Here is a 125,335-nt window from a genome sequence, read left to right as displayed (position 1 = left end):
AATAATGAGCTGTTCCTTTAATGGTGGCATCCAGCATTTAGCTGTGGAGCAGTGGAACTGTGTTCTCTGGAATAATGGAGCTTCTTCCAACACTTCTGGGATGAGTTAGAGAGGGAGAACTGATCTCAAATCACTACTTGATATAACTGATGCTCTGATGGCACCTCGCAGTGCCTTGCCAGAAGAGGAGAGAATTCCTGCAGCCAAGTGGGGATATACTTCTGTTTAATTCCCTTTGAGTAATGTTTTTGTACTCTTACATTTCAGAGTTGTGCTCCGAATGCCTGTTGCTCACTGCTCGCTGGCAACTAAGCACCCTCATTAAAATCCATAAGGCAGCGACCCCACTGTTCTTTCTGTGGAAGTGCGGTGTTGTTTTCAGCAAGGCACAGGAAAAGCAATAAACTCTGAGTAGTGAAAGCTCCTGGAACGTTCTAGTAAAGAATAACAACAGCATATTGTTTCCTTGTTCTACTCGAGAAGGCTTTGCTCATTTATCCAAGAGCACTTGTCTATGTACAAGAACAGAAACACAATAAATGCAGCAAAAAGAAACATGGAAAAGACAACAACTTATAGTCAGACAAGCCCTCTGGAGGCCCACTCTCTCGTTTACTGCATGTGACATTACAGTATGGATCTCTAGGAGAATGGATGGCGATAGCCCACTTACTTCTATTCACAGACCTTTCTAAAAGGTTCTTCTGGTTTGCAAATTGTATACTTCCTGCTACGCTTCTTTAGTATATCACAGGATCTTGCCAGTGCACACATGGACTTGGAAAAAAAGATGAAAGAAAATGAGGAGACACTTTATAATAAACCCTGATCACTCTTAGTAACATCTCAACATCTATCAGGGATGGAGCAGCATCTGAACATTACGTGGATTATTACCAGACCTTTACTGAAGACCTCTGATATCAGCTGCTCTTCACTTTATTTAAAGAGTCTCAGTTCAGATCTGTAGATGTTCAACAGCTCGAATATAGACCATCTCACCATCCTCAATCAGTTTCTATAGACCTGCTGCTGACACCCGTCTAAGACTGAAGCATCACTGGATAAAATGAGATTAAGGGGCCAGGATTAGTCTTTGGGTTGAGGTTAAGGTTAGGAATAGGGTCAAGATGAGTTTTAAGATTAGGTTTTGAGTTGAGGTCAGGATTGAGATTAGGGTCAAGATGAGGGTTATGATTAGGTTTTGGATTGAAGTTAAGGTTAGAATTAGGACCAGGATAGGCCAGAGATTAAGACCAGGATGATGATTAGATTTGGTTTGGGTTGAGGATAAATTAGGAGTAAGGCCAGGATGAGGGTCAGGATTAGGTTTTAATTTAAGGTTAGGGTTGAGATTAAGGCCAGGTTGAGGGTTCGGATTAGGTTTTAATTTGAGGTTAGGGTTGAGATTAAGGCCAGGATGAGGGTTAGGATTAGGTTTGGGTTAAGGGTTAGGGTTGAGATTAAGGCCAGGGTGAGGGTTAGAAATAGGTTTGGGTAGAGAATAAGGTTAGGAGTAGGGCCAGGATAAGGGTCAGGATTAGGTTTTAGGTTGAGGTTGAGATTAAGGTCAGGATAAGGGTCAGGATTAGGTTTTAAATTGAGGTTAGGGTTGAAATTAAAGATAGGATGAGAGTTAGAATTAGGTTTGGGTTACAGGTTAGGGTTGAGATTAGGGCTTGGATGAGGGTTAGGATTAGGTTTTAAATTGAGGTTAGGGTTGAGATTAAGGCCAGGATGAGGGTTAAGATTAGGATTTGGATTGAGGATAAAGTTAGAAGTAAGGGCAGGATAGGGGTCAGGATTAGGTTTTAGGTTGAGGTTAGGGTTGAGATTAAGGCCAGGATGAGGTTTAAGACTAGGATTTGCATTGAGGATAAGGTTAGGAGTAGGGCCAGGATGAGGGCCAGGATTAGGTTTTAGTCTAAGGTTAAAGTTAGATACAAATTCTAGATGAGAAAGCAAGACCTGAAAGGTCAAATTATTTGGTCCAAGTTCGATAAGGATATCTGGATCTACCTCACATGGAATCTGCCACCTTTAAGATTCCTCCTCCTCGCCACACTAAGAAATGCTTAGTTGGCAACCAGCAGCAAGCATTCTCGTCTACTATCTGCCCTATATTAAAACAGCCATTGAGGAATCAATGCATGGAAAAAGCTCACCCCGTGGGTGCCATAGTTTTTAAATGAAAGGTTGTCATAAGTAAGGAAATACAGAATCAAATCTTCTTGCTTCACAGAGCTGCACTGAAGGAGAGCAATGAAATATACATTGAATTACAGTAGTGAATCAATAACCTGAATGGCATGGGGAATACAGAGCAAAGCTAGCAAAGAGAGAGCTGTTGATACTCTGCACTCTTCAAAACATGAGCCACTGTTGGTTCTCGTAAGAAATTTTCAATGAATACTTCTTTACAACATTTACTATCAAATCTCCTACTATAGTTTACAGAACAACAACTGTTTCTAGTGTCAGCTTCTTAGTCCAACAGTTCCACAAAGATTTCTTTACATGATGCAATAGAAGAACCATATTTGGTTCCCTCAAACGTCCATGAATTTTTCTTTGGAGAACCTTTTTTTAAAAGGGTTTCGTAAATGTAAGGGAACTTTTGTACAGTAAAAAAAACCCACATCCATTAAAAGTGAAAGAATGACAATGCAGAGAGTAAACTTCTCATGAGGTCCTCATCTGTGAAACATGGTGGTCGTGGTGTAATGCTTGGTTCCCTGTGAAGCAGGATCTCTCTGCAGATGGCAACAGTAGAAAGAATTCTGAAGTGAGCAAAAGTATCAACCAGAAACTTGAAAACCTTCAGGTTTTTTAGGTTTGCTTCACCTTTGCAACAGGACAATGAAGCAGAACATCTGGCAAAAGCAACCATAGAGTTTCTTGGACTGAATATCTTGGACTGGTCAAGATATTCAGCTGAACTGAATCCCATGGAGCATGCATTTCACATACTAATGGCAAGACTGGAGGCTTGAAACAAAGCTGGGACTAAACATGCCTTCAATGTCTGAGAGAACTTTACTAGGAAAGGTTTCCAGGGTCTACTGGTCATGGGTCTCAAATGCAATGCACTGGACAACACTGTCCGCACTGTGCTTCCTTCACACTGTGGTCTTTGGAACACAGAAATGCAATACTGTGTATAGTTCCAGACTAAGTGTAACCTCTTTGTGACTATTTTTGATAGCAACCCATGTTGAAGCTTAGTCTCTCAGTATTGAGAGACAAAAGTATTCGGACACCTGCTCATTGATTGTTTCTTCCAAAATCAAGTTGATCCTGCTATTGTTGCAGTTACTGTCTCTACTGCCCAGGAAAGAATGTTTTCTACTAGTTTTTTGGAAGAGAACTGCTGTGAGGATAGTTAGTGAGGCCAGGATGTTGGATGTTGGATTCCCAACTTCCCAACTCATACTGGGAGGAGCACCATCCATCATTTTAGAGAACTGCTCCACAGCTCAATGCTGGGGGGCTTTTTACCCCTCTAGCTCATGCCTGGAGCAAATAGGCATGGTGCCAAAAGGTTCATGTTTATCAGCTCTAAAAAGTCCTATTCTATTGGCAATAGTTATTTAAAGGCGCAAGACAAGCTCTGTGTAAGCATTTGCACATCTGTCAGTAATGACAGCAACCTAAAGTAGCTGAATGCATTTATTAGAAAGAATGTCCAAAAACATTTGGACATGTTGTGTAATTTGGGCCTTTTTGGCTTTCCTTCTCGAATATTAGACTTGATGAGGGCAGACTGGAGATGAATAAGGGATGATCCAAACCTTCAAGAGCTTTGTGGTCACAGGACGTAATCTAGGAACAGTCCAACCCAACTTTATACATTCTGGCAGCTTCTCCTTTTTTTGTACGTAGTGCTTGGCTACACCTCTTCACTTATGGAAGCTTCTGCTTTGGCTCTGTTCAGAATTAACTCAATATTCTCAGACAATGTAATGTATCCAGATCCTGCAGTCTGTCTGTGAGATCCCAGCAGCCCAAGAAATCTGAATCATTCACTCTGCAGTTTTCTCAAAGCTTCAACTTCCTCCCATGAATACAAAGATTGATTTATGGTTTTGATCAGTGGAGAGGCTGTCAGCCTGGAGAAGTTCGTCAAGGCACATGCCCTCTGTTGTTCTGGCAGCTCTTGTACTTGGCATTCATATCTCTGTGTTTTCTTTTTGCTTCTTTTTAACAAGTGATCTGGTTTTCGTTGTCTTGTCCCGTGGCTCCACTTCTAACTGGTCAGTCTTCTGCCCATCTGGCCGAACTAGGTGTAGGTTAAGGTTAAGGTTAGATTTAGGTATAGATTAAGGTATATATTAAGGTGTAGGTTAAGGTAAGGTTAAGATTAGATTTAGGTATAGATTAAGGTGTAGGTTAAGGTTAAGATTAGATTTAGGTATAGATTAAGGTATATATTAAGGTGTAGGTTAAGGTAAGGTTAAGATTAGATTTAGGTATTGATTAAGGTGTAGATTAAGGTGTAGGTTAAGGTAAGGTTAAGATTAGATTTAGGTATAGATTAAGGTATAGATTAAGGTGTAGGTTAAGGTTAAGATTAGATTTAGGTATAGATTAAGGTATAGATTAAGGTGTAGGTTAAGGTTAAGATTAGATTTAGGTATAGATTAAGGTATAGATTAAGGTGTAGGTTAAGGTTAAGATTAGATTTAGGTATTGATTAAGGTATAGATTAAGGTGTAGGTTAAGGTAAGGTTAAGATTAGATTTAGGTATAGATTAAGGTATAGATTAAGGTGTAGGTAAAGGTAAGGTTAAGATTAGATTTAGGTATAGATTAAGGTATAGATTAAGGTGTAGGTTAAAGTAAGGTTAAGATTAGATTTAGGTATAGATTAAGGTATAGATTAAGGTGTAGGTTAAGGTTACAATTAGATTTAGGTATAGATTAAGGTATAGACTAAGGTGTAGGTTAAGGTTACAATTAGATTTAGGTATAGATTAAGGTATAGATTAAGGTGTAGGTTAAGGTTAAGATTAGATTTAGGTATAGATTAAGGTGTAGGTTAAGGTTAAGATTAGACTTAGGTATAAATTAAGGTATATATTAAGGTGTAGGTTAAGGTTAAGATTAGATTTAGGTATTGATTAAGGTATATATTAAGGTGTAGGTTAAGGTAAAGATTAGATTTAGGTATTGATTAAGGTATATATTAAGGTGTAGGTTAAGGTTAAGATTAGATTTAGGTATTGATTAAGGTATATATTAAGGTGTAGGTTAAGGTAAAGATTAGATTTAGGTATTGATTAAGGTATATATTAAGGTGTAGGTTAAGGTTAAGATTAGATTTAGGTATTGATTAAGGTATATATTAAGGTGTAGGTTAAGGTTAAGATTAGATTTAGGTATAGATTAAGGTGTAGGTTAAGGTAAGGTTAAGATTAGGTTTAGGCATAGATTAAGGTATATATTAAGGTGTAGGTTAAGGTTAAGATTAGATTTAGGTATTGATTAAGGTATATATGAAGGTGTAGGTTAAGGTTAAGATTAGATTTAGGTATTGATTAAGGTATAGATTAAGGTGTAGGTTAAGGTTAAGATTAGATTTAGGTATAGATTAAGGTATAGATTAAGGTGTAGGTTAAGGGTTAGATTAGATTTAGGTATTGATTAAGGTATATATTAAGGTGTAGGTTAAGGTTAAGATTAGATTTAGGTATAGATTAAGGCATAGATTAAGGTGTAGGTTAAGGTTAAGATTAGATTTAGGCATTGATTAAGGTATATATTAAGGTGTAGGTTAAGGTAAGGTTAAGATTAGATTTAGGTATTGATTAAGGTGTAGGTTAAGGTAAGGTTAAGATTAGATTTAGGTATTGATTAAGTAATAGATTAAGGTGTAGGTTAAGGTTAGGTTAAGATTAGGTTTAGGTATAGATTAAGTTTACATTTAGATGCAGATTAAGATTTAGGTTAAGATTAGGTTTAAATGCAGATTAAGGTATAGATTAAGATAAGGTTAGGATTAGTTTTCGGTGTCGATTAAGGTATTGATTAAGATATAGATTAAGAGCAAGTTACCGTTCAATTAAGATTAGGTTTAGGTTGTACTTTTTCTCTGTCACATGACTCTCAGTTGTGAGTCGACTCTAAGAGAAGTTGTCTGTAGTCTTCACCCCTATTGGTTGTGATGAAAAACGACCAGTAAAAATGTTCTCCCTTTATTTGATCCAGGTGAAGGCCTTCACCTCCTATTTCAGTGGTGGTTTTATTAAGTCTATATAAGACTTTCATATGGGTGTTACTTTAATTTACCCTATGATTTGGTCATAAGCTCTTGTTGCCAGGAACATGTATGTCTACCAAGGTTCTGGCACAATAAAGACTCTATTTGTTCAAAGTTAAATAAGTTAATTTGTTCTTCACTTTGATGCACATTTGTCGCAAGCCAAATAACTGCAGCCAAAAGGAATATTTTGAAGTTCAGCCAGATTTTGATGTAGTCTCCTTCTTTACCTGATCAATCAAAAGTTGACTCTCATTGCTTTGATTTCCTTCTACATCCTTTAAAATTTAGTTTTTCAAGAGTTCTTTAAAACACTGTGCATATCTATGTAAAGTTTGGGTACCCTTGGCCAAATGAGATGTTTTGTATTAATCTCAGCCTCTGCAGCCAATAAAACATAAACACAATATTTTGGCAAATCCTACTGCATACTTACCTTGACTTTCACAACATAAAAAAGGACAAAAAAAATCAAAACACCTTAGCATCACTCCCTTTGGCGAAGGCTTGGCACTGCTTGCAAGTCTTTCAGTTCCTGCTGCTGGAATTTCTTTCCACTCTTTTTTTTGCAGGTGGACTCTAGCTCAGAATCCTCTAGCTGCACAGCCTGTTTAGGGTTCTATCTGCAAGTTTTCTGATGTTTAGGCCAAGCGACTGTGGAGGTCATTCCAATATCTTTAGTTTGACGTACTCCAAACACTGAGTTTTGTGACAAGGTCACAGTTAAGGTTTCCTTTTTACGACAGTTGTGTATGCAATGCTGCACAGTGGAACAGTGCACCACCCTCCTGATGATGAATCTATACTTTTTTGCAGGTTCTTGGTCGTTAAGTCATATGGGGATTTTGATTTGCCTGTCTTACCAGCATATGATCAGTTATCTCTGAGAGTCTCCTTGGTCTTCCAGATCTCATCTTGACCTCCACAGGTGCTCTGAACTGCCGATTCTCAATACCATTGTGAACAGTAGAAACTGCAAGCTGAAGAAACTTGGTTTGTATAGCCTTACCCTGGGCAGTGATTACTTTTGTTTTCAGATCTTTCAGAGGCTTTTACTTGGAGGAGCTCATATTTAATGAGTGTTAGTCCACGGGATGAAGAGTCAGAGAATATATAAGGCTTGGAAATTTAATTCAGCTGACAATTCCCAGTTGTTGACAAGCCTCTAGCCTGATTTGCTAGACAAGGTCTGACAACTTATATATGTGAGCCTTTGCAACACCTAGGGTGTCTAAACTTTACCAATTCTACAATAATGATTCTCAATTTGTAGTCTATTATGTTTTAAAAGACATAGTAACTGTGCTTTAAGAGGAAAACACTTTATTCATACCCTTAATCTCAGAATATACACTGGATAAGCAGGTGTCTGCAAACTTTTGGAAAGTTTTCTGAAAGGTACATTGAAAAACCTTTTGCTCTTTATGTGGTTTGTAGAGCAGGGAGAAAGATCTTAACAGAACAGATTGATCAGAGACATGAATAACAACCAGTATTGTGTAATTGCGGTTTAAAGGCCTTGTCACACAGTGCCCTAAAAGCCAATTATGGACAAATCACAGGGTACAAACTCTCTTCTAAAATGACTTGGTCAAATTTCCCCAGTAGTCTTTACAAATCACTCATTCTGCTCACGTTCCAAAACTTCACTTCTGTTCCTCCTCCTCCTCTCTGGAGCTGGAGTGCTGGTCAAAGCAGATTATTTGGCTTATGATTAGAATGTATTAATCATTTGTTCATTTTTTGTACTGGCAGTATAATCTTGCCTCTCCAAAGCCAAAACTCACCCCAAATGTCTTATTTACACATTTATCCTAATTGCAAAGAACAAGTTGTCCTCCAGTATGAGCGTTTTCTTCAGCCCGATGAATAATTGCCCCTCTCTATGTAATGAAGTATATATTCCAACACAGCTCAGAGGACTTCAGAGGACCCAGCTGATTAGAGATGTACTTTCTTAGGAATCTAAAATAGCCTTCTTTACTTGTTGAAGAAACAAATTTATTCACATTCGTGACCAAAACCAACTTTCCCCTGCAGTTCGTCATCTACTTTCAGTCCTTTTAGTGCATTCGGATGGCATATTTATTTTTTCTTTGAGTTTTGAGGATATCAGCACTGAACCAAATCCAGAATGTCTGGTCTAACTGCAGGAGGAAGCTTGTAGACATCTCTTTGATTGGACAAATGGTTTCCACATAGCAATTATTCGAAGAATGAATGGCTCAAAAAATGTTTAGCACCCAAGGATCCACCTGGGATGCCATAGCAACCATGCAGCAGTACCCTACAACCATCAGTTGTACTGTCACACCATTGCACCCACCAGGAATACCATAGCAGCCACTTAATATACCTATACCATAGCAGCAACCTGTAAGTCCAAATGCAAACTACCTAGCAATCATAGAAAATATTATAGTAACCACCAAGTAAATAATACACCAGGATTCACCAGCATCCACCAGAGAAACCATAGCAACCACCTGGCTACATTTTAGCAAATTTCAATGTCGAAACACACTAGCACTTACATGGGATACATTTAAAAACAGCTTAGCAACAGCCTTGTAACCACCAAATATACCATATCAACCATTTAGCAACACCTGAGCAATACTAGGAAACTGCTCAAGCTGCATAATACCTCTGTATTTTCCCCTGGAAATGCACAAGAGCCTGCTGATGCCTGTCTTTAAGCTAGATGATAATATAGGATTTGATGTAGGACAGTGTCTTGGGATCCTCGTGGATAAGAGAGCTATGCAGATACAGTCCGTAGGAATTCTTTAATGGGTTTTAATGGTAAATACAGCAAGGTCCTACATTTCCAGACTTCTAACAGTTTTCAGCAGCATATTCATATAAGCAGGTCGGCATATTTCATAAAGTAATGCAAGCTCATCATTTAATCTTTCTTATTATCAGTGTAAATTTAGAAAAGATTGTATTCCATGCATGTAAACACTCAATTTCCAAAGTTTGGAAAACATCTTATGACTCATTCATTAAATATCATTTAGCAGTGTGATTATGTATCAGTTTATTAGTGTTATTAGTGTTTAATTTTAGTTTTGGGAAAGTTACTTCAGGTGTTGATATGCTAGTTCTTGTCTACCTGGGAATGAAAAGTGTTGCTATACATTTTCAGATGTTCCTGGAACATTATTTCTGTAACGTTACAGGCTAGCCTTCCTGGAACCTATTGAAAACATTGCTGAACGTTCTGATATGTTCTCTGCTCGCTGGGTTATGTTTATCTTCTTAACTGGCCACTTAATTTAAAGATCCACTCACATTCAACATTGCATACATTTGGTTGCATTTGGGAATATATTTTATACCATTGCTGTTTTGTTGAGATCTGTTTTTCTAGTGATCTTAAGATAAGTTGTTTTGTCAAGATCACAGCTGATATTTCTTTTCTCGAGAAAAATAAGTTGGGATCATGAGAAAACACTACAACACTATAACAACACTATAAACTTTCTGGACCCTCCATAATTTTGCATCATTTTTAACCTGTTGACTAAAAGTGAATTTTGCACTTTCCACCACTCTTCCTTTCACCTTAGGTTATTTTGGCTGACACTGTTTTGACGAAGTGTTTCTGCTGCTTTCAGAGACAAATAAAAAAAAATAACACCTACTGCTTTTCTGACTGACTCACACACAACTGAGGCAGCCAGCACTTTCACAACAGCCAAGTACCTCTTGCTGAGTTCGAAAGCTCAGTATTGAGCACTTTTCATAGCAGGGGCATTCAGCAAGAATACACAACATTAGGGCCTAATGCACTTTCCTTGAAATAACCTCTGCAGGTGATTTCAGCCACAATGTGACCAAAATGTTCTGCCCCATTAAGTAGACACCAGTTCGTGTGACTGAAGTGAACTTAAAGCACATGAATGGTTAATGATGGGTTTCAAGGCAGGGGGATATTTTCAATGTTCTGGGCCTCTGTGCACACTTTTGCACTTTTTGGAATTTTCCCAGAACTAACATAAACATAACAACATATGACAACAAACAACATAAGCTAAAATAATAATAATTACCTGAGTACCTGATTTGCACCCCAAGGGGCAGGAAAAGTCACAAATGTCAGCATGAGCCATGGTGAAAATGTTTTGTCCAGCTCAACCTGTATTTCAAATGTGTGGAGTCTAAGCAGTGCTGTGTTTTCCATGGCTACATAACAGCTGAATAATTGATTTTTGTTGTCTAAGCGCAGATTCTGTCTTAGAGAGTGTGTCTTCACATTTGGTGCACTGTAAACTGTAGCAAAGACAAGACCCTTGAGGAGATTTTGCATGTATTTAATTTAAAACTGTGGAGGACCCGCTTAGGGCTTATTAAAGTATTTAGAAGAAAAATGTTTCTAGAAAGTTTCTTAAAGCACCACAGGAGATTGAGGTCTTGCCGAGTCCATGACTCAGTAGGTTGGAGTTGTTTTGGAAGCACAGACCTAAGAATAATGTCTTCAGGCGATGCATTCTTTCTTCATCTGGTTTCACTGTCTGTTCTGTTTGTTCGTGATGTTTTTTTCACGTTTATGAAAATATGACATTCCTTATATGAATTCTTGCCTCTGTGAGGATCAAGGGCTTTTGTTCAGTCTTCTCCAAGCCCCATCCTGAGGTGTTCCTTGGCAGGCACCTGCATAGCAACAATTAATTAGTCATAAATGCAGCATTGAAGGCTGATGCTCTAGTCAAATGTCACCTCTGTTTTGTTTCCTCAAAAGCCTTTGTTTATTCCATTACGCTCAGCCTATTGCAGCAAACATTAATTTCCTCCTATGATCCTTTGAGGTGATGAGTAACTGGTCTTGACACCTGTGTTAATCTGTGTTCACACATGAGCTGCATGGAAGCTTTAGCTTGGTTTGTCTTCAGGCTGCTGGGATGCTGAACTTCAGCAGGCAACACTTGCTGAAGGTACATTCTTCAAAAACTTCCAAAAAAAAGGCCAACAAAAATGTCTATTGGGTTTATTTGGACAGAGGCCAAAGATGAACCACTTTTGAAGAACCTTTATCTATTAAAATTTAGATTTTTATTAGATAATGGAGTATGAAGAACCTTTTTAACGTATGAAGAACCTACTACCTGAAGGTTCTATGCCAATTTCGTGAATGGTGTTCCAAGAATACTGTGTCCTTCCTTAGGAACGTTTGAAGAGTGTATCTACAATCAGGCTTCTGGGTTTCCTCCGCTATTACAGTGGAATATGTTACGGAGTTCTTCAATTACATGGAAATATCACTCATCTGGGTTTGTACATAATTTTATGAGTAAACACTAGCAGGTCTCTGAGCATGCCTAAGCAGTGCTGAATGATTTGTATGCCACAATGATTTATTTAGTTTTGACTTTTTCAGTTATTTTCTGCTCAAAAATTCATTGAATTGCATGTCGGCATGTCTGAGAAAGCTTCGACCGCAATTTGAATATTTTTGTGTATTAAAATGACGTGAAAAAAGACTCTAACAGCCAGGCACTAATGTCTTGGTTGTGGTGGTAAAGAAACAGATTACAAGTACTTATGAAGATTTGTCTGGGTAATGCATATTTAAAAACTTGTATTTACCAGTATTAAAGCATGTCCAGCTCTTATACACTGAGGCATCTGGGTTTGAGATTAAACAGTGCATTTGAGGTAATCTAGATGTGTTAAACAGCTCACAACACTAAAGCTTATGGATAACTGCTGGGAAGTGAATAGGCCAGAGTCCAGATATACCCCAAGTTTAGACACTGCCCAATACAAAAGTCAGTAATGCAATCAAATCCTCACAGCAATGTTCCAAAATCTAGTGTAAGGCCCTTGCAAAAGAGCAGAGGCTATTACTGCAGCAAACGGGAAAAAAAAAACATTACCCCACATATTACCTTTGATTTAACCCTGGAACAGAAGGTGTCCACAAACTTTTGTGCATTTATTGTATGGGTAGTCCCACCCATTTTCAGATGTACTGTACATTGATTGTTTAAATAGTTCGAAGCAATTGGTAGTTATGAGTGCTCTTGGTTGGAGCTCTGGCTTTTTGCAGCGAAGGCTTCAATGGGTTTTTGTTAAACAGGATAAACCAACATGAAGACCTGTGAGTTATCTATGAGAGAAAAGTGAACCATTCTGAAGCTTTTCAGATGTTCTAAAAAGCAGACATTGAACAGGTCGACCAAGGAAAATAATAGCAGTTGATGACAGTTGTGAGAAAAACCCAAGAACAACAGTCAGTAACATCACCAACAGCCTCCACAGAGCAGCGGTGAAGGTTTCACAACCAACCATTTAAAGACGTTTAAAATATTTGAGCAGAAATATTGAGGCCTACCCTTGAATTTATACTACGCATCAGCAGCAAGAATCAGACGGCCAGATTGGAATTTGAAGAAATGCAGAGATGAGTCACAAAACGTCTCATTAGACCAAGATTTACCTCAAGCAAAGTGATGGAAAGGGCAAAGTGGATTATGATGGAAGCTGTAGAATTATTTCAGTCGCTGGATAAAGGTAATTGTATACACAAAACCAACTAAAAGTGAACACCTAGAAATGTGTAACAGTTGCATAAAGATATTTCGTCCATATTTTTAACGATTAACACTACAAGAGCCTTTAAGAGATGGCTTTAACAGCTTGTTACCAAGTGAGCTGTCTAAATGCACAAAAGTTTGCAGACACCTGCTCCTCCAGGGCTACTTTTGAGATCAATAACAGGGAGTTTTTCCCTTTTGCTGCAGTAACAGCCTCTGCTCTTCTGCAAGGGGCTTACACAAGATTTTCGAACATTGCTGTGGGATTTGATGGTGTATCCAAACTGACTTTTGTATTGGGCAGTGTCTAAGCTTGAGGTATCTCCGGACTCTGGAGGCTATTCACTACCCAGCCAATAGGCTCATGTTGGGCTCACAGGAGTGGAACTTGGGCTAGGTGGTGTTTCAGTCCCAAGATCTTAAGGGCTTCTCCTAAGCTGGTCAGAGCTAGTGGGAAAGTGATTGTCCGATATTAGCTGGGATAGCTAACGGGATCACGAGACTCTTTATTCATTATTTTAATTATTTCTTGCCTGCATATCAAATAAAAGAAGCACCTTTGGGAACAAGTACTACGTCCTCCTTTTAGCGAACTCGCTCTTTGAAGGACGCTGTCATGGTGGGTTAGGCCAGACACAGAGGGATATACACTCGCAGAGATGGGTCCAATGCAAGTAATTTATTAACACAATTCATAAAAACAAAGGAAGCAGCAGCTTAAGGGCATAAATGTGAACACAATGCAAACAAGACCAACAAAAGGGCGAAAACAAACACACCTGAGACTTGGCAAGAATGGCTAGGCCGACCAAATCTGGCACTGCTGCATGAGCGTGGGTCGCCTAGCTGGAACGAGAGTCGTGGGTATATCGTGGCTGAGAGCGAGGGAGCCTCACTGAGTCCTTGAATGGCCAGGTGGCCTGCTTGGGAACGTGGACAAAGATCAGAAGTTGGCCTTAACACACCGTAATTGGGCTACCTCAAGGTTCTAAGCCTGCAATTCTTGGCCTCGAACTAAGCGTTGAGGCTCCTTAAGTACCCCCAGATTCCAGGTGAAACACATGAACGAAAAAAACGAGACACTGAATCGACACAATGAACCAAACATGAACACAAAGAGGAGGAAGTCCTTATTAGGGCCTGTGGGTGGCGGCTTGGAATCGCCCCAGGGAAGGGCGCGACACCGAGGGGCTGACAGCCGCAAGGTCGCATTTCCAAACAAAAGGTTACAACAGTGTCAGCATCTACGAGGAATGGATGAGGCATCCATGGTACCCAGTCAGAATTAACTGCAGAAACAAGCAACAGCATAATCAGAGGCTCGTCATCCGAGCAGCCCAATGAAGACGTAGACGCGCCTGTGTCTCTGCAACTGAAGCACACATGCAGTTCTGGACTCCCAGTGTCAGTTCAGTTTAATGCTGTGTAGACGGTCTGACCCTTGACACACACACATACACACACACTTTCATCCTCCCACTTGGGAGGTGATGCAGTTCGCCGGGCGAGCGGCTCCATGCGCGGCTCACGGGATAATTGCAGTTCCTTCACTTTGATCAGTTTATTCCCCGCCCCCTCACCCGCCCGCTACATCCAAGCAAACAAGTGCTGAGATACTGCTGTAATCACGCTCTCGTCTCGCTGCGAGCTTCAGTGTGAATAGCTGACATGTTTTGATTGCTCTTTGGAGCGCTGTGTTATGCTCTGGGATCTCTTATAAAATATAAAATACATTGAATTTACTAAAATATATGTTTAGAAATAAACCACATGAAAGAAAAGAGGTGGTTTCAAATACGGGAACATATAATTTTCTCTAAAGAAAAAGAAACAATATTACCATTATCTAACTGAAATATTTGTTTATTTTTGTTTATTTAAATGACACCGAGAGTAGAGACTGTTTGGAACGTATGTTGGGGGATATGGAGTTTTCTAATCTGGGAGTCTAAGCTCTCACTGTTGATGAAACTACCTCCACCATGTTTGGAAGCTGTACTTTAGTCTGGCTAGCTCTCACTGTGAGTAGTTGATGAAACTACCTCCACCATGTTTGGAGGTTGTACTTTAGTCTGGTTTAGGTGTAGATTAAGTTTTGATTGATTATAGTAACATTTTACAAGATGGTAAAAATGACCAATGTGGAGATCAGGTTGGGCGGATGGTAACTGGCCTATTTAAGCTTTAAAAAGCCATATTCCATTTAAGCCTGCGTTGTTGTGCCCTGCACTTCTCTATACCACTCATACATAAATAAAACCTGTTACATCAGCAAGTATTGTGCATAATAATCATGTTGATGTAACTTATTTATATGGCATAGCTTTATCTATGAAGCAGGCAAATTCAAAGCCTTTTTTTGTCAGTGAATCATAATGACCGAGTTTTACTGGCCTTTATAAATACGATCACATTTTAATTGGGTTGTTTATGTATCGCTGCAGCATAAACAGCTCTCGCATTTCTTACATTTTCCTCTATTTAACCATTTCTTTTCCACTGAGGTCCACTTCTACAACATGAGTCATTTTTTACCTGCTGTTTTTCAACCTCTCTTTATTCATTTCCTGCATAATTCAGTGGTTCAGATTTACACCAAGTCATTTCGAGTTAATTGGTGTGAAAAGGTTCATTTTTAAGAAACTTCCCAACTCGGATTTCTTTACAGCGATGGCGCACGAGCTGTTTTTCCAACTTCATTTCCACATGTGTACAATTTATACAGAAGAAACGGTTTAGAAACTGTGTGAGTGTTTAGATTAAGATTAGGTTTAGGTGTAGATTAAGGTGTAGGTTTAATTGTAGATTAAGGTGTAAATTAAGGTGTAGGTTGGGTTTATGTGCAGATTAAGGTTAGGTTTATGTGCAGATTAAGGTTTAGGTGTAGATTAGGGTGTAGATTAAGGTGTAGGTTGGGTTTATGTGCAGATTAAGGTTAGGTTTAGGTGTAGATTGGGGTGAAGATTAAGGTATAGGTTGGATTTATGTGCAGATTAAGGTTAAGGTTAGGTTTTGGTGTAGATTAAGGTGTAAATTAAGGTGCAGGTTGGGTTTATGTGCAGATTAAGGTTAGGTTTAGGTGTAGATTAGGGTAAAGATTAAGGTATAGGTTGGGTTTATGTGCAGATTAAGGTTAAGGTTAGGTTTTAGGTGTAGATTAAGGTGTAAATTAAGGTGTAGGTTGGGTTTATGTGCAGATTAAGGTTAAGGTTAGGTTTTGGTGTAGATTAAGGTGTAAATTAAGGTGTAGGTTGGGTTTATGTGCAGATTAAGGTTAGGTTTAGGTGTAGATTAGGGTAAAGATTAAGGTATAGGTTGGGTTTATGTGCAGATTAAGGTTAAGGTTAGGTTTAGGTGTAGATTAGGATGTAGATTAAGGTGCAGGTTGGGTTTATGTGCAGATTAAGGTTAAGGTTAGGTTTTGGTGTAGATTAAAGTGTAAATTAAGGTGTAGGTTATGTTTTGGTTAAGATTAGGTTAAGGTGTAGATGAAGGTTAGATTTAGGTGTAGGTTAAGATTAGGTTTAGGTGTAGATAAAGATTAGGTTTAGGTCTAGATTAAGGTATATATTAATGTGTAGGTTAAGATTAGGTTAAGGTGTAGATGAAGGTTAGATTTAGGTGTAGATTAGGCTGTAGATTAAGATGTAGGTTGGGTTTATGTACAGATTAAGGTTAAGGTTAGGTTTAGGTGTAGATTAATCTTTCCTGAAGGTTCTGAATGAATAAAGGAGGCATCCTCCACATGCAGCCAGACTTTATAATTGCGATAAAACAAAATAAAGATATTAGGTTTTTGCAGGAAAGCTCAGCCGCATCTTCTCTCAGATCAGTCGAGGCAGGTGCCTGTCAGTCAAAAGTAGAAAGCAAGTCATGATGAAAGAAAGCTTCCTTTTATCTGACTGATTCATGCTTTTCAAAGGCTTGATCTTCCTTCAGGAGCTCCCAAAAAGAAACTGATGAGAAGTGTGCATTGTACATTTTGGTCTGGACTTGTAGAAAGCAGAGATCTGCAAGTGACCCTCACTCAGCCTGATGTTGATGTTTCCAGGAATTGTCGGATCATAAACTAACTATAATGGTATTATTAGAATTCTTCAGGGATACATTTTGAGTCACCTGACCAAGCTTATAAAATGCTTATTGGTGACCTTATAAGCTAAATCTGATGTTTTTGGGGTGAAAATACAGTATATCCAAACATTTGGATGCATTCAGCTGCCTCCAAAATCTAGCAGAAAGCCTTCTATTCTGGACAGTAGAGACAGTTACTCCAACAGAAGCAGGATCAGCTCTTTTTAACACCCTTGACTTCAGACGAAACAATGAACAAGCAGGTGTCCCAATACTTTTGTCCATATAGTGTAGCTGAAACTACGCATGGCCAGTTTCAGCATTTGGCCAATTGATTATAAAAGAGTCAGTGGGGCTGTTGGGTGAAAAGGCCTATGGTAATTTGAATCTCAGCCATGAACTGGTGACGAATCATCATTAAAAAGTTTCTGCCAGTCCTCCTCCCCTGCTGCCATCGTTTCAATCCACCTCCATTTCATTTGAGCATTGTCACTCACCTCCGTTACCCTGCTAGTCCCTGAATCACCTTCAGTTAGCCAACCATGCACATCCGGCAGAGCTCACTCAGCCAGAACACTCTTACATGCAAGCACTCCGTCACACGGGTGTGAATAACATGTCCAAGCTCTACATAAAGACAAAGGTGCCAATAATGTGAGCCACTCATCATCAAAACGTGGAGTTAGGAGTTTTGCCCAGTGGCTCTTGTTGGTGTAGAGTGCTTGCAAAGTCTAATCTAATCACAGGGAACGCATGGTGTGGTGTGGTGTGGTGTGGTGTTGGCATCCACTATTCTACATCAACTGCTGCAAATGCCATCAAGACCTCCTCCTCCTTCTTGTCCTCCTCCCTCTCCTTCCTCCCCACCTTCTACTTCTCCTTTTATGACTCCGTCATCATCTCCTTCCCTCCTCCTTCTTCTCGTCCTCCTCCCTCTCCTTCCTCCCCACCTTCTACTTCTCCTTTTATGACTCCGTCATAATCTCCTCCTCCTTCTTCTTGTCCTCCTCCCTCTCCTTCCTCCCCACCTTCTACTTCTCCTTTTCTGGCTCTGTCCTCATCTCCTCCTCCTTTTTCTCGTCCTCCACCCTCTCTTTCCCCCCCACCTTCAACTTCTCCTTTTATGACTCCGTCCTCATCTCCTTCCCTCCTCCTTCTTCTCGTCCTCCTCCCTCTCCTTCCTCCCCACCTTCTACTTCTCCTTTTATGACTCCGTCATCATCTCCTTCCCTCCTCCTTCTTCTCGTCCTCCTCCCTCTCCTTCCTCCCCACCTTCTACTTCTCCTTTTATGACTCCGTCATAATCTCCTCCTCCTTCTTCTTGTCCTCCTCCCTCTCCTTCCTCCCCACCTTCTACTTCTCCTTGTCTGACTCCGTCCTCATCTCCTTCCCTCCTTCTTCTTCTTGTCCTCCACCCTCTCCTTCCTCCCCACCTTCTACTTCTTCTTGTCTGACTCCGTCCTCATCTCCTTCCCTCCTTCTTCTTCTCGTCCTCCTCCCTCTCCTTCCTCCCCACCTTCTACTTCTCCTTGTCTGACTCCGTCCTCATCTCCTTCCCTCCTTCTTCTTCTCGTCCTCCTCCCTCTCCTTCCTCCCCACCTTCTACTTCTCCTTTTATGACTCCGTCATCATCTCCTCCTCCTTCTTCTTGTCCTCCTCCCTCTCCTTCCTCCCCACCTTCTACTTCTCCTTTTATGACTCCGTCCTCATCTCCTCCTTCTTCTTCTCGCCCTCCTCCCTCTCCTTCTTGAAAGCGTTCTTCTTCTTCTTCTACTTCTTCTCCTTTAACTCTTCCTCTTCCTCCTCCCTTATTTATCCTCTCCTCCTTTTTATTCTCCTCCTTCTTCCTCTGCTTCTTCTTTAACAAAGAGCTTCATGGGCTACTTCTCAGCCCTTTTGTTCTTCTCCTTCTTCTTCTACTTCTCCCTTTCTTCTTCTTCTTCATCTTCTTCTTCCTCTTCTTTTTATTCTTCTTCTTCTTCATCTCCTTCTCCCTGTCCTTTTGTTAAAGGTATTACTCCAGTAAAGGTATTACACCAATATGAAGTACCAGCTACAGAGCCATTTAAGCATCTAAGTGGTTCTTTGAATGTTCATGGTTCTACGGAGAACTAAAGAAACCCTGAAGAACCCCCTATTGTGTAGTTCAAAGCAAAGTCAGTGTTTATTAATGTTGCCAGTGTTGGGGCTTAATACTCCTTCATCCTGAGTGCACCAGCCTTTAGGCCTTGACCATCACCTGATGAGTAGAATCCAACTCTCTGAGGACCGAGTGTGAGTGTGTGACTATCTGAGTGTGTGTTTCTGATTGTAATGTGGTTCACAGATTGTGAATAATCATTATGCTTTTTTTTTTCTAAACCACTCACACACACTCACACACACTCACACACACTCATACACGCCAGTGCTTGATAAAAAACACTTGAACTCTTTCTTAACAACACCTGGGCTCGAATTCAATACCAGCTGTACAGCCATCAACACTCAAACACCCAAACCTGCAAGCCTGACCCTTTACTGAGCTACAAAACGTGGAATCGATGCTGTAGAGAGGGGAGTGTTGTCATTGTCACATGTTGAGGACAGTAACACTGGCTGTGCACAGTTAGAAAGTATAGTTTTATATAAGCATCCAGCAGAAAACCTCCGAAAAGTCTCAGAGCTGGTAAGAACTCAGGAGGAGGAAACACAAGGCTGGTGTTTTTGGTTTCACAGAGATGATATGTTTCTTCTACAGGCACAGATTTGTATTATATAATGAATTAGCATATTCAACATCAACATCAGGTCTAATCTCAGGCAGAAAACACCAGATCAGAGGTGTCATCTGTAAGCTCCAATCAAATCAGAGAAAACTGCAAGAAAACCATGTCTGAATTCATTTGGGTGGAGTGAAACGGATTAAAGATGCCACAACAGTTGCAGCACTCACAGGTTCTCCTGCTTTTTCTTCAGCAGCCTCCTGGGATTTAATCTGATCAGTGCGTGACAGGCTCAATGTTTTGAATTAACAGTCGTATGCAAATGCTGTGGACAAATGACTATACTGCTAATGCTCGAAGTGGAAATAAGGACATCCTTTAGGCAGAAAATGCTGAACTGTATTTTAATGCATTACTGTTTATTTACTTCATTTCTCATATGCATAGAACTTGCTTCCTGTAGAGGATCCATACTTTTTTACATGAAAATCAACTACATGTCATTTTAACAGGGGTGCACAAACATACTGCAGGCAATTCACTGCCTTCCACACAGATTCAGGATGGTCAATACCACACACTTTCGTTTTCATCCAGTACTAGGTAACACCAAGGCTAATTTTCTGATAAAGATAGCGTTGATAGCTGTAAAACTTAGAAACGTAGAAAGTTATAGAACATCAATGTTAAAAAGTTACATTAACATTTACAGAACATTAACAGCAGAAAGCTGTAGAAAATAAAGAATGGAAAACTGTAGAACATCAAGGATGAAAAACTGTAGAACATCAAAAACAAGAAAACTGTAAAACATCAAGGATGAAAAACTGTAGAACATCAAGAACAGAAATCTGTAGAATAAGCTCAAACCTGATCCGGAGTAAATCCAGCCTAAAGGTTCACTGATTCAACTTTGTGGCACAAATTACCTATTTGAGTTCCATCCAGCTGACGCCCAGAAGAGCCATCAGATCTGTTCTTAAAAGGATTATATTCAAAGTTGTCACACGGCCGGCAACCTGCGGGACTCTTAAGGTGGTGTTTTCGGTTGCGCTTCTTGGGCCTGACTTCAAGTCTCTGTTACACAATGCAGTTTTGCTCCAGAACAGGACGAGAGCTTTGTGATGCTAGCTGCACCGCAACAGGAGCTGCGGCAAAGAAATCTCCATAATGAGCATAAGAGCCGAGGAGGAGCATGGGGAGAGCTGGATGCACTCCATTTGTTCCTGTTTCCTGTGTATTTAGCTAATCAATCATTCCCACAGACAGCAGGTAGCATGATTAGTATGAAACTTGTTCATGCCAAACACTTCACGTTCAAGACCTGGCTGTGTGAGTCACTGCACTATTCTAATACATTCACAAAGGGCTTTCTGTTTGATCGTAGAGACAAAACAACAACAAAAAAAAAACAGGGAAATGTCAGATGACAAAAAGCCATTGCTGAATGAACTAACTGTGCAATTTCATTTTTCTGTGGTCGTATTCAGTGCAGAGTATGTGTTGCATTGCCAATACCAAATGGAATTACACTGAATTGCCAGGTTAGGAGCTCCACCTACCTTGTAATTATCTACCAAACACACTAGATAATTTTCTGATAAAGATATCGTCAATAGCTGTAAAACTTCAACATTAACTTCAACACTTCAACATTAACATCAGAAAGCTGTAGAACATCAAAAATAGAAAACTGTAGAAAATAAAGAATGGAAAACTCTAGAACATAATAGAACATCAAGAACGAAAAACTGTAGAACATCAAAAACAAGAAAACTGTAGAACATCAAGAACGAAAAACTACAGAAAATCAAGAACAGAAATCTGTAGAACATCTAGAACAGAAATCTGTAAAACATCTAGAACAGAAATCTGTAGAATATCAAGAACAGAAATCTGTAGAACATCAAAAACGAAAAACTGCAGAACATCAAAAACAACAAAAATCTAGAACATCAAGAACAAACAACTGTAGAACATCAAGAACAAGAAAACTGTAGAACATCAAGAACGAAAAACTGTAGAACATCAAGAACAGAAATCTGTAGAATATTAAAAACAAGAAAACTGTAGAACATCAAGAACAGAAATCTGTAGAACATCTAGAACAGAAAACTGTAGAACATCAAGAACGAAAAACTGCAGAAAATCAAGAACAGAAAACTGTAGAACATCTAGAACAGAAAACTGTAGAATATTAAAAACAAGAAAACTGTAGAACATCAAGAATGAAAATCTGTAGAACATCAAGAACAGAAATCTGTAGAACATCAAGAACGAAAAGCTGCAGAACATCAAGAACAAAAAGCTGCTGAACATCAAGAACAGAAATCTGTAGAACATCAAGAACGAAAAGCTGCAGAACATCAAGAACAGAAATCTGCAGATGCCAGGTTATGATGTCCACCTACCCTATAAACATCTACCTAATCATTCAATGGAAGGGAACCTCCACAGGAACCTCCACTGGGCTTTTTACACTCTTGAGTGTGATGTACTAAACCTTTTGTGCTTGTTGCCTCATTCAGGCACAAATTGAAAGTATTTTCCCTTAATGTTTTCCATAAAACTGGTGCATGACTCTAATTTTGTACTTTTCTGCTGTTTCCGTCCCTCATACATATGCATTTCTGCGGCCTGCAGAAAAAACAAGTAGAGATATTAGAAGTGAGACTGACAGCATATTCCAGTCAGTTTACTAACGTTTGAGCAGCTACTGGTTTGTATGGCCAGCAGGATCTCAGAAAACGTGTCAATTAGAGGGTTCATTTAATTGTTAGTAGGCAGCGCTATGCACAGTTTGCACATTGTAAAGTTTGGACCCCGTCCACAAGTTTCCAAGCTCTCCAAGATACCAAGGTATCTCCAGGGTATCTCCTGTAGCCAGACAGCACAAGCCACATTGAGAGATATTGTGGAGTTCATGCCTTGATTGGTCAGATCTGCAACCTGGTGGTCTTAGGCAGGTGGTACTAATGTTGTGGCTTATTGATGTATGTCCATTAGAAACCTATTTTTCGAGTGGTTCTTCTGTTGCCCTTGCCTTTTTTTTTTTTTTTACATCAACACTGAATTCAACATGCCTTGCCAAAATAGCTGGAGGCCACCACCTTTGTTGCTGAGGAGAACACATGAAGTTGCTACTCTCTAATGCAAACTCCAGTAGGTGCTGTGGACATTATTAGGGCTGTTATCTGTATTCTCATTAACACCGCTCCCAGTCTTCTGAACACCTCGCTAACCACTAGTTGCTGATGTCATATTTGTCTCTTTAACTCTACAGGATAATTGCAACACTGTTTGCTCCTGTTGCTGTAGCAACATGCCACTAATTGGATGTGTAAAGTGCTGGGAGAGAAGTGCTGTAGACCCTTCTTCATTGCATTCACTGGCTAGCGACTGTGCGCTAGCGGTGAAAATAACAAGAGATGGGGTGCTAATAGCTTGGGGGTATACACTTAATGGTGATGCTATATCCACTCACCAGGGACAAAGACAAAGATGTCGTTACTTTTTGCTCCAGCTTACATCTAACATACACTATAGAGACAAAAGTATTGGGACACGTTCCACCTACAGGAGCTTTTTTGACACCCCACTCTAAACCCATAGGCTGTATTAATATGGAGCTATGCTTTTGCTCTGAGCTCTAACAGCAGCAGCAGCAGCAGGTCTGGAGCTCTGCAGTTGTTGGAGGCTTTTCTGCACTCTGCTCTGAGCTCAGCACTCGGCCCTGACCCCGCTCTGTAACTTTACGTGGTCTGACAGACACTCGGGGGCTGAGCTGCTCTCTGTGAGCTGTTCCTCCTAAACTCTTCCACTGTTCAATAATAACACCACTCACAGCTGATGGAGGAAGATCTAGGAGGGAGGAAATCTCACCAGCTGACTTGTTGTTGTTGGTGCAGCGGTGTCTCCTATTACATACAGAACCACGCTGGAGTTCAGTGAGCTCTTCACTGATAAGAAAGGCCTGGCATGGCTTGATTTGATCAAGCTGTGGAAATGAGACGGAAAGAAACACCTACATTTGACAATGATTAAGAGGTGCCACCCAAAACCTTTGTCCAGTAAAGGAGAAATCAAGATAAATGAATGCAGAAACAGATACGCCATGATGAATACAGTAGCATCCTACCATTCTACATGCAGCCTGGCTGACCACAGCCATCTTGGATCAAGATGACGGTTGACTTTGACAGAAGGTTCATCTTTGAGGCCTGGTTGACAGATGTGTAAGCCTTGAAAGACCTCAAAAGACCAGAACAGTGACCCTAAGTGAGGTCAATTATCAATTATAATTACGCAGGTCAATACTGGCATTTGATTTATTTTGAACAGAGTCGTTGAGTCGTGTGCTACAGTTATCAAAATAAATTGATGGCAATATTACATAAAGCGTTCTCAGGTCCAGTATGTGGGCATAGCATGAACAGGTCCTTGTGGCAATAATCAAGCACTACATAAACATTTCTATACAAATAGCAGTGACTGCAGAATGGAAAGTTCTGGAAGGTGATGGTGTGGGCTGGGAATCAAGTCTTGCTTTGAAATTTCTTCACAAATATCAAGAAGTGGTTTTAAGACTTCTTACAAAACCCAAAACTGTCATTAACTCTAATTAACAACTGGAAAAAGTTCACTTTCAAAGTCAGCACAAAAGTCTTCCATCTGAGGCTGGCTAATGGGCTGATTAGAAAGTCCGCCCTCAATCAGAGGAAGGCTTTGAAATCAATTCCTGCAAGAGCAGAAATAAAGAGCTTACACTTGAGACGTCCCGGGAATCCCAACAGGGAAGTGCTCTGATTAAGCCAGCCTGCACAGACCAGACCAGAGTCAGGGAGCAATGTCAAAACGACTGACGAGTCTGAGGAGACTCATGGACAAAGCTTGGTGTCATTTTCAGCTAATTATATTATAGGTGCCTGGCTGAATAATGAGAGTTCAATATATGGAAGTGACAATCCGTCAAAAAAAAACATCCAGCAGATAAAAACAGAGCTTGAAAATGGAGATGGATGGATGAAGAACAGGTTGCTACGAGAACCAGACCTCATGGCCGGGGCTCTGCTTGTGCCACTCTTCACTCAAACTCAGCCCAGACAGTGCAAAAGCTTGGGAAGCAAAGGGCGATCCATATAGGCTTATTTATTTACCGGTGAGACTCGAGAAAGATGAACCCAGGAAAGCGAGTGGGCTACAATCTCTATAGCTTGCTAACAGCACATCGCGCTGAGAGGACACAATGAGAGGACAGCAGCAGCACTATCCGACAAGACTCGGGAATAATTACAAAATGAGGTTCTGTGAGCCGTATCCAGTGCCATAAACCAGCCAATCCGAGCAGAGCTTATCGTTTCGGCCTATTGTTTTAGCTGTATTTTTCTCCTCAACTAAAGTCACACACTTATTTATACACCAAATAACAGCTTACATACTCAGTACATGCTTCTATTGGCACCTTTAGCTACATACACCACTCAGAACCTGCTTCAGAGGCAACTCAACAAAGCTCAATACAGAGCTCCTATGCAGTGCTTCCCTCTGTAGAGGGGACGAGTCTGCTGCGTTAAGAACAGGTTCGAAACATCCCACAATGCTCTGGGAAGCCCATCAGGATTACAGTGGAGTGACTTTTCCAGATAATTTACGAAGCCTCTCCAGCACAGAGCCCTGCGAGTGGGGCTCAGTGCATGGAACTGCTGATGTATCATTTCCTGGGTTCGCCCAGGGCAGCTCTCGCTAATGAAGTGTCCCACCACGCAAAGCTGATTCCAGCAGATACAGCTCTCGTACACACTTAGCGATCAATGGGTGACATGCATACTCAGCACTGATTCACTGCAGAAAGAGGATCCGGCCTGTGTGTACAACGCAAAGCTTGGGAGTTTGAGACTGACATATATGCATAACCTCTGCTCTGATTGGCTGCCCTACACTGGGCCTCGTTCAAAAAGCAGGGCTCAAATGTTTCATATACATTCTTACAAATAAGGCAGTGCCACAGAGGAGCTTCCCTTGGGTCCATAAAGAACCATGTATGTAAGAGAGCATGCATGTGGGAGGGGCTTTACATTTAGTAAAGAACATTTCTTGGTAAACAACCATCAAGTGAAGATTCCTTAGACCTTCAAAGGGTTCTTCATGCTTACACATAACATTGGGCCTTATTCACCAACCGCTCTAATCGGACGTAAATCGAGTAGCCACTCCCATCTGAGTGAATTATGCAGAGATTTACAATCCTGTGTGAATCGGTCATAACGTCCCGTAGTAAGACGTCCCGTAGTACAATTACATCACTCCACCTCCCCTTGTAAAACGAATCCCATCCCAATTGGGCTATTAAGGACAAGGTCATGCCTCCCAAAGTATATCATAAACAACTACTTAATATAGGCAATGATTATTAAGTATGCATAATGATAATTAATTGTTTTGATGCTACTGAAGTCAACTGTATGTATCCAATAACTATTAATCAACTATTCATAACTAATCATTATTAGACGTTAATGAGCAATTAATGAGGCTATTGTCGCACTATAAAGAGGTCAGGGTCTGAGGTTGTCGGGAACTGCTGCTCGTTGTATTTCTGTCATAACTGCTTATTAGGATGACCTACTTATTAACCATTAATTTTAACACATTTATAACCAGTTATACACCTTCATAGTGTTATAGAGGCAGCATTATAAGTTATTTAGGTGATGCTTAGGAGGTTTAAATGTTTGGACAGTAGGAGGTGCGTGTGTTGCACAGCTCCAGTGGCCTGGGGTTGTGGGTTCCATCCCTGCTCTGGTCTCTGTCTGTGAGGAATCATTTAGTTTAGTGTGTTCCCCTCATGTCAGTGCAGGATGGGGCACCTTATGGTAGGGGGTGGGAGTTAGGGTCAGGACAATTCTGTGCCTGTGACTGATGTTCAGAATTGAGGGGCACAGGCTGATGGGCCCCGCAGTCACAGGCACAGATTTGTGCTGACCCCAACTCCCACCCCCTACCATAAGGTGCCCTGGCCTGCATTGGATTGGATATTTTGGACCCTCTAAATGATATTACACTGGGGCCAGTGTCCACAGAGTACACAGTGTCCAAGTTCCAGTAGTGTAGTGTAGTGGGGCCTAAAATCTCCTGGTTTTCTGCTGGATTCCTCCAGGAGCGCAGGTTTCCCCCCCAGTCTTCCAAAAACACATGCTAGGGGGTCGTGAGTGTGTACTGTGGACTGGCACTCTATCTAGGGGGCTTTCCTGTCTTGCGCCCAGTCCGCCCACTGAATCCAGGTAGTCCCCAGACTGTGACTGAGACCCTAAGCCTGAAGAAGCGGAAAAGAAGATGGATGGATGCCAGCTGATGTTCCCACAAGGACGGAGCTGGGGAATGTCTTCATCCACTGGGCCTCCCAAATCTAATGTCCTATAAATCCCATCTCTACTTCGGTTACGTGTCTACAACAAGTCTTTGCAGCCCTCCATCACTCCATCTCCTTCCTTTTAACCCTGTCATCTATCATTCCTTGCTCCACTTACCAGAGAGAGGACTGGCCTCCTACCACAAAGCAGAAGCCACCCCGAACTCTAGCCCAAGCACCCAAAACACCCGCAGCTACAGTTCCATATGGTGCGCTAACAGCGGCAAACTGGCGCAGGATTCCACACCATTGTTAAAATCAGAAGGTTTCTGCCATCTAGTGGCTGGAGAGTGGAGAAATAGATTCTCCAGGTTACTTTCCTTACACAGGAGACTAGACAGCAGCAGACTGTACGGCTGCTATGGAAAGGTCAGATGTTATTTTGGTGGAGTTAATTGGGTTTTCCAGTCAAATCTGGAAGCTGTTATTTACATTGCGTCAAAAAACAGAAAATAGAAATAGAAATGCTCCAAAATGACTTGGAATCAAATCTTTTTCCATTGACTTCCATTGAAAGTTCAGAAGGTTAGTTCCTCCTCATGTGACGCTGACATTCGGGGGATTTGTGGCTTTACTTTATAACATTTTCTAAAGACTGCATCAATGTCTCCTGAATGAAAACATTCGGTCATTTAATTGATGTATTTGACACGACAAATCTGGTTGAATGGGGGACGCATGGATTTCGTTCCACCTGCAGAACAGCAAACAACCAGTTATTCTACGTCTGACCCGTCATAGTCAGCCTTATTCAGGTCAAGATCTTCGTCATGGAGAATGTGGAGACCTGAAGGAGACCAGCTTTCTATATTCAGTGAGCAATTACATAGGATGAGCTCACATCCTCACTCGATCACAGCCTTCTATTCAGAGGATGTTATTACAGGGGAAGCAATTTTATACATTAACTCTGAGACGTCACAGCAGCAGATCAGCAGCGTCAACAAAAACAAGGTCTACCTTAATGGCAATTACTCCTGAGTGTTCATTGTCATTGCTGAAGGTAGGAGAAGGTGTCATGTGGTAACTGACACCAAGACTTATGTTAGCAGCAGATCCTTCTTTCTTGTCCTGTAAGTTGTGAGGTGTGGCCTCCATAATCACTTACCCTTGGGCATCCATGACCCTGTAGTCGATTCACTGGTTGTCCTTCCTTGAAGCACTTTTGGTAAATACTGACCACTGCATACTTGGAACACCCCACAAGACCAGCCTGATGTTTTGGAGATGTTCCGACCCAGTCGTCTAGAACATTGGTTAAATCCCATCTCTACCTCGGTCATGTGTCTACAACAACAATATCTTTGCAACCCTCCATCACCCCATCTCCTTCCTTTTAACCCAGTCATCTATCATTCCTTGCTCCACTTACCAGAGGGAGGACTGGCCTCCTACCACAAAGCAGAAGCCAGCCCGAACTCTAGCCCAAACGCCTCCAAGTCATCTCCCAAAATCATCAAAATCATCAGCTGAAGGTATGGTCCATACTGGCAAATACATGGGTAGTGTAGTGTGGGTGCCAATGTAACATCAGTCTAATTTAAATAGACCAGAGAGTGGAGGGTGCTGATCACTACTACCCCACTAGGGGACAGCAGAGGGCTAGAAAAGAGTGGTTCTATTGGAAAGACCTGTGGCTTGAATGTGACTCACTTCTTAAAAAGACACCATGCTGTTAGTGAAGATTGGCATGATATGCTCCACAAACCTCTTGCGGTAGTTGCTGAATAATCAGCCTGCAGATCAAGGGATTAGAGAAAGTCAGGGAAAGTCATTAGAGATGCCCACTCGCTGTTTTCAAGCAACAGGGTTGGAAATGAGATATTCTGCTGCTTTCATTTTAACGTCCTTCCACTTTTATCACTTGCCCCAAAGGGGACTCCACAGCATCACACCCGCAGAACCCTGGATGCTCACTGTATACTTGGTGGTGGTGGTGGATGCTTGGACTTTCTGTAGTTTCCTCAGTATTTGAGGCTTCTTATTAGCATGACGCACCAGACCACAGGCAATGACTCGACTGTCCATTGTTCAGATGTTTAGTATTTACTCCTTTATTAAAAAGGGTCCTTTAAGGGTCCCTTGGTATTCAAAGGCCAATAGGTCTACATCACTGTCAAAAGGACAAGAGCCTTACGTGAAACTGTGCAGGAAACTCTTAGGTTGCTTAAAGGACCCTTTTAGAAACCTTCTTCTAAAAACCTATTCTTAAAGGTTCCCTTAAGAGGTTTCTTCACATTTGAAGAACCTCCAAAGAACCTCCAAAAGTTCCTCAAGGATCTTGGCCTTTTGACAGTGTAGACCCATGACAGCACCATGCGTTTGTTTGTTGAATGGTTGCTGTTTAAGGGCCTAGTCAGTGGTTTAATGCACTATGGCCCGGGGGTCCTAAGGTCAAATCCTGAGCCACATCACTTTGCCATCAGCAGCCGGAGTCTGAGACAGCACAATTGGCCATGCTCTCTCCGGGTGGATAGATGGCGCTTTCTACCCTCATCGCTCTTAAGCGATGTTGGCCGGCACAGGGATCTGTTAGCTGGTGCAGTGGAGCTGGGGACCCGAGGCTTTCCTCCAAGCATGTCGGCTGCCTGGCCATTTGAAAAGAGGCGGTGGCTGGCTTTACATGTACTTTACAGATGGTTCTAAATAGCATCAAAACTAGATCATGAAGTCAGTTTTAGCCAGATTTATCTATAATAAAAATGGAAATAGTATTTTATATATATATATATATATATATATATATATATATATATATATATATATATATAATATATATATTACTTATATATATAGTAATAGTGACCATGTTAAAACCTAAATGGACTCTTAACTATCTGCCACTATTAATATCACCACTATTAACTATCTCCACCATGATTAATATATTATGATTATGATCAGAGCAGTTTAATAGTTTAGATGGTTTGGTGGTTCTGATCAGAGGAGGACGGGTCGGGTCCCCCTTGTGAGTCTTGGTTCCTCCCAAGGTTTCTTCCTCCAGCTCTGAGGGAGGTTCTCCTTGCCACTGTCGCCATTGGCTGCTCACTGGGGGTCTTTGACCCTTCATGTCTTACGTTATTTCTTTTTTTTTTGTCTAATTACTAATTATGTAAAGCTGCTTTGTGACGACAACAGTTGTAAAAATTATTGTATTTTATAGAATAATCTATTATCGATTATAATTAATTATCGAATATATTAATCGATTATAATTGTCCAATACCAATGCAGTTGGACCCCCATCTTCAGACTGATGTATCAATGCATCATGTTCTAGCTGAACACCATCTGTTGATCTTCACAATTTGTGTTAGCCTCCTTTCACCACTGCTCTGCTCTGGGCAAGAAAGCATTGGGCGAAAGCACTGGACTTTGCTGGGCTGCAGGGCTGGACACATTCAATCCAACACGACTGGCACCCACAGTCAATCCGATCTCCACAGACACTTTGACTTCGACATTTGTCCATGGTACGGGTGTTTCCAGCCTTCAACATTTTTACTTTATTAGTTCTGCATTTCCTACCGAGTTGTCTTGAGGATCAGCCACATCAAAAATAAATACAAGTGTTATTTACAACACCCAACCAAGACCCCAAATCCAAATCATATCCCTCAAATCACTTCAGGAGGTGGTTGGAGATGCATTTGAGCTGCTTGTTATAGCAGTGTGGACACATCCATCTCCCCAAATTGCATTCAGCAACCAAAAGCCCTCCAGAATAATCAAAACACAGGTAACAATTGCCACTGTGCAACAAGTGTTTTGTGTATTTTACGTATTCCACCCCACAAAGCACTCAGACTTCAGTCTGACTAACCGGAAAAGCATCTGATTGCTGAGTGTAAAGGCATGTGGTAAAAATCTCATCAGGAAACAATGCAGATACTAGTCACATGAATTGAGTAGGTGTAAACAAAGGCCAATGTCCACCTTAGCTCATTCAAATCTGACAAGAATGGTGTGCAAATGGTTTAGCTGGACATGTATTGGTCAAAAATCTGCCAACAATGTGATTAAAGATGAGTTTCTGGTTGTTGTTTTTTTTTTACATGGCATTAAAGGGTTGAGTGACATGTGTCATCCATCAGTGGCTGTAGCTTTCACTTGGATTCATCTGGTCAGAAGACTCTTACCCCAAATAATTACTGAGTACTTTACTCAGACTCAATTAGTAGCTAGAACTTACTAAAGGGGACTGAAGTGTTGCCCATAATTACTCATTTAGACTGCTATGCTTAGGGCATATGCTGACCTATTGCCAAATAGCCCACTGCTTTGGATCATGCAGCTTATTAACCACAGGAGTTTCCCAGGCCTCACCCTGGAGATCCCCCTGTCCTGCATGTTTTAGTGTTTTCCTAGCTCCAACACACTCACTTTTCCCCAGGATGGCCTTGATCATAAATTGATCAGGTGTGTTGGGAGTAGAGATGCACCAATCCGATATTAGGATCGGGTATTGGTCCCAAAATTAACAAAATTAGCTGGATTGTTTATTGGATAATTAGGCCATGAAACCGATCCTTTCACTTTAATTGGTTGGTGTGAGAATGCACTAAATGTTTAGATGTTTGCAATGTTTGATTGCTGCTTGTAAGTTTGACCAAGTTACTTATTTATTCTCAGGTTCAGCAGCTAGATTTTGTTTTGAATTATGCTAAATATTAAAAAAATAAGATTGATTACTGTTTTGTGTATTTTACTTATTTATTACACTTTTGGCTGATACATTTTTATGTATTTTAATATATTTTAAGAAGTTTGACTCATAAATAAATAGCAGTTTAGTACATTTAAATCTATGTGTTAATTTGTTATATTTTGTTGCACAATTGTTTATTTTAGTGACAAATAAAAAGCAGTTTAGTACATTTATATGTGTTAATTTGTTATATTTTGTTGCACAATTGTTTATTTTAGTGACAAATAAAAAGCAGTTTAGTACATTTATATGTGTGTTAATTTGTTATATTTTGTTGCACAATTGTTAATTTTAGTGACAAATAAAAAGCAATTTAGTACATTTATATATGTGTGTTAATTTGTTATATTTTGTTGCACAATTGTTTATTTTAGTGACAAATAAAAAGCAATTTAGTACATTTAAATCTATGTGTTAATTTGTTATATTTTGTGGCATAATTGTTTATTTAAGTGACAAATAAAAAGCAATTTAGTACATTTATATATGTGTGTTAATTTTATAAATTGTTTTACAAAGTAAAGTAAGTAAAGTAATGTTTAAGTCATTCCTGATGCATTAAGTCTCTCCCAGATGGTGATGTATACGGTTTATTAATTCAACAATGGTATTGGATCGGTATCAGGTATCGACCGATATGCAAAGTTTATGTATCTGTATTGGAACTGAAAAAACTGGATCGGTGCATCCCTAGTTAGGAGCAGATAAAACCCTAAAATGTGCAGGCAGAAGGTACACAGAAATTAACCTGTGGTCAACTACAAAGTCAAACTACAGGTTATTCCTTCAAAAGAATGATGTTCTTGACCATTGTTGATAGGATTAGTCATAACCAGCCACCGCAACCAGCCAACTGCTTAATCTTTAGAAACTCAGCTGATGAGGAACTTTCTACTTCCTTCTTCTTGTCCTGTGTTTGAATTGCGTAGACAGCTGGGCCTGCCTGGTTCAGGAAATAATGAGGGCTGGCCACAGGAATTGTAGGCTGCCTTTTTCGGGCCAAAGCATGACTAAGAAGGTAACACTCCACCCTTATCTAACCATCTATCAGGAAAAAACAACCATTGCAACCATTGATTACTACAACCAATAGATCAGGACTTCCTGGAGTAGACAACCATTGCAAGTGCCAGTTAATGTTTCAGTAATAGTCATTCCATTGCAATTACTAAGAATTAGGGAGGACTGAGAATTTAACAACAGTGGGAGGGACCTTCTGATGTTGCTGAAGTTTGTTATGGTCAATTTTTAAAAGAACTTGGAGGAAACAGGTCTGGAAATTCAGGAATTGCTTGGAAGGAGGAAAAAGATTAGAGATTAACTAAAGAATGAGCCAGAAGTTAGCTGGAGTTCCCAACGTTACAAAGAAAGTAAACTGATGACATGTGTAATTGGTGGGACGTCAAAGGAGGTGGTCAGAACTTCAGCTGATCACTTCAGAGCTGTTCTACGTTTCGCTGTGTCGGTGTGCTGTGGGTTGAGGGATTGAATGAGGTCATTTTTTGTGATATTTTGAGGACCAAACACAACCCAAGGACTGGGAAATTCACTAAAATTTACTAAAAAGAGGAAAGCGACTGGTAAGTACCAATATCTTCACCAGTCATTGAGACCACTGAGCATTTTTGTAATATATATTTTATCTATGATTATAATACTTCTTTTTTGCTGTAGGTTTTATTATTACCTTAAAATGTTTATAATAATGTAATAAAATATTTGACTGATTAATTAATTGACTAAACTCAGGCTTCACTTTTGTAGAGGGCTTTTATTCATTTATTGACCTAAAATAAAAGATAGCCCCCTATCCTCTGGATGGTTTAAGCGCCCAGGGGAAGGTCAATGTCAATGACTCAATATCTTGATGGCATCTGAATTAATACCATGTCTACAGTTTTTCTCTGGTCTAGAAATAATAGCAAGTATTTGTTGGATTTCCATTTTTTAGGTCCACAAACAACAATGGAAACATATGCCAATAGCTCAGAAGACTGCTTGACAATTGATTTATACATAAAGCATCACTATCTCCCAATTATGTACGGCGTCATCTTTCTGGTTGGACTCGTTGGAAACCTCATGGCCATTGTCGTCTACCTGGTCAAGCTGCGCCCTTGGAAAAGCAGCAGCATCATCATGGTCAATCTGGTGGTGGCAGACCTGCTGTATGCTCTGAGCTTACCTTTCCTGGCCCAGTTCTACGCCACTAAGAACTGGACGTTGGGCGAGTTCATGTGCCGCTTCTTGAGGTTCTGCTTCCACTTCAACCTGTATGGCAGCATCCTTTTTCTCACGTGCCTTAGCATCTTCCGGTACATCGTCGTGGTGCACCCGCTCAAGGCTGCTCAGGTCCAAAGGAAGCGCTGGGGCATCTCCGCCTGCTTGGCGGTCTGGGCAATTTCATTAGTGGAGATTGGGCCGATGCTCAGCATGATCACAACCCAGGACAAGGGTAACGCCACAGCTTGTTTAGACTTTGCCAGCAACGATCCAGACGTGGTTTGGTGGTATGGCTGGATTCTGACCGTGCTGGGCTTCTTGCTGCCATTAGTTGTGGTTTGCTGGTGCTACAGTCATATCGGAAACGCTCTGGGCAGGAGCCTGTCGGCCAAAAGGCCCAGCCGGTTGCGAACGCACAAGCTCACCGTGATGATCCTGGTCGTGTTCGTTGTGTGTTTCCTCCCCTATCACATCCTGAGGGTGATGAGGGTGCACAGTCTGAGGAGCAGCATGACATCCTGCTTGTACAGGAGAGGTGTCAACGCTGCCTACACGCTCTCTCGACCCTTGGCAGGCCTCAACACCATCTTCAACCTGGTGCTCTACACTCTGTCCGGAGACAAGTTCCAGCAGGCTTTCTACAGCATGGTGTCCAGGAGGAAGCCAAGCAGTAGCAGCAGCAGCAGCAGTAGCAGCAAGGTGGCCGTGATCCAGGTACCCAGCAGCCTTTCAAAGACTGATCTTTTGAAGACCTGAGAACAGCAGCATGTGGGATCTTCGGTTCAGCTCATTTACTGCACACTACTGTAGGTTATGCTGGCAGTCTAACCTGATGGGGACATATGGAGAGTACTACCTCCGTTCTAACTATGTTTTAAATGTTTTGGGACATGGGTTTTACATTATCTGCTGTAACTTTGATCTTGGTGAGTTAGCTGCAAAAATGGCGATCTCGTAGAATGTAAAATGCTTCAACTATCAACCAAGATGAGTTCTGAGCACCGGGGGCATGTGATCACATTGACTTTTCAAGTGTTTGTAAACTCTCATACAATGTGGCATTTAGTCAATCGTAGTGAAGAGTGCAAAGGCCAATCAGCACACACTAATGCCACTGTTGTTATGCCTTTTTTATGACTCAGACGTTTTTCAGAGCTTGGATTCGTTCATTCTTAACAAGTTCCTTGTTTTTAAGGTTAACTATTAACCAGTAGCAACAAGGATGTAGATACACTGCAACCCTCGCCTGCGTGGTCTCCAAAAAAAAACAGTGAATCAGACTGTCTGGCAATTCTGGCACTTGTTTTAAGAACAGACCTAAAGTGAAAATCACTTGGTCTTCCCTCATATGGAGTATTTAGTCAGTCATTACAGGTCTCAGGTGAAGAGTCCAGAGTAGAAGGTCATAAAAAACAAAAACAAGGACAGTCAATTTCATAAATGACCATTGGTTGTGTTGTTTTTCTTCTTTTACACTTCCTTACACTGTATGTCCAAATATTTATGGACACCCCTTCTAATGAATGCATTCAGCTACTTTATATTGCACCCATAGCTGACACAGGTGTGCAAATGCATGCACATACACACACAGCTTGTCCAGGCCCTATAGAGAAGTACTGCCAATAGAACAAGACTTCCTGGAGTAGATCAACATGAACCTACTGGCAATGTGCATAGGTGCGGTATAAAGCCCAGGGGGGCATTGAGCTGTGGAGCAGTGGAACTGTGTGTTTCTTCTATGGAATGATGGATGGTGCTCCATCCAATACTTTTGGGATGAGCTGGACAGTAGAGACAGCCACTCCAACGAAATCAAGATGAACTCTTTTTAATACCTTTGATTTCAGAAGAAACAATGAATGAGCAGGTGTCCCAATACTTTTGTCAATAAAGTGTCTCATGGAATTGAGGTGTTTTCTTTTATTTCATTCTATATCCACCTGGTTTATGATTGAGCTTGCAAGTGTCCGGAACTACTGGGAACTTCCTGGTATGTGCACCATGCCTGGAAATCCTTCACTCTTATCTCGTCTATATGAGCTTCCTCAGAGAGATACTAATGTAGTTAAATTGATGGTCAATAAATGTCTATGCTGAGTTGAATCTGGTGTGGAAAATGAACTACACATTTATGAATCAAGGTGCTCAACAAGTAGCTTTGAAGTGATGCCATAAGAGCCCCAAAAGCACTGGTCTTCACCACATCGTTCCTCTATCCCAATGTATTGATGTCTGGTTTGAAAACCTCAACTTTTCAGTTGAGCTTTTTAATTGAGAACCACCCACTGAAGAACGGCTTTTCAAGCACTTAAGAAGTGGTCCTCTTTTTGTCAGTCCGGTCAAGTTGGGATCACTCCACTTTCTCAGAGAGATCCACCAATTTTAGTCCACTCTTCCACAAGCTTTGTGCTCCTCATCCAGCCAGAACCCAACACTAATGCTCCACATTTCATGATGATCCAATCTATGTAGGCCTCAATCCCAGCAGTGAAATCCCAAAATAGGCACATAGGAACCAGAACTAGTGGAAACGAGCAGAAAGTTGGTGGAAGAGTGGACTTCAATGGACTGGAACCTTCTCAGAGACCTAGAGAAGTAGTCCTTATCTGAATGACCCGACACTGATATAAGGGCAAAGGGATGAGTGGCCGAAAATTTCATGTCCAGTGAGCTTGTGTCTGCTACAAGGATCCACCCATAAAAGTGACCAGGTTGAGGAGATCTTTGAAGGCATCAATCACATGCAGTGAACATTTCCACTGGATTTCAGATCTTCTCGTTTTTGAGGAACGTATTCCATCTGAAACACTCTTTCCGCTCCATCCTAACTCTTTCTGACTCTACTGCATCGCATATTTCTGGATTGTGGGAAGCGCTGAGGCAATAAAGACGTTTCTTCACGATTGAGTTGCTGCAGTTCCTTCAAGCCTCCACTTCTAAGATGCATAATAAGGCAATTTCCTTCAATGGGGAGTGGAAGGAGCTCGAATGAGCAGCTGAATTCCTGGATCGTCAGATGTGCTGTCAGCCGTTTGCTATGCTTATTGACTGCAGTGCGCCGGCGCTAAGTGCAATTTCCAGCCGGAGGAGATAGTGGAGGTTTGCTTCTGGCAGGTAACCCAAATCAGTGTGTTAAGCACAGCTCAATTTCCTCCTTCTTGTCTTTACACGTAGCTCAGCCCAGCTGTACACCAACGAATTACGGAGAGGTGTGATTGGATGGTTCTTTAGAGGGTCGCCGCATTTGCAGCATTTTGCAACCCAGCCTTCATCTGCAGTGTTTGTAGTGTATGGTCAATTACCACAGATGTGAATTCTGAAGAGCCTCCCTGCCTACTTAGCAAAGGATCCCAAAAACCTGTTGAGTCTGACTGAGCAGATGCTGTTAGTTTGCCAAATTATCGTCCATCCTAATTAAAAGCATTGCTACGACACTCACATTTACAGCATTTGGCAGATGCTCTTATCCAGGGTGACTTACATTATATGTCCAAATGTTTGTGGACACCCCTTCTAATGAATGCATTCAGCTACTTTAAGTTGCAGCTATTGCTGACACACAAACTAATGCACACACACAGCAGCTTGAGTCCCTGTAGAGAAGAAGTACTGCCAATAGAATAGGACTCTCTGGAGCAGATAAACATTGATGAACCTATTGGCACCATGCTGCCTAATGCCAGGCGTGGGCTTGAGGGGTATAACGCCCACCAGCATTGAGCTGTGGTCTCTGGAATGATGACTGGTGCTCCATCTGATACTTTTGAGATGAGCTGAGGATAGGGAGATAGGGATGAGTTGGGGTGGTGATCATCCATTCCACATACTGACTTCACTTACCAACGCTCCTCCAAAATCTAGTAAAAAAAAGTCTTCTTCAGGAACAGTTACACCAACAAAAGCGAAAGCAGGATCAACCCTTTTGAGCAGGTGTCCCAATACTTTTGTCCATAGAGTGTAAATAGGAGAATGTAGAGTTAGGAGTCTTGCCCAAGGACTCTCATTGGTGTAGTGTGATGAGCTTGCCTTGCTTGCCCAGCTTGAGAATCAAATTCTAGTCTGCTACAGGGAAGGTGGTGTTGTTACCCACTACGCTACACCACCTGTTATGTGGCGAATAGAGGTTAGGCTGAAGAACGTTGGATAACAGATAACATAGTGGTTGTTCTGGGTCTGACAGTGCTCCACAGAACCCTTTTGGTCTTTTACCCAAAATACCCAAAACCCATAAGGGATATCAGAGATAGAAACTACACCTTATCTACTCAGTGAACACCAGAGGGCAGAAGAGAACTTCATGGCACAGAGAATAAGATTCAGCAACATCAGACATGGGCTGAGGAACAGAGTGGACAGCAAGGTCCAGACCTGCCAGAGATGGACCCTCATTTGCAACCTTCACGCGGGTAATAAGTGAGCATCAGGCTACATTTGAAGTGCAGACTGGGTTTTTACTTGCTTTTTGTCTGAATAAATAATTCACAGATGCATATTAGGAGCGGGTGGTGACGGTTAATGAATCATTTGTGCTATATCCGCTATGTTGTTTTTGGATGAAGCATTCCTTTCATGACAGAGTAATTAATCACTGAACACTGCAAGCTAGAGATTGGCTATAATTCTGAGCCATTTGCCTCGCAGGCTTACACATATTAAACACTGAGATGCTAAAACACAGTGTGACCAGATTTATAGCATTGAAATTACTTCTGCTTTTGTTTGTCTCTATTTAATGTGTTAGCCAGAGGCTATGAGCTAGAAGGATGTTTACGAGTTAAGTTCTTACTGGAATTATTGTGTATCTGACTGGGTGCAATTTGATATTGAACAGATTCTATGTGACTGGACAGGAAAAACTTTACATTTGGACTTGAATACAGTGTATCGGACTGGACAAGGAGAACATTTTAAATTTGGATTTGAATAGAGTTTATCTGATTGGACAAGGAGAAATTAGAAATTTTAAAATTTAATAAAGTCTATTTAACTGGGTGAAGAATTATTTTTTTTTAAAAAAGTGAAATTTGAAATTAATTAGTTTATCTGAATGGAAAATGAGAAATTTTGATATTAAATTTTGAGTTTTTACTTGACTGCATTATCTAAATATTTGAAATTGTACAGAGTGCATCTGATGGTTAGGGGAAAATTAAAAATGAGATAGACTAGAGTGTATTTGAGTGGGTTAAAAATTGGAATTGAATACAGTGTATCCGACTGGACAATGAGAAAATGTTTTAATTTTAAATTAAATAGAGTGTATCTGCGTGGGTGAGGGGAAATGTAACAACCACCCTTGAATAGAGCTTATCTGATTAGACAAGGAGAAATTAGAAATTTCTAAATTTAATAAAGTGTATCTAACTGGGTGAAGAAAAATGTAAAAAAAAAAAAAAAAAAAAAAAGACATTTGGATTTGAATAGACTGCATCAGATTGGACAAGGAGAAATTAGAAATTTGTAAATGGAATAAAGTCTATCTAACTGGGTGAAGAATTTTTTTAAAAAGTGAAATTTGAAATTAAATAGTTTATCTGACTGGACAATGAGAATTTCTGATATTAAATTTTGAGTTCTCACTTGACTGCATTATGTAAACATTTGAAATTGAAATTGTACAGAGTGCATCTGATGGTTAGGGGAAAATTTTAAAATGGAATTTACTAGAGTGTATTTGAGTGGGTAAGGGGAAATTTAACAATCAAAATTTAATAGAGTTTATCAGATTGGACAAGGAGAAATAAGACAGTTCTAAATTGAATAAAGTGTATCTAACTGGGTGAAGCAAAACAAAAAAAAAAGTGAAATTTGAAATTGATTGAACAAGGAGAAATGTGAAATGTTTTAATTGAATAAAGTATCTAACTGGGTGAAGAGTTTTTTTAAAAGTGAAATTTGAAATTAAATAGTTAGGAAATTAAATCTGACTGGACAATGAGAAATGTTGATATTAAATTTTGAGTTTTTACTTGACTGCATTATGTAAACATTTCAAATTGAAATTGTACAGAGTGCATCTGATGGTTAGGGGAAACGTTTTAAATGGAATCTAGGGTATTTGAGTGGGTTAAAAATTGGAATTGAATAGAGTGTATCTAACTGGGTGAAAGAAAATCTGAAATGTTGGAACTGGAAGTGTATTGGACTAGGTGAGAATACATGTTAAACATTTGGAATTGAACATTTATGTGACTAGACATGGGGGCATTTTGAAATTAGAATTAAATAGAGTTTATCTGATTAACAGAGGGAAACTTCTAATTTGGATATTAAATAGTATATCTCACTGTGTAAGGGGAAAATTGAGAATTCAAACTGAATAGAGTTTATCTGGCTGGGTGAAACAGAGTTTACGCAACTGCACAAAGGTCACTTCTCATTTGGATATTGAACAGAGTGTATTTGACTGGGTTACAGGAATGTTTTTTCATAGACTCACAAATGAAGGTTGTGCCATTTAGCTCACTCAGCTCTTCAATTCCAACTCTGGGCAGAATCCATTCATTAGGAGAATAACAACACTGCTTCTGAAACCAATAAAAACCACGATAAAGAATTTTGTGATGCAATTCAAGTTTAATTTCAGAAAGAAATCATATGGCAGTTACCCTTTTTTTAAATGAATGAAGTTTCTCTGCCTCCATATCTTTTCACATGATTATTAAAACTTGTAAGATAAGAATGTGCCAGAATTACGGCAGGGTATTTCCCCAAATGTCTGCATTTACTGGAGAGGTCATTCTCTTTCTATTGTATTGCACTTCAGTGAACAAAGCAATTAAAGTACATTACAGTAATACTCTACCCATTTCAGCACACATACACATTCACTCACACTAACTCACCCCATTACACACACAGATGTACATCAGTAACCTCTGCATTTGCACCAGTGCCTCATACAGTACAGGCAAAGTAAACAAAATACACTGAACTATACAGAATAGCAGCACACGATTCCATTTCAAATATCTGTGGAATTTAATTCCAAAACAAAAGAAAAGAAAAAAGGTTCAAATATAAAATAAAGTTGTTTTTTTTGTGAACTATGATTCTTCATCTTTCAGGTTCTCAGAAATGGTGCCGAGAATGGGTTCCACCATTCAATACGTGCAAAGGCGAAGCAATCAGAGAAAGTATGGTCTTCTGCCAGGGGAATAAGGGCGCAGTCCTGAAAAACCATGGTGTGATCTTTTCTGCTTATGACTTGGCCTCTCTAACTGCTATTCTTCAGACACTGGAAATCCACTCCGAGGCAATAATGTCCTCCATGTGGGCTCCAGAAACGTGTAAAATCAGCAAGTGTGACAGAGGTAAGGAGGCGAGAGGAATACCAATTTGGCCTTTTTTTTCTTATTCTGCCTCTGCATAAAGCACACTGACCACCACCTCCCTCACTTCTACTCACATACATCACAGCTCATTCAGATGCAAAGATCTTATGTGCTTATTATTTTTGTCATAACGTCAGAGGGAGAAAAAAATAAATAAATAAACGGCTGCTCACAAAGTGCCACTTGATAGACGAGCCAGTGAGTAGCGCTGAATTACTTCTAGGAAACATGACTGACTTCCACTTTCAGTAGATTGGAAACAGGCCTCCTGTACAGAGGTGTTATAGGATCTTTATAACTCAAATAAACATGAAAAGAAACCTGAGGCTCCTGAAAATGTTCAAATGCATGAACATGAAGAAAGCTGGGTCTTGGATTGGATATGTAGATAAAGGAACTGAAGATATAAAGGACAGAACGCAAGTTAAGGTCTGTCGTTTTCGAGATTGCCCTCATATAGCTTGAACTTTGAAGTATATACTGTAGATGACCAATGACGACGCAGTCCTCAATCACAGTTTTCCTTTAGTACCTGCTTGTAACTGCACCACACACACACACTCACACTCACACACCAGAAGAGGTGGATGATGCTGCATTCCTGACTAGTGGAACAGCTCATACAAAACTGGCAAGGCTACCAATTAGGGGTCCAAGCACTTAGTGCTGCAACCCTGTCGTCTATGTTGGGATTATTTTTTGAGGGATGCACTGATGTGGAATATCTGGGGTTAATTAACAATTAACACTTTATTGCAGTCAATATCAATATTAATAACCAAATATTCACATTTTAGTCTGTAATGTGCAGTTCTGGCTGCTACACTCCATGAAAACTTTTGTCTTTTTGAACATATCTCCACTTCTGGACATTTGATCTACATTGAGAGATGGAGGTAATAAGACTAAACACATAAAACTGAAGGCATGTCTTTAAACCATTCATTTATTATTAATACAGCTGGTGCCTTAATAGCTGGTGTATCCCCCTTTGGTTGAAATGATCTCAATTAGATGCTCCCTAACATGAACATCTTCCAGTCTCCACCACTGGTGGAGAAGGTTTTCCCACCCCTCTTTGTGGAGTTCTTTCAGCTGTTGGATCATTTAGCTTCAGTGTTTACATACATGGTCTCTCCGTTTCCTCAAGCACCTTCTGGATTCTGGGATGGAGAGCTTGCCCAGTCAGAAAAGCAACCCCAAACCATGACATTTCCACCTCTATGCTGTGGAGGTCTATGCCAACGTTAGTCCTGATTTCTTTCTTGTGTGGTCTCCTTCTGATGGTTGGGGGTTGCTGGAGACTTCTTTACTATGCTTTTTGGGCTGAACCTGCTAGGAAGGTTCTGACCTGGTCATCTTGATTGTTGTTCTCCACTTGTAAATGATGTAGTGGACAGTGGAACGGTGGCTGATTCTTATGAACTGTTCTGAGATCTGTTTAAAACCCTTCCCAGACTCCTCTACATCTACAGCCTTCTTTCTGAAGGCCTCAGAGAGCTCTCTGGATCTGGCCATGATGATGATCTTCTTCATCTCTCACTTCAACAATCAATCAAGAGCAGACCAGACTAAACGTCTGAGGTTTAAATAAGACTCCAGACTCCTCCAGAATAATCCTCTCCAACCATGTTCTGATCATCTGCAGCTAAGAGTCTAATTCTACACATTTGAAGTAAGTCTGGAAAATGACATTTCTATTAATTCTATTTTATAAATGATGGTTTAAGACATTTCTTTCTAGATTACCTCCATCTTTCAATATTGACCACACTGATCAGTATCTTCATGTTAAGTTGGTGTTACATGATCAGTTTTAATTGCCATTAGTAATTCCAAAGTTTGACTGATAATAATTATTATAAAAGAAATCAATTCATCACCAAATAATAAATCAACTGCAATAATTTCATTATTTTTTCTCCACCTGAACAAATCATGGACATCAATCCCCCAAAAGTCATGTCTCTTTCTCCTCTGCAGCTCCTTTCAGTGCATTGATTTCTGGTTTGACAAACAAAGCCTCTTAAGCTTCACTAAAAATGTATATAAATAAAATAAATAATCAATAAATCGAGACATATTTCATATTTAGATTAGATTTAAGACGATTTCAATTTTCCAGATTTCATTTTTTGTGGCTATATCTTTGGCTTCACACCTATGTTGTTTGGTCAACAGGGGGCACTATCCGAGGCAGAAGGTGAAACCATATCAAACAAAGTTTACTGTGAATTAACATCCATCATGGCACTATAAAAGTACATGCAAAATTGGAGTCTACTTGTGAACAGGTGCTTGGACCCCAGTGATTGCTAATGAATCAATGCTATTAATGGATGGGAGTTAGGCCGCTTCCCTCCAGCTTGTATTCACTGTTAGCCAGGTCAGTATTTTTGCATGGACTAAGCTTAGGATTGGTGGGTGGGGGTGGATTTGGGGGTGTTGTGAATTCTCATATCTCCAGTTTGGACTTATTGCTTGCCCTATCCTTGGGAATCAAAGCTACTGATCTTGGTAATTTTTCCCCCAAGCCAGTGTGGCACGCTTCATCTGTAAAAGGATAGACGTCTCCTCCTCCAAGGCCGTTAGCGGCAGATCCAGTTCTCTACCCATATGCAAACTATCGAAATTGCATTCCAAATATTGACTGAGTGAATGTTTCTGGTTCTTGGAGTTGACAGTATGGTGAAATTGCCTCCCAGTGTGCTGACTCATACTGCGGCTCAAAAACAGAAAGAAGACAGAGAGAGCGAGAGAGATAGCGAGAACGAGAGAAAGACGAAACAGAGGCATGAATGCAACCTCCTCCTCTATAAGTGCGTTCACGTGAGAGGCATCACCAGCGGGCCACCTGGCTGGCGTAGTCCTCAGTGGTGGCGGGCTGCACCTCGCTGTCCTCCTGCTGCCGGACCTTCTGCTCGCGGAGTCGGTGGCGCTCCTCTCGCCGCTTAAGCCTCTCTTCCCGGCGCTCGCGCTGCCGCTCGTACTGGACCCTCTGCAGGAACAGGTCCTTGGCGAACTCGTACAGCTGCACGTCCAGGAAGTTGAGGCGCTCGATGCGGCGGCGCACGTCCTCTCGCAGCTCCACGTTGGCGGCGCGGGTGCTGTTGAGCTGCGTGAAGGCCGAGATGAAGCGCAGGCGGAACGTGCGCTCGAACAGGTACTGCGTCTTGCGCTGGAACTCGGTCAGGCCGTAGAAGGCCATGTTCTTCAGGTTGCTCATGGCGCTGGCCAGGAGGATGGGGTTGCGCTCGCTTTCGTTCATGGACGACAGGTTGTAGCAGCCCACCAGGCTCAGGTCGGCGAGCATGCGCACCTGCCGGTTGCTGGCCAGGTTGGACGGGCAGTCCATGAACTCGCGCAGCGTCACGCCCGACCAGTCGTCTCCGCTGTAGCAGGCGGGCAGCTCGGCCTGCGTGGGCGAGCGGCCGTCGCACATGTGCAGGGACGTCTTCCAGGTGGCGCCTCGCTGCACGTGCTTCCACTCGCTCAGGTAGCGCGACACCGGGTCCCTCAGCATGGTGATGTAGTAGAAGTTCCTGTGAAGGGGAGGGAACGGAACACACAGTCAGTAAACTGCTGATATCTCGGGAGCGTTGCCGACCAGAATGATAGATCAATATCAGTTAGCTGTGTTAGGCATCAGCGATGTAGCCTCAAGCACATCTCATTCCCTTTTCTTTAACGCTCTCTGACAGTAGGCCGAATGTTTTCTCACGATAACTGCGATCAGGCTGTTCATCCATCAGCTGTCTGGAGAAAGTCCGTCCAGAGAAATTGTAATCCACAGGCACTTTCAGGAGAGAGCAGCTGTTAAATGAAACATATTCTTTTTACACACATCACTGCTTCTTCTCCAGAGAGAGACTATCTGCTCAGTCCTCGTAAGCCGCGGAACAGCCACTGAACACCGACGAGAAATGAGAACTTTTCATTTCAATTCGGCTCTGCTCTGCTCTTCACAAAAGACAGCCGAGGACATTTTATAGGTGAAGGCAGGAGACTGAGGGAGGAACGTGAAATGCAAAGAGTGTGAGGGCAGTAATTGTACTTTTCCAGCAGAGCATTCTTCCTGCAATAATACAGATACACCTCTTTAATCCAATCTAGTCCTCAAGAGTCAATCCTGATCGTAATCATCTCTCGAGTGGAATGAGGTGGAATCTTACCTTACCTTTAGTCATAAGCTTCGAAATTTTACACTGAATCTATTGAAAAGCACCACACGAGACATACAAGAGATATACATACAGGCACGTCTGCCTCTTCTCCCTGACCAATCAGCTCGCAGCTCCTTTACAACACTGCAGTGGTGGTACACACTCTGGACTGATATCAGTGGTGGTTGTTGGTCTACTGGTGTATAATAGCTGGTTTATAGTGGGTGAATGTGCTCTATGTGTGTGATTGGGGTTTCTATAGCATATGAGGGTAGAGTATTAGCGTTAGTGTATTAGCAGTAGCATCAGTTCTGAATGGGTTCTTCAGTGCAGGTTAATAAACAGAGAAAGGCGAGTGAGCGGTTCTGCGGTTCTCCCGCTGGTAAAACGGAGCGCTTCAGTGAGAGTTTTATAAAGGGTCGGATATTATGGTCTGTTTTCAGGGTCCACTGTAAAATAGCTCCACACTGCAGAACCTCAACTCCTTTATTTACCTTCTGAGAACGTCCGCACTGCTGCTGCAGCCGGCTGAGGACAACAGATGGCGCTCTGAACACCGTGGTTAAAACAAAGACTCTGAACTGGATTGAGGGTAAAATAGCCTTTATCCGATCCAGCCGATAACCTCCTAAACTTTAAAAGAGGATGGAAAAACCTTCTTAACTTTAAAAGAGGATGGAAAAACCTTCTTAACTTTCAATGGAAGCTGATGTAAAAAAATATATATTCTGGAGCATTTCTATTGGTCCATTCATCATGAATTCCGATACAGTGTAAAGAACAACTGCCAGACCAAGGTCAAGAGGTGAAACTGGAGACCAAAAAATTGAGATATAGCAACAACAAGATCATTTTAAATTAAGAATCTTCACTGAGAATCACTTGTTTAGGCTTAAACCCCTGACAGGAAGGCCGGCCCACTATATGGGTGTAATGCAAACTCTTCATTATAGAGAAATGCCTCTGAAATATCAGTGGAAAGCAGAATTTACATTATAAAAACACCAGCACAGAAAAATACCCAAGTGATGAAGTACACTTCAACGAGAGATTTACATTTTGAAGAGATTTTTCTCCTTAATTTTTTTATTATTTACATTTTTATTATCTCAAATGGCTCGGGATTTTTCTTCCATTTATTTCGTTCAATCCAATTCCTAGCATGTAAAATTAAGCTGTCCACAGCTCTGCTAATCTGTCTTCCTGAAAAGAAGAAAACTGCCCATTCATTACTGCACCACCTAACCCCTGTTAGCAGAACACAGTTTTCCTTATGACTGATTACTAAAAAAGGCCCATATCTTACATTTTATAGTATTTTATAAAAATGGGTCAGTGCTTAGCTGGCTGCCTCATTTGGAAAGCCATATGTACACTATCATACTCATACATTATAAGGACAAAAGTTTTGGGACACTTGCTTTCGTTGGAGTAACTGTCTCTACTGTCAAGGGAAAATAGGCTTCCTACTAGATTTTGGATGAGCATTGCTGTGAAGATTTGATTGATTGCCTGAAGAGTGTTAGTGAGGTCAGGATGTTGGATGATGATCACCACCCCACCTCATCTCCCCAACTCCCCAACTCTTCTTCTAAAAGTATTGGATGGAGCCCCACCACCATCATTCCAGAAAGCACAGATAGTACCACTGCTCACAGCTCAATGCTGGAGGGCTTTAAACCCCTCTAGCCCACACCATGCTGCCAGTAGGTTCATGTTTATCTGCTCCAGTTTGAGTAGTTTGGCTGGAATCCAAGCAATACCTCAAGCTAGGCAGTACTTCTTCCACCCCTCAAAAGTATGTCTTCTAACTTTATGCTGTTACCGAACAAACAACCCCCAAGTTGGGACCAAAAAAAAAAAAAACAATGCGACCAACTTCCAACTCTGAGGTCACGATTTCACAAACTCTTCAGGGCCAAGTGGGACCTCCTCTAAAGCTCTACAAAAAGTTCTTTCTAAAAACAAACAAAAGAAAAGTGTTCTTCTGCAGGCACAAGTCGAAGGCCCCCGAAAAGCTCCACCTGGAGGGTTTTCTTCTTTAAGAGTGCAGATGTCAGTGGTGGGGTATTAGCAGCAGGCTGATGACTTAATGAAGGGGGAAATGTCAGGCTGGGAGAAATATCTGGCCAACTGAGGAGAGCTCCTGAGAAGCCGTGGTGCAGGTGGTGACTGGCTGGCTGGCTTGTCTCTGAGGAGACACATCCTCCGAGCTGGGGAGAATACGGAATGAAGGCAGAGATACTGTGATGTTTCCCCAGAGAGGGGACAACGGCTGAGAGGGAGCTTCTCTATATTCCCCTATCCATCTCCATCTCCCGCAGGAATGTGGCAAAGGTGGCCGTGACAAAGTCACTGCCCTTTCAAACGGCAGGTTTCTGCTTTTGAGCAATCTGAGCTCAGGCACTCAAGCCGCTCTGGGGGCTTATTCAGCTGCCTGAACTTAATTCTGGGTCCATAAATACTAGATGACACCAATCCGATATTTTAATAATCTGGCTTGTGACACATTTACTCACTATACGCTGATCAGGTACACTATATGTTTGTGGACACCCCTTCTAATGGATGCATTCAGCTTCTTTAACTTGCACCCATTGCTGCTCACACAGATGTGTAAATGCACACACACAGCTTGTCTAGTCCCTGTAGAGAAGTACTGCCAGTAGAATAGGACTCTCTGGAGCAGATCAACATGAAGATATGGGCTCCATGCTACCTAATTCCTAGGCCTGGGCTAGAGGGGTAGCTACAAAGCCCATTGGAACTAACTGTGCTCTCTGGAATGATGGTGGGGTTCAGCTCCATCCAGTACTTTTAGGATGAATTGGGGAGTTGGGGATGATGAGGTGGGGTGGTGATCATCATCCAGCATCCTGACCTCACTAATGCTCCTGTCGCTGAATGCAATAAAGCCTTCCTCCCAGGACAGGAGAGCCAGTTGCTCCAACAAAATCTTTTTTCTATGCCCTAGATTCCAGAAGATGCAACAAATGAGCAAGCGTCCCATTACTTTTGTCCACATTATGTAGAACATTAAAACCACTGACAGCTGACGTGCATAACATTGCTCATCTGGGTCCAATGGCATCTGTCAAGCTGTGGATGTTGTATGTTAGGTAGTAGGTAAGCAGCGAGTTCTTGAAGGACAAATGAGCCAGGGTAAGAGCCTGAGACACTTTAGCAAGAACCAAACTGTGATGTTCTAGACTGGGTCAGAACATCTCCAAAACATCAGGCAGGTCTTGAGCCTGTGCATTGGTCTGTACCTACCAAAAGGTGAATTGGCGGCAGCGTCATGGGCACCCAGGACTCACCTCACCCCACGACGTACAGGACTTAAAGGAAGAAGGATCTGCTGCTAACGTTATTCTTGGTGGCAGATACCACAGAACACCGAGGTCCATGCGGCGTCCATGTCTCAATGGGTCGGAGCTATTTTGGCAGCACAAAGGAGTCTGACACAATGTTAAGCAGGTGATTTTAATGGGGCATCATTTCTAATTACCAGTAGACCTTCTCGACTGTGCAGAACCATATGTAGGCAGTCAATACATCTCTAGACCCACAGTGGACTCACTGAGGGTATGAGGGACAAGGTTAATTGATGCTCATTACTGTCAGCACTTGAGACTATATGTATGAGTACGAGGCCTAATTTGGAAGGCCGCGGAGAGAGCAGGAGGAGCAAGGCCTGTAAGGACGCATGCACATAGGCACACCGCATAGGCACATGACAGTGCTATCAGCCGGTAGCCTGTGATTAGTACAGTGCTACCGGCTGCCGGCTCGTCCTCCCAGAGTGGGTGGACTGCAGACACACTCTCATTAGGCTGTCTCCGGGAAAAGAAAAAAAAAAAAAAACACATGTAGCAAGTGTTGTTGGAGCAAGCCAACTGAGACAAAAAAAAAAGCCACCGCTAAACACCATCAGTGTCACAGCGCATTAGCCTCAAGCTATTCCAGCCCTGCCGCCTGCCTCGTCTCAGAATAAAACCTTTGGCGTATGGAATGAAGACGAGTAGAGTCCTCACATTAAGTGGAAGGTTCAATATTTTGGCAATTAAACTTCTCTTGGGGATAGGCAGTCAGATACCATCACATTCACTGCAGTTCGTACCTGATAGCATGCTTAGTGAAGTACGACGTAGAGATAAAGGTATTCGTACTGGGGCGATTGTGTAAAAGCGGAGAAACCGAACTGAATGTACTGTTTAAAAAACGTTCTTTAAGGGTTCTTAGGTGAAGCCAGTCATTTTATACAGAAACCTGGCACCTCAAAGAAGCAGTCATACGCTTCAGACCTCTCGTAGACGTTAAATAACGGTTCTATATAGCACCACAATGGGCTCCGCTATTGCTTACAGAGCTTTTTTATTTAAAAATGCCCTTTTTAAAGTAAGAATTTTTACATTCAGCCATGTTTCACTCCTCTGCTGGCCTACAAAGCCAAGACTGGACCATCCAGCCCTTTCGAACTTGATGGCGATGGTCAAAACCCTGATCCGCACCAAGAGCCCTTCCAGCTTCAAGTACGGCTCGGCTCGACCCGCCATCCCTCAAAATCCACGGAAGACGAGCGTCCAGACTTTTTACTGTCCTGCACCGAAGTGGTGGAACGAGCTTCCCCTGGGTGTCCGAACAGCAGAGTCCAACGCTCGCTGTCTTCAAACCCAGACTGAAGACCCTCCTCTTCTGAGAGTACTCAGGTGAAGAGAAGAGTACTATGGTCACCTTACTGACTTGTGTTTAGTAGATTCTAAACTTAGAGGATCTTTGAATTATTAGTCTATTTAAACTAGCTGAGGTTTTTCTTGGGTAAATAGCGAAGCACTTTTGTAAGTCGCTCTGGAGAAGAGCGTCTGCTAAATGCCTTAAATGTAAATGTATAATGTATAACGAAAAATCGCCAAATTTCACCGTTAACTTTTAAGTTACGTTTTTAACGCTAATTAATCATCTCACCAAGTTCAACCCCAACTTCCTTCTTATTTAAACTGGAAATCCTGCTAGAGACTTCTGTCTGACACATGGCTCCAGTCCATTCATTAAAAGCAACAGCAGGTCTCAACAGGACATACAGGTACAATATGGGACATGGTACAATATGGGCCCACGGGACCAGTGCTGCACCGGCAACGAGCACAACAGTAAACACAAACCAGGATTCTCTCCCACACAAAAAAGGAGATGATTTTTTTTTTTCCATCTCGGAACCAAAGAGACCCTGGAAGCAAAGGAGGCCGTACCGCAGCACTGCTGGAGCAACATGGCTCTAAGTGCTCTGTTCAGGAGCATGATAGCGCTGAGCGAGCGTGCCATTGTGATGTGAATATTTCATTTCTGAGTGGCTCTGAAATCAGTGTGTCATTTGCTTACATTGGTGAGGTCGACAAACCCCAGAAATGCGCTTACGGTTTTTAGGGCTGAGTGCCTTGAGTCCCTGTTCCACTAAGCCTGAGCAAGAAGCCTAATTAGGGACATTTTAAAGGGTCCATGTCATAGAAAACCCATTTTTGCCATTGCTTACATTTGAAAACACACCGTTAAGTCAAACTCTTGGGCCTATTTCTGAAAACCAGGCCGCAAAGACAGACCACTGTTCTCTCATATTTCATATGCACCCATTCACCCTATACACTGTAGCCCCGCCTATTCAAGCTACAGTTATTAGGACTAGGACTAGGACTATTTCTCGGGTGCTACATCATAGAAGGCCGATCGAAAGTATACATCCTAGAACCATAGAAATGTACATATATTCTACACCATATATATATATATATATATGGGGCTTCAGGGCCCAGGAGGAGCAGTCTGGGGTGTGGCCCTTCTCCCAAACTTCACTTATGTCGTAACTCCACTTTGAGGGCGTAGAAAAGACGGCTAGTTTAGTGGACGACTTGCCGGGTGTTGAAAAGTCGTAAGAAGGGCGCCTTCGGTAGACGCGAAGGTGCTACTAAGCGATGCTATTGAGCGATGCCATAAAAGAACCAGTGATGCATCCATTAAGAACCTTTTTTATCAAAGAGCTGTAAGTCTGAAGAACCTGTGAATTGGTAAAGAACCTTTAGATGGACTCCTCGACACATTTCCATGGTTCTATTAAGTTGTTCTGCTACAGTATCCCTGCAAGAATGCTTTATAGCACCATTCCTTTAAGAGTGTACCTTATTTACTGGCACCCATATTTGATATTTTGGTCATACGTACTATGCAAATGTAAATTGCATAAGAACCAAATTTAAGCCAAATTCAAGTCAGGCCTCAGTATGTGTGGGCACCCATGACCTAGAAGATATCATGGCACATGTATTCCATCTCGAAGCTACAGCAGCTAAGGGTCTTCAGGATGCAGGAACTTTGCGCTTCCTCCACTTGGAACTGAAGCTCATGCAAAGCAGACGGGAAGCGGGGAGAACAGATTTAGCCTCTAATCATTTCGGGTTGCTTGTAATGTGTGGTGTCGCTATGCGGGGAGGTGAACGGGCCTTCTCTGATCTCTGGCTTAGCAGCCTATTCAACATTTGGCTGTTGTTTGTCGGGACGATAAATGCAGGTCTAAATTGTGTTGTGAGGCTGATTAGTTTTGCAGGCCACCTGTTTGTTGTCTTTCATCACTGGTGACAGTATGAATATGCGGAGGAATCTCCTGCCTGCTTCACAAGGCTGGGCTAGCTCAGATGTGCGCTAGCCTTTCATCTCTGACCTGGCCAGTGCTCAAAGCTAGCTCTACATCAGAGGTTTGTTCAGCTGCTGCATCAAACACTCAGAAGCTCACTGCGTATCGCCATACCCAAGATAGATATACACACACACACACACACATGCCAGAAGATCCAACTAGGACCTTGCGGACGCTTTTACTTTGAGAGTAGCGATGCTAAGATTATTTTTGCATGAATATTTTTGTATGACTTCAGACTAAATTAGCATAGAGCTGCATGCACTGGTGCCCTGTTTACTCCAAAAGTTTTGGTACTCAAAAAAGATCTAGGGCCCTATTTCAGCGATTTTAGCGAGCTTTTGGCAAGCCGTGAATTGTGCACCGTGCAGCTTGATTTAGGGGGCGTGTCGGTGTGTCTATGCTATCGTAACGACGGGAAAACTTCCCCTTGCTCGGCGCGAATCGCTCAAAAGTCTCTTAATTAATCATGGGGGTGTTTCGGGCATAACGTGCAGTAACAAACCAGCGTGTCTCACGCCATCCCTTTAAGAGCCAGGTGCGGTCAGACTGACCTTGGCGGATTGCTATTACAGTGGTGTAAAGCATGGGGGATGTACGAGCATCTCCAGCGAAGTCACGTACACTATATGGACAGAAGTATTGGGACACTTGCTCATTCATTGTTAAATCAATGGTATTAAAAAAGAGTTGATCATGCTTATGTTGGAGTAACTGTCTCTACTGTCCAGAGAAGAAAGCTTCCTACTAGATTTTAGAGGAGCATTGCTGTGAGGATTTGACTGCATTCAGCAATAAGAGCATTAGTGAGGTCAGGATGTTGGATGATCACCACCCCACCTCATCATCCCCAACTCCCCAAGGGAGGAGATTTATACCCCCCAAGCTCATGCCTGCCCAATAGGTTCCAAATGTTTATCTGCTCCAGAGAGTCCAATTCTCCATACGTCTCTTGAGCTCAGTGGCGCTCTTGTCTTGCTGAATGCAATCAAATCGTCACAGAAATCTAGTAGAACCGACATGAAGGAAGCTTTGATTGTTCTGGTTTCAGATCAGGAGATCTTCTACAGCTCTTTTGTTGCGGATTATTAAAGACATCTTGTTCTCTGAGGTTTTTAGTAGGTTTGATGGTGCGCTAGCTGGTTTGTGAAACTGCTGGACCAAAAAAAACCCTCCCCAAGCCACGTCCAAATCCAAAAGATCCAGAGCTAATCCGTCCGTTACTCTAAAACAGACCTTTTCCTCCATACATTTGCTCTTAGACATGCAAAGTACAAGTTCCCAATCCAGACTGGTCTAGTCTGTTCTAATGTCTGCACAACTCGACTGGCGACTGAAGACCAACATGTTCGTGAGGATACACCCCAAAGCCTAGTGGAATAGCCCATGAAAGTACATGAAAAGGACCAGAGTTATTCCCTCTTCCTAACCCTGTAATCAGCGGTTAAAAATGTTCCTCCTGGTTCTCCTCAGCCTCAGATGACGCGAGCGGTTCAAACAGCCCAGGGTGTGACGCTTTCATAGCAGCAAAGCTGCAGATAACAGCTTGCTCGCCACATTACTCAAGAGTTTTCTCCAGAAAGGAAAAGAGCAGCCTGACTCTCGGAGATGGGTGTTAATCACAAATGTCATGAGAGCTACAAATAGTAAACAAGTCCTGGTCCTGCTGCTTGCTTTTGGTTAGTCTCCTGCGGGTTATATCAACCTGAACATTGTAGGCTTTCTCATTTAACATTGCAAAGATCCGGGTGGCTCTGAGTGGTCCAGTGGACTAAGGCGCTGGCGCTATGATCTGAGGATTGCCGGAGTCTGCGATTGTGCTCTCTCAGATTCTCAGATTGTGCTCTCTCAACCTGGGTCATGCTGCTTGCTATGATCTGAGGATTGCTGGTTCGAATCCTGGGTCATGCTGCTTGCCATCAGTAGCCGGAGTCTGAGAGAGCACGATCACAGGCTCCGGCAATCCTCAGATCATAGTGCCAGCGCCTTAGTCCACTGGACAACTTGCAGCCCCCGATTCGAATCCTGGGTCATGCTGCTTGCCATCAGTAGCCAGAGTCTGAGAGAGCACGATCGCAGATTCGAACCAGCAATCCTCAGATCATAGTGCCAGCACCTTAGTCCACTGGACCACTTGCAGCCCCCGGTTCGAATCCTGGGTCCGGCTACTGATGGCAAGCAGCATGGCAAGCAGAAGTGTCCACCATCATGATGATGATGGTGGACACTTCCTCCTAGCCTCACTCCTAGCATTATGCTAGTCTTAGTCTTCACCCTCCTAGCACTGGGGGGGCACTGATAGGGGCAGTTCCCATGAACAGGGGTTGGGTAATAGGCCTTTTAAATTGAGCAGAGATTATTAAAATTAGAAATAAAGAAAAATGACAATAATAACTTACACAGTAACACACAGCTCTCTTTTAACTAGCTTAGCGTCATCAGTGTAGGAATCAGTGTAGCTACGTAGTTCACATATTGCACACATAAATAATTTGGAGTTCAGATGGCACTGACGTGAAGTTTCAGAGGTCAAAAGCAATGGAAAGGAATATCTATAGCTGCCTCCAGTGCAGCCTCAGGCCACACAGCAGCTGTCAGATCAATGTAGCACTATAGCACTCCACCCCTTAGGCCACTAAGTACATTAGCACACTCTGTATTCCTGCTATTGTAGCTGTTCGGTCTTCTGTAGCTCTGAAAATCAAACAGGGCGAGCCTGATGCTCTCCTTTACTTCAACATACTGGTGGGATGAGGAGATCAGTCATGTGATAATCGAGGCTTGGCGTTAGCGCTAAGTGGGGCTAGAAGATAAACAATCTCCATTCACTGCTAAGATAAGCTAAACGCTAAACGTTCAGCAATCGTCTTGAAATTTATACCTAAATGCACACAGTTTGCAGACGATCACAGACGAGTTAGAATTAGCATACAGAAAGAGCAATAGCCAATCGTGATGCACAGTTCAGAACTGCACACCCACTTAAAGAAATCACAGATACGGAAGATGGAGGCCGAAAGCAAGCCTGTGGGCTAAACTGGGGTTAAAAAGTTAGGCCTGGGTTAAACTGTAAAAAAAAAAAACATTAACAAAAATATTTAGATATATTTTTGGTTTCAGGTTTAAGTTGATTTATTTATTCTTTTGTTTATTTTTTATGAGCCAGACACCACCCAACCCCTTTTCAGATAACTATTAAAACTTAATTTGTTATAATTTATAACGTTTTTTCATGAGTGATGATGAAATATGATGTAGATATATATTTTGAATTATATATCTTCCCATTAATTTCATCAGCGTATTTATGTCCATACATGGCCAAACTTCAAAAAATGTGACATCCACCCTAAACTTTCGCTGGCTGACAAATGAGTCAACATAAAATGACATGGAAGTGTTAAACTAACGAATTCAGAAGTAACTGAGCACAGAAGCAACGCAGCACAGTCGTGTTACATGAGCAGACATTTTAATCGTCCCTCTCAGATCAATACGTTACTTCACTCATCCAGAAAAACACTGCACTGCAGTTTCAGCGAACAATACAGACCTTTATCGGTTTATATGGTTTGCTGCACCTTTCAATTACCAGCTTTAGGTAAGAGGTGGAGAACAAGCTTGGTCTGAGAGCGGTAATGTCTTAATGTCTTGATTTTTAATCAGCCTTGCCTCGCTCTGACATGGGCTTTAACTTTTACAACACGGGCTTGAGTCCCAAATCCTCCTTTGCTGCAGATCCAGAAGCTCCTCAGAAGCAAAGTACTGAACTTAATGAATGTTTTACACGTTGAGCTCTTCAGTTATATCAGTGCGTTTGTTTACCTGCACTCAAATGAAAACTGTCTAAGCAGACGTTCGTCAACAGTCAGACGTATGTTGCTATCTTGGCGACGCTCGTACACCCCTTACGCTTTACACCCCTGAAATAGCAACCCGCCAAGGTCAGGCTGACCGCACCTGGCTCTTAAAGGGAATGGTGAGCGCCACACATTACACACAGCGCCACACATTATTTTAAACGTTTTTTAAAATTATACAAAAGAATACGAGGTTTTTGCGAAACGCTGACAATATGTATGTAATATACAGTATGTTGTTCAATCAGTGAGAGCACTGAAGATGGAACGTGGCTGGGTCTTCCAGCATGACGATGATCCCAAACGGGACCCAAAGGACCTGGTGGAAGGAGTTAAAGGTCTGTGTTGCCCAGTGACAGCCCCAAGACATCACAGCTCTATAGGAGATCTTCATGGAGGAATGGGCCAAAATACCAGCTACAGTGTGTGCAAACCTGGTGAAGACTTAGAGGAAACGTTTGATCTCTGTCATTGCCAACAAAGATTATGTTACAAAGTATTGAGTTTAACTTTTGTAAGTAGGAGGACTTGCACAATCAGTGGCTGACTAAATACTTTGCCCCACTGTATGTAATATTTACTTATTTTATATGTTAACTTCATATAAATATCTATGAATCATGCCTATTTTTGGGGCCCTCTACTGGTCTGGAGCGGTGCCTCGGACTGTGCTTGATCCAGAAAACTAGTATCAAACAAATGGGATGTAAACTAGTGACATAACCCATAGTCCAGTCCAATTAAAACCCTTCTTTTTATGTTGTAATGACATATGCAACTTGAGTGTGTCTTGAGTGAGGCCCTAAATTAGGCAAATTTCTTCTTCTTCTTCTTCTTTTTCATCAGTCTTAGAACATTCAGAAGTTTTCCTGACATCATTAATTGGGGCAGTTTTCCAGACATGGATTACGATCTGCCTTTTAATAACAAGCAAAGTGTCGTCCGAGATGCCCGTACTGCTCGCCCTTTCAACAGTTTGCTGAGTCATTAGTGGAGATATGTGCATGAGACCACAGTCTGCTGACTGGGAGTCCAACGGTGCATTTTTTGGAGTGGTTCTCAGTTCTCGGTGCATTTGCAGAACTTCGCCGGCTGTTTTTAGCGATTTCATGACATTCGTGAAAAGGTTAAGATCCTTTTTCATAGCTAAAATATTTTTCCCAACTTAAAAATAGTCATTTCTGAGAAACCCTTCGTCAATACACTTACAGGGGCGCAGAATGCTAGGAAACATTCTCTATAAAGGTCTCTAAAACACCTTAAATAATAAAGGTGTTAAGATAATAAATAAATAATAAAACAGCTTAAATAATTGCTAACTGCTCCATGAGGCCCCAGTCCGGTCGGCTCAATTCAAAGCTGACCAATCGGCAAAATAATCGATAGATTAATCGATAGAAATAGCCGATAGAGGCAGCCCTAGGTAAACGTAGAGTCAAAATAAGCAAAATAAATAACAACGGCGTGCTAGTGGGCGCTACGTTACTCAAGCGTCTCTAAATAAGAAACCCTTCGTCAACACCCTTCAACGGGTAGAATGCTAGGCCACACCAGAATTCTATTTTTTCTGGGATTATATGAACTTCAGTTTAAATATCAAACAATTTCCTCATTAGCATACCTAACTGCTCCAGTTAGGCTCCAGTCCACTCCAGTTTCGTCAAAATAATCGTTAGATTTACCGATAAAAGAATAGCCATTGGTGGCAGCTCTAGTTAAACGTTAAGTCTAAGTAAGCAAAGAAAAAAACGACGTGCTAGTGGACGCTACGTTATCATTAAATAAGAAACCCTTCGTCTAGCGCTAGGCAACACCACAGTTCAATGAAAGCTCTGGCAAAAGTTCTTCCATTAGACAACCAGGTTCTTCAGCCAATCGGCAGCCTCCACCCCTGTTTACAGACCTCTATTTACACGCTTTTGCCGCTGCTTTCAGAAATGATGACGTCTGTCACTCCTTTCTCTCCACCACCACCAGTTTGGTCACGACGGCTGCCCGGGCGTAGGCTCCGCCCCCTGCCTCTAAGTTCGGCAGGATCTGCGAGGCCCGATGTTTCAAGACCTGGGCTGGCGACGGGGCATAACGCCAAAAACGATCAACAGTTTTAACCTGTTAGCATTGTTCCCATCTCAACACCTGTCAAAATTACAAGATGTACAAGATTACATTCACGAATTACTGCCCTCATGTCTCCGGAGTCTCTGGTAGAAACTCAGAAACTTATATTATATGAAGTCCTAAGAAAGGGTTAATGTTTTTAGGAGCGGGGAAAATGTTGTTTGGGTGAACCGTCACCGCCACCACACTTCATTTTCTCGTGAAATGAAGCAAAGAGACATTTTCCTCCGTCGCTGGGAAGCATTTAAGAGCGTGCTTCTTATTCCCTGAGCCCATATTATACATTCCAGGGGAAAAGCAATTCGGACGAGCAGCAACGCAACGCAGTCAAATCTGCCATGAATTTGAATCATTGATTATTTGATGTCTGTAATGTTTGACAATAAGCTCGACCACTAGCCTTTGGGCCCACGCGAACCACATTCTTGAGCGTACCCCAGGTTTTTCAGTGAGTCCAGAGGGAGATTTAATTTACACCAAATTACGTATCTGACGGCAATTGAGCGCCGTCATTAATACGCGTAAGTGTCTCCGGGCTTAATGACATTTAATGACTTAAACTGAGCTCTCCAAGTCCTTCCTACCAGGGTCATTACAGTAGCGATGCATTATTTCCCGCAGCCTTCGTGCTTTATTGCCATTTAAGATTGGATCTGGAAGTGGTTTAATTAGCTGAAGTAAACCGAAGGCCCTGTTTGCTGTACTGCTAAACAGTTTTTAACGATAGAGAAAGTCATACAAGGGGAATTCCACTGATTCCTTCTAAATGTCTGCATAATTTAGGCTGAGATGCAAACAGACACACAGAGTCGGGGTTCGATGTGAAATCCCCCATGAACTACAACCCAAACACGGCCTACTTACGTACTTTACGTACTCTCCAAACCCACCAGTGGATCTCCACCTGTCTTCTGAGGTTTACATGGGATGTTGATGATGGCAAATCTTGTATTACAAGTGTACATTGTTCTATATGTACATTATATGGCCAAATGTTTGTGGACACCCCTACTAAGGAATGCATTCAGCTACTATAAGTTGTTGTCTAGTCCCTGTAGAGACGTACTGCCAGTAGGATAGAATAGGACTCTCTGGAGCAGATAGACTTGAACCTATTGGAACCATGCCTAATAATACCAAGCATGGGCTAGAGGGGTGTAAAGCCACCCAGCATTGAGCTGTGGAGCAGTGAAAGAATGGTGCTCCATTTAGTACTTGGGAATTGGGGGTGAGCTGAGGTGATGAGCTTTCGGCATCCTGAACTCACTTATTGCAATTGAATCCTCACAGCAGTGCTCTCCCAAAATCTAGTAGAAAGCCTTCTACTTTCCTGGACAGTAGTGAAAGTTTCTCCAACAAACGCAGGAGAGACTTTTTTTTTTTTAAACATCCTATATTCTGGAAGAAAAAATGAATGAGTAGTGTCCCAATACTTTTGTCAAAATGTGTAGTGTAGTATGTATGTAGCCTTTTTATTAATAATGGATTTTAAAAACATGTCATAAGGCAAGCTCTGCCTTCAAAACTGTCGCTGAGCGATGTCTCTGCATTTAGGGTCACTGTAACGTCACTTACATCACAGTTGACCGGGGCAGCTCTAGCTGGGCCGAAATTTGATGGACTGACGAGCAGCATTTAAAGTCACTGAGCTCTTCAGTACAACCTATTCTACTGCCTGTGTTTGCCTATTATGGGATTGCATGGACATATTTCTGTGGTTCTGAAATATCGCTCCAGCACTGCAAGACTATTGGTTATTCCATGCATCTGCTCAGACGTTAGGAAATCTATGATTATAATGAACCCCTGATTCCACGTCGAGCAATCGTAGATTGCAATGTCTAAAAAAGCTAGAGAAAGAGAAAGAGCCCGACCCAGAGCAATACAGCGGGACAAAACATGGCGCACGGCCTCTGCGGCACATTTCTATATAAGTACGACTTCCCTGTTCTCCCTCTTTGACAAGACGGAGCGTGCAAGCCTGGAAACATGCATTATTTGCAACAGATATCATCCCCTAATGGTGTCTGGGCTCCCTCTGGCAGACCGTAATGGACCGTTTTCCAGCCTCTCTGCATCTCGTTCTGTCTCTTTGATGGTGACGGAATGGGGACATCGTGTCACCTGGGAAGAAACAAGAGGAATAAGAGGAGCCCCTCATTGCCTTGTCAGGAAGATGGCATTAGGGGCACTTGACATGGCACGCACACTGAAAAAGGCTCCAGCTTGTGACAAAGCAAACACGACTGTCCTCCAACTTCAGCACATTGCAATATCCTCCTCACAGCACTTCATGAAAAAAACAGCAGGGCTCGGTGTCCGGCGGGTGCGTCTGGAGATCTCGGGAACTCTGGTGAAACCGTTGCTCTGCAACCTGTACATAAGTGGGGAAAATGAAGCCACCATGAAGCTCTTAAGCTCATACGGACTGACCTGGCTTCACTCTTCCTCGGATCAAGATGAAGAAGGTCCTGTATGGAAAAGGCTTTGTCCAAACCTATTGGGATCATGCTGCCTAATGCCAAGCCTGGGCTAGAGGGGTATAAAGCCAACATCAGTACCACAGTGTTAGCACGACCCTCCTGCCAGACTTGTCCAACATCGGTACCACAGAGTTAGCACGGCCTCCCTGCCAGACTTGTCCAACATCGGTACCACAGCGTTAGCACGGCCTACTTGCCAGACTTGTCCAACATCGGTACCACAGAGTTAGCACGGCCTACTTGCCAGACTTGTCCAACATCGGTACCACAGCGTTAGCACGGCCTACTTGCCAGACTTGTCCAACATCAGTACCACAGCGTTAGCACGGCCTCCCTGCCAGACTTGTCCAACATCAGTACGTCGTTGTTAGCACGGCCTCCCTGCCAGACTTGTCCAACATCAGTACGTCGTTGTTAGCGTGGCCCCCTGCCAGACTTGTCCAACATCGGTACCTCGTTGTTAGCGTGGCCCTGCTCACTTAGTGGAAACTAGCAGGTGCCAGGGTTTCTGTATTAAAAGCTGGTGTGAAACAGCTGTGCTGGACTGTGTTCATGATTCTGTGACTGTACATCCTCTTTGTATGCCAGGAGCACGGCTATAGCTGTCCGTTAGCATAGTGCTAGCACACTCACGTCAAACCTCATTGAGTTCCAAACAGACTAGTTTAAGTAAGTGGATTCCAACATTATTTGGCACAGCATCTATAAAATGTCCTCCGTGCCGTGGTTTCAGACGAATGGGATGCAGGCATGCAGATTACACGATGCTAACAGATGAATTACAGCCTCAGTGAGTTATCTAGCGCTACACCACAGCTGTCCTGCAGGACTAAAAAACGGAACTGTCGCATAATTATTACGAGACGCTGTGCGGGCACCTCCTGGTCCTGATTTATCAACACAGCAAACCGTAACTGGTCTAGCGGGCGCCGGTATGGCATGGCCTTAGTAAACATTTGGCCCTGCAGTAGAAAAGAGTTCGTACAGATTAGAGATCAAGGAAATGATATCCAGCGGATCTGCTGAGGATGCTTCGAGGGGCACTGTTGATATAAGGAAAGTGCCTTATACAAACAGTATAGTGCTGGCTCCAGCAGATATGGATTTAGCAACCTACAGTATCTCAGAGTGAAACACAAGAAAGCACTTAGCATTATATATGGCTGTAGCGTTTTGGTGGTGAGCAGAGTGAGTGTTTGGTGAAAATGGGAAATTCTTGGCTGTGTTCTGTATATGCAGCAGGAAGACACCAAAAGCAGTCCTACGTCACATACTGCCCACTGTGATCCACGTCCTGGGATGTGCTTTGCCATAATACCGATAAATACTGTCATACTGCCCCAGTGGTGCCGGCTGGAATCAATTTCTTGGTACGCAAAAGAACCGCCGGTATGTAGGCTACCTGTGAGACTGCAATGCATGCACACTCGACTATTTAGCAAGAAAGATCAGCAAGGTTGAGTTTTTTTTTTATGTTACTGATACAAAACCAACATAACACTTTAGGCCAACTGGCCTGAAGGTAAACAGGCCTAAATCTTGCTGGTCAGGTCACTTTTTCCTGCAGATCTGGCTTCTTTATCCCCCCCGCCCTCCAGTATAGTTGCTTGCAGAGCTCTTGGATGTGAAAAACAGAAACATTACTATATATATATTTTTTTTTTAATTGCACAGTTACTAATGCATTATAGCTAGACATTATGACATATTATATATATATATATATATATGTCATAATATATATTTAATGATGTGTATCATTAAAATGTTTTGAAATCGAGGATCAAGTCCCGGGTCATGCTGCTTCGCCATCCGCAGCCGGAGCCAAAAAGAGCACAATTGGCCATGCTCTCTCTGGGTGGGTAGATGGCGCTCTCTCCCCTCATCACTCCCACTGAGATGTTGGCTAGCACAGGCGTCTGTTGGCCATATTGTCCCCTAATAACTACACTTTTATCGTTGATTATGTGCATCTCCAACACGCCAACTTATGCAAAATATATATTATATTAGATAAGATTATAATTTTCTATATAAAATAAGTCATTTTGGAGCACTTCTATTGGTCCATTCTAGGGATGCACCGATCTGACTTTTTCAGTTCCAATAAACCGATACAGATGCATTAGCTTTGCATATCGGTCGATACCCGATACCGATCTGATACCATTGTTGAATTAATAAACCGTATACCTCACCACCTAAGGCATCAGGAGTGACGTAAACATTACTTTACTAACTTTGTAAAACAAAATATAACAAATTAAGACAGATATATAAATGTACTTAATTGCTAATTGCCTTTCACAATTAAAGGGAAAGGATCGGTTCCATGGATCGGCCCAATTATCCGCTACCCAAACCAGCAATTTTTGTTAATATCGGGATCGTTATCTGATCCTAATATTGGATCGGTGCATCTATAGTCCATTCATCCTGAAAGTCGAAAGAACAACATACGCAACTGTGGAGATATAAGGATTTTGTTTTATTTAGTGCTAAAACCCCCCAATGTTCAATCCATAAGAATATCCATAGAAACCCATACTTCCCATTCTCTGCAATCCATTAATGGCTCTATTTCTCAATTCTAACATTTACTGTAATATTTCACTGCCCAACAGTTTTTTTTTGTTGCAATTTCCATAGTTAACTCTGCAGCCTATGGAATCACATGCAGAGCACACCCATGGGTGCCCCAGCCCCCCATTTCCTTTCCGTAATGCATAGCTTTAATGTAATCACTCCTCTAGTCATTTAAGCTTATTGAAGCTGGCATGGTATTCCGAGGAAATTAACACACACACACACACACACACACACACGTGGCACCTTTCCCAGTACTGTGAGCGCTCGGAATGACTTGCTTTTATTCTCCCTGGCTTGGCATCCAAAACACAGTATTTGTATTTCCTTTATTAGACCTTAAACAGTCGGCCTGTCGGAGTGAGAGGCACCACTCAGCCTTCACGCCGCCTATTAGAGATGCCTGCTCTCGACAAGCCATCAGTACAGGCTGTGAAAGCAGGGCTGGTGATGAAACTGACGTCTGTCTGTGTGTGTGTGTGTGTTTGTATATTTTAAGACACAAATTGAAATGAAAAATGAAAAAACAGTCTTAACACACCTACTGCAATAGACTAAATAGGCGGAGATATGTAAATGAGTTGGTTCTCGTGACAAAAGAGAACTGGCTCATTTAAAAAAAAAAAATTACAGCTTAGTTTCTATTTATGGACTCCATAGACTGAATGATATGCTTTAAACTCGAATAATATTTACATAATATATTTTATTTTAATAAAGTGATGGAAATATAGTTGTCTATTATTATTTTTCTATGCAATAAAATGCATTGATATACTCTATAGTGATCTTCTAAGTATAAGTATATAAATGATGAGTTCATAAATCCTCAATCTGTCTTTAGGTTTCCAGCTTCTCAAATCAGGATTGATAACCACTCACGAGGGTTGGAATGGTATGAGATTTTCCGGAATCACACTTTATGGTATTTCACTATTCTTTCTCTTATTATTATTATTATTATTATTATTATTATGCGTTGACCCTTAACGGCATAAAAACTGAGTTTTTGTGGTTGAACCACATATTTACCATAGTTAAAAAATGTATTACTGTACTTAAGGTGGAGCTCTTTTAAACTATTTTGGTTCCAGCTAATGATTATTTTGATTATTAGATTATTTTCTCCATTATTTGATTAATTGTTGGTGTTTAAAACTCTATAAATAGAAATAAATTGGTGGGATTTTTTTGCATTTTAAATGGGTTCATTCTTTTTTCAATACCGGTGTAAAGCAAATGTTATAATAATCATCGATTTTCATACCATGGTTTACCTCAAATCGGCATACCATTTTGCAACCTACAACCTACTCTACTGTCTGCAGACTGATGTTTTGACTGCCTTTTATAACTGGGCCTCCGAACAGCTAGTGAGTGAAGCTATTTAGATGATGAGACAGCTCGTGACGTAGGAAGCTGAGCCAGATCGGAACATTATGTCGATAGCTCTGTTTTCTGACTTTATTAGCCCACAACGAACTGACTGGGTTGTCTTATTCCACAGGTTGTGGATTGATACACATATGCATGTGCATAGACACCGAACAATACATTCCCTTTATTAATTAGGCAATATAAATACATAAATATAATACACTGTTATTATGATATTAGTCAGGCAATGAAGGAAAGTCGGCTCTCGTTTTCCCCGGACGCAGCGGGTCGATTTGCAAACAGATCCTCTTTCATTTTAAAACACTTTACTCAATGTATTGGGTTTAACCACAGGGATGCTTTCTCCACTGATATGATAGCTGTGTTAATAATTCATAAAGTCTGTTTCTCTGACATTGACACACATGTAGCGTCCTCTCCCCCGATCTCCTTTCTTTCTGCCATTAGTCTGGGCCGTGGGAGTCGTGTCATGTCACGTAAACTTAATGTAATGTCCGCTGTAAGTAAGGCCTGTGATGGAGGATAAATAATTCATAGCTGACCCGTCTCAAAAGCTGAAGGGTCACTGAAACACTACTGTTATCTACCGGGAAGAGTGGATGGGTGGATGAAAGCATGCAAATGGATGGGTGGGTCAGCATCCCTTGTAGGAGTGGATACTACAAGTGCTTTATGAGTACCGAAACAACAGGGAACTTACCAACTGTCTTCCCAAAATCCAAGCAAGTCCATGATGCTCATAGTAAACTGGATCGGCAGGTGGAATTGGAGCCAACATTAGCATCACTGCCACTGTAATACTGTCTAGATCTCCTGAATACTCTAGATACTCCTGATCTCCTCCTGAAGGTCCTGTGGTCCTCTGGTATCTGGCACCAAGACTAATGTTAGCGGCAGATCCTTCTTTACGTCCTGCAGGTTGCAAGATGGGGTCTCCATGGATCGCATCAATGAGCCATGGGCGCCCATGACCCTGTTCTGGTTGGTTCACTGGATGTCCAGTGTCCTTGGAGCTCTTTTGGTAGGCATTGGCTACCCCAAAGGACCTGTCACTTTGGAAATGCTCTGACCGAGTCCTCAACCGAGCACTGAACCGCATTGTAATATTGGGGTACTGTTATAACCCTAGGTGACAAAGTCATGACAGCTTCAGACACTTAGGGCACTTCACACTTTCTGGAGAGGGAAGGAGGGAGTGGCTCATTATTACTGGCTTGCTTTCACACTGAAGTTTTCGTTATTGTCCTCGGATACAAACACTCAAGTAAAGAACAGCGCTTTCTGGAGTCGGGGCATTTCACCATGCAGGAACTCCTAGGAGCTGTTCCCCAGACCACGGTTTCTATGGACTGCTCCAGAGCTCAAAAAAAGCTTTCTCACTTGACCAAGTGTACCGAACTCTCAGAGCAAGTGGACCTGAGTCCGGAAAACAACCAACAACCAAACAAGTGTGAGAACAGCCTTCGCCTGAGCATCTGAGGCTGAGATGCTTACTGCTATTGCTGTGTTCAAGCCTTACACTACCATTAAACATAGCACACTGCCGTAAGCAGCGCATAAGCGTAGTAAGCTATAGCCGTATACGCTTTTGGAGGCAGCCTGTGGCACGCAAACTCTAGATTACGCTGTTAATCTGTGGTGTCTGAATACTTCTGCCCTCTGTCAGGTCTGTTTAACCTGTTAACACCTTACAAATATGTTGGTTCCGCTACGTTTGGCCGCATTGTGATGGCCCAGCATGCGTAGTTATCGTTCAGTTAGTGCGTATTTACTATTTAGCCTTTTCAAAGTAGTCTGATTACCTGATTCACGGCCCGAATTATGGGCAGATTGGGCAATTTTAGCTGATAGAATCGATAGTGACGGCCCCCGGGCCTACAGAAATGCACTGTAGAGTCCTTCAGCCTAGAAGCTGCACTCGCCTGAGCAAATCAAGAACACAGTTCTGCCACATTAGGCAATTATTTATGTAACCTTTAGAGAGACCATGGCGGTCCCCACGTGTGTGTGTGTGTGTGTGTGGGAGCCCAAACTAAAGGCTGGAGTTCACTGTGTCCAGCAGTACTTGCAGTTGTTCCTGATCTGAAGTCGTAAGTGTTTCTCCAGTCGTCGCCCTCTCTAACAGCGCTGTGCATCTGATCTGAGACCTGTAACACACTCCTCAGAAACACTAACACACACCCAGCCAGACATTCTCTTTAGACCGACTGAGCTGCTAACTCACGCATCACAAAAGCGCACACACACACACACACACACACACAGCGTTCCTGTGCTACAGTTCAGCCGGCAAGTGCCATTCTCACTTTAAAAGGTGTGCTGGTGGTTGGACAAGGCCTAAAATCGCTCAGGGTCATTCCGTCTGCACCAGTATTTCTTACACTGCGATGAAAAATTCACGGCTGAAAGACTGGTGGTCTTTTGAAATGCTTGCGCCAGAGCTTGATATTTAAGTTAGCCGCTCGATAAAGCTCCTAGCAAATCTAGCAAAAGCTCTTCTGTCTTTTCCTTTTTTAACAATAACGATGAGTCCACTGTGTGAAGTTCTGCACCCTGTCTAACCCAACCAACGGCCGTCTTGGAGGCTTGTCTTTAATGCGGATGAAAGAACAAGACAATGAAAAAGAAAGCACAGGTGGAAAGTAATTGGCTGCAGCAGACTGATGACAGTACAGCCTTTTGCCATCAGCAGTCTGAGCCTGAAATAGCACAATTGGCCATTCTCTCTCTGGGTGGGTAGATCCCTCTCCCTATGTGATACAGGCTGGCACAGGCGGCGACTGTTGGCTGATGTACCACAGCTGGGGATCTGACGCTTTCCTCAGAGTGAGACGGCTGTCTAGTGATGCCAAAGATAAAGTTCGGCGGCGGTTCGAAGAGAGGCGGAGGCACATGCTCGGGTCGGGAGTGTTGCTAGTGAAACCTTAGCTGTAACTTAATTGTAACTAATTGTAATTGGCTTAAATAGTTGACAACAGCTTATTATATTAAAATATATTTAAATAATTTGAATTTTATTTGAAAATCCCATCAAGCAAATCTGCACCCCACAGCCTGAGCATCTCCCTCGATCAACCTGCCCTTTAGTCTTCACTAGTTGTCCTAATATTCCATTAAAAAACATTCCGCTGGCAATAGCAGTTCATGAATGAAGAACAATGTGCTTGTTTACTGTAAGGATCGATACTGGGAGCTTTCTGGAGGTCGAATGGATGGAGATCGATAGAGGTTACCACTCTGTCAAGACCTGGATAACAGCCTGACACTGGGCTACTGTAACCAAAGACGAAGAAATGCCCTCTATTAGTGGCTATGCTCTGTGGTCAGGTTACACCACATATGGCCCTGCCAGCAGAGCGCAGGATGTTGCAGGGTTGGGCTTCGATTCAAGTCTTTGAGACATAAGGTAGCATCTGCCCTGCAGGGTAGCTAACAGGAGGAACCCACTAGGTAACCAGGAAAAAGTCCTAGCTGGCTTTACTCGCATAAATAAATATTTTATGCAAAATATTTTCTTTTATCAGAAATCACTGCAACATCGCTGGCTTTCTGCAGAGCCGTTGTTGATTCAAATAAAAGAGCATAACCAACAAGCATGAGGAGGCGGCGTAGAAAGCAGCCAATCAGGAGGCAAGTTTTTGCTTATGCTTATGTCGCCATGGCGACCGGTGGGAGGGTTTATTGAGATGCTTGCCTCCAGGAGTCCCAGGGAGAACAGCTGGCCTCACTCTGTCTGGATGGCAAGGATGGCCCTCCCTCTCCCCCCCCCCCTACATCACCTAGTGCCATGCTAGCCGGAAATCTAATGAAGCAGAATTAGCAGGAAGTAGTCTTCTCACATTCTGAGCCGCATTAGGTTATTGAGTGGAGCTTTATGCTAGCCTTCACCCTCTCAGCACTGGTGGCTTCATGTGACAAGGGGAGTCCTAACTAGGACTGGGAAAATAAAAAATAAAGAAAAACATTTAACTAATTAAAAATCAGGGAAACTTCTCAAGGCATAAATTCCTATTCATTAAAGACAAAATTAAAGTGTTCTCCACCTCACAGGCTCAAAATATTACAAACAGCACAATAATGTAATAGCTAATAAGACGCACAAACAATAATATATTATATTCTGTAATAATAATAATAATCACAGCACAGGTTCAGCATTTTGATCCAGTAGAGTCTCTTCTCTGCAGACTGGAGTGGTGGAGGTGGTGGTGGTGGTGGTGGGGGTTAAGGGGTTGTCCTTGCCGGATCACCTCGCCCTCCGATGACAAGGCTGTGCCTCATAGCAGCACATTCCCATAATTGATCTGTCTCCACATGGCCTAGAGGATAGTGGGGGCAGAGCCAGAGGCCTAAAAGACACTCACTCACTGTTACCCTAGCGCTCGTCCTCAGGTTCACATGACGTCCTTAGACATGACACCTTCCCGATGATCCAACGGTCCGTCAACAGTGGTGTCGTGATCAGAATCTGATTACTGATGAAGGATTAGAAGATAACTACCCGGTCTCACTGATGTTCTGAGAAAGGTCCACCACCTGCCATGTGAGCGTTTCGGTGGCCTTAGTCACGCCACTTTCCTCTCTTTCACTGTAAAAGTCCCGCGGTCAAAAGTGGTCATGTGGTCAGGAACCTGGCACTGATTAGATCTTCTGATCTAAAGGATGGTTTACTGATCACTGCGGTCCCCCGCTCACGTAATAGCGATGGTCCGTCCTGTGGTGGTCCTTTTCCACTGATGGACATTCTTTAACAGTGTGGCCTATGATGGTCCCTTCCCATAGGAGGCTGATGAACTGTGCAGTGACAAATGGGCTCAGGTCAATAACTCTAAACCTGCACTTATTTGGTTGATGTTTCTGATAAAAAGGACAATTACAGTAGGTACTAAGTCAACATTTAAATTAAGCATTGAAAAATTACACACAAGGCCGGAAACGGTGAGCCTCCGGCTCTGCTGTGCCCTTGAATCAGCCTGGCTCAGAGTCCTCCGAGTCTAATTACCTCCAAGCGTCCATACCGTCCACAACACTCTCTCTCTCTCTCTCTCTCAGGTTCCCTGGCTCTCCCTTTACGTCTCTACTCCTTCTCCTCACTCCCAGTATTCCTCCTCTTCCCTCCCTCTTCTCCACAACACTCCCTTCCTTTCTGTCCTCGGTCACTGCCGTCTATTCCTGAAGGAGCCGTAGACGTTGTTTATCACAAGCAGCGCTAATAACACCGGCGAGAGGCAGAAGGTCACTTTGCTAAACAAGCAACACAAATGAACGTTTCGTTAATTAGTCAGGTGAATTCATTTTTAAACCAAGGCTCCAGAGACGTCATTTGCAGGCATCATTTCGTATGCAAAATTGCACGTCTACTCCTTGTTCATTTGTTAGAGACAAACAAGAGCACGTGTCGAAGAATGCTTCCCCATTCCGAGTATAGGTACCTTCTTATTTTTTAATCATGTTAACAGAGCGCTTACGCCTGTCCCGCCTGGAAAACGAGGCCTGCACTGACTAATTTCCCACATCAGTAAGTCTCGTCATGAGGCCACAATGGAAGTTAATAAGGCATGTTTTACAGCGCCTTAAAAGCTCCCAAGTGTATTTGTTGCAAGACCTAGCCTAGAAACACATCTCGAGGAGGCTTCCCATAGGGTGAGCTGCCCTAATGTGGGACACTGCTCCATGTTTAAGCTGTAGTTAGTGTAGGTCCCACCCGTTCGTAGCTCCCTCTAGCACTAGCAATGCTTCCCACACTAGGAGGATAAGGACTCCAAGGACTCTCCTCCGATATATTGCGATACACACTTCTTTTCAAACTGCCGTCGATGCTGCGTTGCTAGGCAGACGACTCGCTTGGAGGAAAGCGTCGGGTCCTCGGCTCCACCGCACCAGCTAACAGATGCCTGTGCCGGCCAACTTCGCCTTAAGAAAGGCATCTACCCACCCGGAGAGAGCTCGGTCAATTGTGCTCTCCTAGACTCCGGCTGCTGATGGCATGGAGTCGCTCCAACCCATTCATCTGGCTTTCTGCCACATCCAACCGACTGTTCAGTTGCCATCTAACACATATGCCAGACCTTCACATGCGCCACTGTGTCAGGCTGACTGTGCTGCATAGCCATAAAAGTGGAAAATGATAGGCTGGTCTCAACCAATTACATTACGGTGCAGCACTGCTTTAACAACATGCTCATGTGGGGCTTACATGGGTGAAACATAGAATCAGAATCAGAATCAGAATCTCTTTATTTCACCAAGTATGTTACCCATACAAGGAATTTGTCTTGGTGAGAGCAACACGTATGACAAGTAACAAAGAAACACAGAACACAGTCTTAAACTAAAGGAAGATGACACTAAACAATAAATAGGGTAGGGGATAAATTAAAAAAAAGTAGAAAGTACTAAAGGTAATAAAAGTAATAAAGAGCTGAAAAATATATTTACAGAAAAGAAAAGAACATCTGTACAGGTGTGCAAATAGTCATAGTGCAAAAAATAGGCAGAGTGCAAATAACTGTTCAGTCCGGTTTGGTACAGTTCAGTTGTAAGTTTAGAGGTTTACAGTGGGAGGTGACCACTGTGATTGAGGAGCGCTACAGCTCTGGGGAAGAAGCTGTTAGCATGACGTGTTGTGCTGGTTTTGATGGACCGCAGTCTTCTACCCGAGGGGAGTGTCTGGAAGAGGAGGTGTCCAGGATGTGAGGGGTCAGATGTAATCTTGCCAGCCCGCTTCCTCATCCTGCTGGAGTAGATCTGCTGAAGTGATGGCAGGTTACATCCTATGATCCTCTCTGCTGTCCTGATGATGCGCTGGAGTTTGGTTCTTTCTTGTGAGGTGGAGGAACCAAACCACCTGGGTGGCTGGGTGGGTTTCAAGTGGGTTTCAAGTGGGCATGGTCTGTACATGTGTAGGAAGCCCAACTGGGGCCCATTGATACAGCCTACCCTAATCTCACATGGGTCCCATCTTAGGCCCCATGTGCTGTGTACAATCCCTCTAGGTCCCATCACTGACCCTGGTGGTACACCACTAGTCATCCATATGTGGGGTTTAAGTTTAAGCCATATAGGGCCCACATGGGCATGCAATCTTACAATCCACACAATCACAAGCCGCCGCATGGCCGTAAAGGGTAGCTAGATCTGCCTGCAAGACAGCAGACACAATGCCTGGTGTGATACAGCAGGCTCGGCTATCTGAGCCAAGTTCCGCCTGACCTGCAAATGCCAGCTTCGGTCCCCGTTCTGCACTCTGCCATGTATTAAGAATTAATGCGGCTCATCTGCCTATTGATTTGTTAGCCATGAATTAGTGGTCCAGCTTTGATGTCATTCTAATGCCACTGTATGGAAGATTCCAGATAAAATTATGGAGGCTTTGGCGCATAAGCTTGTTATTCCAGGGGATTACCGGGGCTGCAGCTGAACGACCGTTTTCATTCGCTTTCATGCAAAACTAGATTACGTCGCTTCATTATTTCCCCTCTACCGGCATCAAATCTCTGATTCATCTTTGATTTCCTATCTTTGTTTTTTTTTTGTTGCAGCGTTTAGAAGAGGACGGGCTGACGGATTTGAAGCAAAAAGAGGCCCGTGGGTGCTCTTTTAAGCTATTCTGCTGAAGGGTACAAATACGTAGCGTATTACTAATTAATGCAGTGCCAAAACAGTCAACATCACATCTGAAGTTCAAATCAAGTGGCAGGGGCAGCAGACCTGCTGAATAATTCGCAACTGCAAATGAGATTTTGATCAGATAGCAGCTGATTAGCGGCATTCTGACAGGTGTGCTATGAGATTTCATTTCCCATTTAAGGCGGCGGGCCTGATGTGAGTAACTATAAGGTTACTGTGAGCCTACGTCGGCATTCATTCCGTTTCCATTTTCCGAGTTCCGGCGGTCCACGCTTGCCCTTCTTCTGACAGTGAGGTCCAGGCGGGAGGAGACTCAAAAGTACAATAGCTCCTGTGCCCCCACAGCTCTTCCAGGCCTTCACTGAGTCACTTTCTAAATAAGATTCTCTCAGATAAAACCCACTGGAACACACTTTCAGGATTGCTATGCAGGACACGCTTGACAAGTGCACTTCCTTTTCAGATCTGGTTCTGTTCCCCATCCATCCGATCCGTGTCCTTTAACACTAAGGGGCCACCGAGTACATTTGTTTCCTTGTGATCGTCACCACGACCATCATTAGAAGATGCCACAGCCAGTGAAGCTACAGCCATCCGTCACTGGGAGTCCCAGAGAGGATAACTGTCCTGGCTCTCACCTGGACAGGCAGGATGTCCCTACTACTACTATGGACATAAGTAAGCCCATTCCTCCATGTGCATTTAAGAGAGCCACAGGGTGGGGGCGCTCTGGGAGCTTGCTGATTTTTGATGCCACGTAAAAACCGGTAGGAAAAAAGCCTATCATAGTTACGAGATTAGCAACGCTAAGTTCGACTTAAAGGAAGAGCAAGCAAACCTGGATGAGCCAGTCTGCTAAATGTGGCTGAAAACAGTGGAAAACACTCCTAAGTCCATTCATTCCACTCTGTGCTCTCTGATACAAGGCTTTTTCCTCCAAATGGATGTGATTTGAGCCTCAGTTAGCTGAAACCCAGTCTGTGCTGTGGTGTTTAGCCTGCTAGATAACTTATCCAAGCCTAAATAGCCGGCTATGGGTCCAAACCCAGCAGAACCGGTCTCTCATTACACCTTTCGCTCGACTTGGCTCTCTCAGATATGAGTTTTTATGGTCAACACTTGTGTCCGTGGTTGAGCGAAGGCTTGCTTAGCGAGTGGCTCAGCAGCAGTCCTGCCAACAGTCTATTTTCACAACTCCATCCTGCATCGTTTAATATCGTTAAACAGCCTAGGAAGATGTCAACAGTCAGGCGTTCGTTGCCATCTTGGCAGTGAATCGCCAACACAGGCGTGTGCAGCCTGACGCTCGTACACCCACCACGCTTTACACCACTGAAACAGCAACCCGCTGAGGTCAGACAGACCGCACCTGGCTCTTAAAGGGATGGCGAGAGACACACTGATTGGTTTATAACTGCACTTTACGCCCAAAACAAACACACCCATGATTAATTAAGAGACTGAGTACATGACTTTTGCGGTGTTTCGAGCCACACAAGGCGAACTTTTCCCTTAGCTACGATAGCAACGACACACCGACACGCCCCCTAAATCAAGCTTGAAGGCTCGGCTAAAGATCGCTAAAACGAGGCCTGTGTTTCAGACGTCTGGTAGTGCAGGTAGAATTTTCCTTAGAGCCTACAAGCAAGATTTTGTAGAATAATGGCAGCAGACACAGCGTTTAGAGCCAGGCAGGAGCCTCAAACACATTCTGGAAGAATATTTACCGACACAGTAATACCATTTAGACTCTGAGGACCCGAATGCACGCATGTACTGTATGTGTATATGTAAATGAGCAGCTTCAAAATATGCCTACAGGCGGCTGCAATATGCACTCTCACCATCCGTGTTAATGTTCCCCAAATTCGACTTTCGGGAATGTTTTTTTGGCAGGAAGCAACTTCATTTATTAACTGCGGTATTTCTCAGTCACTGAATCTGCAATTTGTCCGAGCTTGTTGACGGCGCCACTATTTCACTGCAGCTTTTAAACCCGGTCATAAAATGAATGAAATGCAGCGATTTTAGTGCAGCAGACTCTGGAAAATACAGGTGCTGCAATGGTTCTTTGAGCCATGCCACAGAACAACCAGCTTGGGTTTCATTAAGAAGCATGCTTGTGATGGAGATGAGTGGAGGATGGGGGGGGGGGTTGTAATGTTATGGCAGATCAGAGTATATATTGTACTGTGTGTGTGTGTGTGTGTGTGTGTGTGTGTGTGTGAGAGAGAGTGTATTACAGACAGATCTGGCTCTGCAGGGCTGTAAAAATACACAATGTGTCCAAATGTTTGTGGACATCCCTTCTAAGGAATGCACTCGGCTACTTTCAGTTGCACCCAGCTGCTGACACAGATGTGAAAATGCACCCAAACAGTGTCTCTGTTCTCTAGTGCCTGTAGAGAAGTACTGCCAATAGAATAGGACTCTCTGGAGCAGATAAACAATGATGAACCTATTGGCACCATGCTGCCTCCTAATGTCAGGTGTGGGCTAGTAGAGGGGTATAAAGCCCCCCAGCATTGAGCTGTGTAGCAGTGGAATGATGGTGGGGTTCAGCTCCATCCAGTACTTTTAGGATGAGTTGGGGAGATGGGGATGATGACGTAGGGTGGTGATCCTCATCCAACATCCTGACCTCACTGACCCACACTCTAAGGGCACACTGAAAGAGCTGGGAGCTTGATTTATAAGATATTAAGCACTATAAAACCTCTCAAATAAACTAAATGAGTCAGTCCGGAAAGTCTGATTATAGAAATTGATCCTAAAAATAAAGGAATTTTACTGAACCCGTTAATCAGCAGCTCGTCTGATCTAAACTGTGGGGCTGGATTATTATTTATACACACACACCTGAAAATAACTTGATCGGGACGTCCCTAATTCCAACAAAAAGACATTTCAACTTATAGCCATTTCTTTTCCTCACACTAAACTCATCTGGTATCTCCATCTGCAGCAGAGGACTTTGTTTTCATCCTTGGAGCAGCGCTCGAGCTATCGGCACGGTGCAGATGTCTCCTCTCGTGTGGTACACAACAGATTATTCTTTGTGTTACAACAGTTCTTAAAAACCTGCCTAACGGTAGGAGAGGTGTGAATAAATATGCATAATGGCCTAGTGTGTGTGTGTTGTGTGTGTGTGTGTGTTGTGTGGGGAGAGCAGTATGTTGGAGTGGCTTGGTGGCCCAGGGCACTGCAGAGCAATGTGAAGCCTGCAGATAATCCTGCTGCATTCTGGAGACCTGACTGATGTGTACAGCCCTGCAGAGCCAGACCACACGTTAACACACATGCATGCACACAGTGAAATATAGACGCCGATCAGCTATTACATTAAAACCACCTCCCCAATATTGCGTAGGTGCTGCCCTGGCCCACAGGCCTCAATCCGAACAAGCAGCTGTGGGATGTGCTTGAAGAACAAGCTGCGGCATCCTGGTGCCGGATACCACAGGGCACCTTCAGAGGTTTTTTGGAGTCCGTGCCTGGAGTGGCCAGGAGCTGATTTGATGGCAAGCGGAGGACCAACAGCCTCCTCGTCAGAAAGACACGGCATATACTGTACACAAATACACTGATATATGAGCAATACCTATAGCTCACACACATACTGTATCAGTATGAGCAAGACATACACAAATAGACCCATACACACACACACACACTCACAGACACATGCGCCCCCTCACCACCCACACACACCACATAAATCATCTCAGGATAAAGCATCAGTGGCCAATTGAGAGCGTGACGCATGACACCACTGCTTGCGCATCTGGTGTCTGCTCCGATTCCCCTTCGCCAACACTGTGTCACAGGCTGAGCCTCACACATGAGTGATGTGTGTGGGGGTGTATGTGTGTGTACTGTATGTATCCGTGTGTGTGGAAAGCCCACTAGGGCACTTTTTCCCCCATTCTGCTCCGGTTCCTCCTTACCTCATTACACAAATCCATCCCTTAGCTAACAGCCTCCTCTCTCCTGACAACATGACAAGTCACGATGCCACCACAGAAGAATTTCCTCATTCGGAGCCTCAGCTCCCGGCCTCGGACAGGAAATACAGCGAAGCTGCAAACCCCAAAAGCACTGCGGACGTAGTTCTGAATGGAAGCGCTCATCAATGATTTAGAAAAAACACTGAGGGATGCACTGATGTGAAATTTCGGATTAGATCATTTGGGTCCCGATTTGGGTGTAAATCCGGGGTTGAGATGTGGACATCATCATTAGGACTCCTCCAGATATGATCATCAACAGTAGGGCTGGGCGGTATCTATGGCTGGGTGATATGGTAAAAATATTATATCACGATATTTAAAGACATTTTCACGATACAAAAATTAACAATAAGGGCGGCATGGTGGTTCTGCACGTAGTGTGTATGTGCTGCAGAGCTCCAGAGCCCAGAAGGCTGTTGGGTTCGATCCTCAGAGTGCTCCTCAGGTTTCCTCCCACCCCACCTCCCACCCAAAACGCACATCGTAGGTGAAACGGCTATGCTAACTCAGGCCTAGGTGAGAGTGAATGGGTGAGTGGGTACCCTGCAATGGACTGGTGCCCTGTCCAGGGAGGATTACAGCCATGTGTACATGGATTCTGGGTGGGTCTCTGGACCCAGCTCGACCCCGACCAGGGCGTAATGGATAAGAAGATGGGTGGATGGACGGAAGGAAGCTGTAAGATGCTAAGTTATTATCGCCTGGCGCTACTTTGACTAGGACTGGTAACATTAATAAACTTTCCTCATATACTCATATATCTTCTGCTAACATATCATGCGCCCTGACAAATCCTCTGTTTCAGAAACAAATATGAAAGTAACACCGGATTGATCCGCTCCGTTCCTGTTTCCCCTCAGAAATACCACGATCCGCGTAAGTAAGAAAGGAATGCAATCTAGCCGGCTGAAGCATCTGGAGTCTGAAGTGAATCAATAACCCAGCGGGTACACGGGACGATAAACCACAGAAATGACTAGACCTGGACTGCTGAAATGAATATGACCCAGAACAACTGCAAAAGTCAATACTGTAGAGAGACGTATGTGGAGGCTCTCAGGTCTCCCAGGCCTGACCGCCCAGCACGGTAGGAGGATTCTGAAGACTTGGGGAGTCTCTTTGAAATCTGGTAGCAAAGGTGACTCGAGATTTTCTGCGCCGGTCAGGAAAAGCCACAGCAGTTCCTCTGAGATTTTTCCAGGACAAAGCGCACGTACGGCGAAATACTGTAACCATGGAAACTGAGAAAATGCTCCATGAATGGCTAATTAATAACTGGCTCTGGTGACCTGGGCTTCTCCTTTTGTGACCATGCTGTAGGTCAATGGGCTGCAGACCTAGAGTCCAATGCTGGGCACTGCACTGCACTGCACTGCAGTGTGTTCATTTACCCATCCCTGACCTTAGCCCTACCCTCAACCCTACTGTCAGCAATAATCCTCCAAAGAACCTCAACAGTCAGTCTATCAGACTGTGTTCTTTATTGAACAAGTTGAGAAGTTGTATGATCCGCATTAAGCCGCTGTGCCTGACCCCATCACACCAGATGGACTCCCAGATGGATCCCACAGGGTTGGATGGGCCCTTAAGCATGCACCCTTGCCAGAGTGTCAAACAGACGTCTACCATTACTCACACTCGCGTAGCCATGGGCCAGAATTAGGCCATTTGTTTGTCCTGAAACAACACATTTGACAAATCTGAGGACCTATTGGAACCATCAATTCCCTACAACCCATCAAAAGCTCATTAGACAAACAACAAACTATACTCACACTATAGCATTTGAGCTTGACCCTCCTCTAACACCGCTTTGTGTTGAGTGATGAGGGAAGGAAGCACCGTCTACCCAACCGGCCAATTGTGCTCTCTCAGACTCCGGCTGCTGATGGCAAAGCAGCACGGCAATGCACGAAAGAGTTCAACCCAAAAGAGTTCTACTGGATTCAGATCCGGTGACTGGGAGGACCACTGGCAAACACTTGAACTAGTGAGACATTTACATTTACGGCATTTAGCTGACGCTCTTATCCAGAGCGACTTACAAGGTTACTCATATTACAGAGTCGGGCCAATGTAGTATTGGGAGTCTTGCCCAAGGCCTCTTATTGGTGTAGCGCAGCATAGTCACCCAGATCAGGAATCGAACCCCAGTCTCCCACATGGTGTGGGAGCTCAGTGGTAGGTAGTGATGTTATCTGTTGCGCCACACAAACCAATTTGCCAGGCTTTTGCTTTGTGATATGCATTAAAAAAATATGATTTAGATGACATCATGATTTCGTTTTCAGTTAATCAGTTATTATTAGACATTTTCCAAACAAAATATCGCTCCATTTTCGTTTCTTGCACCGGTCTGGAGCGTGTTAATAACCCACTGCATCACTCCTCCATACAGCTCCATACAGAAGGAGAGGAGTGGGCACGGTAATGCTCTCCACTTGTTATTATCATCAGCAAATCTCTCTCTTATCCAGCTGCATTGCAGTTCATCTCCAGTCGCCAAACGGCGGCTAGCCCTTGGCTTCACGGCGTCTAATCAGGTCCTGTCTCATTCCAAGATGGCACTGCGGACACAGTGGGTGTAATCTGACCTAACGGCAAATCAACCTTCATGGACCCCTTTAAGTGCAGGCAGTCGCGTGTGGTTAAACACAGATTAATGAGGTGGAGTTTATCGAAGGGAAGTGCTGCAATTACTGTCCGCCTCGCAGCGAGACGGCTTTAAATCACAGGTTATGACAGGCAGCTCGGAGCGTGATAAATAAAGAATCATTAGGAAAGCGGTTCAGCTGGCAAATGGACTTGTAATGGTAATCACAATCAAATAAGGTGGTTAATTCTGCCAAGACAAAATTTATTATGCCGTCAAACAAATCCCTTATTCACGCACAACAACAAAAAGTATACTGTTAACTGTACGTCAAGTACAATATATGTCCGAATATTTCTGGACACCCTCTCAGCTGGAAGCATTCATCTACTTTAAGTTGCAGCCATTGCTGACACACACAGTTTGTCTAGTCCCTGTAGAGGAGAATTACTGCCAAGATAAACATCATGGACCTATCGGCACTGTGCCCAATAATGCCAGGCGTGGGCTAGAGGGGTATAAAGCCCCCAGCATTGAGCTGTGGAGCAGTGGAACTAACTGCGCTCTCTGGAATGATGGATTGTGCTCCATCCGATGCTTTTGGGATGAGCTCACTACTGCTCTTGTTGCAGAATACAATCAAATCCTCACAGCAATGCTCCTCCAGAATCTACTAGAAAGCCTTCCTCTCTGGACAGTAGAGACTTACTTGTTGAGTTACTCCAACAAAAGCAGGATCATCTCTTATTAATACCCTTGATTTCAGAAGAGCAATGAATAAGCAGGTGTCCCAATACTTTTGTCTGCAATTTGTACTGTGCAGGAAAACAATAATGTGGGTAAAATGCCGGGGGTGGTGTGTTACTCTCGTGTTGAAAAACAAGGCCCTGAAGCAGCAAAGCATCTACACACACCATCACACTACCACCACCATGTTTGACTGTCGGTGTGATGCTCTATGCTGTGTTAGCTTTATGCCAGGTAAACAAAAAAGCGTCAGACAGAAGACCCCCATCCACCCCCCCCCGGCACAACTCTAGCTGCCAGAATACCTACAAAACGACCATCTTGTGACATCACTTCCTGCGTTTGGTCTGTTTAGACGCCTTTGGTTCGTACTGGGTTCAGAGTTTGCTTAGAAATGGACCGAGACCCACCTGCCGGCCCGCCGGGTTGGGGCGCACTTGAGTTGGAAAAGGCAGCGTTTCCACTTTCCCACTCTAACGAACCGCACTAACAGAACCACTCTAACGAACCGCACTAACAGAGCAGTCACACCAGGGTTGCTTTTAATCCAACCAAAGCTGACAAGTATAAACACACCCTAAAAAGTCAAGCAAAGTCAGGCCTAATCAAGTGTGTGTATTTACAGCACCTGCCTTTGCTTTCCACTGCCAGTCCCCTTGATTGTCCCTAGCCATGCTGCAGGAAGGGCTATTAATTCAACGAGTGCTGTGAGTTTCCTTAAGCAAATTTGCTTCTTTCTTTCTATCTATGCCAACTTGCAGTCAATAAACATGAACAGTATTAGGTAGCGGCGACGTGTTGTTTATTCTGCAGACTCATATTTCATTTCAGCTACAGTTTAAAGAAGCTTAATCCCTGGAAGCAAACAAACCATCCGTGCTTTGGGCCTGGACTGTTTACCCAACCTTTCATTGCTGTTTAGTACCAAACCTTGGTGGAACAAGAGGTATTTCGTTGGGGCGCCCACTGGGGTGCCCATTGGGATGCCCGGTGGGGCGAACGCTCTCGGGGAGAGAGAGGCGAGAGGCTACTGGGTGGTTAGGTACTTGCCCTGTCCTCCAGAGGGCGCGGTGCAATGGAGACCATCTATTGGGCTGGGGAGCGCCCACACTCGTACAGGCCACAACCTAGAACCCATACCTGCCGGCATCTCCACTCTCCTCTTCACGTCGTAGTGCGCTTGCGCCTGGTCTAAGGCACTTCAAGTGACCGTCACACACCGCAGATTAAAGCGAACCACTGCGACGCTCTCAGCGCTCTGAGCACTCTCCCCTCCAGTGCTCACCTAGCTTTTCAAAGTCCATTGGTTCGGCCCCAGCGAAGCTAAGTAGAGCAACTCGCCCAATTATTCTCAACTTCTCAACAGCTCTTCAGATTCTTTCCTCGACCGTCCTCACTGTAAGGCCGAGAGGTCAGCCTACAGCAGTCTTATTAAACTGAAGTGGACGTCCAGACTGGACAAATGCTGCGGCGTGACGGCTGTGGAGAAAAAGACAGTTCCTGAGTTTCTGAGAGCAAGACAGATTTACTACACCCCCTCCGCCAACCCCTGCAACAGGCAAAGGGGGCCTCGCTCGGCCCAACACAAACAGCGTCAGAGATAGTTCATCCAGGCATGAAATTGATTTTGTAATAACAAACAAGGGGGATCTGGTCCTCCCGTAGTGTTAATCAAATCATTTCAAGGAATGAGGGTGGAAGATGAGAGCGAAATCATTAACTTCCACCAGTAAATCACGCTCGCTCGCCAACCTGTTGTCCCATTAACCCCAGAACCTGTTCAATAGCTAATTAAGGCAATTACTCCGAGCATGACACGCCACTTAATCAGGAGTGACTGGGCCATTTATAGTGGTGGCTTCATTATCGCTGTCAGCTCTCACTTGGGCCTTTTTACACTGCAAAGGGAAGTGGTGCTGAGATACACCTACGTCTGTCAGGACTCTCAACAGTTGGAATATCAATATCAACTGAAAGGCAAGGGGTATATACTTTCAGCAAAGCCAAGCTGGTGAAAATGAGAAAATGAGGATTGCAAGGGCCACAAAGCACCTCCAAAATATTGAGGGTGTTCCACAACCCAGCATTAAGGCTGCATTAACAAGCATTGGGGGCTGTGGGGCTTATCTAGCTTATCAAGTCCATGGACTCGTAGACTAGTAGAGCAACTCCTTGGGTGCCCATGACCCGGTCCCTGGTTTAGCGGTTGTGCATTCTTGGAGCACTTTTGGTAGGTGCTCTCCACTGCATACTGGGAACACCCCACAAGACCTAATCTAATGCCATGATGTTCTGGAGATGTTTTGACTCAATCGTCTAAAACATCACAGTTCAGTTCTTGTCAAACAGTCTCAGATTCTTACGCCTGCCCATTTTTCCTGCTGCAACACCTCCATCACCTTCAAGAACTGACTATCTAACTGTTCACTCGCTGCCTAATGTAGACCCCAGTCTTTGACAGGTGCCAAGAGGTGTAGCAAGATACAATGTACAGCTATTCAGAGCCATTCCACGATATGATTTCACAAAGACCCTGGACTAAGCATCCTGGCAGGAGACGTATGTAGAGAAGGAATTCATGATTCATGAGAATGAATGAGCCTCGGAGGTGCTTCTTAGGAAATGAGCAGAGTGTGGCTGTGGTTTGTCCCTCTCCGTGGTGCTGAAACGGCTGCTGGCTGCCACTGCTGTGGTCAGCACTTACCATATCTCCGGCCCACAGCAGGACAGAAGGGGCTCAAGGAGACAAACTGAGAGGATCGATACTTAGTGTGTTTCATCACAGAGCTTGCCTGAGCTAGAGACTCTCGCTTTACTATTTGGAAGGTGTGCAGCCATTAAAGGGCCGCTAGCAAGCTGGCAACATGCCATGTTAAGCTTAGATCAAGCTGATTGGAGTCTGACTAAGGCAAGTACGAATTAAACATACTGCCAACTAGCCCACCCGTTCATAACTCCCCCTAGCACTAGCAATGCTCCCGACACTAGGAGGGTAAGGACTTAACACACGTTTCCTCCGATACACAAAACCAGCCACCGCCTCTTTTCCAGCTCGGAGGAAAGCGCCACACCATCTAACAGACACCTGTGCCGGCCAACATCGCTTAAGAGTGAGTAGGGGAGAGAGCGCCATCTGCCCAACAGGAGTGAGCATGGACAGTTGCGCTCTCATGGACTCTGACCACTATTGGCAAAGCAGCCTGGCTTGGGATGCGACCTCATGCCCCCCCCCCAGGTCATAGTAGGTTGAACTGAAAACCCCTGCATTTGAGGGATGCGCTGTATGTTGTGGAAAGACTAATCAGGGGACGTATTTAATAAATCAGGAGACTTAAGGCTGATCGGAGCGTCACTTTTGAAGCTGAACGTTCACTACAGGCTGTACCCCCTACCCTTGGGGTGGGGGCGCTATACCACACTAGGTGGATCTGGAACTGTAACTTGGAGATACATAAAAGTGTCTATGTTAGCATGGTGGATTTGGGGGGGTTGGTTGCATTGTTCCCACCGTACAGACCTCGGACCCACTTTTGAGGTTCATACCATGGTGGGAACCAAACCGAACTAAACGACCCAAAGGAAAAAACTGTAATGGCCAGTCTGTTGATGGTCACCTGGTTGCTTGGTCTCTGGGCCTGGTTAGCAATTCATCCCTGACCTTACACTTGCCTTAGATCACTCAAGGCAGATGTTAATACCAGGTGTGTTTAGGTATGTCTAAGGTAATCCGTTTGCATGTACTGTAAACAACTGAGTAATAAGCCATTTAAACTGGGAAGCTATCGTAATGTTAGGATAATGAGCAGAGCCTTCGAGTCCATTAAGCCTATTTCAGTCCCACAGTGCGTCTGGCGGCGCGGTGCGGACGGGATTGTGCTGTTTTGGTTTGGCTGCATTGACAGCTGAGTGGAGGCTCCCCCTCGTTCTCGCCAGTAAATGTCACTCTTCCTCCTCACACTCGGCGTCAATAAAAGCAGCGCGCCCGGCAGGACGCCTCCCTCGCTCGCTCCACCTCAGTCTGCACCTGTGAATTCAAATGTGGACATGACCTGCCCGTCTCTCAGACAGGGTGAGCCACCGAGCCACGAGCCGACACCTCGAAACGTGCGCCGACAAAAAGCGAGAGCAAGATATATTTCCCGCCGCTCCCCGTCGGACAGGCGCCTCGCTGAAGGCTGGCGCCAGAGTTGTGACTTTGATCCGCCTTCATTAAACAGACGGGGCCGACAGGTTTATTGCTGGGAACGCTGGGTAATTAAAAGCGGCGGTAGTGACCCTCCTCTGGATGTTGTTTGTCTTCTTTACGCGGGCGGAAGGACCCACCGTTTGTCAGAGCCACGTGTAAACAAGTGTCTGTTTGCATTACGGCTTCAGGCCTCGAGACGAGCCCTCGGGGAGAGTGTCAGGACGTTGGGGTCGGACAATTAGCGAACGCGCTCAGGAACATGCCAATGAAAACACAACGGAAAAAAAGAGAGAGTTTCGCACTAATGGATTTGACCCAGCGCTGGAAAAAGACAGAAATAGCTGTTTAGGAGGGTCACCCAGACTGATTTTCCAAATATTCAGGGTTCTAGTGATTTGATTGAATAGACAATACTCAATTTATTAATGTTTGGACATCGCGGTTCGGACAACTCCCTTAAAGCTTGAATTTGAATTGAATTTATTGAGAAAAAATAAAATAAAATACAATAATTAACCCATTGAACCCTAAATCGCAGAAAATACTACCTAATATCTGTATTGTAGGTCCTATAAAACTGATTATATGGCAATAATCGTAGAATTGTAGGCTAACCTACAAAGTCTAAGAGTTTAATAAGAGCTGACCGATTTGGAGTAGGCTTACAGGACGTGCTCATGCACTCATTCAGAAACCACTGCAGTGCATCCACCACTAAAGGCAGCATGGAGCTTCACCGTGATATACAGTGAAAGAAGCCTTATAGTTCCAGTTCTGAATCATTGTACTATGACCAACGTGGACGTGCAGCTCACCCACTCACCCACTGCTGTAGATTTTAATGAGTTAAAGAAAATGAAGACAAGTTTCTTAACATATCATCAGCAGGATGCTGGCCTAGCGTACAAGCTGGATATGCTACTTAGCATTAAAACAAGGTTTTCATCACACAAATCAAACGATTACAGGTCAAACATGAGTGCAATATTATTAATATAGTATGTTAGTGTCCTATAAAGGGATGGGAGCCTTGTACTCAAGACCGAAGCATCTGTAAAATGTGTTGTTAGTAAAAGTCCTGGACAGCATGGCAAAGAAACCGCATCACCAGCAAGTCTGAGCGTGTTCTCAGCACACGCAGCACAAAGGTGCTGCAAATATTGAGTGACAGGTTGCTCCTAGCTCTTACCTTCAGCATGACGAGCCTGCAAATCCATAATCATGGCACTTGTATTTTTCCAATAACACATTTCAGCCAGTGCGGAGGAAATAAACAAGCCCGGGCTTCTGGACGTTGGTAGGGTACCTTTGTTCTCGCTCGCTCTGGCTGAATAAGTCTGTAAGCACTGTAACGTCTGGTTACATTAATGGCGTCTGAAATAGAAATAGGCTAAAGTCCAGCTTGTTAAGCAAGTCTAGGCACTGTGAAATTGGAACAGGGCTGACGGTTTTGGACGTTTGGACTGTGGAACCTCTCAAATCTAGAAGAACCATAAAGAACCATGTGATGAACCATTGTAATAGAGTTGTGTGTTGAGTGTCAAAAGAACCTTAACGTGATGGGTATGGTTCAAATAAGGTTCTTTACGGACGTAAGGGTGGTTCTTCTGTGGCGTGGCAAAGAACCCTTTGAAGCTCACTTACTTTTTAAGAGTCTAGGTAGACTGGCTATGCTATATTAGCCTCAGGGTGCAGGTCAGTGCGTCTGTACCCAATCACGTAGGCTCACTTACACCCCATAGAAGAACCCCTGTTCCTTTACCAGAACCCTCTAGAGTGTGTCTGTACCTAATCACACCCTGAGATGGACTCCAGGGTACGCTCCTATCCTGTGGCCAGTGTTGCTGTACAGGTTCTGGATCCCCCCTGGTCCTGCAGCATAGCAACTGTAACTGTTACCCGTTATTGTTATATTTATGAATATTTAATGTGTTTGCGAGGGGATGGCTCTCGTTGCATGGAGGGCTACACTATGGCTTCAACGCTGCTAATGGTCATTAAAGGTCAAACTTACAACAAATGAACTAAAAAGCCAGTTTGATTTCTGGGTTTTCTGCTACTGTTTATAACTCTGCGACCCAACTCCCTCAGTGACTCTGAATAACACCCAGGGCCCGATCTTACACCCTGCGTGAAGGGCATCGTGATGCTCATTGCTGTCTTACACCCCGCCAACAGTCTATTTTCACGCCTTTCACGCCTTCTGCCTGCGTCGTTTAAACAGCAGCGCTGCTTGTGAATATATCTACGCTGATGGGCGCAGTGGTCTCGAAATGAGGGGTGTTCAGGTCAGTTTCTGGCATATTGATATGTATCTTGGCAACGGAAAACACAAGAGGAGCTCAACTGACCAAAAAAACCTGTCAACACAGGCGCATGCAGCACGAAGCTCGTACACCCCCGCCAAGGTCAGACAGACCGCACCTGGCTCTTAAAGGGATGACAAGAGACACGCTGATTGGTTTATAACTGCACATTGCGCCCGAAACAAACACCCCCATGATTAATTAAGAGACTCAGTACATGACTTTTGTGCAAACTTCCACTCGCAAAAACACACTGACGCCCAAATCGAACTGCACAGTGGGCCCTCAATGTTTAGGGCCCTCAATGTTTCAATGCCACACCGTTTCAGCTCACTGTATTCTCCTGAATGGTAAGATCAACACTGATCAACACTAGGATCGCCCTACAGCCCACTGTACATGTTCATCATTAAAAGACTGTATTTTAGACACTGACATGAAAACTGAGGAATCTGCTGTTTCATCAGCAGCAGGAGGAGGAGGAGGTCACATGCATCCTCTATCCATCGATACCTGCAAAGCTTCCTTCATGTCATCCTGGGCGCTTCCATTAAATGGAGCAAAAAAGAAGACTTCGTCTCACAATTAAAAGCTTTACCACCTCTCACATGACTGACCACAGACCAGTAAAGTGGCTTTTAGCTTGCGTTGGCAGCGGGGGGGCTGACATGCTCCCGCTGTGCCATGAAGGCTCACACCACACAGCGGCCCAGCGAGAGCGCATTACCCACTTAGATGGACTATTTTAAAACAAACATGCGGAACCACTCCACTTCATGTTAAGCGCATCGACTGTCCAACTACCTGCACAGTAAGCGCTCTAGCTGGTCATATTTCATTTAATGTCCATTTAATAAAGGCAGATCAAAAAATGGAAGGAAAACATTACAGCATTAATAGCCAATGATCATCTGAAATTTTGTTACAAAGGAATATACAGCAAAATATATATGTATATATAATAATTCTAAAAGGGAAGCAGTGCCCGTCCCCTGTGTGAGCTTTCAAGCCCAAATTTATGACCCCTTGTTTTGAAAAACCATGACAAGCGTTTTTATAAACAAAGCCATGAAAGCAGGTTATTAGGGGGCACATGATGGTGGGAGAATAAAAAAGGTCAGTCCATCACAACACGGATCTCCGATCAATAGATGAGCTCCGGGGAGCATTACTCGCCCTGGCACAGAGCGCTGGGCTGCCAGGATCATATTTTGACACACTGCTCACCCCCACTGAAACCATATAAGGAACGAGGCCGTGCCATAACTGGCCTCCAGACTAGACTGTCACCCAGGCGGAGCTGGATTTCAGCCCGCTAAGACACAGCAATACTGTCCGAATCTGGCTTCTCCATGGCTTCATTGGCCCAGTATGTCGCCCATAGAAGGGAACATGTCTTTGGGGACACATTGTAGCTCACAGTACACCCCACTGGGACACATACTGGGAGTGGGACTGAGCAATTAGCAGGTATCAATGCAATAGGGTAAGAGACATAAGAAATAGGAGAAAATAGAGGGGCTTACTGGTACGAGGAAAGAAGCCCTTCCGCAGCCTGGTTCTTTTTTTTACCCTTAATAGGCTCAAACAGTTGACCAAGGAGCGATGGGTCATCTCATCTGACCATTTCCATTTTGCGAACACCCTGTTAGACGGCAGAGCTGCGCCGGACTGTGATGGAAGCGGTCATGACCGGCTCTGTGATGGCTGTGAAGAACTGCACCAGCAAATCGGTTCTTTGTGATGGGAGTAAATGTTAGTGTCCCAGTTCGGGTCCCTGGTCATCAGACTTCCAGAGCCATCACGAATTGGCAGGTGTAGGGGGCTTTTCCTAAAGTCCACCATCATCTCCAGGTTGTTGTGACTGCCCCAGGGGACTTGTCACTGTCTCGGATGAGACCAATGACTCATGGGAGTCGTCTGCAAACGGAGGAGGCGTGCTAATTAGTGTACAGCGAGAAAAGTAGTGGGGAGAGGACATCCTTGCTGAAAACTGTTGAAAATTCTCCCAGCCTCACCTGCTGCTCACTGCTTGTTAGGAAGCTGTTGTTCCACTGGCAGGTGGAGGCAGGAACACTGAGCTGACAGTGATGAGAGAAAATATGCCCCTTTCTAACATTACTTTCATATGGTTTCAACTTAGCAAATGGTCATCTTACTCCTCTGTCTCTATGGAGATTACCCTTCGTCTGCCGGTCTGAAGTGGTCACTCCCCTTTTTTGCATATGGTAATTCAATTAACCCTAAAAAGGTGAAAACAATCAAGTGTTGCGTGATGACCATCAACCCCCATCACCTTGCTCCCCCTCCTACTACTCCTTAAATTCCTCTTCTTCATCATCCTATCCCCTCCCACAGTTCCCAATGTATATAAGGTCCTCTCGAAATATCCCTAACCAGACTGGATTAGTTCAGACTGGATTCGATTAGACTAGATCGGATCAGACTAGGCTGGGTCGGACTGGCCTGGAATGGACTGGATATGGACTGACTAGACTAGACTGACCGTGATCGATCGAGTTACATTTATAATTAATTTAATACATTTAGCAGACGCTCTTCTCCAGAGCGACTTACAAAAGTGCTTTACTATTTACTGAAGAAAAACCTCAGCTAGTTTAAATAGACTAATAATTCAAAGATCCTCTAATCTTAGACTCTACTAATCACAAGTCAGTAAGGTGACCATAGTACTCTTCTCTTCACCTGAGTACTCTCAGAAGAGGAGGGTCTTCAGTCTGGGTTTGAAGACAGCGAGCGTTGGACTCTGCTGTTCAGACACCCAGGGGAAGTTCGTTCCACCACTTCGGTGCAGGACAGAAAAAAGTCTGGACGCTCGTCTTCCGTGGATCTTAAAGGATGGCGGGTCGAGCTGAGCCGTACTTGAAGCTGGAAGGGCTCTTGGTGCGGATCGGCTTTTGGCCATCGCCATCAAGTACGGAGGGCTTTGTAGGCCAGCGTCAGGGGTTTGAATCTGATGACCTGGGCAGCAGCTACAGGAAGCTACAGTGAAGAGAGAACGCAGCAGTGGAGTGACATGGCTGAATTTAGGAACACTGAAGACGACCCGACCCGTGCCGCTGTGTTCTGGATAAGTTGCAGGGGCCTGATGGTGCGCAGAGGGAGACCAGCCAGAAGAGAGCTGCAGTAGTCAAGTCTGGAAGTGACGAGAGACTGAACATCTGAGCACCTGGGCAACTCTAGAGAGGAAGGGTCGAATTCTCATGAGTTGTACTCATACATCTTTGTGCGTATCAATAAACTCATCAACACGAGGAAAAGGACTGTGTTGTATGTGTCAAGGTACTGAAGGAGAAGGAGATGATGTCCCATGTTTCTCCGCAGCATTCACAGGCCAGAGCAACAGGTTTCTAGTCATTTAGTTCAGTCATGGTTGCTTTCCTAGAGATGGGTATTACTGTGGAGCTCCTGAAGCAGGAAGGTATTTCACAAAGCTCCATCAATTTGTTGAAGATCTTTGCAAAGACAGGTGTCAGTTGTTCAGGGCAGACCTTCAGACAGCAGGGTAAAACACCATCGGCCTCATGCCTTCCTCACTTTCTGTCTCTTGTAGAGTCGATGCGCATCCTGTTCACGGGTCTTCAGGGCAGGCTGGAAGGTTGGCTGGGTGGAGAAGTGCTGATGGTTGTGCTGTGGTGTGAATTGGAGCTGGAAGAGGCGCGTTGTGCTGAGCAGGCAAGCAATCGTCTACACCGAGGTATGATTCCGAAAGATCCAAAACTAAATGGAACTTTTGGTTTTAGATAGGCTAACATGTTGTGTTCACCTCATTGGCCTCCACCTCAGTGGTCCTCAGCGCTACTAACATGAGTGTCAGGGTCAGTCAGTGTGGGAGTGAGTGCAGTCACATCCACTGAAGATGAAGGACCGGATCTGAAAAGCCAGAACTATGAGTCCGACCCCGAGCAACCCGACACATCGTACATTTTTTAGAAACTGTGTCAAATAATAAAGGACTATCTTATCTTATCTAAATTCCGAGCTCTACCACAACCAGCCTGACAATTATTGCCTCAGTGCGATAAACTCTGGAATAAAATGCCTATTAGAGGCTTTACAGCTCTCCTCGGAGATACAGCATAAACAGATGAAGCCGGGAAGCAGAAATACCTTCATCCAAAAATGGGAAGGTCCCGTTAACAACACGTCCTGCTGATTACTGAGCCTCCAGAGCTGAGAGTAAATAGATCCTAGAGTACTGCGAGGGGATTTGCCCCACTCTTCCAGCAAATTGCTCAGGATTCCTGCTACCGGGCTTCGCCTGCTGTATCATTATTATCCTGGACTGTGGTTTCTGAAACCTCTCATTATTATTATTATTATTATTATTATTATTATTATTAACATTATCCTGATAATTATTATCCGTCAGATATTAGAATTACAGCACATGTAATTTAGTAAAAAATGTTTTTTTTTAATATGCAGAGTTGGCATAATTTCACAGGCCATAAGTCAGCTTAGCAACCCATTAGGAATCACATTGGAAGGCTAACAGGCTAATCCAGTAATATTACATATTATATAATATTTAAAACAGCATATAGTTCACCTGAAGTCACCTGAAAATGTGTTTTGGCCTTTAAGACAGAGCTTTGTAGTATTAATACACTTATATACTTTTTATACATAACATTCAAAACTACTAGACTAATTATATTTTTAAAACAAATCAAATATTAAATATGATATAATATGCATACTTGTACTTTCACTAATCATGTATTATTTAAAAAACATATTAAATATATATATTTGACTAATTAGGCCTATATTAAAGACTTTCTTAAGTAAGTTCAATGAACTTCTTAGTGTTTATAATAAGATTCTTCACTTTTTCTTAGGAAAACGTTTGTAAATCCGCAGCCGGCTAACGGCGTGACTAAAACAGAAATATACACCATTTAATGTGCTTTCCAAACCCACTAGTGATCCTGCACGTGCTGATGATGGACAAATTGTGACAAATACGAATAAATTCAGTATAAATTCTTTGGGGACTATTTTTAGTTGAGTGAAAGTAAGGACTACTTGAGTGAGTAAAAGTATGAGTATGCAAACTCATATAAAAACTGCATACTTGTACTTTTCCTTAATTACATTTCCAGCAAACAAATATACTTTATACTCCTTATGTTTTTGTTTAGACTTTCAAAGTACTTGTTGATTTTAAATTTATTTAAATTATTGTCTTGCTTCTCCAGTTCCAGAGCATTTCTAAAAAAAATAATAATAATAATAATAATAATAATAATTTAATATCAGTGTGAAGGAATCTGCTCACAACTACTCTGATTTATCTTTGTAAGAACTAGTACCACAGATTAGTCTCTTAAATTCTAAACCACCAACAAAAAAGTAACTTATACTTATTTTTGAGTCTGTTCAAATGCTGATCATGTTTTTTTATTATATGAAAATTATATAAAATATAAAAGTTATATAAATGCATTTTTATGGATTTAAACTTCTAAGATGCTGACTTAGACTATAATTGCTCACAGAAACACAGAAAATCTCATATGTATGCCAGCAGAAATGTATTTCAGACGAATAAAAATTACTAATAAAGGTTTCTGCAGAAAGTTGTACAATAAGAGGTGTTTGGACCCCTTTGCTGTTAGCATGAGCTAATTAGAGAAGCCAGGCAGTTGGAACTAAATCTTTCAGGAGCTGAACTACCCATCGAACCCAGACAACAGTTAAAGGTGTTTTTCTTTTTTTTTCAATGTTGCTACAGTAAAGCTGCTGCTATGTTCAATGAGCATCTTCACGGCTCCTGGTAAAGGTCACACTACTCTATGGCTGAAGTCTCAACTCCAGTCCTAACTGCAAATAAACCTGTAGGATAATTCTAGCATAATTATGTGGGTGTTTTTACATTATATATAATATAAGTGACATGCAGACACATCTTGGGTCTCAATTTGTGCCATGTTTATATTGTGTCAAACTGTCATGAGTGAACAGACCAATAGGAATGCTCCAAAATTTACACAAATTTAACCATTGAAAATAAAGAAGGTGATTTTAGCAAGACAGCCACGGTATATTATACATTACACAGCTATTCACTGACCATTGTAAATGCCTCTGGAAGCCTACAAAATCATTACAATACAAATACTGATCTGAAGTTAATATTTTAAATATAATAACATAGATAATGTAGGCAGAACCAACCAATAACTGTCAAATTACCCAATGGATCATGATTATGATTTATGATTAGTACAAGATACCTACTGTAGAAGGTGTTGTTGCTCTGGCTCAGGGATTCCACAACAGTGATCACCGGGCAGCAAAATGCATCAATGGTGTCAGCAGCTCTGGATGAGGACACTGATCAGTGTTTTGTGCCTGAGCCAGTATTATTCTGAATACACTCTGAACAAGCTAGTAACAGAGATGTCCTGCTGGAAGGCTATTGGGAAATGCAGGCTTGGCGTGTCAGACAGCACAACACAAAACTGCAACGAGGGAGCCCAGCTGAACTCCACTATTAACTGAAATGCACTGGAAGTTTTCCCCTCACGCGTTGTCACTGAAGGCCCTCGGTTAACGGCATTGTGGAAAACGCTGAACTGGGCTCAGCTGTGGGCAAATTTCAAGCAGCTACCATGAAGCATTAAGAAATCAGCGGAGGAAACCCTATTCATTTACATGGCGGAGAACAGCTGGCCTCAGAAGAAAGCCTGCTGTTTTGCAAAGAAAGGTCCATGGAGCGACCGGCCTTTTACGAGTATTTAACCGCTGCCAAGTAAAGCTTGCTCTTTTAATGGGCATTCCACTCAGTTCTCAAGATTCCTGCGTAACCAATTAAGTGGTTAAGACATCATTCAGGGAGGTTGATTTGAAATCCCACACTGCAGAGAAACGTAGAAAAGTGGTGGTGAATAAAGCAGACTGATTTTACCAGAGTCTTCATCGTCATCATCATCATCAACATTCCATATAAAGCTCAGAAGACGTGTGTGTATTCACTGGTGGGTTTGGAAAATCAGGCCCTATTTACAAAAGCTCTTGACTTTAAGACTGTAAGACTCTCTCTGGGTGGGTAGATGACGGCCTCTCTCTGCACAATGTGATACCGATTGGCATGGGCATCAGAGTTCACAGCTACCCGGCGCTTTCCTCAGAGCGAGTTGGTTGCCCGGGGATGCCGCATTGCCAGCACTTCAAACAGAGCAAAGACGGAGGCATGGGTTAGTCCTCACCCTCCCAGTGTCGGGTGCATTATACAGGGGGATAGGAGGAGATTACTAACCAGTGGATTGAGCAGTTGACTAAATAAAATTAGGGAGGAAATTTTGAGTAAAAATATATATTTTAAAATTAGACATAATTCTAGCAATTCACTGATTGCTGTGCTGGCAATGCGGCATCACCGGGCGTCCAACGCGCTCTGAGGAAAGCGCCGGGTAGCTGTGAACTCTGATACCCGTGCCAATCGGTATCACATTGCTGTGTTGTGCGGAGAGAGGGCACCATCTACCCACCCGGAGAGAGTCTTACAGTCTTAAAGACTTTCTCAAGAACATATTTGACAAGAACTTTGGAGAATAGGGCCTGATTTACTGCCCAAACCCACCAGTGAATCCACACACGTCTTCTGAGCTTTATATGGAATGTTGATGACGATGATGATGATGATGATGAGGATGATAAAATAGTGGCAAATCTAAACATATTTCATCTTTTACTAAACTGATTTGTTTTTGGTTTAGCAGGCTGACTTTCAGAACTCTGAGCCATTGTGAGCTCAAGAAGATATTGAAGAACCTATCTTTGGGATTTTTGAAGAATAACTTTATTTTTTATATATAAAGTTGAGGAAAAACACAAGACAATCACAAGCCGTGCTGTTTTGCTGTCCGAGAGGGCACAATTGGCAGTGCTTTCTTAGGGTGGGTAGATGACCTACGAACGGTTGGGTTATTTAGCCGTACTAAACTGGGAGAAAAAGGGGGAAAATCATCAAATATTACAAATAATAGCTTTGATTAAATATCAACCATGAAATTCTGTCAGAAAATTGGCCACGTGAACCTCTGAAACCATAACGCTGCAATTTGCTCACAGATGTGAATTGTGAAGACCAATTGGCAACTGCACAGACTTCAGCAAACCTTCCAAACAATGGCAAGGTGCTTCAGCGCAGATGTAGGTATTAAGCTAGCGAGGTTTCGCAACTCGGAGCCGTGCTCTCTAAACAAAATGCATTAAATCATTATGCAAATTTAAGCAGCACCAAAAACAGAGGCCTCTATTTATACACACACGAGTTTAAGATGCAATCTGGGCTGCAATCTGTTCACTGAGATCATGCTCGGTGCTTCAGCGTTCATCCCTCGCCATGTCAAATGGCACTCCAACCATGGGTTCAGTGTTCCCTTTCAAAACTCAGTCTTTTGACAAGCTAGCGTATTCTCCATGCGTACGCCTAACACGTCCCAGACACGTCCCGACAGCCTTTGAGAGAGAGCGATGTCAACGAATCCTACATGACGCGTATCCATCAGCGTCTTCGGGTTCCTATACGTTTCTAGCGCAGCCCTGCAGTAGACAGGCTCCAGAGGCCCGGGTGCAGCTTGACGGTAAGGCCTGGTTTTCGGAGCCGCGGTGCTGTCAGTGCTTTGCCCTGCAGGGCGGAACAATAATGACAGCGGAGCAGTGAACAATACAGTGCCAGCAGAGGCGGGAGGCTACAGGCCTGCTGAGGAGATTAGGCTTTATGAAGGTGACTCCGCCAGGCTGCTCGCTGCGAGGAGCCCTGCCCGCCCGCCCGCCTGCCACATAACTTACCTGTCAGCCAGGCTGAGCCAAATAAGGAAATATGACATTTCACTGTGTGGCCGTGATGAATCAGGCTCGTATGGACTTATTTCATACAGATAGCTCTGGTCGGGCCCAACTGCTCGCGATTGAAAAATAACACACAGCAAGCTTCTGAGCTGGCATTTTCCCTGTCACTGTTTGATCTGTCAATCTGTCAAATAAACAGAGGGGCACTGGAGGGCTGGGAGAGAGACAGAGAGAACGAGGGAGCGGCTGTAGTGATTTCAACCACACGAAGCACACAATCATATACATATAGTAATGTGGAAGTCAAGGTTCTTGAATGACACTGGTATAAGCTATAGGTAGGTATAGGTATAAGAACTGTGGAATAAACACTTACTGCCCAGATAAGCAGCTACTGAATATATCTATAGTATTATATTAGTTGTGGGTGGTATACTGGTCCTAAGGCATGAGTTATATAACATTTCTATTAGGATTTAAGAGCAGTTTTTTGGATTGCCTTTAAATCCATCTTTGTATCTTCATCCGCATTTTGAGGCTAATGTTAAAACACTGGAGATTTGTGGGGTAAAACGTTGGTAATAACTATTTTATTATTGTCCCATATTTAATACAGTAACGTTCATTCAAAAGGTGCTGCACGTCATCCACTTAAACCAGAATAGACAGACAGACACACAGACAGATACACTGATAAATATACAGACAGATAGAAAGATAGACAGAAAGACAGACAGATAGATTGGCACAGATACACAGACAGACAGATAAATAGATAGATAGATAGATAGATAGATAGACAGACAGACAGACAGATAGACAGACAGACAGAAAGACAGAGACACAGGCAGAAGTATGGACAGATAAATAGACAGATAGACAGACAGATAGACAGACAGACATATGCAGATGTATAGATAGATAGATAGATAGATAGACAGACAGAAAGACAGACAAATGCAGATGTATAGACAGATAGACAGAAAACAGGAAGATGTATAGATATATAGTCAGATATCTTTATAGACATAAAGACATGCAGATAGACAGACAGACACAGGCAGATGTATAGATAGATAGATAGACAGACAGACAGATAGACAGACAGATGCAGATGTATAGACAGATAGACAGACACAGGCAGATGTATAGACAGATAGACAGTCAGATAGACACAGGCAGATGTATAGACAGACAGACAGAAAGACAGTCAGATAGACACAGGCAGATGTATAGACAGATAGACAGAAAGACAGTCAGATAGACACAGGCAGATGTATAGACAGATAGACAGACAGACACAGGCAGATGTATAGATAGACAGACAGATAGACAGACAGACACAGGCAGATGTATAGACAGACAGATAGACAGACAGACACAGGCAGATGTATAGACAGACAGACACAGGCAGATGTATAGACAGATAGACAGACAGACACAGGCAGATATATAGACAGACAGATAGACAGACCAGACAGACACGGGCAGATGTATAGACAGACAGATAGACAGACAGACACAGGCAGATGTATAGACAGACAGATAGACAGACAGACACAGGCAGATGTATAGACAGACAGATAGTACAGCTAAAGCAAACCCAGAGCTTCAGCAGACTCCGGAGAACACAGCTTCAATGCAGTCCCCAGAGGGCCTCACACCACACAGCATATACTCCTCATTGTCTGATTCACTTCCAAGTGTGACTCATCTGCATCAAGCTGATATCTATGTTTAACCTCACCACAATGTCCTCAAACTTTGCCACATTCCCCTTATGCTGCTTGCAAATAAGCCATTGTTTAGACATTTAGCAGATATGTCTATATATAGACAGGTTCTTTGAAAGCTTCCACTGCTGCAGTGCCAGATGCACATTTCCATGAATATACAGAACACAGACACACAGACACGCTTCCACAGCGCCTCTAAACTTCCAGATCAGTAGCCAGTATGGGTATTGTGTGCGGAGGCAGCTGAGTCAGTCTGTGCAAAGAAAATAAAGCGCCGCAAGTTTTCTTGTAGGAACGAATTAGACTGAAGTTTCAAGTCGGCTTCTTCTTCAGAGTCTGCCGGTCCAATTCGCTTCCCACAATGCACTTGCAAAGGCAATCCTTATGCTCAGCGTTTTATAGGTAGTGTCATCATTAGGAATGTCCCAATCTGATCCTGACTGAGGGCCGATCCAGGCATTACAGAGACCTGATTGGTTGGTTACATAGTTCCTGATTATTTGGCTGCATAGTTCTGATTGACTACAGAGTCCTGATTGGTGGCTATTACTATTACGGAGTCCTGATTGGATGGTTACAGAGTTCCTTGTTGGTCCTGATTGGGGCGGGGATGGGGGGGGCACCTCCTATTCTCAGCCTCCTGATTATTAAGGGCAGTGGGGTTGGTGGCCTTTGAACTATTGCTCTCCTGCCTCTTGACCAGCATGCAGTTAGACAGTTGCGCCACTCTACAGCTGTGAAGCCGTGGACATTTCTGCGTCCTGAAAAAAAAAGGGGAAGGTCAATTTCTTAGAACTATAAGACCGGCCCTACGGTCTAACTGCTGCTCATCAGTGTGAGGAGAGCATAAGGGTTCACTGCTCTATAACCAAGCCTTCCAGTCTGCAGACGTCACGTGATTGGGACGTTCTAACCTGCAGATAAACAGTAAACAGACCGGAGAGGCGGAGCCATAGACTAAACATCTTCCACAGTATTTAGTTAGCTTCAGCTGCAGCTCAATTACTAATGTTTTTGAGGCTCAAATCCGTCTATATTGTCGACCAAAGTACAAAATGTGAGTTAGGAGAAGCTTTGACTAAACTTAGTTCAGTTAACTCTAAAAATAATCTGTAATCTGTTACTGCGCCGTTTTAAACCGTCCCGATTTGACATTTATTACAGTGTGAGCTTTGAATCCAATCCAGATATACCCACTGCCATCACCTCCTGCTTTGTTCTCTTCCAATTTCACCTGCCCGTTTCCTGGGTAACTGCTTGGCTTTATCACTGTTTGTCTGTTTCATGTCGAGCCACCTGGATGTCGGTCAAGATGGCTGTGGTTCCGGCTCTGTAAGTCCGAACCTGTGTTCTCCTGTTTCTACAAATGCCACAGAAAGCGCTAAATAACCAACACAAAGGATAAGGTAAGGTCATTAGTCATTAGTGTGTACTGCTGGACAAATACCCTGGCTGTGACTGTCTGACCGGTCATTCAAAGCTGACTCTTACCAACTCTTTCTCCATCTGTGGATGGACACCAGTCCAAACCTGCAGGCTTTTGCTATAACAAGTATTTATCCAGAGGCTTGCTGGGTCGAATCCCGCTCATTCTGGGGCCCAGAAAGAGCACCATCAGCCTTGCTGTCTCCAGGGTGGGTAGATGGCACTTTCGGCACCCGGCACCGGACATCACTCCCGAGGCACTAGCGTCTGCTGGCCGATGCATCTGAGCCAGGTACACGACGCTTTCTTCCGAGTGCATTGGTTGCCGGTGATAGTTCATGAAATAAGCCGATGGCTGGCTGCGCATGTGTCTCCCAGTGTCGGGGGGCATTGCATGAGATAGGGGGGAGGATGGATGTGCATGGGTTGCGTAATTGGCGATGCAAACTGATACAAATCAAGAATAAAATAATTGTCAGAATTGCAGAAACTGCAGATAAAAGCAGTAGCTGTTGGATGTGCAAATCAAAGCTCTCTAAACGCTGGACAGTGACAGCGAGGCTTCGGCTGTGATTCCCAACCGTCCGAGTCGAAGAGGCAATACAAGAGCAAGCGCTGAATCAGACTATCAGAGATTCATATTTGCCAGAGCAGCAAGTCTTTGACAGCCGTGTCAAAAGAGCTGTGTGTGAGCTGTGCCAAGCCCTGCTTCATTACCCTGAGTGGCTTTCTCCCTTTGAGCCTCATTTCAACTTTTATAAGGAAATGCCGTCAGCATGAAGACGTACGGCTGAGCTTTTTCAGCAGCGGTGGTGAGTCGAGAGTCACTGTGTTACCTGTTCAAACTATCCGATACTCTGTCACCCAGCATTCAGTACACTCAGGCCTTTATTTAGACAAATGTTTGTGGACACCCCTTCTAATGACCATATTTTAACCCATTGCTGACACAGACGTGCAAATGCACACAAACACAGCTTGTCTGGTCCCTGTATAGAGGTACAGCCGAGCGAATAGGACTCTCTGAGGCAGGTGATGATGATGACGACCTGTTGTCACCATGCATAACAATGCCAGGCGTGGGCTAGTAGAGGGGTATAATGCCCCCCAGCACTGAGGTGTGGAGCAGTGGAACTGACAGTGTTCTCTGGAATGATGGATGATGGTGCTCCGTCCAAAACTGTTGTGGGGAGTTGGGGATGAGGTGTAATCCGGTAATCATCCTGTAATCAAATGCAATTGAATCCTCACAGCAATGGAAAAAAAAAAAGAACAGGTTGATGTGCAGAAAGGTGTAGTAGGAGGTAGTCCACCACCATCTCGATTGTCCTATTGGGCAAACCTGTTGATCTGTTGCTGATCTGTGAGGTGGTGTCTGGCCATGCAGTCGTCGGTAAGCAGGGTCTACAGCAGAGGGGTATGATGGTGCTGAATGCTGAACTGAGGTCCATTGAGGTTGTAGGTGGGAAGATGGAGGCAGCATGGTCCGTACAGATGCAGTAGATACAGTTGGAGGTGAGTAGCACAGCACATATTGCTGTTGGAGGCAGATGTTGGCTTCTTCTTATACGAATTTTCATTCCACCTTAAATGCTGCTGCACTACAGTACATGTACTAGCGCCAGACTGTAGCTGCTGCTGACTCATTTAAGGCGGAACTTAAACTGAAATAAGAAAATACCTAAAGCCTGAAGTTTTCGTGCTCGGTTTTCATTGGCTACAGACAGGACCAGTTCAACGGTCTCTAACTGTCAAAAATCATGCCTGCCAGAGCCAACCAGCACAGACTCAGCCGGGGTAAAGACTGCGTAGTGTAACCGCAACTCATTGTTCCACATTTTAAGAGTTTGAGTTTGATTGCATTCGTAAAAAAAAAATAAAAAATCCACATAATTGTTCCACACTGGAAGTGGTCCCTGTCTGAAAGAAGTTTGAGAAGCCCTGTCCTGAGGAACTTTCAATAAACGCATGTTCAAAAAAACCACTTGTGTAAAAGTGCTATGAGCAAGTGCGAATGTGTGAATGTGCGAATGTGCAGTGTGCAAGTGTGAACGGCTATTTTTAAGCGTAAAAGAACCTCTACATAGGGCAAAAAAACTCTGTTAAATCAATTACAGGGTTTTTGACCCCTAGAACCCTATGCCCAACCCATAACACATTGACAAAAGTATAGGGACACCTGCTTAGTCATTGTTTCTACTGAAATCAAGGGTATTAAAAAGAGTTGATCCTGCTTTTGTTGGAATAACTGTCTCTACTGTCCAGGGAAGAAGGCTTTCTACTAGATTTTGGAGAATTGCAGTGAGGATTCGATTGCATTCAGCAACAAGAGCAACATCCTCAGTTCCCCAACTCATCCCAAAGGTACTGGATGGAGCACCACCACCCACCATTCTAGAGAACACAGTTCTTCCACTGCTCCTCCAAGTCTTCCATTCTATTACCAATGCTCTTCTCTATTGGGTGCAGCTTAAAGTTGCTGAATGCATTGATTAGGAAGGGGTGTCCACAAACATTTGGACACATAGTGTACACTTCCACCTGGGTTTGTACTCCTGTGTTGAAAACAGAGAACACAGCGCTGTGAACACATGAAATCCTGACAGCGTTTCATTTCAGTCATTTCTGACTGACTCCAAACAACGAGAGAACATGGAGTCAGTTCAGTCCGCCAAATGAGCAGGTCTGGCACGCCAAAATCGATCTCTTCCAGCTTGCAAAAAGGGCCGAAATGAGTGTGTTTTCAACTCATTTTAATCACATTTTAAGCTCCTGCTGACTTCCTTTGTCAGAAGAGAGGCAATTGTTTGAGCGATGTAGCAACACTCCCCTCTCAGGTAGCACTTAATTATCACGCCAAATGGATAACAGCTTTGCCTCAGAGGCGATGACGAGCTGGATTAATGACACATGAAAAGCAATCTCCAGACCCCGCCGCATCCAGCCCACAAGGGCATACTCAGCCTCTACATCTAATAACTATCCCAGAACGCTGAGGAACCATGTGGCTCAGCCAAGCCCCGGCGGCTGTAAATCCCCCACATTAGGCTCCTGCATCTTCATCCTGGTAAGTGGGGAACTTTCTGGAGCTCTGTTTAGAATCATTAGCAACATTTTAGGACTGTTGGAGACTTCTTTACTCATCTTGTGGTCCGCTCTTGGGCTGAGATGGTCAAGTCGTTCCACTTGCGAATGGTTCAGTGGATGGTGGAACGGCTGATTTCTAATAGTTCTGAGATCTTTTTAATGTCCTTTCCAGACTCCCAGCATCTACAACCTTCTTTCTGAAGGCCTCAGAGAGCTCTCTGGATCTGGCCATGATGGTGATCTTCTTCACCCCTCACTTCAACCATCAATCAAGAGCAGTCCAGACTTAACGTCTGAGGTTTAAATAAGACTCCAGACTCCTCCAGAATCCTGATGTACACTTTTGAAGTAGTAATAAATGTTGGGTGGGTTTGAACTTGTGTCCAGGTTTTCATGGGGTGTCCTAACTTTTTCATGAGTAGGTATGAACTGTGTAAATTATACGCATAGAAACACTGTCATACTGTACAGGGTGAAGTAATCCCATATACTGTATTTAAGCCTATATATCTAGGCTTAGATACGTTACCTAGCAGGATAAACACCACAGAACACAGCTTACCGAGGCTCAAATCCGCCCCGTTTAGAGGAAAAAGCCTCATATCTCGAGGGAATCGAGGTCTTAGGAGTGTTTTCCACTGTTTGTTCAGGCACAGTGAGTAGACTGGCTCATCCAGCTTTGCTTGCTCTGCCTTTCATTTGAACTCAGTGTCTCTAAACTTGCGCCGGACTTGTGTTTTCTGCACCGTTCACCAATCAGTGAGCTCCCACAGTGCCCCCACCCAGTGGCTCTCTTAAATGCATATGGTGGAATGAGCTTATTTGGCCTATTATGTCCTAGATAGACACAGAACAGGAATTTGACACGTCGTCATTTTGAGATACCGTCCTCATTTTCAACAGTGAGGTACCCAGTGTTATCTGAAATTCCCTGACCAGGAAGAAGTGGCTAAGAAAGATGGGTGGATGGAGAGTGATTGGTCAACATACCTGTGGCATATATATATATACATTGCTTAATTTGAGAGGCTGCCAGTTGATGATGAGAAAGTTGTAAAAGGTGCTTTCATTACGAGCGTGCCGTCTTCGTCATAAAGAGGACGAAGCGAAGCTGTGAAGACATTTCATAACTCGGAATGAAGGCAGAGGGACAGACTGCAATCTGATCTGAGCCCACACAGACATAGACCCAGACAGTAATTGCAGTGCTCTCTGTGTTGAGTATAATGAATAAAATATGATGCAGGGGTATTATTGTGCCAGGAGCATGTCATCACTCACTCCATAAGAGTAATAATGGTCCATTACTGCTGCTGCAGGTCGCTCATTACTCTGATTGTCTGGGAAAAGAGAAGCTTGTGGAGCTACTTGTGTCCTGATTGTTGGGGTAAGATAGGGCCAGCACCGAGCTGGCGGGTGCAAGAAAAGATGGAGGGAAAAAAAAACCCAGTTTGGCCTTTGAAAGGAACACACTGTTGAGCACACAAAGTGAGATTATTGTGGGAGAAGGTTCCTGTCTGAGGGAAGATGAAGCTCTGAGAAGTAATAAAAACATGGGTAACAATATTGGCTCTGGCGCAGCTGAAGTAATGCTGTTGAAAAGGAGAATGTGAGCATTATGCAACACTGCAAATGTCTCAAATACAGCTGACGCAGCTCTGTGATTCTGATATGTTCTGATTACTAGGCAGTAAAAAATATCTGACAGTGTTCCCGGATGCACCGAGGTGGAAGGAGTGCTGCCATTACACTCTTTAAACTAAGGCTAGATCAAGGGGAAGAGCACAAACTGGAGTCCGTCATCAGTCCTCTTACGATCACGTCCCGCGGTTCCCTCTTGGCGCTCCGGAGCTGCCTCTAAAGAGCCTCGAACTCCATTTCCTTTGTCTGATTTGGGAGATTCTGAGACTTCCGGACTTTGTGGTTTGGTCCGAACCAAAATAGTAGGTGTGAAAGTGTCAATATTAAAAATTGATCCATTAAAAAAAAAAGGTCTGGTTTGTTTGCAGTCGCACCAATTACAGGAAGCAGTTGGCCACGATGTAACTGCTGCAGGACGAGCGCATTCATTTGCTGAGGTTGAACTGCTGGGCCTAAGCTGGTGCTGCTGGTACAAATACCATGCGTGAAAGGCGAGCCGCCATACTGACAACCTGCCGACGTCGGATGCGCGCCCTTCCACAAGCGCCAAAGAAGTGTCAAGCGTAGGAAGAGTCAGCTCACGTAGATGATGACCAACCTTGGTTCGGACCTTGATCCGGACTTGCAGGTGTGAAGACGAGGACATCTGAATCGCTTAGCATGAACAAGCTAAACCATGTCAGGCCAACAGATTTCACCCTGGCGCCGTGCCAACAGGATTCTCTGTGCGGCTGGCTGATGGCGTATGAAGGGCACACGGACAAACGCTATAGGGCTTCTCAGTCCCGCGCTCCCACCTGCAGTCCCTGAAACTTTCCCATTGGCTCCTGGCATCACCTATTGGCATCTGCAGTTGAGTTGTATGGAGTGGTTGACTGCCTGGCACTGTTGCGTTACTGCTGATCGTATGGTTATTATTTTTTTTGGCAGATAATACCAATAATAGTACAATGGCAACTTTAACGCAAAAGCAATCATTATCCAAACATGAAGTTCTTAACGACCTAAATCAGTGTCATGAACAAGCAAATCTAAGATGGCTACAAATAAATCACAGTGAGGCTTATTGCACACTAGGGTGTCAGGTACTCAGTCAGTAACTACAGGGACTTTGGTACAAACTGGTGGGGCAATTCTGTGGTAATAGAAGTTTGCAGTAACACTTTCATCCCGCTGGCACAGGCATAGGCCGACTACCAACGCATCACGTTGCCGTAAAATGTTTTTAAAGAATTTTCACAACAATTTCTTCAGCAAAGCACTGAGGAGTGCGTAAAAACTAATTACGGGCAGCCTTCTTAAATCGTGCACGGGTAAACATGCAAGCATCGCTCGTAGTGCCTTAAATCTTAAATCTTAAAACCTCTGTGCATTCGGTGCAGTTAATTATGGCTGGGTTTGGCAGACTGTTCATTTGCGGCTGCCCAGAAAATACATTTGGTCGTAATACCAGGGGACCTGGCAGATTTAATTAGTGCTGAAAGGCAGTGCCAGGGAGCGAGGTCCCAAAGAAATGAGAGAAATGGTGAAGGCTAAAAAAAAGGCTAACCCAATGTTCCATCTGCACTTCGGGAGGGTTTTAGAGGCCGTTCGCTATTCATTGCTACTCAAACGAATTTAGTTTATATACACAAATTTACTTACCTAACCATGCTGGAGTACTACATCTGACACAATGCCACGACTCATTAGATAGAATAAACAAGGCGTCTCCCGCTTTATCCTCGGCCCTGTTCAGGTTCAGCAGTGCGGTCCATGAAAGGTGCTTACTTGTAAGTTCTTCAGACAGCAAAGATCTCCAAACAGCATCGAGTGGTTACTTATCTTAAGGGCTGTCACGATGAGTCGACCCGTTTCTGCCGTCTTAATCCACTCTTTCTGGTTCATAATTCTCAAAGCTGCTGTTGTAGTTATGTATTATTTAGAAAAAGTAGGAATGGGCGACATGGCAACAATGTTGTGTAACAATAGTTACAGATATTTTCATGATACTCCAGATTCACGGTCCTATCAGGACATTATGAGCACCCTCTCTTGGCTCGGACGACACTAGCGAGACTTCGGAGCATGGACTGACTGTATGGTCAGTATAGAGGTTCCCTCTGGCATCAGTGACCCGTAGGGCACCACCCAAGTCCATTCTCGGTACACCTTCACTAATAATGTGGCTCATAGCAAACAGCAGATCAGGGATTCTTCAGGGACAACTAAAGCTGGTGATGGTCCATTCAAGCCTGTACCATGGAAAGAAGACACCTGACCAAAGCGAAGGACAATTCCAGATGTTCCTCACATGTGGCTTCAGACATCTCAATGGGAGGCACTTCCAAGTCCATTCTACAGTGGCTCTAGAACATCCCATCAAAGGAACCACCCATACCCCTGTACCCTATTACCATGCCCTGTTTGCCCATGACGATCGTTTTGTACTCTGCTCTGATTGGTGCGCTCGCTCGTTTCTTTATCAGTGCAGCAAACAGGCATCTGACTACGGCGAGTGGCACCAGCTTCTTTCCCATCAGCATGGGTGTTATCCTGTGCCTTTTTTTTTTTGGGAGGGTTGGGCTCAAGCTCTGAAGATGTAAATACAGCCTAAGTGGAGCGAATAGAAACGCTCCTTCTAATGTATGCGTTTTTCATTTTAATAATTCTGATTTTACATTTTATAGTCAATTCTTTCACATTTTTTGTACCGTCTTGCTGTAAATCACTCGAGAGTCACTCTCTAAAACAAAGTTGAAGCATGTGGCTTAAATAAGTGTCTGTTCTTCGCGACCAGCCCTGGCTTGGTGGTAAATCATGCATCTAGCTCACTCTCATATTAACATGCTGCTCTCCAGAGCCCCAATGGAAGAGACAGCTCTGAGAGGTGGAGGCTCTCTCCCTTAAGCCCAGCAGAGAACAGTGAAGTGCTTTCCATCTCTATCTCTCTCTCTCTCTCTCTGTCTCTCCCTCTTCCTCTCCCTCGTCCTCTGCTGTAGGAGTGCCTGCTGATCTGCTCTGACGTGCCTGACCTTTCTGGCTCTTGCTTCCTGCTCTGGCTGTTGTGAAAAGGCCAAGACAGACTGCGCTGCCTTCTCCTCCTTCAACGCCACCTCCCAGCACAGACAGCCGCTCACACCACAGCCCTGTGCATTCAGGTAAAAAAAAAAAGAAAGAAAGAAAGAAAAAAGGTTCAGTCCCAGGATTGTGCTGGTGTGCTGGTGCACCGGTTCCTCCAGGAACATTACACAACTCCAAGCCTCAACTGCAGCCGTGTGTACAGCCAGACAGAGCTCGCCATAGCTCCCCATACGAATATAAAAGCAAAAGTCCAAAAGATGGGAGAAGAATGGTGGAAGATGGGAGAAGATCTCAGCGGAAACTCATCAATAAACATAAAGAAACCGCGACCCAATCCGTCATTCCCGGTTACGGGGGAATGGGATCAGGATGAAAATTTCATAAAGTCAGCATTTAGCATGTGGTTGGAGACGCACAAGCCCTGCATATTGTCAAACGAGATTTAGTGGGGTCTTATGGTCTTTGAGGAACGCTAAAGTGGTGAGACTAAAGACGGCAGAGTTAGGAGATGACTAACGGAGAGAGAGAGAGAGAGAGAGAGAGGGACAGGGAGAGAGACAAACACAGAGAGTTGGCAAAGGAGCCTGTCGCACATGGCCCGAGTACACTCCCAGAGGAGGAAGCTACTTGGCACTGCAAAGATGAATCATATGGCCATGGCCTTGCGGTCTGGGGCTCAGGTCAATTTTTCATCCTCAAACAGGGAATTTCTCAGCCCGCAACAGACCTCAGCGGCGGGCCGGTTCTGTTTCCAGCTGTTTGTTGTGCTTCGCAACTTCCATTCAGAGCAGATCGTCTTTGAAAACAATTATTTTCCTTGACTCCACAATTTGTGACATGTCAGCGTAGCCTTCTGCTGAGCGGCTAATTAAACTGACACTTGTTTGGCAGCAGACAGAAGCCACGAACAGAAGCAGATCAGGGTTTCTTGAGGAAAGCGTAAAGCTGATGAAGATTCATTCAAGCCAAGGACAATTCCAGATGTTTCTCACACATGGTTTTACTCATACATAAAAACGGAGGCATGCCTCTGTCAGAGTGGCTTTGAAATACTGGTAAATTTACCTTGACCTTCTATTGTAAATTTGATGGAGTTCTAGGGGTCATTGTCCTGTTGCATGACCCAATCCTGTCCAAGCTTAAGCTGCTGGATAGACTGTCTCACATTTGGCTCTAGGATACTTTAGTATACAGAGGAGATCTTGTAGACACTCAATGAATGGAAGGTGCCCAACAACAAGCCCAAAATCATCGCTCACCGGCTTGACGGTTGGTGTTGAGGTGTTCTGATCTGCTGATATGCCACCAAACGTGGCACTGTGCACTATGGCCAAAAACATCTCCACTACTTCAGCCTTGTCTGTCACATACATTCACAAATGCAAATTACCAGGACTTGGTTAGCTGGCTAGCCTGTTCCCTTCTTACCTTGAGGGCAGCAAAACTGAGCTGTGCAAGTTGCAGAAGGTAATGTGGGGCTTTGTACCCCCCGTATTTCTGCACCGTTGGCCTTTCTAACACTGTGCAACGTATGTAAAGACTATCGAGTTGCAACGGGAGGAACTGGAAAGTGAATGGCGAGAAATGATATTAGTCTCAAAGCAGGAGTGATGGCGACGCTGTTATAGTACTTTTTGGTCAGAAGCAGATGTTTTCTTTCTTCGCACACTTCGAAAAGTGAAAGTCTGCACATTCCACACACATTAAACTCTCATTACACACAGTAAACAACTAAAATAACCTTTTAATAGCTCACGTATGCACACTGGCACTGTCAGAATTATAGATGGGAATACTCAAGTCTGCTCCGCAGCTCAGCTTGGCTTTATGATGCCTCATTTAAAGTTCATTACTACACACCCTCTCCATCATCCAAACGGGGGGGAATGCAGGATCTCGGTGAGGGAAAATTTACTACAGGATGAACCGCATATAAAAATGGAAGTATCTATTTAACATGCCGGGCATGTTTGCCAGGTCAATTTGAGTAAAAATGTTTGACTGTGCCTGAGCCGGTAAGAGTGGAGATAATACGGCGAGGTCTGTGAAGGGTCAGGAATGTTGGACAGTGGGTCAAAACTGGCGCTGAATGACTTGAATGAAATCTCGTCGTTGTTTTTTTTTTTTCTCTGCTTACTTGGAAGGAGCTATGAAACTATATGTCCAAAAGTTTGTAGACACCTGTTCCTTCATCGCTGCTTCTTAAATCAAGAGTATCAATGAGTAGTGTGTCCCTTATTAGTGCAGTAGCTGCCTCTGAGAAGGCTTTCTATTAGATGTTGGAACATGCAATGCAGTGAGGATTTGGCTACACTCAGCCCTGGGTGTGTCGAGGAGGTCAGGTGCAGATGCTGGACGGTTAGCTCTAGCACGCCGACTCATCTTTAAAGGTACCTTTAAAGTTCCACTGCTCCACAGCCCACTCCTGGGGGGGCTTTACACCCTTCTAGCCGATGCTCGGCATTTGGACTGGTGATCTTAAGCTCATGCCTGTAAACAAATGTTTTTATTTGCATATAATAACAGCAAAACAAAAACAAACAAATCAGCCAGTGTCCAATTATGGATTTCTATCTTGAGAAAAAGAGCAACCTGGCTATTTATGCCGGTTAGAGGCTGCCGGTCTGTGGATTTGAGTATGACTCACCTCTTCAAATTCTCAACTTTCACTGGCGCATCTACTCCCATCCTAGACCGGTTTTAGGCCATTCTGTGGAAACCACTGCTGGGCACTGAGAGCGACTGGCTGGCACTGCTGTACAAGCCATTTTGCTTAATTAAGCCCGCAGAGTCTGTATCCCTTTTAATTCAGATCAATTATAGCGGAAAAGCTAGTGCAGAATGGCAAGGTTGAGCCCGACCCATATGGCCGCACTTCTGCACTCGGGTTCAGACGTAACGGGGACCCACTCGGCCACTTTTATTTATATCCCTTCCATTTTCATTGCCCATATTTCTGCCTTTAATGACCTATTGTATCATTTCTAATGCTGTTATTATGTGCTTTTAGTATTGCTGCTACCCGACCGGGACCCGAGCACCTCGTTTCGTTCCCTTTCATGTGCAACGGTTTCTATAATGACTATGAATAAATTTAATGCAATGAATGCGAAAAGAATGGAGCGCTGCCATTTCCTAGCGTTTCTCACAGTACCTGCCCTGTATCCTGTACCTGAGGTGGGTTCCTGTAAGCCAGCGCCATTCTCCAGTAAAAGGAGGGTGTTTTGCAATAAAGTGGTTTCAATAAAGTAGCCCAGCCATGGAAACAACTTGCGTGAGGTCCTGTAGAAATGCTGAGGAACTTCTTAGCACACCCTGCACCTTTCTGCATGGGAACTGAAGTCTCTGAGAGTCGATTCTTCTTTAATAGACCTTTTTCCTGATGCACCAAGCCCAGTGTAGTTGAGAATTAAGCGACATGCTAAGCTCAAGCAGGACAAGAGAATGCCAGTAACCTGGATGAGCCAGTCTACTACATGTGGCTGAAAACAGTGGAAAACACTCCTAAGACCATTCACTTGAGCATTCACTTAGCTGGACGTTCCTGGCTACACTTCTCTGTGCTTGGACCGCTGGTTCGTTCCCGGTTTGGTCGTTTCCCCCTAATGAATGCTGCAGCCGAGCTGCATTGCCACTCGGTCCGAATGAAGGGGGTGTGTTACAGCGGGAACGTGCCGTCAGTGCATACCCTCTGTAGCAGATCCATTGAAATATGCCTGGATTTGGATCCCATCCCTGAAATGTAAACATGTAAGGGGTAGGGACGCACTGATCCGAGACTAGGATCGGATATCGGTCCTGATACTAACAAAAATAGCTGGATCGGGTATCGGATAATTAGTCTGATCCAAGGGCCCTATCCATTTACGGAACCCGATTCTCGCAGTGCCAGTATTCTAGGCTCAGGATCAGAGTAACCTACAGATATGAGACCCAAATCAAATGAGACCTGTCATCATCTCTCAGCCAGTAATCCAGCTCTGAGAAGGGAGGAGCTAGCTCCTCTTTAGTCTCACAGACCGTGAGACCCTGAGGTCCGGCACAATTATTCATTATAGTGACCAATAAACAGAATGTGGGTATATGATTGGTTCTAGTTTGGTTCCAGATGGTGAGGTATATGGTTTATAAATTCAACAATGGTATCGGAACGGTATCGGGTATCGGCCGATACGCAAAGTTCATGGATTGGAACAGAAAAGGATGGATTGGTCCATTGGTGCATTCCTAGTATGGGGTCCAACTGCAAGTATGAAGCCTGAAATAAGCCAAAGGCCAACATCGCCCCCCCCCCCCCACCTAGGACCAATTTGCAAGATTAAGACCCTCCTAACAGCCTTCATAGCCACTGAACTGCAGAAGAGTGAAAATCTAGCCCCCACCCTTCGCCCATTAATTGAGGGTTATGTTAATAAGTTAGGGTAGGAGGTGGTGCTGTTCATTAAACCCCCCCCCCCCCCACCTCTGATCCAGGGGGTCAAATCGGTGACCTTTTTGGTCCCAAGTATGGTGAAGGACAAATTTTTGGTTTGGTGAGCGTGAAGAACCTTCACCTAATGTAATGGTTCTTTACTGATTTCAAGGTTCCTCATGCCCACATATATCTAGTACAAACATGGTTCTTTGTGAATTTTAAATTGGCGTGGTTCTTTTATAGCATCACCCAAAGAACCTGTTTAAGCACATTTGCTAAGTTTGTAACCTTCAGGCCTTCTCAAAGAAAGCCAGAGGTTCTTTAAGCAGGGCCATAGAAGAACCAGTTTGGTGCTATGAAGAACCATATAGACCATGTGTGAGACCATATAGACCTTGTGTGAGACCATATAGACCATGTTTGAGACCCTACAGACCATGTGTGAGACCCTATAGACCATGGGTGAGACCCTATAGACCATGGGTGAGACCCTATAGACCATGTTTGAGACCATACAGACCATGTGTGAGACCCTATAGACCATGTTTGCGTCCATATAGACCATGTTTGCATCCATATAGACCATGTTTGCGTCCATATAGACCATGTATGAGACCCTATAGACCATGTTTGCGTCCATATAGACCATGTTTGCGTCCATACAGACCATGTATGAGACCCTATAGACCATGTTTGAGACCATACAGACCATGTATGAGACCCTATAGACCATGTTTGCGTCCATATAGACCATGTTTGAGACCATACAGACCATGTATGAGACCCTATAGACCATGTTTAAGACCATACAGACCATGTTTGAGACCCTATAGACCATGTGTGAGTCCATATAGACCATGTGTGAGTCCATATAGACCATGTTTGCATCCATATAGACCATGTTTGAGACCCTACAGACCATGTGTGAGACCCTATAGACCATGTGTGAGACCCTATAGACCATGTTTGAGACCCTTCAATTGGTTAAGAACCTTTGAGTGAAGGTTCTTCAGACCATGATAAATGGTTCTACACACTGATGTGTGAGCGTGAAGAACCTTTCAGCTGAAATAGAACCTTTCAAAAGATCTGTGTGTGTGTGTGAAGAACCTTGACATCAACTTCTTCAAAGGTTCTCCACACAGGTGGTTCTTTATAGAACCAACATGGTTCTTCTACAGAATGGCAGTTGCACTATAGTCTCACACACACACACGCGCGCGCGCGCGCACACACACGCACGCACGAGCAGCCAGTGTATTGCATGTATCCAGCTACCTTCTGCGCCTGGACTGCTTCTGCTGCTGCTTCTTCTCCATGATGACGGGCACGCAGTTGGTCAGCTCGGTCCAGTCGGCGTGCAGCCCGCAGCTCCAGCCCGTGGAGAACCTGGAGAAGAGCCACGACTCGTCCCTGCCCGGCCGGTGGCAGTTGCACTTCTTCTGGCCCGGCTTGCAGTCGCACGGCTGCTCCAGGCGGATGTTCCTGACCAGGTGGCGGCCGAACGTGGTGCCGCCGGTCTTCTGGATGTGGAGGAACACAATCACGTCGTCCCCTCGGATGTCGAAATCCACGTGGCGCGCGAGCTCGCGCTCCGAAAAGTTGAATCTGGAGGCGGCCAGCCTGACCGGGCTATCGTCCCCCTCCTCTTCCTCTTCCTCCACCTCGGGCTCCCGGTACAGGTCGTCCGGATCCGCCGGATAGCCCGTGGACAGGGCACCGGCGCCCCGCAGCTTGTCCCCGTTCCCGAAGTGGCACGACTGGCTGCCGGCCGGGCAGATGTACTGATAGCCTATCATGACGAAGAGCAGCACTAGGACCGGAATGAGGAGCAGCTTGTTGGCTCTGTCGCTCATTCTAACCGGAGGAGACTGTCCGCGCCGTTACCGTGAATCATTCTCCCCTCAGCGGCTCTTCCCTGAAGCGTATCCGCTCCACGTGTTGATACGGCGGCTGCCTCGCCTCGCCTCGCCTCGCCGTCTCCATCCGCTAACTCGTCGCTTCGGTTGAACGGCGTCACGGTAAAGTTTTAACGGGAGAGTCGAAAACACCGCGGGAAGCGTCGCGAGTCTCTTCAGTCTCTTGGCTAAAATACCGCGAGCGGCGTTTCTGCGTCCGCCTCCGTTAAAACCGACCGAACGAATAACGGAAAAAACGGCCGCACGTTTTCAAATCATGTCCCAGCCCGCGCGCACGGCCACCGCCACCGCCACCGCCACCACCATCCTGAGCGCGCGCATCATTCCAGCCGCTATCGGGTTTAATTATTTATTTATTTATTTATTTATTCTCCCCGCCCCTGTTCTGCCCGCATACCCCGCCCACCTCTCGCTACGATTGGTTGGAACGTGACATATGCAAAACGAACGCCCAATAGAGCGCTACGCTGACATAAACCCCCGCCTTAGCTGCGCTGCGATTGGCTATAAGTGCTCCGTCTTCGCAAACCGTCAGTCTAATTTTTTTTATTTATTATTATTATTATTATATTTTTTAGGCGAGGAATGAAAGTCTAGAAAACGTTGTAGGGTCTAGTCTAGGTTTTAGTAATGTTCGCGTAGAAACTAGAATTAGAATTTAACGTAGGAATGAAAATACGTACAAAGGAGGCGGGACGCCGGGACGCTGCTGGCCAATAGCAATACAAGGGGGCGGGGTTTCGTAAGAATTCGAGTGAAAATCGCCGGCTGAGTGTGCAGTAATCACACTCTAAAATAAACACATTATTAAATATATCATATTAATTATTATCATAATCATAATTTTATTACATATTTTTTTATTAAATATGTTTTTTTATTATTTATTAAATTAAACATGTCGAATAATAATAATAGTAGTAGTAGTAGTAGTAATAATAATTATAGTTATTGTTATTATTGATATGTTTATTAAATTATTAATATATTTATAAATATACTTATTAATGGAGTGTTAGAACACTTAGGGCTTTTTATGACGGGATTGTGGGTTCGATGGCCGAGCTCGGCCAAGCTGCCACTCTCGGGCCCTTATGCAAGGCTCTTCACCCTCTCTGTGCCCACCACAGAGCCAGAGGTCAGATTACATCTGTGTTCAACTCTGATGGTGAAAATGGTTGTCTTGTCTATATTGCATATACAGCTGGGTGCTCCACTCTGAAATTAGCACTTAACTATCCTGTAGCGCAGCATGTCATCCTCAGCTTGTTTCCCTTTTGCATTGGTCAGCCATCACTGTTCCCTCACTACAATACCCAGAATGCACTATACAAGGCTATGAATTGATGTGCATTATTTTTTCCCTTTATGTTTACGCTTTAACATTATTAATTACATATTACATTTAATACATTTAATATGTAAAATGAGTTATTTTTAAAAACTGAAATCTTATGCATGTTATACATGCAAAAAAGTCATTTCTTTATTATTATTATTTTTTACAATACAAGCCAATCAGATTTCATTATTCATTTCATCCTCTTTTCCCATTTAATTCATTAATTTATTTATTTATTGATTGATTGATGAATTACTTGTACTGATGTATTGATTAATGTACTTATGTATTGAAATAAAACATCAATATATACAATATATTACACATTAAAATTACATTTTTTTTCCATTTGAAAAAAAATACAACTACATTTAAAATACATTTAAAATACAATCAAATTAAATGAAATCAAATGTAATTAATAAAAAAATAATTCCTCGATCACTCCTCATCTTTCATGCTCTGTCCATTACTCCTATTTAACTAATTTAACTAAATTAAATTAAATTAAATTAAATTAAACTAAATCAGCACAGATAAATATTCTCTAGTTTATCAAATGTAAAAATTTTATATCATAATTAATTACAAACACTGGGAGAGTGTAGTTCTTTCACATTTACACACACACACACACACACACACACACACACACACACAGCTAACAGTGAGGAGCACCACAGCCTCCCTGCTTCCATGTGTTTCCCCCCACAGCAGGGCTGAGTTGTCCTGAAAAGTGCCTGAAAATCCCTCTCCGGCAGCCCCTCTGTTCCACACCCCATTTTTAGGCACTAACCGCAGATCTGAGCGCAGACCTCCAGGGGCTGTAAATCCCCCCGTCTGGCGCCGTTTCTCTGCTGAACTCTGAGCGCTACAGCCTGCCTCCGTGTGCCGCTCAGCTGAGCAGGAGTTAAAGCGGCAGGACCCCTCAATGGCGCCTCGCAGTGACACCGGGGTAAGGTGCGGGTAAACTGGAGTGCAGGGGGGTTTATCAGGCAGGTTGAGGATGTTCAGGACTGGGTGGAGGTTTACGGTCGATATGGTCGCTGTGGAGGAGAAGGAAATACGTTATTTGCCACATAAACAAACCGCTTTGTGTTGAACCAGGCTCGGAACAGCAGACTCCTGCCTGGAGGTGGCAAATCCAGATCCAGGAAGTACAAATCCGCGCCAGGGTTTACCAACCCGGTTTTTCCAACCGCCGGTGCAGCTGAGCTGCAGCAGAGCTGCTTCAGCGGCTGTGACAAAAACACGGAGCGGATTTTTACATTCTGGACCTAAATTGGCCACCATTGCTTCTGAGCCTGCTTATCAATGAAATACGGAGTCTACACTCTGATATGTGGGCAGTACCAAGTTCTAACACTGTCGTTTTACCTCCAAACCTGCAGCAAATGGTCTTTTTAACCACAGCACCCTAAACTTGCTCCAGGAGCGGAGTGCTTAGTGGCTATGGCAGCTACGTGGCACCCTGTTGGTGCATTAGCCCTCGCCTGGCTGACTGTGTGTGAGTAGAAGGTGTGTAGAGACCACCTCATCCAACCCATCCAGCATCCAGGAGGTTCTGACAGGGAGTGGGTCCCCTCTTCGCTGCAGTAATGGTTCCTACTCATCTGGGCGGTTGGACAGATTGCAGTGATTTGATTTGATTGCATGCAGCTATAAGAGCATTAGTCAGTAAGAGGTCAGGCACTCATGTTGGATGGACTCCAACTCATCCCAGATGTATTGGCTGGAGGTCCGTCGCTCCACTGCCCCGCAGCCCAGTGCTGAAGGGCTTTATAGCATCTAGCTGTTCTCAAACCTTCCTCGGAGCAGCTGTCCGAGCTCATCAGTGGGGCAGTGGTGGCTCAGCGGTTAGAGCGCCGGGATATCGATAACAGGGTTGTGGGTTCGATTCCCGGGCTCGGCAAGCTGCCACTGTTGGGCCCTTGAGCAAGGCCCTTTACCCTCTCTGCTCCCCGGGCGCTGGAGTTGGCTGCCCACCGCTCTGGGTGTGTGTGTGTACTCACTGCCCCTAACACGTGTGTGTGTGTGAGTGTGTTCACTACCAGATGGGTTAAATGCGGAGGACACATTTCGCTGTACAGTCCACACTGTACAGTGACGAATACGTGCACCTTTATCCTTTATCCTTTTTTTATCATCAGTGAAATAGCCAAACACCTTGTAGAACCTTGGTTTTAGGTCCTGCAGGTTTTCTCAGGTTTTTTAATTTGCATGTTCGAGTGGTCAGATCTATGTTTTTTTTCTTCACACGGTCAGATCATGAAGATCCTCTGGCTGCTGCTGATCCTGAGTCAGCTTCGCCATGCTCATTCAGCATCCAAAGGAGTCACCGCCAGTCTGAAGGCCAAGTGGCCTCAAACGCCACACTTACTGGAGACAAGGTAGGCTGCAGACACATATACACACACACACACACACACACACAATACATCATAACATTAAAACCACCTTGTTTTTACACTCATTGACCTACATTGACCTCCACTCACCATATCAAAGCACTCTGTAGTTATTTAATTCTGGACTGGAGTCCATCTGGTCAGTCTGACCAATCAGACTGGCTTTACTAAATGAATTATATATAGATTTGTTTTCGTAATTCTGTAAACGGTACCGACAATTCCTGTTTCCATAGCTATACCAGCAATGCTATATATATATATATATATATATATATATATATATATATATATATATATATATATATATATATATATTAGTTCCATTTACATTTATGGCATTGAGCGACATACAAGGTTATTCATATCACAGAGGAGGGCCAATGTAGTGTTAGGAGTCTGGCCCAAGGACTCCTATTGGTGTAGCGCAGCATTGTCACCCAGACTGGGAATCGAACCCTGGTCTCCCACATGGTGGTGTAATTCAGTGGCAGGTAGTGGTGTTATCAGTTGCGCCACACCAACCACATTTTCCTCGCTTTCCTAAATTGGTACTGCCGATTAACTCACCCCTACATAACTCCCACCCCCAACCCCCCAGCACTAGCAATGCTCCCGACACTAGCAGGGTAAGCCAGCCGCTACCTCTTCTCAAACTGAGGCATTGCCAGGCAGCCGACAAGCTCTGAGGAAAGCGCTAGGTCCCCAGCTCCGCCACACCAATGTGCCATCTGTGCTGGCTAACATCGCATAAAAAGTGAAGAGGGGAGAGGGCACCAGCTACCCACCTGGACAGAGAATGGCCAGTTGTGCTCTCTCTGACTCTGGCTGCTGATGGCAAAGCAACGTGGCTCAGGATTCGAACTTGTGACCTCCGGGCTGTAGTGGCAGTGCATCAGACCACTGAGCCACATGGAGCCCCACATCGGCCCCCGCAACTTATCCATTGAAACTTGAAAAGCATTTCCACACTCTGCTAAGCTGTTCTCACAGAGACTGCACTGATTTCACCCTTCTTCCTCTTCTTCAGTGAGTTCATCAGTGAAAACGGTGAAGAAAAGTTCTGGCAGTTTGTCAACACTGTGAAGGAGCTGACGGTCTACAAACACGGAGGTGAGCGCTGGGCGGTCTTCGTCAATCTTCTGCAGGGACTGTGATGGGTTCTGAAGGTTCTCAGGGCTTGTATTTGCATTGTAATTGCTGGGGGGGGGGGGTGCTTTAATGCAGCCAGGCTGGACATTTTGACCAAGTCAGCAGACGTCTCTGGCCAGTGGAGTGGATGAGAGGTCTGGAGGCTGGACGACGTGTGGGGAAATTAATTGGTGTATTTTTTTCATTCGCCCCTCAGAATCCGTCCGGTCCTACTATAACCTGATCATTAAGAAGGCCGGTCAGTTCCTGACTGATCTTCAGGTCAGCCTGCTCAAGCTCGCCCTGTCCCTCCGAGCGTACTCGCCCACTGTGCACGCATTCCAACAGGTGAGGCCTCACCACCCACACACACTCACCACCTGTCTGTACTAACCTGAGTTGTAGGGCTCTCAGTTAAACTGCGGTACATGATCAGTTACAGTAGGAATCAGGAGAGGTTGTCTACTGGATAGTAGCAAGTCCAGGCGCTGTCCAGCAGTGATGTCCAGCAGTGATGTCCATCATTCTCTGTCTCTCACTGTAAGCAACACCAGCTGCAGAGTTTGTACAGCAAGTGGTCAATATGGAACCTTACAGGCTGTGTATTGATTACTTTGGAGGCAGAATTGAACGCTGATGCTGAGAAGGAGAGGAGGAGGAGGAGGAGGAGGAGGAGGAGGAGGAAGAAGAGGAGGGTGAGGGTGGTGAAATGCTCTCCAGCCCTGCCAAACCTTCTGCCTCAGTGTATTCAGCTACATGTTATCCAGCAAATGATCCATATCCTGCTAAACTTCTTCATAAATTAAAATGATCTTATGAGGTTTTGTGCCACAGTGTAGCCCAGCTATTCACACTGACGTTATAAGGGGTGTGTCATAAAGCCCAGATTTACATATTATTTACATATGTCGCATAAAAGTGATGAGCAAGGAGGGCACCAGCTACCCACCTGGATAGAGAACGGCCAGTTGTGCTCTCTCTGACTCCGGCTACTGATGGCAAAGCAGCTTGTACAGTCCATGAGCGCCCCTAACTTGGAGCCTGGAGGTACTAAATAATCCCCTGTGTGTTCCCTCACAGACTTAATGGCTTCAGTATTAATCTACAGTGTAGAAAATAATAAAAAAGAAAGAAATAGAAACAATGATGAGAGGCGGGTTCAAACCTTTGACTGGTACTGTGTGTCTTTAGGAATGGATTTTTGTTGTATGTCGTTATATAGATATATAGAGTATATGGTATACTCTACTATATAGTATATAGAGATTTGGGAACCCCAATCAAATTACATGTGGTGGAGATATGAAATATTTTAAAGCAGAATTACGGTTTAATGATTCAAATGAAAAGTATATATTTTGAAAAGTAACCAGTGTGATCTGTGCAAAAGTAATGGCACCTAAATACGGTGGTGTTGTTTTTGTCTTTAGTGCTTTAATTTACCTTCTTTCTTTTTTTTTTTTTAAGCAAATTAATCATTTTGCCAATCCTCCCGTAGTTCTCTGTCTCTCTTTACAGAGCCTAGTGACGTATTAGCATTTTTATGTATCGATGTAAACACAGCGTCTACTGTTGAGGGTAGAATACACTTTATTTATACTGAAATATGGATTAAATCTCATAAAGAACTCTCATTCTCTTACACACACACACACTTTAGCTTAATCCAGCCCACTGACTGATCATCAATTTATCCCTTAAAAAGTTCTTGAAGCTTTTTCTACACTACACTACACTAAGAAAAATAAAAGGATTCCTCAAGACAGTTTATTAGGCATACCACACATGTCTTTGTTCTTCTGAATTATCACAGAATATTGTTGTGATTAACACCAGTAAACTTTAATGCATAAATTATATATATGTATTTACAGTCTGAAAATCAATTAAATGTCATTTTCGCAAGTATGCTTATTGGTATTGGTATCAAACACAGCAAGTTCGCTCATTGAACAAGCCTCCAAATCGAGCAGGAGATTAACGCCTCACTCCTCTTATCACTCTCTGCAGATTGCCAGTGATGAGCCTCCACCTGAGGCTTGCCCTGCGTTCGTCTCAGTGCACGGCCAGCTCGCCTGCAGCACCAAGGACATGAAGAAGCTCCTGAAGACTGCCGCAGGCAGGTAACCCACTTCTGCCCCGGAGCAGTGGTCTCCTCTTTTGTGAGCAGTTTTGTTTACCGGGGTCTGAACACAGCAGTTGTCCTGGATATTAAGCCTCTTACATAGGAAATTATATTAGTTCACGCTTTGCTGATTCAGGCTACTCGCTCTTGCTCTCGCCGAGTGTTAGGCCTGAATGCGATCCCTCATGAACAGCCCCGATCAATAGGTTGGAACTCCGGATTTTCATTATGGGTGGATTAGAAGTACACCGTGAATGTTAGAGCTTTCTGGATTCTGCGGCGCGGAGCGGAATAGCCGATTAGAGTAAATGCGGTATTGTGTCGTCTGGTGTTGCGCTGTAAAGCATGAACTAGGCATTCGGACTGATTTTAATATTTGAATATCATTAGAAGGTGGATGGATTTTCGGTTGTCCTCGATGGAGCTGGATTTATGATAATACAAAAACGGGGTGAGGTGTTGCAGCAAAGATGTAGCACAAATGAAAGGCAGGTATGCAAATGTACACTTCAAAATATATAATGACTAGCAAAGATAATTTGTGCTGAAGCTATATATATATATCATTTTGTTATGTATATATTTTACATAGACATATGTGTGAGATTGGTAACTAGCAAAGATACATAATTTGTGTGTATGTACGTTATAACATATATATATAATGAAGGACTATAGGTTTAGAATCCTGTAGGGGTAAAATATAATAATATATATATATATATATATATATATATATATATATATATATATATATATATTTATGTAATATATGTATTAATATATGTATTATTATATACACACACACACACACACAAAAAGTATTGGGACGCCTACACATTACCCCTACAGGATTCTGAACCTATAGTCATTCATATGGAGTTGGTTCCCCTTTGCAGCTCTTACAGCAGGGTTTGAAGCTCTGCAGTTATTGAGTCTTTATTATTATTATTATTATTTTATACTTTTTGGTTTCAGAAGAAACCATGCATGAGCACCTATCAAGTAGTTTGGTTAGAGAGGGTATCGGTACTCAAAGGGAGACTTTGTGGTATCTGTGGTAAAAGCCTGTGGTTCTGGTCTGTCAAGCTTAAGGCGCTGTTCTGTGCTCGCAGGCCGAAGCCATACCTTTATAAGGGCGATCACAAGTACCCAGGAGCCAATGGGACGGACCTTCCCGTCGTTATCCTCTACGCCGAGATCGGAACCAAGAAGTTCAACACGTTCCATAAGGTTCTTTCTGAGTGGGCTGAAGAGGGGAAGCTGGTCTATGTGCTGCGTCACTTCGTGGCTGTGAGTTTCTTGAGTTTTCTTTTTGGAGGGTTCAATAAATTCTCTGTACTGAGATTCCAATCTAAATATTGAAGAAATATGACTTATTAATTAGGTAAAACATTTAGTTTGGTTCAGCAGAAGGTCTTCGTCTCCCTACAGGACCCCAAGAAGCAGAACGTACTTCTGTCTGGATATGGAGTGGAGCTGGCGATTAAGAGTACTGAGTACAAAGCTGTGGATGACACGCAAGTTAAAGGTGTGTGCTACATCAGTATTTGATTAGTGATTACCTTAATTAATTTATAGTTTTTTTTTTTTGTATTAATCATTTAAATGTTCTTTATATAGATTCGAAATCCTCTACAACTGATGAGGACGACGACACAGATGAAGTCCAGGGCTTTCTGTTTGGAAAGTTGAGGTAAGTATCTACGCTACACCAGTGTGCATGTGTTCATTAACCTATTATATGTTATGTCATTCCTTTTTTATGGCTATTGGTCCAATTTTAGAGTGTTATTAGTTATTAATGATCAATGACAGAAAAAAATGGGCACATAGAGTTCATTGCTTGCCCAAGCAAGAACACCATACCAATAAACAGTACTCCTATACCGATAAGTGTACTTGAAGGAGATGCCTACAGCTACCTTTATAAGGTAACGAGTAGTTAGGCTGTCTCGATTCGGTACAGTGAATCGGGACAGCGGCCAATCCAGTCATATTTTAAGGCATCAAGTATCCGGGTCAGTTTTAAGCCCAATCCACAGCCGATCCTTTGTTTTCACCGCTGTGCCCCTATGGTAGCGCTCCATAAACGGCCATAATTCCCAGCCTACTTCAGCGGTGAGGAGTGCTTCCGGAGGATAATGGAGCAGGTAGAGCCTTCAGCTTCAGCTACTTTCAGTTGCACCCATTGCTGACACAGAAAATGTACATACACAGCTTGTCAAGTCCCTGGAGATACGTGCTGCCAATAGAATAGGACTCCCTGGAGCAGATCAACATCATGAGCCTATTGGCACCATGCTGCCTAATGATGCCAGGCGTGGGCTAGAGAAGCTGTGGAGCAGTGGAACTAACTGTATTCTCTGGAATGATGGATGCTGCTCCATCCAATACTTTTGGGATGAGATGAGATGAGGTGGGGTGGTGATCATCATCCAGCATCCAGAGCTCACTAATGTTCTTGTCGCTGAATGCAATGAAGTCCTCACAGCAGTGCTCCTCCAAATCTAGTAGAAAGCTGCCTTCTTCCCTGGACAGTAGAGACAGTTACTCCAATAGAAGCCGGATCAGCTCCTTTTAATACCCTTGATTTCTGAAGAAACAGTGAATGAGCAGGCGTCCCAATACTTTTGTGTAGCATTTAGCGTAATGAATAACAACCCTAATGGATTGGGTCCAACCCTAACTGGTCCTCCCCAACTAATTGCTGCTTTCAGAAGTTTTTGATTGGCTGAATAGTGCGTGTTGGGTTTGGGTTGGAGGTAGCTCTCTATGAGGACGATTGGCCCACTAGAGTAGGGTTCCATTCTCAGGCTGGGCAGGTCCACCACTCTACACCACTAGGAGTGCTTGGGCAAGAATCCTACATTATCTACATTCTCCTACCTACTGTGTAGCACGGTTCGCATGGTCCCACTCAAGTTGGGTTTTACCAGTGTTCCGCAAAGCTTGCCCAGCCCCGCAAGTTCATGGGTGGAGCCTGGACAGGTCAGTTAATACTCGTTGTCTACTTTTGCCTAGGAAATCTCATCCAGAACTGCAGGGGCAGTTAGGAGAACTGAGGAGGCATCTTTTGGAAAGCACCAACGACATGGCACCTCTGAAAGTGTGGGAGCTGCAAGGTAGCGTTGCTGTTTTTTTATTTTTTATTATTATTTTTATTATTATTAATGACACTCTCTCAGACCTGGAGTCCTGGGCTCTATGTGGGTCCAAGGATCCTAACGCGGGCAGGGGAAAACGATCTGTACCAGCCCAGGAGAAGTGTCGGGGTGATGAATGGAGAAGGGGTGGAAATGTTGTGTTTTTCGCCCAGCGATCTGTTCTGTTCCCATGCGCTGACTGCTGAACAGATGCTAATGGCCGGAGCCAAGTCTGCCGTGGCCGTACTTGCTCTTTGAGGGTTCAGGTTTGATGTACAACCTGATAGAAGTGTAAAAACAGAGCAATTATTCATATTCTCTCCATAATGTACGTCAAAAGGCACTCAGGTTTTTAATTTGTTTTGGTTCTATATGAGCAAATGAACGGTTCTGTTCATTAATACGTCAAACCAAGCAATCAAGACTGGCCATGTCCTCCTCTCCAAGGTGCTAATTACGCTCTCGTTCGCTTGGCCTGAATGGGGCAGAGTGAATATTTGAAAGCTACATTATGTATATATATATCTCCTTTTCACTTCCATTATGCAGTTGTCTGCAGCAGTCGTGTGACCGAGGGCTGGTGAAACCCTGATTTGCCTTATTTAGAAGATTTCATTGCTGTAATTAATTGCTTTGCTAGACTCAATATGTACACCTGGACAGTACCGCCGTCGTGACTCATCCTATCCCCCTCTGACGTCTTACAGAAGAACCATTTAGGTCCCAATATGTATGCCAGCCAATGTAGCTAGCATGCTACTCGTTAGATGTTTTCTTTTTGTTGTTTTTTTTATTATTATTATTATTGCTTTATTGTTTTATTTTGATCCCAATTATCTGCTGATCTTGCACAAGGTTAGCTCGATAGCGGATAGCAAGTCCAGGATAGCTAGCTTCACCTGTTGGTATGAGCTGGATAGGCCAGCATAGCAACAACTATATTATATTGCTTTATTTATTGCTTAATTTTTTATTGGTTTTGCTAATTAGGATTCAAGTCAATGAGAAGTAATACTTATATATAATAATAAGTAATACTTTATATATATATATATATATATATATATATATATATATATATATATATATATATATATAATAAGTAAAATACTCTCACTAACGCAATTAATCTCGTTAACCAATGGAATAGTCGGAGGGGGGGGGCACCCTCTATGGTCAGCTGCATTTGATTTTTTTTTTTTTTTCTAAAGTGTCTTCTGGAATGTTCTCTGCATTAACAGACCTGAGTTTCCAGGCGGCTGCTCGGATCATGTCCGTGCCAAAGTTTGATTCCCTCAAATTGATGCGAGATCTCAGCCAAAACTTCCCCAGCAGAGCGAGGTGAGGAACAACAACAACAACAACAACAAAAAAGCTTCTGCATGCTCCTGCTGTGCTCCACTCTCACTGTTTGAAAGAGAGAGCTTGTTTACATCACTGGACCACGGCTTTCCTACGGGATAGCAACCAGATCAGCTACCAGTGATGACCTTAGTTTGTGCAGAATATTGTTTCCAATCCGGTTTAAAATTCCACCTCCTTTCACATTTCAGCACCTGATGTAAATGTATGTGGACACCCCTTCTAATGAATGCGTTCAGCTACTTTATGTTGCCCCCGTTGTTGACTGGTGTTGGCTAGAGGGGTATAAAGCCTCCCAGCATTGAGCTAACAGTGTTCTCCGTAATGATGTTTGGTGCTCTGTCCAGTACTTCTGGGATGAGTTGGGGCCAACGTCCTGACCTCACTAACCCTAGTTAAAAAGTACTAAAGTCACCCCTGTCATAAGAAAGGTGTCCCAATAATTTTGTCCACGTAGTATGTATGCATCGGATTATTTCTCCAGTTGTTATGATGAGATTTGAGACTACTTTTCAAATGGCAACGCCTGGGTCCAAGCACTGTGTAGCATTGTGGAGCAAGACGATCCGAAATAATGAGCAGTGTTTTTAGACCGGTCTTGTTTATAAAGCACGTGGGGTCTCTAAAGGTGAGGACTGGACTTAGCCGTTTTAATGCACCAGAATTTTAATGCTCACAAAAGCTTTGTCCTCTGCAGGGGTTTAGGTTCTGAACCCATCACCTTTTCCATTGCTCATGGGTGTTCATGTCTGAGAATAGTAATGAAGGTTTACTGATAGACTTATTTTCATGCAGACGCCATATTTTAGAGATGGGCAAAAGTCTAAAGGTTTGTTGGAGACGGGAGAACGCAGTTGTTCTTTCTTTAATTAATTATTCCGCATCATTATTTATTACAAATTATTCAGTTTCTACTATAAACTGTTCAGTATCCATTATGTAATATTCAGTTTCTGATATGAATAAATCACTGTTGACTATGAATTATTCTGTATTTTCTATGGATTTTCCACTTTCTACAGTAGCTATGAATTATTCAGTAACCACTAAAATGTTAATTATGAATCTACTATGAATTATTCAGTGTCTCATGTGAATTCTATGAAATATTAGGTTTCTACAGGAACTACTGTAAATTATTCAGTGCCCACTATGAATTATTCTGCATCTTTAAATACTATAAATTATTCAAAAGCCTACGTTAATTATTCAGTATTCTCTATTAATTATTTAGTAACCGCTATGAATTATTCTGTATCTACTATGAATTATTCTTTATGTACTATGAATTATTCAGTCTCATGTCAATTATTCTGTATTATTAGGTTTCTACAATAGCTACTGTAAATTATTTAGTGTCCACTATGAACTATTCAGTATCCACTATGAATTTGTCTTCATCTACTATAAATCATTCAAAAGGCACCATTAATTATTCAGTAGCATCTATGCATTAATCTGTATCCACTATAAATTGCCCAGTATCCACTATGAATGATTCCATATCCACTATGAATGATTCAGCAACCGCTATGAATTATGCAGTGTCTCATGTGAATTATTCTGTATTATTTCTATGAATTATTAGGTTTCTACAGTAGCTACTGTAAATGATTCAGTGTCCACTATGAATTAATCTTTATCTACTATAAATTATTCAAAAGCCACAATTAATTATTCAAAATCCTCT

General features: G+C 43.5%; 3 protein-coding genes across 4 annotated transcripts in view; 2 read left to right on the top strand and 1 right to left on the bottom strand.

The window, feature by feature from the left end:
* Positions 1–32,926: 32,926 nt before the first annotated feature.
* On the top strand, positions 32,927–35,885 carry LOC140560746 (2-oxoglutarate receptor 1). Its single transcript, XM_072685267.1, has 2 exons — positions 32,927–33,276; positions 33,648–35,885. The coding sequence occupies exon 2, from the start codon at positions 33,662–33,664 to the stop codon at positions 34,673–34,675; it is 1,014 nt and encodes a 337-aa protein (XP_072541368.1). The 5' UTR covers positions 32,927–33,276; positions 33,648–33,661; the 3' UTR covers positions 34,676–35,885.
* A 4,606-nt stretch (positions 35,886–40,491) lies between these two features.
* Positions 40,492–112,391, bottom strand: hs6st3b (heparan sulfate 6-O-sulfotransferase 3b). The gene is made up of 2 exons (XM_072686594.1): positions 111,491–112,391; positions 40,492–44,798 (listed from the first exon to the last, which is right to left on the bottom strand). The coding sequence occupies exons 1-2, from the start codon at positions 112,066–112,068 to the stop codon at positions 44,096–44,098; spliced, it is 1,281 nt and encodes a 426-aa protein (XP_072542695.1). The 5' UTR covers positions 112,069–112,391; the 3' UTR covers positions 40,492–44,095.
* Positions 112,392–114,327: 1,936 nt separating this feature from the next.
* The window catches only part of uggt2 (UDP-glucose glycoprotein glucosyltransferase 2), a 43,789-nt gene continuing 32,781 nt past the window's right edge, over positions 114,328–125,335 (top strand). For both annotated transcript variants that reach the window (XM_072686591.1, XM_072686590.1), the window contains exons 1-10: positions 114,328–114,428; positions 115,739–115,863; positions 116,912–116,994; positions 117,230–117,360; positions 119,023–119,135; positions 120,253–120,430; positions 120,572–120,668; positions 120,761–120,833; positions 122,162–122,262; positions 123,525–123,624. In XM_072686591.1, coding sequence (XP_072542692.1) covers positions 114,405–114,428; positions 115,739–115,863; positions 116,912–116,994; positions 117,230–117,360; positions 119,023–119,135; positions 120,253–120,430; positions 120,572–120,668; positions 120,761–120,833; positions 122,162–122,262; positions 123,525–123,624 — 1,025 coding nt within the window. In that variant the 5' untranslated portion in view covers positions 114,328–114,404. The remainder of the gene's footprint in view (positions 114,429–115,738; positions 115,864–116,911; positions 116,995–117,229; positions 117,361–119,022; positions 119,136–120,252; positions 120,431–120,571; positions 120,669–120,760; positions 120,834–122,161; positions 122,263–123,524; positions 123,625–125,335) is intronic.

The sequence above is a fragment of the Salminus brasiliensis genome, chromosome 8 (assembly GCF_030463535.1).
Source record: "Salminus brasiliensis chromosome 8, fSalBra1.hap2, whole genome shotgun sequence".
NCBI classification, from domain to species: Eukaryota; Metazoa; Chordata; class Actinopteri; order Characiformes; family Bryconidae; genus Salminus; species Salminus brasiliensis.
This window is presented reverse-complemented; position numbering and strand designations above follow the sequence as displayed.

Coding starts and splice junctions, on each gene's coding strand:
- LOC140560746 (XM_072685267.1), top strand. CDS start 33,662: ATGGAAACATATGCCAATAGCTCAGAAGACTGCTTGACAATTGATTTA.
- hs6st3b (XM_072686594.1), bottom strand. CDS start 112,068: ATGAGCGACAGAGCCAACAAGCTGCTCCTCATTCCGGTCCTAGTGCTG. Junction 44,799..111,490: donor AAGCAGTCCAGGCGCAGAAG/GTAGCTGGATAC, acceptor TCCCCTTCACAG/GAACTTCTACTACATCACCA.